Genomic DNA, 139,422 nt, shown 5'->3' on the forward strand with positions numbered 1-139,422 from the left:
ATGAGGCCAGGCAGGACAGGGGGGAGGGAGTCACCCGAAAGCAAAGTCCCTTTGGGGCCCTCCCCCTCCACCCACCTCTAGAGGCCACAGTTAAATGGCTGGAACCAGGTCCGGGTGACCACCGGTCCCTTCAGGCCCCCGGACACTGGGCAGGGGCGGAAGGGCGAGTTCTCAGCTCCCTGGGTCCTCAGACCACAGTCCACTTCCTGTGGACAAGCACCAGCCAGCGCTGGGACAATATGGGGAGGGGGCATCCAGACGGACACAAAGGGAAACAAAGTTAGGCCCGCCCCACCCGTCCCCCCTTCCCTCCCTACCCCGGGCTAAGGCATCTCACCCTGGTGCAGCCCTCCTCCCCCGGGAACCTAGGCGCTGCCCCTGGATCCTGCCAGGGCCGGTTCGGGTCCACACTAGTGCCATCCAAACGCCCCAGTCCCCTACTGGGAGACAGGAAGTTTCTGGAACAGGTTGGGAGGGTGCCACAGATCTGCACCCAAAGGCTATGGAATAGACCTTTTCACGGTAAGGGACAGGGAGCCTGGGTCCCTTCCCATTCCAAGGCCAGGGTCGTCAGTCTCCGTCCAAAATGAAATGCAACCTCAGCCACAGTGGGAGAACCCCAGGAGGGGATGTGGCATTTATCCCTCCCCTATCCTAAGTTCAGACCATGAAGATCCTCCCCCCACACCCACAACCCCTGAGGACAACAGACCACCCACAGGGGCCCAGATCAAGGAAAGGATTGGAGCCTGAAAAAATATTCTACCCGGTCCAAAAAAAATCGAGCTATACTTCCCGCCCCCGCGGGTGGAACCTCAACCTCGGGTCCAGGGGCCACCCTGCCACCACCACCAGGGGGGCAGGATGGAGCCAGGGCCCAGGGCCTCTTTGCCCCCATCCAGGTGCTGGGAAGGGGTCCATTTGGCCCAAAGGCTGTTCTGGTCCAAACAGGAGGGACTGATTGTCACATGATGCTGCTCAAGGCCAGTGTCGGGGACTCTTCCCCTTGCAGGAGGGAGGCCGGCAATGGCGCCAGCTTCTCCCAGTCTCTCACTCACACACTCGCACACCCACCCAGTGAGGGGCAGTGCAGCCCCCATTCCAGCAGACAGAGGACAATAAATAAGCCTGCATTTAACTCATATCCCGTGATATCCACCCCCCCAAGTGAGTCTAACTGCTCTTTGGAAGAACCCCCATTTTTCTTCCTCCCTACCCCAAGTCTCAGAAGCAAATCAGGACCCCTTGTAGAGACCCTACTACTTCCCCACCCCCACCCCGCCCGGGAGGCTAGGGAACTGAGGGGCCCCTCCCTCGGGCAGTGGGCCAGAGCCTGTGGACACCTGAGATTGAGTACCCGAATGGGGCGGCCAGGCCGCACCGTTTCCCTGAACGTCTCCAATGGCTTTCGATGGGGTGAAGGGCTCCCGGAGCGGGGTATGGGGGGACAAGAGGCAGCCCACGCGGTAACCCCTAGTTCACCTATGGCTCTGCACTTCATCCCAACCTTGAGAGAGGGGCCTGGGGGCCAGATCTGAACCCTGGTTAGGGGGTGCCTTTCCTGGGGCACCTCCCCCCAAGGCCCACATGCCACCCAAAGCAGGGAGGTGGCAAGGGAGAAGGGATGCCTTCTGGCCCCCCACCTAGGGTCCCTGTTCAACAGCTGGGAACAGAGTTAACATCATGGCTATATACAGACACGGGGCCATGCTCCTCCCGGAGAGCAACCTCCAAGGCCCAGATGACCCCGGTCCAGTCTCAGGCCCCCTCCTGGTTTTCTCGAGGGGGCAGGGGCAACTCGGGGGGGCCCTCAAGGGGACACTGAAAAGGGCCGGTCTGGCAGTCAATCCGAGCCCCACCAGGGCCCGGGACAGCAGGAGGGTTGCTGGTGCTCCATGCCCAGGCCCAGCGGGGGTGCACTCAGGGCGGCTGGAACAGGGCTCTACAGGCTGACTGGGGCCGGGCTGGGCACTGGGCTGGGCGCGGGGCTGCCCGCCAGGCTGCAGGGCAGCGAGTCGCTGGGCGAGGTGCTGCGGGTGCCCTGGCGCCGGAGAAGTTCCGGGCGGAAGCCGGGGTGACGGCGCGCGTGCTTGGTCAGGTGGTCGCTGCGGGTGAAGCGCTTGGAGCAGAGCGGGCAGGGGAAGCGCTTCTCGCCGGTGTGCGTCCGGTGGTGGCGGGCCAGCTCGTCAGAGCGTGCGAACTTCTTGTCGCATCCCGGCCAGTCGCAAGCGAAGGGGCGCTCACCTGTGTGGAGGACAGACAGTGGTCAGTGTTGGGGGCGGGGGGCTGGGGGGGAAGAGGGCCGTTCCATCAGATCTCAAAGGGTGCTGGTCATTTGTCTCACCTCCTCTCCCCCGCAAAACTCGTTCGAGAGGCTGAATTCTGGGTGTGAATTTAAAACGTGTAAATGTATAAAGAAAATGACCCCAACTCATTTCCCGAACACAGTGACTATCCCCTCGTCTATTTCCTACGACTAATGGTAATTACTAGCTTTCACAGGTGGCGCCAGTGAAAGAATCCGCCTGTCAATGCAGAAGACAGTTCGATCCCTGGGTCGGGAAGATCCCCCTGGAGGACATGGCAACCCACTCCAGTATTCCTCCTGAAGAATCCCATGGTCAGAGGAGCCTGGTGGGCTACAGTCCATGGGGTCGCAAAGAGTTGACACGACTGAAGCGACTGAACACAATGGTAATTAAAGACTGGGAGCAGCTGCCACGAGTTGAAAGGAAAACCTACAGAGACCCGCTTCTCCCAGGCCTGTCCGCCTACCCCTACCCCTAAGACGGCGTCACCTTGGTGACTTGTCTCCCAATGTACTTGCCACACACGTGCCCGCTCCGATCTTAAGGCAACAGTTCCTGCTGTCTCCGCCCCCGCAAAACTCCCTTCCACCTTTCCTGTGGGGCATTCCGAGGGCTCCCAGATGCTGGCGATCCCAGCTAAGCCCCTTCCTCTGGGAAATGACCACCAGGGGCGCAGGTGCTGGGCATCATCTGGGCGGTTTCCCATGCCTGACGCCACCACTGACCCTTGTGGCCCTCTACGAGCAGAGGAACATGTGAAGGGACACCCCCAACCCCGGGCCTCGCTAGCAGGTGGGAAGGGTCAGAAGGCGCGGCGGGGATTGCCCCTGGGTTCTGGCGCGGGAAGGGGCGGAGCCCGAGGCAGCCCAGGACTTGTCCCGCCCCCGCAGAGCAGTAGACTAGGGGAGGGGCGGGCCGCCACAGGCAACTTCCTCCGCAGACCCCTCCCACCGCCTGGCCGGCCTCGCCCATCCTGCCCCGGCGGCCGCCGCCATCCCCGCCCGCCGGTCCCCACCCGCCCATCCCATGGGGGTCTCCGCCCTACGACAGTGCCGCCCGATCCCCTCTCCTCAACCGTGTATCGTCAGCGTGTCCCCAGCCGACTCGGGGGGACCTCCGCCACGCCCGTCCTAGGGGCGGTGAGCTCCCCAGAGTTTGCACCCTCCGGGACCCAGGGCGGGGTACCTGGGATCCTGGAACCCCCGAGACGTTGGGTGCCCAATGCGCAGGGGTTTTGCGGGGTGTGTTGGAGAAAACAGATGCGGACATGTGGGCAGGGTCTCCCCTCGCGGCATAGAATGGAACCCAGAAGAGGAAGGGGGGACGCCAGCTGGGGGACAAGACAGGGGAAGCCACAGTGGGGTTAGAGTAGGAAGGCCCAACCGGGCCCTGGGGACTTGGTGACCCAGGCTGACCCTGCCTCAGAGAACACGCCCCCCGCTGGGAGGAGGTAGCGAGGGAGACAGACTTGAAGAGTGTCCTCTGCCAGGGGTCAGAGAAGCGCCCCGCTGGGGGAATACAGAGATGACCAGGAGCCAGCGGCAGGGGCCATGGGACAGAGCCGCAGCCATGGGGGAGTGGGGGAGGGCTGGAATCTCAGGGTGACCCAGTGACATCTCTGCCCTGGAAGCAAGGCCTGCCTAGGGAGAAAGGCTAGGAGGGAGGAACCGCAGAAGGGCACCAGTAGACTTCAGAGAGGCGCCTATCACCCGCCCTGGAGGCCCAGTAAATCCTCCCCTCCCCATCCTTCCTCCTGGCCAGACTCGGGACACCCCCAGCACGGCACGAAAGGGTTCCAGTAGAAACCCCTCCCCCAGAAGATTTCTTGGGGGATACCTGTCGGTTATGCTTGCAGCAGGGGGCGGGCAGGCCCCAGGAGGCTGCGAACCCAGAAGTGCTGGTGCCACCTCCCTGGGGGAAGGGAGTTACGGGCCACAACCGTGCTGGAGGGAGAGCAACTGTCCCCAAGACCACAGGTGGCCCCAAATCCCCGAGGCTGTCCCCCACCACCATTCGGCTCCCCTGGAACAATCCAGAAGGCAAAGTCTGCAGCAGCTGGGGGGAGGGTTCGGGGCGGGGACCTCTTCAACGGAATCATGGGGCTCAAAACAGCGCGGGAAAGGACCCCCCCACCCTACTTGGAACCCACAGGTCCCGAGGGCCGAAGTCTGGGGGAGGGGCAGTCTGGCGATGGGGGCGGGGCTGCTGGCTTCCAGGCAGACAGTGGCGGGAGGTGGGGAGGGACGCCCCTCCGTGGGGCATGCGGCCCTGTCGCCATCTTGCAAGGCGCAGGCGGGGAGGAGCGGAGGGATTGGGGGGGCAGGTGGTGCCGGTGGCGGGGGAGGGCCCTCCCGCCCCGGTTGGCTCACTTCCCCATTTAGGGCAACGGGTCTGGTCCGACCTCCCACCCTCCCCTCCCTCCCTCCCTCCGCCCCGCAGCTCTCCTTCACCACCACCCGCAGGTTGCAAGAGCGGTGCCGGGGCCCGTAGGGGCTGAACGCACGCAGCCGCCGGGAACACAGCTGCCGCACGTAGCTCGGCGGCGGCAAGGACAGCCGCAGGCCCAGCCGGCCCTGCTCACGTGGTCACACTCCCGCCGGGGCCTGCGGTCGCCCTGCCGGCTGGACTGCTGCCAGCCCCGCCGCACGCCGCGTTGCCCGGGAGTGCGGCGCACGTGCACACGTGGGTGGCCGTCCAGGAGCGCAGGCTTCCCGCCCCCACAACGTTAGGCGAATGCCTGCAGGATGCCATATCCTGCCACCCTCTCAGTCCACTGGCTGGGGAGGAAAGGGAGGTGGGGGGTGCGCGTGTTGTAATATTCGGAGGCTCAGAGTCTGGCTGCACCTGGCCTGACGCCTGTCTCCAGAGTCTACCTGGGCGCTGGAGAAGGATGCGGTGGGCGGGGCTGCGGTGGACTTGACCCTCTGACTTGGGCTGGGCTTTGGGGTGAACTCAGGACAGCCAGAAAATGAAGGCCAGGAGGTCCGGGCGACCGTGCGCCAGGCCTGGCTCAGCCTGCTCCGCCTTTGAAGAGGGCGTGGGGTGGGTCTGGGAAGCCAGTGCCCCACCTCTCCGGGGCTGTAGGCCAAGGGTCCGACAGCTAACCTTTTCCGTGACCTCCGGAGGTCATCTCTAATCTAAGAAGGGGAAGGTGCAGCCCATAGCCAACCCTTACACAAATGCCCACCTGCCAGGTGGACTGCACCGGGGGCGGGGCTCAGATAAGGCAACATCCCAGGACAGCTGGAGAAGGCTGGGGCTGCAGCAGGTGACAGGGTGGGGGGCCAGAAGCCAGGAAGCTTTCCAAAGGAGATGGGGCTGAACAGGCCACAAAGAACCCAAAGGGCAGCACAGAGATGCAGCCAAAATAATGGAAAATTGATGGTGAAGTCTGGAGAGCCCGGCCCAGGGCCCCTGTGTGCTGGCCATCCTGAAGGCTTTACAAGGACCAGCAGGCGTGAGGATCCACTCTGTGATCTTAAGTACCCCCCAGATGTTAGCCCCCTTCCTCCAAACCGAAGACTTCCCATCTCCCTCCTTCCCAGTCCCCACTCCTACAGGTTTTCCATTTCAATTGCTCTGCCTGTTGCACCAAAAGCTTATTAGGCAGAGATCTCCCAGGTTCTCACCTTCCCAGGTGGTACCTGGCAACAGATCCCATCAGAGCCCCCTTCAAAGAAAACCAAACCTCCTTGTCTCCAGGCCCTAGCTCTGGCTTGGACTGGTGCGGCCGTCGCTGGTTTCAGAGCCGCCAGCTCAGTGCTCTGCTCTTGGGCTCAGGGTCCAGGCTGAAGTCTTTACCGGAGCCTGGATGCTCCTTACACCCCTGATTCCTGCTGCCTGGAACCTCTGCCCCTTCCTCCGTCCCATGTCTGCTCTACCCTTCAGAGCACACTCTCCTGGCGTACCCCATCCACTGTCTCTGTTCTCAGCTTTCCTATGCTGGAACTCAGTCTTTGTTGGATGTGGTCTCTGCCCCCAGGCAACCCTAAAGCTGAGGGCGCAAGCCTGGCCCCCTGAGGGTGCGTGATACACATGTGCAGAGTCTACAGGGCCCGAGTAGACAGAACGATGCTGGAGTGGGTGGCTCCAGCGGCAGCTAACCAGCTGCCAAGCGTGCTGGAGCATCATCTGGTTTACCCCCCAACCCCCAGGTAGGAGCCACCCCACCCCCCCAAGCCCTGTTTAATTAAAAGGCGGACCCCTGCTGCCTCACACCCTGCCTCCCTCCCTGGGAACCCAGGCCTAGCCCTGGCTTTACCACATCCCCCACCCAGACTGGCATCTTCAGCTTGGGGGCTGGTGGCCCTCTCAGTGCCTAGGGCTGAGGGGTCACGGCCTCCTCAGGCCCCCAGAGCATGTGTGTTCCAGAGCCCTGCTGTTCTGGAAATAGGACTAGGCGAGGGTGGCTCCCTCCCTCTCCAGGAGGCTGGCTCCTCAGGCTGGTATCATGTGCCCACTCCCGGGCCATCTGGGCCACCTTTATCAGGGAGCCTGGGTGGGGGGTGGTTATCGCCCCCACAATGTTGGGGCACCCTCTCAACCCCCAAAAATGCTGGGGCATCCTTCCCCAGCCCCCAGCTGGGGGTACAGGCACTGCGGGGCCAGTCCCAGCTGCTCACTGCACTACTGCAACAGGAGGGGGCTAGATGGGGAGGCTGTCCTGGGCACTCGCACCCCCCCACACCACCTCAGCACTGCCACACTCTGGCCCCCCAGATAAGCCAGTAGTCTCCTGAGCCCCACCTGGCCCTAGAGGCACTCATAGCTCTGCAAGGGGTAGAGGTGGGATCTGCCTCCATACATAGCCCCCATGCCTGCTGCTGCCTCAGTTTCCCCATCTGCCTCCCCTCCTGGGGGCCTGTTCAGCAAAAACTACCCCCACCTGCACCACCCCCCTGGGTCAGCACACAGGGGTTCCCCTAGCCACCTCTTGTCCCCAGTGTCATGGGGCTTCTCTCTGCCTCCCACACCACAGCCCCCCTCCTCAACCCTTCTCCTGGACCCTAATCCCGTCCTCATAAACGGATTTTCCTCTGCAAAGCCGGCCTGCTTCCCCGCCCACCCCCACCCTGCCCTGGGGATTAACCAGACTGCTCACCTGCTTGGCCCCCTCCCCACCTTCCACCACAGCCTCTAGTCTCCCAGTCCATCCCCCAGGGCCCCTGCCCCCACCCCCTGCAGCCACGGTGCTACCCTACTCCTGAGACACGCCCTTCCAGGCTGCAGTCAACCCACAGCATCCTGCTTCCTCCAGGAAGGCTTCTCCTCCATCACCACTGCTGTCACCGCTCCCCCCCACCCCACAACGTTCCAGGGGTCCTGGAGGACAGGGATCGGGTCATCCCCACAGTGCCCCTCTCACACACAATCAAGGCTCAGCAACTGTTTCTCAGGCGTAACCAGACAGGGGTCTCAACAGGAGAGATCCCGCAAGCCCCAGGGGACACTGTGTGCTGTCTGAGGACATCTGTTATTGTCACAACTGAAGGTGCCCCAGGTGGGGGCCAGAGAGGCTGCTCAACACCCTACAGTGGCCAGGATGCCGAACAGAGAATGACCCGGTCTAGGAGTGAACAGTGCCAAAGACTAACAGGCTCCCCCACTCCAGATCTGAGCTCCTTGTGGGGAGGGGCCTGAGCCCCCCAGGAGGTGCTGGGCATTGGGGGCTCTGGGGCAGGAAAACTGGGAGATGAGGGAGGTGGGGAGAGCAAGGAGTAGACTGCCAGCTCGCCTCCGCCCCCGCCCCACCTCCCTCCCTCTCCATCTCGGTATCCACGGCAACCGTGTCAACATCTCCTGCAGCTTCCAAGTCTTTCCCTGCCCCACGCGGAAGCAGGGGAGCTCATTGTAGGCCAGGGACTGCAGGCCAGACCCAGGGGACTGGAGGCCAGCCATCCCTGCTCCCAGCTGCTCCCCTGCAGCTGTGTGGCTCCGAGGAAGACCCCATCACCCCTCCACATCTCCCCACCCCAACCCTCTGTGCCAAATGGAGCAGAGACGATGACAGCTCCTGCTGGGCCTGCTTGCTCATCTGTAAAATGGGGCCAGGCCAGGAAAGGAGTTCTCTCTACAGAGAGAAGAGCTGCTGTCAGGCAGTGATGGGTGGGACAGGACCCCCTCCCAAAGACCCTTGGGGCACACTGGCTCCTGCAGTAGACAGCCAGCATCTAATTAAGGCTGCTCATCAGATCTGTCCCCAGGCTTGCCCCTGGCAGTGGGCAACACCACTCTATTGTACAGACCTAAGACATGACTTCGCCACCCCTGAGGGCTGGAAAAGCCCAAAAGCCTTGATACAGAGGCTTTTGATAAGGTAGAGTCTGGTGGTCCTGAGTGCCAGAAAGATGCCGCATTAGCCATCATTAAGCACGAAGGTACCCCAAAGCATCCAAAACTGGAACCAAAGGAGCCTGGGTACAGGACTTTGATTCTCAGTACCCAGGTGCCCCCCAGTGCCCAGCATAGTTATCAAGGGAGCAAGGAATGGACAAATGGCTCCCTGCCCTCCCCCACCCATCAGTGGAACATCCAGAGTTGGTCTCCGTTTCTCTTTAAAGCCGGGAATGGCAACACGGACATACACACAGGCACTGGACAAGGAGTCCTTTCTCCTCCACGGGCGTAGGGGGCAGTCAACACTGCCTAGGGACTCACGGAGGTCCTTAAAACCCCAGCAAACCCTGGGGAAGTGTCCCTGGGGAGCTACAGTGGGAGGTGGCCTGCCCCCGCCCCCCTCCTTCACCAAGACCGAGAGAGCAGGACAGAGTGCGGGGGAAAAAAACCAAGGCACCATAGGGTCTGAGCCGCTTTCAGGGGTCACACCATCCGTGTCTGCCACAATTCCAGGGGCAGTCCCACCTCGGCCCTCCACGTGCCCCTACAACGGGAGCATGTCCACCGAGCCATGTTCATGTGCCCTGGCGTGACCCACGTAAGGACCCACAGGAGAAGGCGGTCAGAGGGCCCTTTATACAGACAAAAAACCCATCGAGAAGAGGAGGTCTTGTGCTAGAAAGCGGCAGAACCACCGAGTCCAAGCCCACGCCCACCCAGCTTCCCTGCCCTTCCCAACCGAAGGATCACCTCCAATGCTCAAACTCAGGCCGGTGACCACCATCCCCTGGCCCCCAGCCCAAGAAAAAATTCTCAGGGTTGAACATGAAACTTCATAGGGAGAACTGGGAGGAACCGCAAGAGGAAAAAGAGGGGGGTGCCAGAGTGAAAGGGTGGCCAGAGCCCCCTGCCGCCGGGCTGGGCTGTGAGACGTGACAGTATCGCCGAGCCCTCCCCCGCCACCAAGCCTTCTCGGCTCCCGGAGCAGGTGGGAGGGATCCAGTACGCTGGGAAACAGGGGGATAACGTGACGCCCTCAGGGATCCCCCTCCTCCCGAGGCTCAAGCCCTAACCCACACTCCCAGCCCCCCTTCCACCTTATTAAAACACAGCAAAGGACAGAGAAAACGTGCCGGGCATCCCCCAACCTCGCCGAGCACCAAGCGCTCGGCCGCTCTCCGGGGTGAATCCTCGCGGCCACCTCGGAGGCAGCGCCACGGTGCCTGCTGCCTTTCTACATTTAAGGAAACCAAGGCAGGGGAGGGGACGAGAACCTCGGAACTGAGCTCTTCGACCACGTTGCCCACCGCCCCGATCTGAAACCAACGGAAAACAAAAGAGAAACCAGGCCAAGGGCGAAGGGGACTACCCGGGAGCCCCGATCCCGCCCGCGGACCCCGCAGCAACCGGCACCCGGCAAGCTCCTGCGCCCGCCATCCGCTCGCCACCCGACCGCGTGGCCGCCACGCCCCCCGCGCGCGCCCCACCCACCGAGGCCCCGCCCTCCCGGCCGGCGCGGCGGCTGCCCGGGCGCGCCCCCCTCCCCGCCCCCGACGCGCCACGCAGTTTCGGGGTCCCGGCGGGGGAGGGGGCGCGGGATACCGCCCCCGCGCGGGTCCGGCTCGCGATCGGGCTCACCTGTGTGCGTCCGCAGGTGCGACTTGAGGTGGGAGGACTTGTAGTACGCCTTAGCGCAGCCCGGGAAGGGACAGCGGTGGCTCTTGGCGGCGGCGGGCGCGGCGCCGGGGGCGCGGCCAGAGGACGGGGACGAGGCGGCCGAAGAAGAGGAGGCGGGCGAGGCGCCCCCCGGAGCGACACTGGGCCCACCGCGCAGGTCGGCCAGGATGCTGGCGGCCAGCAGGTGGGGTGCGGCGGCGGCGGCGCCGGGGCCTGGGCCTAGGACAGGGGCCGGAGGCGGCGGCCCAGTGGGTCCGGGCGGGGCGGCCTCGCGGCGCGGCGCGCGCACATCCAGGCCGGTGGCTGGGCCCGCGCCCTCGGGGCCCGGCCGCCCGCGGTGCACCACGGCACCCGAGGAGATGGCCATGAGCACGTCGGCGGCGAAGTAATCCACGCACGCCACGGCTGCCGACATGCCAAGCAGGGGCGGGCGGCGCGGCCGAGCGGGCGGAGCGGAGGCGGCAGGAGCGGCGCCCGTCCGGCCGGTGGCGGCTGCTCGAGTGCGGGAGGAGGAGGAGGCCGGCGCGCGCCGCCGCCGCCGCCGCCCGCGCTCTGCCCGCCCCGCCCCGCCTGACGCGCCCTGACGCACCGGAGCCCGCGGGGGCGGCCGCGGCCCGCCCCGCCCGGAGGACGCCCCCTCGGGGCGCGCTGCCACGCCCCCCGCCCGGCGCGCCCTCTACCACCCTGCCCTCTGCGCGAGGCCTTAGGGGGCGGAGCCCGGGCCGAAGGAACCGCCCCCTGTCGCGCCCACTCTGGCCCCACAGTACGCTCTCCTCCCTCCCCGAGCGCGCCTTCTCCACGCCGGGCAGCAGGCTGAGGAGCCAGCCCCCTCTGGCGCGCTTTTCCCTCAGTAGCTCCCTGCGGTCCGCCCCCAGAGAACCCCCTCCTCACGCCAGGAAACTCCGCCCCGTCCCTGGTAGGGTCCCGCCTCCGGAGCGAGTCCCGCCCCATCCCGGCACGCCCCTCCTTCCTTGGGTGGGCCCGCCCCCTAGGGCGAGCCCTTCCTTGCTCGGCGCGCGCCCCGCCTCCTCGCGGGCTCGCCCACCGCGCGCTAAGGCGCGCGGCCGGCGGGGGCCCGCCCCTTCCCCGGACGCTTCCACCCGGTCCAGGGCGCGCCCCAGGTCGGGATGGGGGAGGGGTCCGCTCCCCACGTGGCCCGGTGGGGGTGCGGAAGCGGCCAGCCCCGCCCCCCGGCCACGTGCGCGGCCCTTCCCCCTCTCTTCTTCCCCAGCTTGTGGCCCTGCTGGACCGCGCGCCCTTGCGTTTCCTCGTTCTTTCTTATGGGGACCGCATCGCCTTTCTCGTAGACCCGCAGCTAGACAGGGGAGGGAGGAACTCCTCTCCTGGATGTGTCGAGCGAGCTTGCGCTCGTTTCTCTTTTTGAGCCCCATTTGGGAGTTAGGAGGACCGGGGTCACAAAGGGCGGGCAGGGTTCGGGGTGCTTTGGGGAGGAGTGGCCCAGCCTTGTCAGAATACGGGGGTCGGGAACTTCGCTCCCTGGCGCTGGCTTTGGGGCGCGAACAGGGAAAGTGGGATTCGCTCCCGAGGACGTCCAGGCCAAATTGTTTAACTTCGTCGGTAACTCGGGAAAGCAGACTCCCGGGGTCCGCCTAACCCGCAGGTCTGAAGCAGCGGGCGGCGGAAGTGGGGCGATGGGGGTGGTCCCCTCCATTGCAGCCACGCCCCCGCCCCTTCCTAGGCTGGCCAAGGGACGATGCAGTGGCCGAAGCGACCTCCAGGGGGCCTTCCGCCACGGGTTCCAGTCCTCTCAGTGACCCACCCAGGTCTGGGTTTGGACAGCAGCCGAGGACTCGGGCCCGACCCCCATCCCAGGGCAGTATTCTCACACCCTCTCCATCTGCAGTACCCCCTCTCCCTCGCACCGTGGCTTATATAGCCTGGCTCAGACCCTTGTCCCCGGGCCTGTCGCTGTCCCTTGGGTCCATCTGGTTTAAGCCTGACCATCCTTGATGGCGCCTCCCTCTCTGGGAGGGAAAGAGAGGCCTGCTGGAGCTTTGACTTCAGGCTGCAGAGACACTCAGCCCCTTCCTCTAGCAGAGAAGCCCACTCAGGACAACCACTGTCCAGGTGAGCACCTGCTGGGCACTGGCCGTCACCATTCCTGCTGGCCTGCGCCTCCCATGTCTTTGAAATTCAAACAGGGTGGACCACCTGGGTAGGCATTCACCCTCCCCCATCTCCACAGCCCTCCAGGGCCTCAGCACCCCAGCCCACAGGTGGTCCCCAGGCCCTGAGCCCAGCCTCTCCCAGGTCCAGGTAAGGCAGGAAGTGCTCTGCAGGCTGCCCCATGGGCCCTGGCTCACCCCAGCACAGGGGGAAGAAGCAGGACAAGAAGGAGGCAGGGACCCTTTGTCAGTTCCTTTCAGTGGTGTTTACTGGGCCCAGAGCAACATCACTCCCTATGGCCTTGCCCTCCAGAGGCCCAGAGTCTAGGGCAAGGCAACTGGGACATAAACCTGATGCGCGGAGGGGCTGGGGGAATATCCCAGAGCTGGCTCCACTGGGGCCTGCTGTTCAAGGGGGCACCCAGAGGAAGGTGGGGCAGTAACTGAGGGGGGCCTTCTCCCCATGGGCAAGGCAGGGGTGGACCATGTCAGAGCAGTGGTCAGCACTGCCATCCTGGCAGACCCGTGGCCCTGGACAAGTCTCAACTGTGCACCCACTCCCAGGGAGAATCAGGGTCTTGGAGCTGTGGTTTTCATCTACCAGCCACTCTGTGGGGAGGAGACCCCAGCGGGGCCCACTCTCAACTTGCAGTGTTTCTGTTCACAGCCTGGGCCCAGGGGAATGTGAGTGACCCGTGGAGCCTGATGCCCCTCCTGACCGTGTGCTCACTTCCACCTTAAGTTCTGTCACTCTGTCCTCACTACTACCCATCAAGAGTTGTCAGCCCCATTTCATAGATGATGAAGTGAAGGCTGGGAGAGGATCCAGAAGTGGCCTGGAGCGGCTGCCCGCGCACAGCTAAGAGGGAGCAGAGCGTCTGTCCTGTCTGGGCAGACACAGAGTGCTCATTCCCTCTTTCTCCAGACCTCAGTTTACTGATCTATAAATGGGGTCCATCTCCAGCCTTCCCTTCTGGGACCAAGGGGTTCACAGGGGTCTCTCACCAGACCAGGGGGCTCACAGAACCATGCTGACAGGTGGCAGACAGAGGAAGTTACAGAAGCAGAGGAGAAGGCAACATACAGGAGGTCCCTGACAGGTCTGGGTCAGAATCAAGGCTGTTGTACAGATGTGTATGTGTGTGTGTCTGCATGTATAGACATGCTGGAAGGGCCATAGTTTCTTTTTTTAAAACAGTGAGGTCTTTACTTTTTTTTTTTAATTAGGGTACAGTTGCTTTACAATGTTGTGTTACTTTCCGCTGTATAAGGAAGTGAATCAGCCATATGTATACACATATCCCCTCCCTCTTAGGTCTTCCTCCCACCCAAGCCTTTTTAATAGTACTTTCTCTAAAGTTCAACTTTTTTATAATCCATGTGTATCTATTACTTCCATTTTGTTTTTGTTTTGATTTTTGGCTGTACCCCACAGCATGTGGGATCTTAATTCATCAACCAGGGATCAAACCCATGCCTAACACTGGACCAGCAAGAGAGTCCCCCAAGAAATATTCTTAAGGAAACAAGTATGTCTGTGTATGGCTGCACTGTTGTAATGGGAGAAAAGGAGAATGGACAGATGAACTTTTGAGTGTTGGTCACTGCATCACGGAGCATGTGGCCATGGGGGCCCAGGACATGGACAGGGGGACAGGGTCAGCCATGAGCTCCAGCTCACTGGAAGTCACGTGCCCCCTCACGCTGTGAACTCTTGGTGTTTCCACCTGTCTCAGCAGCCTGTTGGTGCAGTGGCCTCTGCCAGCCTGTCCACAGTGGTCACCTCTGCAGGGGCCAGGAGACACAAGAAAAGCAAGGGGACATGGCAGGGAGTAGGGGTGGGGGGTCCATCTTCTCAGAGCGGCACGCTGGGCAGGCAGATGCACCCATTTCTGCCACCCGCCTGGCACCAGGTGTGTGTGGGTGTGAACTTCAGCCTCTCCGTGTGGGTTCTTCTTGTGGCTCTCAAAGGACCAAAGCCCCCATCCCTCCTGGAGATGAGGTTGCTGTACTTTGATGAGTGTTTTTAGGATTCATGCCCATTTTGCCTTGCCTGTAACCCATCCGTGTTTATTTCTAATGTGTCAGATTATTCACTGCAGTCCAGGGGGTCGTCACACAAAGGAGGAGGTGCAGTGGGCCCCTGGCCAGGCCTAGGCAGGCATTGGGCATGTGGCTGTCTTCCCCCATGGGAGGCTGCAAGGAGAGACCCAGGGCCCCCATATACCTTCTCTAGGAGGCGGGAGGGAATAGGATCTGGCCTGCAGGATCAGGGCTCCTTCTCATCCCCCACTCTTTGCTGGCCCAGGACCCTCCCTGAAAAGCATCCACTCCCAGAGTGACTTTCAGATGTGCAGTTGCAATGGGGGTCACCTGTGGGTCTGGCCTCCCCGTGACCTTCTGCTGGAGGTGACAAGCCCTCTTCTATAACGCGGCAGGTCGGGTGGCACTCTGCTAGGCTTTGGAGAACACCCAGCCCAGCTCCTCCCAGCTGTGACCATGACAGCAGCCAGGTCTGTCCACCTCGCCAGCAAGTGCTGTGGACACAGACGTAGCTCGAGACCGTCTGAGCAGCAGAGTCTAGGCCTGAGCCCTGGGGCTGCTTCTCTGGGCAGCTTGGCCTGAGCCATCTCCCCCAAGGTGGGGACAGCAGCCCAGTATTGTTGACATGAAGACCCCCTTGTCACACGGCAGGAGCTTCAAAACTTAAGGGGGACCCCAACGTTAGTCTGGCACCCCCACCTCACGGAATTCCACGGTTAACAGGCTGGCCCTGCACCCTGACCGTGAATCAAACAGACAAGTGCCTGCCTGGGGGAACACTCAGGCGTGAGATGGGGGTGCAGGGGGCCTTGAGAGGTGGCACCCTCCCCGAGGCCTCTGCTTATCAACCATAGCTACCAGGGGCCAAGGACACTTAACTCCCTCCAACTCTTCTGAAACTTCTGAGGCCCTCAGTTCACATGGAGAACCAGAAGGGTGGGTCCCACCAGCTCAGTCTGACTGACGGGTGGTCAGTGAAGCAGAGCCACCAGAGGAAGGGAGGGGAAGATGGATGGTTGGCCCTTGGGGGCTGGGACTCCAAGGCCCATTGGAAGTCCAGTAGGGGCTCCTCAGGGAGAGGGGCCTGTGCACAACCCAGATCCCACCCTCGAGAACCCCACAGCCCCCAGGCAGGCTGTATCCCCTGGGGTCTCTGGGTGTCAGGGCGTACCCAGGAGCTAACAGAGAGCCAGAAACCTGCTTCTGGGACTCAGAGGCCAGGTGTCAGGTGAGGTGTGGCAGGCCAGGTGTTGAGGGGAGGACCTGAGGTTCTGGGGAGCTGTGGCGCCTGCTAAGCAGGGGGAGAACGCTGCCACTTGTGAATACATGTGTCCTGGGAAATCCACAAAATGGAGAACTGAAAGTTGGCCCCTGTCCCAGGCGGCCTGGCCCATGGGCTGTACCAACTGAAAGGAAGAGGGGAGCATCCCGGAAAGTACCACTGGCATCCCTCCCATCGAAGCCCCTTTATCATTCCCCAGAGGCCACAAACTGAGCCCCTGAGAGGCACCCACTGCAGAAGGGCAGAGCCCAGAGGCCAGGCCAGCCTGAGGAGCCCTTGGCCTTAGCTTATCCCTTCTGTTCACTGGGCAGGCATGTAGGGGAGGGGGTGGTGGTAAAAGCAGGGGTGTGGGGCTCCTGACAAAAACTGCTGCCTCAAGCAAGGTCAGCACTGGGGTGCAGGGGAGTCCCTAAAGTCTTAAGTTTTCAGAACCCTTTCTAACAGAACTAGCATTACACAAAAGGCATGCAAGCCATCAACTACTTCTTAAGACAGTTTTCTCTTGACTTTCCTGAGGGGAGACAGGGCCTCTGGACACCCAGTAGAGAAGTCAGCAGGCTTCAGGCTAGCTGGGATGATAGGGTCTAGAAACAGACCCCCAGGCACGGAGAGTTTTCCTGTGGTCAAGGCTAAAAGGTGGGCTTTAGTCGGCAAAGAATGGCTTTTTGGGGAAATGGAATTGGGGACAAACGATTTGGGGAAAAGCAGTTTGGATTTCTATCTGCTTCCTAGAATTCGGTTGTAGAATTAGATAAAAAATTTAAACACATATTTAAAAAACAAATTATTTACAGAAGAAAACGTCAAAATGTTTTATAATCTTGGAGTAGGGACGATATCTCTGAGCATAATTTGAAATGCAGAAGCCATAATTGATAAATTAATGACTGATAATGATTTTAAATGCCTGGCAAAAATAAAATTAATAAACACAAAAAAATCTACATACAATCCAAGTCAAACCCAATAACAAGTTGGAAAAAATACTTTTTTTTTCTTCACGGTGGGATAATTTTCTTAAATTTGTTCCTAGAAAACAGTAACGCCAAGAACCCAATAGAAAAATGGACAAAGAATGTGGAATACAAATGGCTTTTAAATAGCTACTGTTTACAATAGTTTCCAGTTTCAAAATGACCATATTAGTGATAGGAATGATCAACATAAAAAATATAAGTCTGACAGAAGCACTGAGATGTTTGATTTATATTTCTAGGAAACACAAATGAAGCTACAATGAAATACTATTTTAAGAGATCATATGCCCATTTACAGATCTATGGAAAGCCCTTCTGCAGTAAGGAATTCAGTTTCCAGGAATACCTGTACTTAGGAAGAGAAGTGTATGAGGATACTGGACCTAGCAATGCCTGTTACAGACTTGGGGGAAAAAAAATTTCAACCAAAAAGTAACAGGAATAACAAATTACAGTGCTAATAAAATATAGTGCAGCCATTAGAAGGACTGAATCCAATCTGTGTAGGGGTAACTGAACATTCTCCAAGCCACGATGATAACAGGATTACACTACGGTATAAACTCTTTGGCTACACATGCACTTTCTCTGTTGACACCTAAGAAACTGCTTGTCTGTGCCGGCGTGGACGGCAACACTGGAAGCCAGGGGTGGGAAGAGCAGTGAGTTATCACCCAACACTCTCATACTCTGAAGTTTTTACTCTGTGCCTGAAAACATTTCTGTTCAATCCTAAGCCATCGCTTTGGACTTGCTGCACCGCGGAGCCCCAGCCCTCGGGGAACTTGCTTTCTGATGGGGTGAGAAGCAGGCAGACTGACAGGGGTAGCAGCGGCGGTCAGTGGCAGCACAAGGCAGGAGGATCAGGGAAGGGGCTTGCGGAAGGAATACTGCAGCTGACGGCCGAAGAATCGGACGTGCTGGGAGGGATTGGTAAAGACCGGGCTACTTCGGTCACCAGGACCAGCCAGTACAAAGGAGGCTCTCTGCTCCCGGGAGTACACAGCCACGCTCAGTTTTGCTCCCAGACATTCTGGATTATCAAACGGGAACCTAGATTCCCAGCAGGAGGGCTCGGGGAGTTGGGAGGGACAAGCCTGGGCACCGTCCTCGGTCGGGGACCGCAGGACCAGGGCTCCCGCCGGGCCGATCTCGCGTGCCCGGGGCCACTCTCGGCTCTCCCAGCACCCCAGGCCCGAAGCCCTGTTGAGACCCACAGAAAGCGCTGACACACACCGGCCGGCGTCGGCCAGCCCGCTGGGCGCATCCCCACGGCCGGGACGGCGGCAAGGGCAGGGCCGGCTGCCGGGCCGCCGCCACTTACCGGCCAGGCCGTGGCCTCCACGCCTGCCACCGCAGCCACGCGCGCGCCACCCCACTTCCGCTTCCGCTCGGCCGCCCCCTCCGGCGTCACCCACCCCCCCAGGCCGAGACACCGCCCCCTTCTTTAAAGGGGCCAAGGACCCCGAGGGGACGAGGCGGAAGCAGCGGTGGCTCCCGGCCTCGCCACTGCCTGGTGTCGGGCACAAGGAGCTGCGGCCCGACTTCGGCGTGGACAACAGGTCGCCCGTCTCTGAAGCCTTCCGAGTTCTAGAGCGCCGCCCTTAGAGGTCGCAGGGGGCACTCCGGGGGCCGGTGGTGAGCCGGGCGTTCTGCCAGGGTCCCGGAAGACCTAGGCCGTCCCTGTCTTTAAGGGCATCCCCCGCGGAGTATTGAGCTCAGACCAAGGTCCGGAGGTGTGCTGCAGGAGTGCTCCTCGTGAGCCCATTCCTGGGGAGGCCGCACGGAGCCTCGGACCTACCACTGCCCTCCACTGGACGCAAACATGCAAGACTCTTCTTGGTCCTCTGCGCAGGGGGAGCTAACCCTAACCCTGCGATGTCTACCACACGGGTACGGAAGGGTACCTGTCTCGCTGAGGGTCCAAAGCCGTCCGAGCCTAAACCCGCGGCGGCCACTTCCACCCCCAGGGTTGTCTTGCGGATAGGGAGCCAACCACCCTCCCCAGGCGTGCCCTCAGAGTACGCAGGGTCCTAGATTCGAATGCTGTCGCCCCTCCATCACCACCTAGGCAACCAACAGCCTCAAGGACCGGAACTCTGACCTGGCATCTGCAGTTGTGAACTCCCCTGGAGGGTTGGGGACAAAGCCTGGTCCCCCCGTCTTGGGCTCGCTGAGCCCCATGGAGAGCACGCACAAGCCAAGAAAGGAAAAGGAACCTTAAAATTTTAAATCTTTAATTTTTCACGTTTTTCCTTCGTTTTGCTTCCAAAAGGAAAGGTGCGCATAGCTCCGTCACCCGTACATTGTCCACGGCTCAGGGGCCGGGGCAGGTCCCGACCCCTGCCGGCCGGCTGCCTCTAGGGCGTGGGGCGCCCGGGGGTTCACATGCAGCCCCCGGGGCCGGGGCAGGGTCCGGGCGCCGCCTTATTGCTGAGGTCCCGGCGCGGCTCGGGCCGGCCACTAGGCTAGGCGCGCTGGCTGGGCAGCTCCTGGGAGATGAAGCGGCGCAGGCGCTCCAGATACTGGCTGTAGAGCTCGATGTCGTTGTGCCCGGCGCCCTCCACCCACAGAGGCTCCACGGCCTTGGGGCAGCGCTCGTAGAGGGCCAGCCCGTGAGAGAAGTCGATCACCTCGTCCTCCGTGCCGTGGATGATGAGCACCGGCGACGTGATCTTGGACACCTTCTCGATGCTGTGGGGCGGGGCATATTAGGCCTCCGCGCCCCGCCCCTCCAAGGTCCCGCCCCGCCCCCAGTCCCCGCCCCGCCCCGCCCCGCCCCGCGCTCACTTGGGGAACGCGTCAAAGCAGTAGGTCTTCTTGGTGTCGGGGAAGGCGACGCGCATGCCCGAGGTGAGCGGCGAGTGCAGCACCACAGCGGCGCACTCGTAGCGCGAGGCCAGGTCCACCGTGGGCACCGTGCCGATGCTCTGCCCGTACAGAACTATGCTGTCCGGGCTGATGCCGTACCTGGCAGCGGTAGGGGCAGGATCAGCAGCGAAGCAACTCACACACCCCTCCCACTGCCTGCCCTCCATTCTCTGCGCAGGCTCCAGGAAATATGATAGGGACCTGGGACCCTCCCCTATCTGCCAGCACCGAGGGGGTTGGCTCAGCAGGGGAGGCAGGATCCCCAGGTGTGAGGAGAACTGATTGCCCACAGCCCAGACCCTCAGTTTCGATAGTATCTACTTGGTCACACCTGGGCAGTACACCTGTGAAGGCCCTACCAGCGCTGTGGTTCCCGGAGGGAGGTCCCTGGCGCTTCTTCTGCTTCTCTGGTCACCCGACCTTCCCGACCCATACACACACTAGACCAGGGCCACATGCAGAACCTGCTTGGGGCCTTCCTGCTGATGCAGTTCGGAATTTGACAATCCTTCCTGGTCCTATTGCAAGGGGGTGTGTCTTCCAGTCACCGTCACCCACTCCCTTGGCCTTGGGGAATGAAGACAGTCCTGCCCAGTTAGCCAGTATGCAGCCCCTCAGGTGCTTAGTAAAATGTGGGTGAGCAGGACAGTGGCCCTGAGGGGAATGAGTGGTCACTACCTCCTTCCTTGGGCATCTTTCCTACACAGTGGTCAGGTCCTATGCCCCTTTCCCCCCTACTCCACACAGACCTCCCGGAGCACCACCACAGCGCAGTTCTTTCCTGACCACTCAAGGACCCACTCACCAACCCCCCAGTATAGGAGGTCTCCATGGCCTTCCCTCCACACATCCCCAGCTGTGATCTCAAAGGGGGTGCCCCTCTTCCAAGTGGCCAGGGCACTTGGGCCCCTGGGCAGCCAGAGGTCATCAGTACCTGTCCCTGCCCTCTGCCCCAACCCCAGGCCTTGGGGATGCCACCCAACCTTGTGCCAACCCCTCTTGGCCACTCCACCCCAGTCTGCTCCCTGGTTTGCCAGGAGCACCGCTGTGCTGAGCACCAGCCCGGTCCTATCACCCAGATCCGTGCAGGACTCCCAGCTGCACCTGGCTGTCTCTACCTAGACAAACGCAGCAGGTGCTGGATTCCATAGTTTTTCCAGCCCCCTTCCCCGCCCTGCACCACTGCTTGGGCCCATGCCTCCCGCCCTCCTAATGATTCTCAATTGTTGGGGCTGAGGGACAAGGTTGCTGGAGGTCAATGCTGGCAGCAGGACAGATGGATGGATGACAGAGCTCAGAACCCTCACCCTGCGGCAGGGCATGATTCTGCTAGCAACCCCCAGCCAGCAGGGACAGGCTGAGGCAGCTGTGTGTGGAACACTTGCACCAGGCCACCCAGCATGAGTCCCCAGTACCACAGAGGTGCCAGGGGACCCTGCTCCCAGGGCCTGCATCAAAGACTCCTGGTGCATCACTACAGCAACCAGGGCCCCACCTCCCCAGGGCAAGCTGGCTATGGGCCCTGCAGGAGCTGGTCGCACCAGTCGGCTAGGCAGGGCTGAGGTCAGGCTGCCCTGGGCAGGCAGAGGGCACCGCCTCTGGGAGGCTGGGGGTCAGGTGCTCCCTCCAGGGCAGCATGGGGCACCAGGCCACAGGTTGTGTGTGCTGGCTCTGAGACTGAGCCACCTGGCTTCAGTGAGCAACCATGGGGTGAAAGGAGGCTGCCAGGACCTAGATGACAAGGGCAGTGGGCTCCAGGGGCAGGGGCGTAGACAAGACCACAGAGACCCTGTCTGAGTCAAGCCAGCAACTGTGCTGGGTACTGTGCCTGGGGAGGCCCAGCCTCTGCTAGCTGACCTCCCACAGGGGCTGTTTTGGGAACTAAGCTGTCTGACAACACCTCCAGGCCCAGAGACCCTCCCCAGAATGAAGCCAAGCTTCACAACAAGAGGTCTGGCCCCTCCCCACCCTTCAAGTGCTCCCTTAGGCATGGGGATCTCCGAGTCCTTTCACACCACCCTCACACACAACGTACCAGGCCCAGGAGAGGCCTGAGTCCTCTGCCTGACTCCTCCCTCCAGGCAGAGCCTCAGTTCCCATGGAGAGAACCTCAGGCCCTGTCCCTGCCCCTCCCAGACTGTGGCTCCCAGGAGATCACTCCAAGGAGGGCGGAGGGGCCCCATCCAGCCTCCCTGCACACCAAGGAGACAGAACTTGGGTCAGGCTTCACCCTGCAGCCCCCCACCTGGGCTTCTTCCCACAGGGTCCAGTCACCTGGGAGGAGACGCGCACCCCTGCCCCCCCTTGCAGCCTGGGCTCACCTGGTGCGCAGGGCCTGCCAGGCAGCGTCAATGTCAGCGTACAGGTTCTTCTCGGAAGGTTTGCCGGAGCTCACGCCGTAACCAGAGTAGTCGTAGGAGAAGATGTTGCAGTTGATGCGTGTGCCTAAGCCGATGTAGAAGCTGCTCATCTGGCCCAGGTCCACTGCGTTGCCGTGTGAGAAGAGAACTGTGTACCTGGTGAGGCGAGGAAGCACAAGTTAGAAGGTGATGGAAGGAGGGGGCTGGCGCCCTTACAAAAGGAACAGAGGATTGGTTCTACTCACTGGGACTTAGGCCAGAATAGACAGTGAAGCCTCAGGCTCCCATCATCCAGGGGACCACCCAGTGTGAGCCCGAGAAGCCACAGTGACCTTCACATCGATGGCCCTGGGTGGCAGCTGCCTCCCCCTGGAATCATTCTTAATGGAGAGACTCTGAGAGCTTAAAGATGGTGGTTCATCTCCCCGATGCTCTGAACCTTCCTGGAGGATGAGACTGCGGGGCTCCAACCACAGGGAAGAGGGCCACATCCTGTTCACTGCGGGGCAGCTCTTCCCTCTCCACGGGAAAGGACCAGGGCCCTAATCTCTGCCCAGGGTCCCACGGGCCCTTCCAGGCAGTCTGACCAGTCTGGATCCTGGTTGACAGGCTCCTAGAATCTTCTTCCTCCAGCACCACTGGGCCCCAGCTCAGCCCAGCCAAGAGGTAAAAGCCTGCCCTTTGGACCTGGCCTCCTCTGCAGGCAGAAGCAGTTGGAAGGCCCCACCTCTGTGCCACCCTGGGGCTCAGGGAGTCAGACCTGGCCCCAGTTGCCAGCCTGGTCTCAGGGCGACCACCCGAAAGCGGGTGCTGAGGCCTCACTGGGCACTCAGGGCCCAGGAAGCTGACCCAGGGCATGTGAACACTGAGACCCAAAGGCAGGAGGCTCCCAGAGAGGGCCCCCAAAAGGCTGCACGTGGAAGGACCCCAAGCAGTTTCTCAGTGGCCGTGGGCAGATCTCATCTGCTGCTCCTTGGCAAGAAGAATCTCCGGGACACCTGCCCACCCAAATAGGCTTTCACTGGCTCTGGCCCTCTGGTGGTCTCCATGCGCCACAATGAGAGGCTGAGAACAGAGCATATCTGGGGACCCCATCCCAGCTGGCCCCTCCACCATAGGGGTCGTGTCTGCGCGGCTCACCTGGCACCAGGCACACAGCGCACGTACATGCAGGAGATGCGGTTGCCCCGGCTGCTCTTGGTCAAGAAGACCTCGATGGTGTCCAGCTCGCGCTGGCTGTACTGGAAGTCAGCGCGCTCCATCAGATGGAGTTTCCAGCGCCCAGGGGTGCCAGCCAAGGCCCGCAGGTTCCCTGAGGGGGCAGCCCCGGCCCCACCAGGCCCGGACTCAGGCTCAGGCACCAGCGAGTAGGTGGGCTCCGGAGGCAGGAAGGCGAGCTTAGCGGCAATGCGGCCGGGGCAGGGCGGGCAACAGAAGAGGCAGCAAAGCTCCGTCACTGACAGGCCGTTCATGGCGGGGGCCGGGTGCCAGGGCGGGCCTCACCCGGCAGGGGAGGGCTGGGGGTGCTCGGAGACACAGGCAGGGGACAGGGCGACCCCCGGCCACTGCCCCAGACGAAAGCCCCGTTAGGAGGCCGTGGCACAGCCCCATCGCGGTCCAAGCTGAGCCCTCAGGAGCCTCGCAGCCTCGCGTGTCCGTGTGGCACAGAGGGAAAGCCTGTAGGGGGACAGCATGATGTGGGGTTCTCCTGGGGCTCCCACGGGTCCCAAGCCCTGGGCTTTCCCCTCCGCCCAATCTCCACAGCTCCACCCACTGCCCCATGGCCTGGCCTGCCCTCCCTGGGGCACCAAGGCCTCCCAAGTGACCCTAGTGGGACGCAACCAGCCCCCTGCCTGCTACCACACTTCCTCAGCCTGCAGGTGACTCTTGCCATTTAACCCCATTCATCAGTCCAGTCTCCGCCTGCAGGCTGTGCTGGGTGATCAGCACCCTGGCTACCCAACTCTCCCCAATACTGCCCCTGCCCCAGGTCCAGGGAGACCAGTACCCCCAGACCTCTGTCCACATAGCTGGCCAAGACTCTCCACCCCCTCCCATCTGCCACCCCCAGGTGACACAGCTCAGCCGAGGAAGGACCGACTGCTGACCACAGGGACCCGCGGGCATGCTCCCAGGGCCTGCGATGTCCGGAGACAGGAGTCCAGGCAGAGGAAATACAACAAACAAAGGCTCTGGGAACAAAAGCAGGATACATCTCCAGGCTGGGAAGGCCCAAGGAGCCGAGACAATGGCTCTCTCCTGTGCTTGGGGCCAGGCCCCAGTGGGGGTTGGGGTCCACAGGAGCCTGGGGCACCTTCCCCTGCTCCGCCAACTTAGGGGTCTGTGGCCTCGGGGAAGTCACTTAGCCTCTCTGGGCCTCAGTTTACACTTCCATCAGTACAGACACCACACAGGTCACAAAGAGAGTAAATGAGATGAGGGGAGAGATGGGACAGGCAGGGCTCAGGACAGGCACAGAATGTCCTAAACGCGATCTCGAGCAGACTACAGCTGAGCTGCTAAAGCAGCTACACTCAATATGCACGGAGCTGCCAACAGAGAGGCTGGAAGAAAATACAGAGGTCTGAGAAAAACCTACTCACTTACTACGTTGTCCTTACAGCCTGGAACGAGGAAGGGACACATGTTCACAGCTCACTGTTGGCAGCAGAGCACCTGAGCCTATTCTGTTTCCCGGCCACAGCATTTGAAAATCACTGGGCCCGGGCCACAATGGATGCAGAGCAGGCTGGTGCAGTCCAAGGCCCAGAAACACACCTGCCCCCTGCAGACCTGTGATCTGAGACTAGGAGCCAAAGAAAGCTACATCTCACAGTCACTTGGATCAGGGGCACATGGAGGGGTGTGGGAGAGGGAGGCAGGGACACAGATGGCCTCCAGGAGCCCCCGAGACTCCCAGGTGGGATACTTGTGTTACGTGCAAGTATGTTCAGAAGGGAGAGTCTATCACATTGGTTCTCAGACAAAGGCAAATTTATCCTCTGGGGACATGGGCCAACCACTGGAGAGACATCTATGGTTGTCATGACTTGGGGGGGTTACTATTGGCACTGAGTGGGTGGAACCCAGGGATGCTGCTCAACACCCCACGGTGCCCAGGACACACCCCCCAGAGTGTCAGTCAAACTGAGGCTGCTCCAACATATTCTCAGAGATTCCAGGCCCCAACAGGTTGACACTCCATTGGTGCTTTGATGGCATGGCAGGTCTGGAGTTTGGGTAGCAAGGCGAGGCTGGTTTTGAGAGGGAGGCCTGGCTGAGAGCCAGTGTACAGGTAGGAGGCCCCTGGAGACCTGAGGATGAACAGGCACCCCAAGATGGACAAGGGCCCGCTGACCAAGCCAAAAACAAGGATGCCATCCTTGACACCTCCCTGCACCCTCAAGACCCGCCCATCACAGGGCTTGCTGACTGCCTCTCTCCCTCCCACCACCACCTGGGGCACACACAGTCTTCTTCTTCGCTGGTTCCCCGCTACCGTTGACCACCGCCACCCTGTTCCACGCCGTTCTGCCCTCTCCAGCCAAAAGATCTTTTCACAACACAAATCTACCAGCCACTGGGCTGTTCCAGGGGTCCCACTATTTTTATGATGGAGATCAAATCCCTCACCACTGTCTGCTGTGGCCGACCTCTCCAGCCTCCCTTGCTCATCACTAACCCACTTTCCCCAGATGAACCATACTGTCCTCTCCTGCCTCAGAGTTGCAGCCCCATCAGTTCCCCTAATCGCACAGCCTGGGCTCCTTGTCCCATCCACCCTTCACATCTCCCAGCGCCCTTCCAAACAGATTAGTCCCTTCCCCAGAGGCTCTAGGCTCCAGATCTGACTCCACAGCTTGTATGTATAAATTCAGCTTTCACCGACCACCCCCCACCTCCAACCAAAGAGAAACTCCATGAGGGCAGGACCACCACCAGTTCTCACTCAAACAACAATGGCTGAATGAACAGACAAAGGACCCGGGGGGAAAGGGGGTCTCTACAGTCTGCCATGCCTGACAGAGAGCGGGTACAGTCTCTTCTCACCCCTCCCAGACCTGGGACCTCCCACAGTCTTACACGGGTATCAATGAGGGTGCCAGATATCAATGAGAGTGCCGGCTCACAAACTGCAGAGCACACCTAGATGCCTCACTCACTGGGCAGGCACTCCCAGCACTCAGAGCCCAGTGATTCTGTCCACAAGCACATATCCGGCACCCCGCTGCCAGGCCCAGTGTGGGCTGCTGGTATCATGAGGATCAACAAGGAGCCAGGCAGTTACAATTCTCCAAGATGACCTAAATATGGACAACTGTGACCGCACCTCTCCCAGTCAGTCTGAAAGGCGCCTGCAAAGCGCCTGGTGACAGCGACCAGGACAGTGGGGAGAGGATAGTCAAACCCCAGAGGTGATAGAGGGTTCCAGGAAGTAGGGATCCTGGACTAGACAGACACTGGGAGCCACAGTGAGCAGAGGGGTCCTGGAGAGAGCTGGGTCAGGCCTCACCCATGAATCCTGCTGTAGAATTTGAGGGAAATTCATCCTGGGGGAAACGGGGAGCTTAAGGAGTGGGGGTCTGGGGTGGAGCCCATGGGTTAGGGCCTGTGGATGGTGCCCTGATAGCAGCCTGCAGATGGGACTGGAACAGAGGCTGGGAAGCCTGCCCAGGTGTCCAAGCCGGACGCAGGACGCCCGCGAAAGGGCAAAGGTGTCTTGGAAACGTTTAGGAAGTAAGGCTCGGCTCCGGCTGCTGTGGCGGGAGAGGGTGTCAGGCTGGGGCATCTGTTCGGGGCCGGGGGTCAGAGTCCGCTGCTCGGACAGCTCACTCCACGAAGGCGGGGCCGCGTCCCCGGGAGGGTGAGCGCATATCCCACGTCGGAGGACTGAATGGACTGCGGACGGAGCTCTGCCAGAGTCGGAGACGCTGTTCCGCGGTCCCGGGCCCTGATCAGTGGTCCTCCACCCGGGACGCGGCCGCCCCGGGAGTGCGGGGTCTCAGGGACGTCCGGCCGGATTGCCCCAGCCTCGCGGCCCGGCCCGGCTCTCCAAACGGCCGCGGGAGGCAGAGACAGCGGGAGGCACTCAGAGCCGCCACGCCAGCCCCTGCTTCACACTCACCGCCGCGGCCTGCGCCCCCCGGCCCCGGGGCCGCGCTCCATGGCTCCCGGCCGCCCGCCCGTCAATCCCTCTGCGCCCCGGACCGGTCTCCTGCGCCGCCACCGCCGCCGCTCCCCCGCGGGCGGAAGTGAGCCTCACTCCCGCGGCCGCCCCGGAAGTGACGTGCAGGTGTGCGTGGGGAGCCGGAGGGGCCGGGGGCAAGGACCGGGAGCGGGCGCGGCTAGCGTCCGGGAGCGGGGTTAACTTTCGTGGTGGGCGGGGAATTTGTGGTGGGCGGGGCGATTGGGTGGGCAGGGGCCGAGCTTCAGGTTCCCATCAAGGTTTCTGGGAGTGGAGACTCATAACCGTTCGCTTAATCTTTCTCTCATTCCAGGGCTAGGACTCTAGTGAGGAACTCTTCTGGCATCAAAATTTACAGGGTGCCAAAAAACTCAGTAGGGCTTCCCAGGTGGAGCTGGTGGTGAAGAACCTGCCTGCCAATGCAGGAGATGTAAGAGACTAGAGTTCGATCCCTGGGGTCTGAAAGATCCCCTGGAGGAAGGCATGGCAACCCACTCCAGTATTCTTACCCGGAGGACCCATGGACGGAGGAGTCTGGCTTGCTGCAGTCCATAGGGTCGCACAGAGTCGGACACGACTGAAGCGATTTAGCACAGAACAAAAACCTCGGTGGTCAACATAAGAACTATTTTAATGCACCACTAAAAAAACAAAGTTTTGGGACCAAGTGAGTTCACTTTCACTTTTCACCTTCATGCATTGGAGAAAGCAATGGCACCCCACTCCAGTACTCTTGCCTGGAGAATCCCAGGAACGGGGAAGCCTGGTGGGCTGCTGTCTATGGGATCGCACAGAGTCGGACACGACTGAAGTGACTTAGCAGCAGCAGCAGCAGCAGCAGCAGCAGGCCCCTGGCTGGGATGATTCAGCCTTTATTTCAAATCTTTGTGTGTTGTTCATCATGGGTCCTTTTGCATCACTTTAGGCTCCCCTCCCCACCCCCCCCCAACCCCCAACCAACCACCCCCACCCCCACCACCGGTTCCCTGGTGGCTCAGTGGTAAAGAATCCGCCTGCAATGTAGGTTTGATCCCTGAGTCGGGAAGATTCCCTTAGAGGAGGAAATAGCAACCCGCTGCAGTATTCTGGCCTAGAGAATCCCATGGACGGAAGAGCCTGGCGCTACAGTCCATGCGGTAGCAGAGTCCTACGCGACTGAGCACACAAGCACGTTAGGCGTTTTCATTGAGTATTAAAATATTAGGGTTTCCAATTCTCTCCCACTCAGCTCACCCTGCGGGCTGGGAGGCGGCGGCTGGTGACACAGCTGAAGGCAAAGCAGATGGACAAGAATGAGGCTTGGAAACAAAGTGGCAGTGTGGCTAAAGGTGACCCGGGCGGTCAGGGCAGGCCTTTCTGAGGAGTGATTGGGAGGAAGACAGAAAAACTGCAGAGGCTGACAGTGCCTAGCCAAAGTGGGACAGTGAGTTAGTGAGACAGCCTCGGCCTTGGGCAGGCCAGCCTATCGCAGCTCAACATCCGTCCCACCCGCTGCAGGCAGCCCCAGCTCCCTCTCCTCCCCCAGAGAATCTAACTTTCAGCTTCATATGCAGAGATAAGCCTCCCTGGCCAGTCCTTCCCCAAGGCCCCATTCCCTGGGGTCAGCTGCCGGGAGAGGACTCAGGCTCAGGATTGGACACTCTCCAGAGGTGGTTTCCAGCTGGTTCCCTCTGACCCCCTGCCCAGGCCCTAGCTGACTCTCCCTCAGTTGTTTGCTCCAGGGGGCTGTCCCTGGGTGCCTGGAGACGCCCCTGCCTCAGCTGTCCCCTCAAGGCTCCCGGCATCAGCTGTCCTCCTGAGCTCCAAATGTCACACCTAAGCCAGGCTCCTTCCATTTCCTTGTGCCAGAACAGGAAGAGGCCTGTCCACAGCCTTCCTCCACACTCCCCCACCCTCTGGCCCCATCTTCCCCTCCTCCCCTGGGCTAGAAAGGGCCAGAGCTGCTGCAACACCTGAAAGCCCAGCTTCTCCAGGACTGAAACGCCCCAAAGGGAACATCTGTGTGTGTGAGGGGGTGGCCAGGAGGAGGGGATAGGCTTAGTCCCCACCCAAATGGGGCCTGCCCCACCCCTGCGGAGTTCCCCCACCCACCAGAAGGCACCCAGAAAAGATGAAGGCACTGCTGTGAATTCCCCAAGGTCTTTGAGGTAGGGACAAATTTGGAAGGTCAGTCCCAATACCTTCCCTTCCCAAAGCACCTGCTTGGTGTTGCCCAGCACCTACTGGCCCATTTTCCCCACCTCTTTGCCCTTGCTCTCTCTGCCCCAGCCAAGCTACCCTTGAGAAGTTTGTCCCTGGTTGTTCAGTCACTCCACTGTGTCCAACTTTTTGCGACCCCATGGACTGCAGCACTCCAGTCTTCCCTGTCCTTCACCATCTCCCGGAACTTGCTCAAACTCATGTCCATCGAGTCAGTGATGCCATACAACCATCCCGTCCTCTGTCATCCCCTTCTCCTCCTGCCTTCAATCTTTCCCAGCATCAGGGTCTTTTCCAATAAGTCACTTCTTTGCATCAGGTGACCAAAGTATTGGAGCTTCAGCTTCAGCATCAGTCCTTCCAGTGAATATCTAGGATTGATTTCCTTTAGGATTGACTGGTTTGATCTTCTTTCAGTCCAAGGGACACTGAAGAGTCTTCTCCAACACCGCAGTTTGAAAGCGTCAGTTCTTCGGTGCTCAGCCTTCTTTATGGCCAGCTCTCACATCCATACACAACTACTGGAAAAACCATAGCTTTCACTACACAGACCTTTTTTGGCAAAATAATGTCTCTGCTTTTTAATATGCTCTCTAGGTTTGTCATAGCTTTTCTTCCAAGAAACAAGCGTCTTTTAATTTCATGGCTGCAGTCACTGTCCACAGTGATTTTGGAGCCCAAGAAAATAAAATCTGTCACTGTTGCCATGATTTCCCCCATCTATTTGCCATGAAATGATGGGACCGGATGCCATGATCTCAGTTTTCTGAAAGTTGGTTTTAAGTCAGTCTTTTCTTAAAACTGGATGAAGCACAAGCTGGAATCAAGATTGCCAGGAGAAATATCGATAACCTCAGATATGCAGATAATACCACCCTTATGGCAGAAAGTGAAGAGGAACTAAAGAGCCTCTTAATGAAGGTAAAAGAGGAGAGTCCTCCCCCAAGGCCCCATTCCCCGGGGTCAGCTACTGGGAGAACTCAGGATCAGGACTGGACACTGTCCAAAGGTGGGTTCCAGCTGGTTCTCTCTGATCCCCTGCCTGGGACCTAGCTGCCCCCTCCCTCAGCTGTGTGCTCTAGGGTGCTGTCCCTTGATTCCAGCTGTGCTTCATCCAGCCCAGCATCTTGAATGATGTACTCTGCATATAAGTTAAATAAGCAGGATGACAATATACAGCCTTGATGTAGTCCTTTCCTAATTTGGAACAAGTCCATTGTTCCATGTCCAATTCTAACTGTTGCTTCGTGACTGGCATACAAGTTTCTCAGGAGGCAGGTAAGGTGATCTGCTAGTCCCATCTCTTTAAGAATTTTCCACAGTTTTTTTGATCCACACAGTCAAAAGCTATAGCGTAGTCAATGAAGCAGAAGTAGATTTTTTCTGGAATTATCTTGCTTTTTCTATGATCCCAATTTTCCCTACCTCAGGGCTTTTGGACAAGCAATGTCTCCTGCCTAGAATGCCTCCAGATAGACACACGACTGGCTCCTCCTCCTCCTCAGGCACCTGCACAAATATCACCTCCTTAGGAAGCCCTCGCTGACCTCCCTGGGCCAAAGTCCCTACCACACCCTATTTATTTTTCTAATATACAACTTGCCATCATTTTACTGAGTTGTTTGTTTGTTTGTCATCTATCCTCCCCATATTCCATGAGCTCCAAGCTCCCCCCAGGGCAGGGAGCCGGACTCTTGTCCACTATGTCCCCAGTTGTCCCCGTGCTTTCTGAGGAGTCAATAGATACATGGGAGGAGGATAACTCCCAGCCAAGAGGAAGGCTTTCAGGAGGATGGAGGGAGGCTCTGGAAACTTTTGGTTGCCACTGGCACAGACCTCAGCCTGTCGGGAAAATAATGTGACCACAGGAATTAATGATCTTGTCTTTTTTTTCCCAAAACTTTAAAATATTATTTTGTGTTGGAGTGTAGTCAGTTAACAATGTCATGTTAGTTTCAGGTGAACAGTGAAGAGACTCAGCCATACACAGTTATATATCCATTCTCCCCCAGGTGGTACCAGTGGTAAAGAACCCATCTGTCAATGCAGGAGACCTAAGAGATGTGGGTTCAATCCCTGGGTCAGGAAGATCCACTGGAGAAGGGCATGGCAAACCATTCCAGTATTCTTGCCTGGAGAATCCCAGGCAAGGAGCCTGGTAGGCTATAGTCCATAGTGTCGCAAAGAGCCAGACACAACTGAGCACGTATGCACCCCCCTCCACCAGGCAACCATAAGTGCCTTTCCTAAGTCTGGGAGTCTCTTTCTGTTTTGTGAGTTCGTTTGTACCATTGCTTTTGAGATCTTGCATATAAGGGATGTCATACAATGTTTCTCCTTCTGTCTTACTTCACTCATATGACACTCTCTAAGTCCATCTTTGTTGCTGCAAATGACATTATTTCATTCTTTTTAATGGTTGAGTAATATTCCATTGTATATATGTACCACATCTTTATCCATTCCTCTGTTGATGGACATTTAGGTTGCTCCTATGTCCTGGCTATTTTAAACAGTGTTGCAGTGAACATAGGGGTACATGTATCCTTTTAGATCATGTTTTTGTCCAGGTATAGGCCTAGGAATGGGATTTCAGGGTCATGTGATAGCTCTATTTTTAGCTTTTTAAGGAACATCCACACTGTTCTCCATAGTGGCTCTATCAGATTACATTCCCACCAACAGTGTAGGGGGGCTCCTTTCTCTCCACATCCTCTCCAGTATTTGTGTTTGCGTGTGTTTTTTTTTATGCTAGCCATTCTTTTTTTTGGGGGGGGGGCGGCGCTTATTTATGAACTCCCTACAGACTCTGCATGAATTTCCTAGTGATTCAGAACAAGAGGCTCCAAGGTTGTCCCTGAGATCCTGAAATGAAAACCGTGGGACTGGGAGGAAGGGAGGGGAGCCACACCCGCTATGCTAGCCATTCTAACCAGTGTAAAATGATATCCCATTGGAGTTTTGATTTGCTATCTCTAATAATTAGCAATGTTGAACATCTTTTCATGTGCCTGTTGGCCATCTGTATATTCTCTTTGGAGAAATGTGTATTCAGGTCCTCTGCCCATTTTTTGAGTGGGTTGTTTGTTTTGATGCTGTTAAGTGTCATAAGCTGTTTGTAAATTTTGGAGACTAATTCCTTATTGGTCACATCATTTGCAAATATTTTCTCCCAATCTGTGGGTTGCCTTTTCATTTTGTTTATTGTTTCCTTGGCTGTGCAAAAGCTTTTGAGTTTACGTAGGTCCCATTTGTTTATTTTTGGTTTTATTTCCATTGTTCTGAGAGACGGATCAAAAAAGATGTTGCTGTGGTTTATGTCAGAAAGTGTTCTGCCTGTTTTCCTCTAGTAGTTTTGAAATGTCTGGTCTCACATGTAGGTCGTCAATCTACTTTGAGCTTATTTTTGTGTATGGAATTAAAGAGTAACCTTATTTCATTATCTTAGATGTGTCTGTCCAGTGTTGTCTTTTTTTATCTCTTAAATATTCATTTATTTATTTGGTTACTCCAGGTCTTAGTTGCAGCATGTGGGATCTCTTAGTTGTGGCATGTTGGATCAAGTTCCTGGACCAGGGATTGAACCCAGGCCCCCTGCATTGGGAGTGTAGAATCTTAACCATTGGACCACCAGGGAAGTCTCAGGAATCAATGGTCTTAAAAGCAATCCTGTTTGAGTAAAAGATCAAGAGGTTACATGTTTTCCATCCTGGGGACAAAGGAGACACTGCACATGTACAGAAAAGCTCCTTGGGTGTCAAAGAGGAAGGGCTGCCACCCCATAATAGGGGATCTCAAGCCTTCCCGTAGGCCTCTAGGCTGGAATCCATCTTGGAAAAAAATTGTGCCATGTTGGGGAGGGTCCTAGGGTGGGTGAGGTGTGGAAAAATAAACCAGGTAATTGGTCAGAGGTAAACAAAGACCCTGAAGAACTACCGTATGTAAATGATTTAATCGTCTCTTCACTGCACTCTGCCTTACTAGGGAAGATGCTCGTACCCTTTTCCAGGTGTAGGGGGATCTCTACCTTGCTTCAGTCTTTTTTTTTTTTTTTTAATGTTTGGAAGCTCTTTAAAAATATTTATTCATTTATTTGGCTGTGACAGAATCTTAGTTGCAGCATGTGGGATCTAGTTCCCTAACCAGGGATTGCACCCAGGCCCCTTGCATTGGGAGCCCAGAGGCTTAGCCACTGAACTACAGGGAAGTCCTTCACCTAAACAAATTGTTTCTCTGTTTGCTCTCCAGCTTATTGTGTTGTGTATCTAATAATAAGCTTTGTAGTGTTTCTACAGATTTTGGCCTCCTTGAGAAATGCATTTTTCAATGGGATAAACAGCCAGGAGGATCTCTGCTTTAAGCCTGAGGCCCCTGGTGGAACTAGTAGTGGCCAGGATTTCTGATTTTCATCCAGGCTACCCAGATTCAGTTCCTGGGCAGGGAACTAAGACCATGCTTCAAGCCAGGGCTCACTGATGTCTGTCTCTGCGATCGATCCATGCTCCAGTCAGGTGCTATTCAATAGGAGCTTCCCAGGTGGCAATAGTGGTAAAGAATCCGCCTGCCAATGCAGGAGACATAAGAACCACAGGTTCAATCCCTGGGTTGGAAAGATCCACTGAAGAAGGAAATGGCAACCCACTCCAGTATTCTTGCCTGGAGAATCCCATGGACAGAAGAGCCTGGAGGTCTATAGTCTTTAGGGTCGCAAGGAGTCAGACATGACTGAAGCAACAGCACACACACTATCCAGTATGGAGGCCATCAGCTCTGAGCTGCTATTTAAACTTAAATAAATGGATGAAAAGTAAATACAATTTAAATTGGACTTCTTCAGTTGCAATGGGCTCCTTTCAAGTGCTCAAGAGCCATGTGGTGCTGGGGGCTCCCATTGTGGAAGGCACAGGTGGAGAACAAGTCTGTCACTTGGAAAGTTCTAGAAGTTTCAGTCTAGCCACTGAACTCCAAGACAAAAAGCATCTGCACTGGTGTCTTTTTGGTCTCTTGTGTATCTCTGGTGCCCAGTTTGGGGCTCAGCATTCAGTTGGTGCTCAGTAAATGCTTAGAGAGGGGAGGTGGGAGGGAGGAAAGGAGTTCTTTTAAGAAGCAAAGTTAATCATCCGATGAACACTGCAAGTTCTGTCCATAGATATTCATCCTTGCATTATTTACAATAGTGAAAACAGAAAAATATCCTCAAAGAGAAGAGAGGAAATTAAATAAAAAGATTATGTTTGGGGACTTCCCTAGTCATCCAGTGGTTAAGACTCTATGCTTCCAATGCAGGGGACTCAGGTTCAAATCCAGGTCTGGGAACTAAGATTCTACATGCTATGTGGTTCGGCCAAAAGATTTTCTTAAAAAAATGATTACGGTCGACGCTTGATGAAAAAAAGTTTTCTTGCGTAGAGAATCCCCATGGACCAAGGAGGCTGGAGGGCTACAGTCCATGAGGTGACAAAGAGTCAGACACGATGGAACAACTAAGCACACTGAGGTATGCCAACCATTGCAAAGTTGCTGGTCTTTTTTTTTTTTTTTAACAGCTTTACTTTGATTTATATTTTTATGGGAAATAATATTTATATGGTTCAAAATTCAAAGGGTCAATACGGTTGTGCAGAAAACATCTCTGCCCCCATCTCGTTCCCCAGGAAACATGACCCTATCTCTCAAGGCGGCCACTATTCTAAGCTGCAACTGATTCAGGGTTGGGAAACCCTGGCATCTGCGTCCACCTATGAGCAGGTGTAAAGAGACTGTCCTGTTTATTATTTTTTTATGTTTTGGCTGCTTCCCTCAGCATGCAGGATCTTAGTTCCTCAACCAGAAATCAAACCCACCTCTCCCCTGCAGTGCAAGCGTAGAGTCCTAACCACTGGACCCCCCCAAGGAAGTCCCTAATTTTTTAAAAGTCATTATTCCCTATTATTATTAGTGATACACACAGCAGCTTTTAGCAATACTGCCCAGATGGTCACTTCTTCCCCCTGGGCCCATCTTGCAATCCTATCATGCAACCCCAGGGCTGGCCCCCGTGCTGTGTATTCAGTCCCCTCCTGCTGGACAAGTAGGTTGTTTCCGATGTGTTGTTATTCAGTTGCTAAGTCATGTCCGAAACCCCATGGACTGCAGCATGCCAGTCTCCCCTGTCTTTCACTATCTCCCAGAGTTTGCTCAAACTCATGTCCATTGAGCCGATAATGCCATCCAACCATCTCATCCTCTGTCGCCCCCTTCTCCTCCTGCCTTCAATCTTTCTCAGAATCAGGGTCTTTTCCAACGAGTTGGCACCTCACATCAGGTGGCCAAAGTATTGGAGCTTCAGCTTCAGCATCAGTCCTTCCAATGAATTTTCAGAGTTGGAAGGATATCAACCCTTTAGGATTGTCCTCTATGGGCAGGACTAAAACAGTACCTGGGGCATTTTCCACTTGTAGGTGGGGATTGCAGGGAGGTTTCCTGGAAGCAGAGGATTCTAAGGAGAAGATTCACGCTGCTTCCTCCAAGAAACAACGCAACCCCAGGTGCCACTTGGAGAAAAACATGCCACCCTGGGAACGGGGAGGATGCTGGCAGAGGAGGTTACGGGAGATTTTTTTTGTTTCTCTTCCTCATGCTTTGATGTGTCTTCTGAGTTTGCATTGGTTTTGTTCAGTCAAGGGAGTGTTTCACTGTTAGGATTGGTGAGAAGCTAAAATAAAAACTATATGCCTAATGCAGTGAACACGGATTCAATCCCTGGTTGGGAAACTAAGATCCTACATGACATGCAGTGAGGCCAAAAAATAATTCATGCTTGTGTTTCTCAAGTTCAGACCTGAAAGAATTGAAAGCCAGGACTCAGATACCGTAGAAGAGTGTTCACAGCAGCATGATTTTTAACAGCCAAAGATAGGAGCTGCACGAGTGGCTTGATGGATGAAAAAATGTGGTCCATCCACACAGTGGAATGTGGTAGGAGACTCTGACATTTACACCTTGGCTGAAACTTGAGGACGTGATGCTCAGTGAACGAAGCCAGACACGGAAGGACACACACTGTCTGATTCCACTCACAGGAGGTCCCTAGAGGAGTCAGATCCACAGAGGCAGGAAGTGGATGGTGGGGCCAGAGGCTGGGGGAGGGGAGGGGGAGTCAGTGTTTCATGTGGGCAGAGCTTCAGTTTGGGAAGATAAGAAAGTTCTGGAGATGGTTGCAGGACAATATGAATGTACTTAGCGCCATTGAGCTATGCACTTAAAATATGGTTAAGATGGCAAATTTATGAATGTGTATTTTACCACAATTAAATATAACATGATGCAACCAAGAGGTAGGGAGAGGTCTGCAGGTGGTTAGGGCAGTGCCAGCATCCTGGCCTGAGACTCCTGCAGTCATCTGGTGTCCCCAGCTCAGGAGGGATTTGCTTGTGTCTTGAAATTCTTAGGATTTGACCAAGGGCATCTGCACTTACATTCTGTGCTGGGATCTCTATGTTGTGTGCCCCATCGTGGTTTGGGGAAGACCCACACATGGTCAGGGTCTAGGAGCTGGTGGAGAAACACCCTCATGGACACGTTTTTTGGTGCACCACCCCAAGTGGGAGAGAATGAGACCCAGTCAGGAAGTGGGCTTCTAAGAGTCAAGGAAGGAAGTGGGGGGGGGGGGGGGCATCTGAAAATAGCGCTGCTTACCCAGCTGATTGTGGTTGGGGAGCGGGGTGGGGAGCATGCATGGGACTTTTCTGAGGAAGACCCCTCCCAGGAACCCAGCCCCACTCTCTCCTTGGACACAGCCAGACCCAGCACCCACTGCTTGGCTATCCTGTCTCAATAGTTGGGTTTCAGAGCAAAACGGCGCAGGAGAACCAGCCTGGGAGCTGGGATGAGGGTTCTCCAGAGAAACAGAGCCAATAGGATAGATGAGGATATAAATGTAGATACACTGCTGCCCAGAAAGAGATGTATAATCAAGATGATGGATACTGAGAATTCCCTCCATCTGGACCTGCGAACTGGACACCCAGGGGAGCTGATGCTGTAAGACCAAGGACAGGAAGTGATGGGTGGTCCTGCCAGCCATCCGGCAGAGGGGACAGATTCCACTTTCCTTAGCTTTGCATTCAGGTCAACAACATGTGGGTTGATGCCCACTTAAGGCCATCTGCTTTAGGGAGCCCATCAATTCAAAGGACTGCCTCATCCGGGAACCCCTGCATGGACACACACAGAAATCATGTTTTTTTTAAAAAAAGATATACTGGGAATTCTCTGGAGGTCCAGTGGTTAGGACTCCAAGATTCCACTGCAGAGGACACAGGTTTGATCCCTGGTTGGGGAACTAACCAGCACGCTACATGGCCAAAAAAAAAAAAAAGGAAAGAAAGAAATAGTCCTTAAAAATAGCACACAAATATATACAAGCTCCCTGTGACCCACTGCCAGCCTCATCCTCGGCCCTCCTCTCCCCAGGAGCTCCCTCTTGCCCTGTCCCAGTTTCTCCCCTCCCAGAGGTCACCAGTGGTTGACTTTCATCACCACTGATTAGTTTGGTACAATTTTGTACTCTCCCTAAGTGAAGTCCTACAGTTTGTTCTCTCCCAGCCAGATTCATCCATTCCATGCTGTGTCCCTGGGATGCAGAACAGGTTGCATGCAGCAGGCAGATACCTTTTTCCTTGCTGCATAATATTCCATTGTGTAAACATATCACTGTTTGTTTTTTTTTAATATGTTAAAAACCATTCAGTTTTACTAATTTACGTGTATTAAGTTCACAAATTATCTAAAGAAGTCTTTCTCAATGCACTGTATGAGCCTAAGTCAAAATACAGGTTACAAGAATTCACATGCATTCTTGTTCTTCTGATACAATGACCTGAGAATTGTGATTGTTTGAAATATACTTGATTTGCAATGTTGTATTAATTACTGCTGTACAGCAAAGTGATTCAGTTATGCCTACATATACATTTTTCCCTTTTTCTTTTTTTGGTCACTGTGTGGCATGTGGAATCTTAGTTTTCCCAACAGGGATCAGACCTGTGCCCCCTGCAGTGGAAGCATACAGTCTTAACCACTGGACCTCCTTGAACGTCCCTACACTCTTTTAATATACATATATATATATATTCTTTTCATTGTAGTTTATCATAGGATATTGAATATAGTTCTCTGTGCTATACAGTAGGACCTTATTTATTACATTACCACGTTTTTTTTTTTGCTGACCAGGTCTTAATTGTGGCTCTCAGCGTCTTTGCTGTGGCATGCAGAATCTTTTTTAGTTGGAGCATCCAGGATCGTAGTTCCTTAACCAGGGATTGAACCTAGGTCCCTGAATTTCGTGTGAAGAGCCTTAAGCACTGGACCACCAGGGAAGTCCCACATACCACCATTTCTTGACCCAGCTCTCAAAAATGGACACTTGGGTTGTTTCCACTTTGGAGCTATTATGAGCACAGTTCCTATGAGTCTTTTCCTGTATATAAGCACTCGTATTCTTTAATTTAATTAAATTAATTAGTTAACTAATTTTTGGCTGTGCTGGGTCTTCGTTGCTCTGTTTGGGCTTTCTCTAGCTGCAGTGAGCGGGAGCTACTCTAGTTGCAGTGTGCGGGCGTCTCACTGTAGTGGCTTCTCTGGTTGTGGAGCCCAGGTTCCAGGGCAAGTGGGCTTCAGCAGTCATAGCATGTGGTCTCAGTAGTTGTGACGGATGGGCTTAGTTGCTCCACGGCACGTGGAATCTTCCCAGACCAGGGATTGCGGATTCTTTACCAACTGAGCCACTGAGGAAGGCCCATGAGTATAGATCTGATCCACACTGCCAAATGGTTGTCCAAAGTAGCTAAGCTGTCTGGCTCCCTGACTTATCTCCTCCCCCTGCCCCGACTTTCCCCAAACTCAAACCCCAGGGAATCTTCCAGGTTTCAATGTGCAGAGCTAAGGGCTCAGTCACTAAGTCATGTCTGACTCTTTGTGGCCCCATGGACTGTAGTCTGCCAGTCTCCTCTGTTCATGGGATTTCCCAAGCAAGGATACTAGAGTGGAATGCCATTTGTTTCCTTTTCCAGGGGATCTCCTGACTCAGGTGGAGCTACTGGTAAAGAACCTGCCTGCCGGTGGAGGAGCTGTGGATTCCATCTCTGTGTCGAGAAGATCCCTTGGAGGAGGGCATGGCAACCGCTGCCAGTATTCTGGCCTGGAGAATCCCATGGCTAGAGGAGCCTGGCGGGCTTCAGTCCGTGGCATTGCAGAGTCAGACACTGATGGAGCAGCTCTACTCCACCCAGGCTCTGTCTCCAGGGTTTGACTGGGCACCGGTGTACAGAGGCTGAGCCTTTGGTAAAAGCAGCACCTACCTTCTGTTTTCTGTAGAGCACTTCCTGTGAGTCTTGGAAATGACCGAACTTATTTATGTATTTAGCTGCCCTGAGTGTTCATTGTGGCACTTGGCCTCTCTGATGTGGCATGCCAGATACTGAGTTGCAGCACGTGGGATCTAGTTCTCTGACCAGGGATCAAATCCAGGTTCCCCTTAATGCTGGGCCAGCAGGTAAGTCCCAACCTCATCTTTATTTTATCTGACTTGGTTATTACTTGTCTCCTTCCACTGCTCATGAACACTCCTGGAGCAGGGACCTAGTCTGTGGTCCACTCCATGCTCTATGTCTAGGGTCCAGGAAAGAATGATGACTAATGAAGAGGGACGAGTTTCCTTTCTGGGAGATAAAAATCTCTGAAATAGATTGTGATGCCAGTTGCACAAGCTTGTGAAAACCACCGATCTGTACAATTTAAATGAATGAAGTATTGGCCCTGAGATTATATCTCAATACACACGTTACAAAACTTAATCATTGTACCTAAGTAATTTTTCAATTTTTTAACTGTAAGTCCAGAGGAGCCAGGGCCCTTCCCTGTCCGACCAGTCATGACCCCAGCAGGTGGAGGCCCAAGAACCACAGCACATCCCCTGGGCTCACTTGCCTGGATCCTTCTCTGCAGAGGTGGACTTGAGTCACATCACAAAAACTCCATTGTAGAGGTAAATACAATTTTATTTCAATATATTTAAAAATCAAAATAAGGGACTCCCATGGTGGTCCAGTGGTTAAGACTCTGAGCTTCCAATGCAAGGGCCAAGGGTTCAGTTTTTGGTTGGGGAACTAAGATCCTGCATGTCTTGTGGCATGGCCAAAAAAAAAAGTACCATGGTTAGCAATGTAGTCGAGCAACAAGAAACATTACAAAAGTCAAAATTAATGCAGAAAACAAACTTGTGGTTACCAAGTGGAAAACGGTGCGGGGAAGGATAAATTAGGGGTTTGGGATTAATAAATTGTTTTTGTTGTTGTTCAGTCACTCAGGTGCGTCCCACTCTCTGCAATTCCACGGACTGCAGCACACCAGGTTTCCCTCTCCTTCACTATCTCCCAGAGTTTGCTCAAATTTATTTCCACTGAGTCAGTGATGCCATCTAACCATCTCATCCTCTGTCACCCCCTTCTCCTCTTGCCCTCAATCTTTTCTAGCATCAGGGTCTTTTCCAATGAGTCACTTCTTTGCATAAGGTGGCCAAAGTATTGGAGCTTCAGTTTCAGCATCAGTCCGTCCAGTGAATAATCAGGGTTGATTTCCTTTAGGATTGACTGCTTTGATCTCCTTGCTGTCCAAAGGACTCTCAAGTGTCTTCTCCGGTACCACAGTTCCAAAGAATCAATTCTTTGGCACTCAGCCTTCTTTTTGGTCCAAGTCTCACATCCATCATGACTACTGGATAAGCCATGGCTTTGACTATACAGACCTTTGTCAGCAAAGTGATGTCTGCTTTTTAATACGCAGTCTAGGTTTGTCAATGATTTCCTTCCAAGGAGCAAGTGTCTTCTACTTTCATGGCTCCAGTCAGTGTCTGCAGTGATTTTGAGATGCTCCCTACATCTAAATACACATGAAACTGGGAGGAAGAGGAGGAGAAGCAGACACTGGGGGCCATCCTGATTAATGCTGTCTGACCATTTGGCATTTACCTTGGTGTGTAGTGTGAGCATGGGCTCAGTTGAATCAGATTCCATTTTTCCTCCCAAATAGTAGGGGCTTTTTAACCTGGGCACTGCTGCTACTGGGGCCAAACAGTCCTGAGCTGGGGCCCTCCTGGGCACTGCAGGGTAGTAAGCAGCATCCCTGGTCCCCAGCTGCACCGGGCCAGGTGCACTCTCCAATTGTGACAAATGCTGGGGAGCAAAGGCGGCTGAGGATTGCTGTTCAGGGCCTGGAGGGTTGCCCCCATGGGGGCTCACTGAAACACTGAAACACAGAAGGCCCGGCCTCGCCCCAAGTTTCTGATTCTGCAGGTCCGAGGATGACCCCAAGAATCTTTATTTCTTCCTTTTTTTTTTTTTTTTTTGGCTCAGAAACGGCAGGCCTTAGTTCCGATACCTGGGATTGTACTGGGGCCCCTTGAGTTGGAAGCTCGGAGTCTTAACCACTGGACAACCAGGGAAGCCCCAAGTGCCTGCATTTCTAAAGGACCTCCTGTAGTGGTGGTGATGGGGACCGCGCCCTGAGATCCAGATCTGCCATGCAGCCCCTGCCTTGGTGACAGCAACCTTGAGTCAGATGCTGCTGCTTTCTGGCTGGGAGGCACCAGGGGCGGTGGGCGTGGAGGGTTTTGGAGAAATGATCCAATAACTGCATTCCCAGACCCTGAAGATGAAGCCCAGGATTCGGGTCATGCTGCCTTTGGCCGGTAGGTGGCGAAAGTGCCCGCTTGATCCTGGCGGGTCGGAGTACAGGTGCAGGCTAGGGGCGGGGGGAGATGCGTGAGGGAAGGACTTGCTTACACAACAAGCAAAACGTCCCCTGTTCACATGCATGTGCTCTCTGGGCAATGGGGATACCGCAGTAGACAAAATTTCCAGCCATCTTGGAGCAGACATTCTGGGTAAACAAGATAATCACCAGCTAGGGACTTTCTTGATTGTCCAGTGGCTAAGACTCCATGCTTCCAGTGCAGGGGGTCTATGTTCCATCCCTGACTGGGAAACTAAGATCCCATATGTCGTAACTAAAGATGATGGGTGCTGCAACTAAGACTTGGTGCAGCCAAATAAATGAAAGAAAAAAAAAAGAGAAAGAAATGGCCAGCTAATATAAATGCTGGAAAGACAATAAAATAAAGAATGGGCCAGGAAAGAACAGGAAGACCTGGAGATGGGTTTCCTTTTTGACGCTCCACTCCCAGGTGGCCAGGGATTTGGGGAGGATCAGTTGGAATGTGTGCCTGGTGGGGTGCGTTCCCAGTCCCCCTGACAAAAGAAGAGGTCATTCTATGGCTGCAACTCAGGAACAAAGGTTTGTGGTCTTCCTAGCTGTGCCAGGGCCTGTTTTTGGCTAAGCTAGGCAGACCTCGGGATGTTAGTGGCGGGGAGTGGGGGAGGTGGGTCGGGCGTGCACACAGAAACCTAAGGATAAATATAAAATAATCAGGACACAGATGCAGTGAAAGACAGCTGAGTTGTTAGGAGACTGCATCAGCTTGCTCATCTTTAAAACAGCTAGCGGCACTGTCTTCCAGAGTTGTTGAAAAGACTAAATGAAATGATGTAAAGTGTTTAGAATGATGTCTTGTAACAAACAAGCACTTAGTAAATATTAATCACTGTTAATTATCATCATTAATTTCAGCATCTGAGACCTGGCAATTTAGAGAACAAGGTAGGTTATCATTGTGTGTAAACTACGGGTTAAAGGGCTGTGAGAAAAGAGGTTGCATTTCAGAATTTTGCAATACTTGAGTTTGCAAAGGAAACTGTTTTCCAGGCTTGGGAAATTGCCAGATGACAGATGGCTGGCATCAAAGCTATGGTTTTTCTGGTAGTCATGTACGGCTGTGAGAGTTGGACCATAAAGGAGACATGGTGAAGAACTGATGCTTTTGAGTTGTGGTGCCGGAGAAGCCTCTTGAAAGTCCCTTGGACCGCAAGGAGATCAAATCAATCAATCCTAAGGGAAATCAACCCTGAATATTCATTGGAAGGACTGTTGCTGAAGCTGAAGCTGCAATACTTTGGCCACCTGATGTGAAGAGCCAACTCATTGGAAAAGACCCTGATGCTGGGAAAGATTGAGGGCAGGAGGAGAAGGGGGCGACAGAGGATGACATGGTTGGAGGGCATCACTGATCCAATGGACATGAGTTTGAGCAAACTCTGGGAGATAGTGAAGGAGAGGGAAACCTGGTGTGCTGCAGTTCATGGGGGTCACAAAGAACTGGACATGACTTAGCTATTAAACAACAACAGATGGCTGGTGGCTGATCGTGTGTGTGTGTGATAGAGTAACGGAGCCCTCTTAAAACCTGGGTAATGAGGTAAGGATTCACTTGCTGAGTGTCCTGTAACCCCTGGGAAGCAGGGGGTGGCAACATTCCCTCCAGGCTCTCGCAACTTTAATCTGCCTTCCCTGGGGAGCTGAAGGCAGCCCCCTCAACCCATCTCCAGGAAGATCCCCACAGAGGCGGGAAGCACCTGGGTCCCATACGGATGCCCATAGCAACCTCAGAAAGTCAACAGGATGAAGAGCCAGATACACACAAGCCACACAACTTGGCAAAAGAAATGTTGACTTTGGCCCCAGCCCCACAGAGATACGGTGGCTTGGAGGGGAAGCCTCTCTTCCCCCAGGACACATTTGTCGACTGCCTGCCGTGCAGAGGAGAAAGGCTAATGACTGGCAGCTGACCCAGGCTTCTGACTAACTCCAGGGTGCAATCCGCTGCTGTAAAGCTTACAGTTTGGGAACCGATTCCATGGTTTTAACTACCTTTCAGTGCTGGACACTAATCTATTGTGTTTTGAGGGTCACATTACTTGTCGGATGTGCTGGATAAAGGACCATGTCAGAACCAAAGGAACACTAGGAGCTGAAACTCTTGATTTTCAAAAGCCTGAAACAAACTCAAAAACAAAAAGAGAAAGAAAGGAAATGTATGGATACCAAGGGGGAAGTGGGGAGTGGGATGAATTGGGAGGTTGAGCTTGACATATATACATAATTGATACTATGTATAAAATACATAACTAAGGAGAACCTGTTGTACAGCACAAGCAACTTGATGCTCTCAGTTCAGTTCAGTTCAGTTCAGTCGCTCAGTCGTGTCCGACTCTTTGCAACCCCACGAATCGCAGCACGCCAGGCCTCCCTGTCCATCACCAACTCCCAGAGTTCACTCAGACTCAAGTCCATCGAGTCAGTGATGCCATTCAGCCATCTCATCCTCTGTCGTCCCCTTCTCCTCCTGCCCCCAATCCCTCCCAGCATCAAAGTCTTTTCCAATGAGTCAACTCTCCGCATGAGGTGGCCAAAGTACTGGAGTTTCAGCTTTAGCATCATTCCTTCCAAAGAAATCCCAGGGCTGATCTCCTTCAGAATGGACTGGTTGGATCTCCCTGCAGTCCAAGGGACTCTCAAGAGTCTTCTCCAACACCACAGTTCAAAAGCATCAGTTGTTCGGCGCTCAGTCTTCTTCACAGTCCAACTCTCACATCCATACATGACCACTGGAAAAACCATAGCCTTGACTAGACAGATCTTTGTTGGCAAAGTAATGTCTCTGCTTTTGAATATGCTATCTAGGTTGATCATAACTTTTCTTCCAAGGAGTAAGCGTCTTTTAATTTCATGGCTGCAGTCACCATCTGCAGTGATTTTGGAGCCCCCAAAATTAAAGTCTGACACTGTTTCCACTGTTTCCCCGTCTATTTCCCATGAAATGATGGGGCCGGATGCCATGATCTTCGTTTTCTGAATGCTCTATGGTGACCTAAAAGGGAAGGAAATATAAAAAAGAGGGGGTATATGTGTACAGCTGATTCACTTTGCTGTACGGTAGAAATTAGCACAACATTGTAAAGCAACTATATTCCAATAAGAATTAATAAAAATAAATAAAAAAGTGCCTCGCACACAAACCCAAACCAAATCCACAGGAAAGACCAAGGGTGTCCTGATTAGGTATGGCTGGATCAAGGTGCTTAAACTATGTTGTTAAGGCATGGACTTCTCTTTCTAGGATCTGCCCTCCTCTGTTGTGGCTTCATCCTAGACAAGATCAACTGTGGGGTGGCAAAAGATAGCTCCTGGCAGCTCCAAGCTTTCACCCTAAGGAACCATGAGTGACTCTGCTTATATTAATACTTCTGACAGTCTCCAGGCTGACTCTCATTGGTCCAACTTGAGTCATAAGATCATTCCCCAAACCAATCACTGTGGACAGGGGGACCCTGCAGGCAAACAAGTAGGTGGGGGCCGACCAGCAGCTGTCAGGCTGTGGAGAGAGGACTGCAGAAATCTTGCCTGTCTTTGTCCTGCAAGGAAAAGAAGGCAGGAGGAGGTAGGAAGTCAAGGACTATTTCTTTTCCTCTCTTTTATGTTGTTCTTGTTTTTAGGAGAATTTCACACAATAAAAAATTCACCAATTTGGTACAGTTTGGTGGTAGAGAAGGTACACCCACAATGTGTATAACTGTCAACTCTATCCAATTGTGGAACATCTTTATTTTAAAAACTTTCTTGGTCATACCATCCAATTCCCCAACCAGGAATCAAACTGCTGGCCCAAGTGCAGCATCTTAACCACTGGACCACCAGGGAAGTCTCTAATTATGGAACATCTTTATCACCCCAAAAGGAAACCCCATACCCATTAGCAGGCACTTCTCATCCCCTCTCCCAGACCCTGGCCCCACCATCTACTTCCTGTCTCTGTGCATTTGACTCCTCCAGGGACTTCCCGTGAGTGGAATTAGACAGTGCGTGTCCTTCTGTGTCTGCTTCTCTCACTGAGCCTCATGTCCTCAAGGTTCAGTCATGTTGTAGCAGGTGTCAGAATCTCCATCCTTTTTGTGGCTGAATAATATTCCATTAGATGGACCACTTTGCGTTTCTCTATTCATCTGATGATGGACAATTGAGCTGTTTCCATCCTTGGTCTATTGTGGATAATGCTACTATGAACATGGCGGTGCAAGTACCCATTCAAGTCCCTGCTTTCCACTCTTTTCTGTCTATACTCAGACATGGAATTGCTGTATTTTGGGGTAAGTCCATGTTTAACTTTTTGAAGAGCTGTCACAATGTTTTGCATAGCAGCTGCACAATTTTACATCGCTATTTGTGTGTTTTTGCATTTTGAGAAATTTAAAACAAGCAGAAAAATAGGTTGAAGAGATCCACTTTTTAGATGCAAAAACTCTAGGCATTGCTTTTACCGAAATACTAATTAAAGAGCAATTTTTAAAAACCAGCAAGGAATTCCCTAGATTCACTGGTTAGGACTCCCACTTTTACTGCCAATGGTCCAGGTTCAATCCCTGGTTGGGGAACTAAGAGATCCCACAAGTTGCCTGTTGTGGCCAAAAAAAAAAAAGAAAGCTAGACAGGAACTTTTGGCTAGCTTGAGTGGGCCATCCAGGAATGGAATGACGTCTTTTTTTGTTTGTTTGTTTTTAAGTTAAAAGCACACATCAATCTAAGTTTTAATTGAGAAAAGAAAAAGAGACAGTGACTAGCTTCAAGTAGAATGGTTTCCCCCGATGCTGTTTCACGCAGGTATAGAGCGGGACACCAGGCGATGCTTTGCAAATTAAGAGGAGAAACACAGAGGATGGACTCTCAGGGCCCTGTAGGGTTTCGGAGCTGGGGTGCGGTGGAGACTCCAGGAGGAGGGTTCTCTCCTCCAGCCACCAGCTTCCAGACATTGGACGTATCTTGCCAGAGGATTCCTTGTTTGTCTTTTGATTCCTTGGATTTTGAAGGAGGGGAGCAGGGGAAAAAAATGGAAAGATTGAAAATTCCCCTTTTCAGGATCCTTTTTTTAAGACCCAAATCTTTCTCCTTGTTTAGCAGTGGGGCTAAACCAAGGTCTTCCAAAGCCTGCATTGTGGACAATTGGGGAAGCTGATTTGGGGGCATCCTGGAGAAGGAAATGGCAACCCACTCCAGTTTTCTTGCCTGGAGAATCCCAGGGATGGGGGAGCCTGGTGGGCTGCTGTCTATGGGGTCACAAAGAGTAGGACACGACTGAGCCACTTTCACTTGTTCAGCGACATCCTAGGTTTTGATGCGAGGAAGACCCCCACCCTCACCCCCGGCCTAGCCACCAGGTAACCACCCCTGGGAGTGGAGGGACAAACTGGCCCTGATTGAGACGCTCTCGTTTTAATCTCTAATTAGAATGAATAACTGGATTTGCTCATAAAATTAGCAAGTTTTGCCTGGGAGCGTCAACAGATCCTCTTCGTCTACCGCAGAGACGAGAAAATAAGGCCAGGGTCGGCTGGGACCTCAGACCAGAACTGGATGCCGACCTTAACCAGGTCTGTGGGGTCAGGATCTCTGGAGCCACGTGGCAGCAGCAAACTGCACTCTGGGAGTGACTGAAGCACGTGGCCTGAACCCCTCTGCCTGTTTCTTCATTCTCCTGATTTCCCAAAAGACTCCCAGGGTCCAGCTTTTTCTGCTGCCCTGCTGGGTCTCGAACCCTTACCTCAGAGCTCGCCTCACTCTCCTGCGGGTCACAGCAGCCGCCCTGAAGCAAGGAGCGGAATGAGTCGGTGGTGCGCGCGGCCTTGTGGGGATTGTAGTCCCGGCCTCGCCTCCGCCTCGCGCCGACTCCGCCCCTGGAACTACGCTCCCGTCGTGCCCCGAAGTTCCAGGCGGTGGCGGAGGCGGAGCAGGCGGGCTGGTTGCTAAGACTTGGTGAAGCGCAGCGCTTCCGCCCTTCTCCTCAGGTAAGCACACGGCCCCGGGGTCTCGGGCTTTTATGACCCAGGCTCTCGCGGAAGGCGAGGAGGGCGAGGGCAGGGGGCGCGCCTGCGGAGGGGCGCCGGCCGCGCAGGGACACCGGCCGCGCAGGGAGCGAGGGGGGCCAACTGGGCCGGGCTCGTGCGCGCGCATCGGGTGAACGGGGGGAGGGGCGCATGTGCGCGTGCGCGCGGGGCGGCCAGGTTTCGGGACCCCTCTTTCGGCGCCCGTCGTCCTTCTGCGCGTGCGCTCGCCCCTGCCGTCCGGTGTGGAGACCCCGTGCCCTAACTGCTTCCGCTGTGCTCAGGCCTCGGGTCGTCTTGGTCAGCCTTCAAGCTCCGTGCTGTCGGTTTACAAGCTTTCCGCCCGCTTTGGGCGAAAACGCCCAGTCTTTCTGTATGTCTTGTTTGTGCGCGCGCTCAGTGTCTCAGTTGTGTCCCACTCTTCGACCCCATGGGTTGTGGCCCTCAGGTTCCTCTCTCCATGGGATTTCCCAGGCTAGGATACTTGAATGGGTTGCCATTTCCTTCTCTAAGAGAGTTTCCCGACGCAGGGATCAAACCCGCATCTCCTGCGTTGATAGGCGGATTGTTTATCACTGAACCACTTGGGAAGCCCTAAAAATTGATATTCTTTGCTGATACTTCGGAGAAGGCAATGGCACCCCACTCCAGTACTCTTGTCTGGAAAATCCCATGGACGGAGGAGCCTGGTAGGCTGCAGTCCATGGGATCGCTACGAGTCGGACACGACTGAGCAACTTCACATTCACTTTTCACTTTCATGCGTTGGAGAAGGAAATGGCAACCCACTCCAGTCCCAGGGACGGGGGAGCCTGGTGGGCTGCCGTCTCTGGGGTCGCACAGAGTTGGACACGACTGAAGCGACTTAGCAGCAGCAGCAGCTGATACTTAAGGGAAGTGTGAGTTTTTAAGGCCTTTTAAAATTTTGGCCTTGGGTCTGCCACACCCCACATGCGCATGGTTCTCGATTTTTCATGCACAAAGGCCTGCTTGTAGGGTGGCTAGGTTTTGCAAATAATCAGGCAGGTTGCCCCATTAAATTAAAATTTTGTGTCAACAACAAATATATGCACATATATATGTATTAGTATAAGAGTATTGCAAAGGTTCCATTGGACACATTTATGTTAAATCATCTGCTCGTGTGGGTTCACACTTACCGGGGTGTGCTGCATGTTATCTAGGGACCCTGCTTTGTTGGGGAGCTTGTCGGATGTGGACATTGATGCACCTTCCCCCTTCCACGGGGCCAAATTCTGGATAACATATTTGGAGCCATCACCACCTTGACTGTTCAACAAGAGTCCAAGACTCCAACACTGGGTATTCCTTCTGCTCAGGGCTCCCCACCCTGCTTCACCTGCTTTCCAGGTCCAGCTGTGGGTCACGGCCTCAGAGGAGCCTTCCTGGAATCTGCCCTTCGCAAGGCACTGGCTCCTGAGAAGAGCTGTGCCCTGGGGCAGGCCCAGCCTCATGGATTTTCTCACTTTCTGTTCCAGCCAGCGTGGTGGTGGATCCCATTTTACCAAGGGGGAAGCTTGTCCTGGGCCTAAGGCCTGGTCTCTGCCAGGAGATCAGGGGCAGGGCCCGGACACACCCAGGGGTGAGATAAGGCCCCTACCTCTGGTTGCAGAGGCCGCCTCAGCTCACTGAATAAGCCCCATGTTTTTGATGCCTTCTGGGCTTCAGGCCCCGGCACCCAGTAAGGGGACTGGCTGTTGGGGGGATCCCAGCTCCCTGGTCTCCCGAACCCTCCTGGACCTTCCCCACACCATTGAGCCTTCCACGGCCCTGACAGTGGGTGCCAGCCACAGAGGCTCCAACCATAAATATAAACAATTGTGGAGGGGGTTGGCCTCCACCCCACTGGAGCACAGGAACCTTTAGGAGGTACCCTAGGTGTGGACAGTGGGAGGTAGACACAGCCAGGGAAGGGCCTGAGCTGGGTGGAGCAGCCAAGTGCACAGCAGGGAGGGTGTGGAGCAGTGTGTGTGTAGGGGTGCGCATGCAGGGCACTTGGCCAGGGTGGGGCAGTGGGGTGCCCAGAGCTGGGGTGGATGAGGGGGCGCCCACAGCTGGGGTGGACATGTGGTTTTGAGGAGGAAAAGAGGAACAGATCAGCCACCCAGCATGCTGAGGTCCCCGGGGTTCATTTAAGCAAATCTCTGGGCATGGGGGCCATTCTTAGGTGGGCTGCGGCTCCCAGTCTGGGTGTGTCACCCTGGAGGAACCTGTGACCCATCTGTAAAGCCCCTCCCCTACCACGGGGGTCAGAAGGCAAGAGTTGGGAGCTGTTGGCCACCCGGCCGCAGCTCTGCCCTCCCAGGCACATGTCCCTGGACAAGTCCCTTCACCTCTGGAAAGGGACCAGCCCCGCAGCCTCCGTCGCGGTCATGAGGGGAGTTGGGGAGCCGATTTGCAGGAGTGGAGACAGGCAGCAGTTTCAGCACTGGCAGCAGTTATGAGGTCCGGGCCTTGTTCGAGGTGTGCTGTCACCCTGGTGGCTCTGGTAAAGAATCCACCTGCCAATGCAGGAGATGCCCATTCGATCCCTGGGTTGGGAAGATCCCCTGGAGAAGGACATGGCAACCCACTCTAGTATTCTTGTCTGGGAAATCCCCTGGACAGAGGAGTCTGGTGGGCTACATTCCTTGGGGTCACAAAAAGTCCAACATGACTGATTAACTAAGCAAGCATGCATGCCCTGGTGACCGCCAGATTTCCCCACCGCCGCCACAAAGAGCAGCAGCTTTACTGAGATACGGTTCACGTAGTGTTGGGATCACCCACAAAAAGCATACTTTTTAGTGTGTTTTAGTGTATTTAGTTTATTATATGACCATTACCTTTGTCTAGTTCCAGAACATTCTGTCTTCCAATAGGAAGCCTGTCCCCAGGAGCAGACCCCCCATCTCCCCACCTCCCAGCCTCTGACAACCAGGAACCCACTCTCTGTGTCTGTGGGTCGGCCTATTCTGGACGTTTCCTACCAGTGGAATCACACCCTGTCTGTCCTGTGTCTTCTCTCACTGAGCATCGTGTTCTCGGGATCTGTTCATGTGGCAGTGAGTGTCAGGGCTGCTCTCCTCCATGGCTGAGGGACGCTCCCGTGTGCGGAGGAACCACCTGGTGTCTATGTGTTTATCTTTCAGTGAACACATGGGCTGGCAGCCACCTTTTGCTGTTGTGAGTGGTGCTGCTGTGAACACGTGTGTGTAGATGGCTGTGTGGACATGTGTTTCAGTTCTCTTGGGCCTGCACCTGGGAGTGGGGTCACTGGGCCAGATGGTAGCCTCCTGGTGGTTTTTATTTCCTCCCTGGAGGATGGCAGCCCCAGCAGCAGCAGTCCGAGGCCAGCCTCCTGTCTCTGTTACTTGTTTTGTTTCTGTCAGACAGAGGTTGCAGTCTTGGAGGGACAAACAGGACTGTGTCTGTCTTGCCCAGGACACAGTGGGGCCTTTTGTGGCCTGGAGCAGGCTGTGGGGGCCGTTTTGCATTGGGCATGGTGTGTGCTGGGAGCAGATTTACAGCCAGCACGCCCAAGACCCTCCTCAGGGCCTGACTGGCCCTGGCGTCCTGGGTACCCCAGGGGCCCCCAGCCACGCTGTGTGTTTGCTGGAGTGGTTGGTGAGGACCTCCCATGCCCGCTGCAGGGCCTGTGGGCTGAGGAGTGATGAGTAGGCTGCGTTGAAGCAGTAAGGGCCAGGCTGTGACACGGTCTCAGCACACCTCGTCCATGGGAAAGAGGTGGGAGGGGTTGGTCCAAACCCAGATACTGCCAGGGCACTGGGCTCTGCAGCCATGGCACAGAGCTCCCCTGGAGCCACGTGAAGGTCATCTGTGGCCCATTTCTGCTCTCATCTAGGGCAGCCCTGACCAGTAGGAATATAACGCGAGACGTGTACATGACATGAAATGTGTAGAAGCCACGTTTTGGGAAACTACAAAGAAACGATTGAACTTAACCTTAATCATACGTTTATTTAACCTGAGACACGCAGAGTATTCCCGCTTCAGCCATGTAGTCAACACAGCCATCCCTCGGCATCCATGGGGAACTGGGTCCAGGGCCACCAAGGATAAGACGATCCAAGGATCTCAAGGCCTTTGAATAAAGTGGTGTAGTGAGTCGGTCTTCTGTGTCCGTGGAATACAGAAAGAGACTTAATGAGACAGTTACGTTTTCTCTTTTGTATTAAGTCTCTGGGACCCAGTGTGCATTTTTGCTCATGGCACTTCTCAGTAAAAAAAGGGGGGAGAGAAAAGACACCCAGACAAGGGCGATTTAAACTCTGTGCAGACACGGCGTTAGTAAGATGTGAGTGAGAGCACGACTGCTGGTGCCTTTTGCTCGGTGGGACGAGCCTGCAGACTTGGCACGCTCCTGGGACGACCCCTCCAGCTCGCCAGGCCCCCCCACAGCCCAGGATGATGCCCTGCTCCGGTCTCTGTCTCCCACAGTCAGAGCCCCACTGAGGATGGACCCCGCCCCGAGCGTCATGGAGCTGCGCAGAGATGCAAAGGCCGGGAGTCCTGAGCAAGAACCGCCGTGGCAAGCCCTCCCGGTTCTGTCAGAGCAGCAGTCTGGGGCTGTGGAGCTGGTGCTGGCCTATGCTGCGCCCATCCTGGACAAGAGCCAGACCTCACGCCTCCTCAAGGAGGTGTCAGCAGTCCACCCGCTGCCTGCGCAGCCTCACCTCAAGAGGGTGCGGCCCAGCCCTGACCCCAGCCGCCCGCACTCGCTGGAAATACTGCTGTGCCTGGCGGGGCCGGCCCGGGACTCGCGATCGCTGGCCGAGCTCCTCCCGCGGCCAGATGTGGACACCCGTGGCTTGGGGCAGCCCTTCCTGGTGCCTGTGCCTGTGCGGCCGCCCCTGACCAGGAGCCAGTTCGAGGAGGCGCGCACTCACTGGCCCACGACTTTTCACGAGGACAGGCAGGTGACCCGAGCCCTGGCTGGATGCCTTTTCTCGGCACAGGAGCGGGCTGCAATGCAGGCCCACATGGAGCGGGCTGTGTGGGCTGCGCAGCAGGCAGCCTCGAGGGGCTTGAGGGCAGTGGGCGCGGTGGTGGTGGATCCGGCCTCAGGCCGCGTGCTGGCCACGGGCCACGACTGCAGCACTGCCGCCAGCCCCCTGCTGCACGCTGCCATGGTGTGCATTGACCTGGTGGCACGAGGCCAGGGCTGCGGTGCCTACAACCTGGCGCCCCACCGTGCCTGCTCCTTCGTGCCGGCTGTCCGCGCCGGCTCTGTGCGCAAGCTGGATGAGGACGAGGACGGGCTGCCCTATGTGTGCACCGGCTACGACCTGTACATCACCCGCGAGCCCTGCGCCATGTGCGCCATGGCCCTGGTCCACTCTCGAGTGCGGCGTGTCTTTTATGGGGTGCCCTCGTCTGACGGCGCGCTGGGCACCCGCTTCCGCCTGCATGCCCGGCCTGACCTCAATCACCGCTTCCAGGCCTTCCGCGGTGTCCTGGAGGCCCAGTGTCGCCGACTGGACCCCGACGGGCTAGACGCTGAGGCATAGGCGCTGGCCTAGACCCTCCTTGGCTTTCCTCACATCGCCAGGGGCTTTTGCCTTGTCTCAGCTCATGGACACTCATGCTGTTTCTGTTGGCACATGAGGGGCATCCCTTTCTGGAGAAGGTCTTCCTCAGAGTTGGGTGGAGTGGGGGTCCAGCTGGCCGAGTGGCTGGGCACCTTCAGACCCAGGTGGGCCCCTGGGGTCACCAGCGTTGTGTCCCCTTTTCTCAGGTGTCAGGGAACAGCTTTGACATGTGAAAATAAACAACTTAAACCAGGTTGGTGTCTGTTAACAACGGCGTGAGGCCCTGGTAGCCGAGAGTCCCTGGGTCAGGGTGGCCATTTTCTCTGACACCTGGATTTGCACCGGGAGGTGAGCTCCTGAGTGGAGTGTAGGCAGGGAGGGGCCTCAGAGTCTGGATGGGTATGGCTAGAACCGAAGGAGAGGGCCCACTAGCCTGGATGTTGCTGACTGCGTCAGTTTCCCATCCTTCCCAGGGGCCGGTGGGTGTCTGCCTGCCCTGGAGTGGTTAGCCCTGGAACCCATGTGTGCAGGACTCTGAGCAGCAAACGTATGTGCTGCAGGCCCCTGAGACGTGCCTTGAGCCCCCGTCCCAGGGCTACTCCTTGCCCATGGGGGCTGGGCAGGTGGAGGGTCTGCTGGAGCCAGAGCAGTGGATGGCCGGTGGGGCCTGTGACAGGAGGGCTGGGCTGGGCCAGGCTCCGGGTTCCAGGGGAGGCCCTCTCTGAGCTAGGGGCCGGGGGTGGACGCGGGGACTCTCGGTCATTGGATCCTTCCCTTGGACCCCCTCCATGTGGGGCTCTGCACCTGCTCCAGTGCCCAGCGCTGGGGGCCGTTCAGTCTCAGCTGTGCTGGTTGGGTACCAGGTGTGGCCATGTTGCCTGGCCCACTTCCTGGAGAAGGTAATGTCGGTCTCCTAGGTCCTTGTGCAGTTGGCGCCTCTGTGGTGCCTCCTCTGAGGGGCTGCTCCATGACAGGCTTCTGGGCTTCTCCTGGGCAGGGCCTCTGGGTGCCTGGCCTGTCCCCAGGCATTTCAGTTGGGTTGCAGTGGGATCCTTGGCCTAGCAAAGCTCATAGGGGCAAAAACCATGGACCAGAGAGGTTGTGTAACTTGCCTGAGGTCACACAGCAATGAGTGTGGACTCAGTTTTCAGTGACTCAGAGACTTTGTGGCCATAGGAAGTGTGCAGAGCCATCCATGGATAAAGGGAAAGTTTGGGGGCTGGGTGACTAACACTTTCACTTTTATGGGGGAGTTGGGGGAGGATGAGGCAGGAGGGCAGTAGTGGTGGGTCACTGGGACCCTCCTCCCAGATGCCTCCTGCACATCAGTAGCAAGCTGCCCGGGGTGGGAGTGGGGGGGCTCTGACATGAGGTGGTGACTGGGGTCACACATGTGGGGCTGGGTTGGCCTTGAGCCAAGAGCCCAGAGACCCCTGTGGATGCTCTGGTGGTTAGGGCAGTAACTGCAGTGGCCCCTGGATCCACAGGTGGTGTTGGGGTCGCCCTGCAGCCATAGGGACCCCCTGACTGTGCCTGTCTCCTCTCCAGGTGGCTGCAGCCTTCCACTCCCACCCTGTCTTCACAGTGGAAATGTCAGGTGAGTCCCACCCGCGCCCCGCAGTGGGGGGTCCTGGCTTCTCTGGCCGTCTAGAAAGTTCCCCGGGTGGCTGGGCACACTGTGACCCCAGGAGGGGCACAGCCTCGCTCTCCTCCCAGAATGGGAGTCGGGGTTGCTCTGGCCACTGGACTGGACAACAGGGTGACGAGTCTGCGCTGTGAGCATCTGGCCCAGCCAGCAGAGCCCAAGGGGCACCCATGGAGTTGCTTGGACGTGAAGCTGAAGTGGGCAGCTCCCGGCACTTTGTTACTGTGCTATGAGGTCTGTCCACCACCCACCAAGGTGGCACAGGTGCTAAAGAAGGACCATACAGAGACGAGCTCAGCCCCTGGGCCTTGGAGACATGTAAGACGAAAGTGTTCCATGTTGGAAAACAGGAAGTCCCAGGACTTCCCTGGTTGTCCAGTGGTTAAGACTCTGAGCTTTCACTTCTGGGGGCCTGGGTTCATCCCTGGTCAGGGAACTAAGATCTTACAAGCCTCACAGTGAGGCCAAGAAAACAAAAACAAAAACCCCATGGAGTCCAGACTCCAGGAAGAGGACCAAATGGCAGGTGTGGCTATGAGATGAAGTCATGTTGGAGCAGGGTGGGCCTGAGATAACAGTGGGACTGACATCCTAAGATGGAGGAGACATGGGCACAGACACAGGGAAGCAGGGAGGATGGGGCAGAGGCTGGAGGGACGGTTTCACAACCCTGGGGTGCCCAGAGCATCTGGGGGAAGCATGGCCCTGTGACACTGGATCTGATTGTCCAGCCTCTAGAATGGAGCCGGGACAGACGTCTGTCCAGTCAGGCCGCCCAGCCTGTGGTCCTTTGTAATGACAACCCCAGGGTACTCCCACGTCCCAAGTGCCACAACCTGTCCTGAAGTCAACAGTGTGGATATATGTGGACCCTGCCGTTGAATCTTCACGTATCCCTGTGACTGTCGTAAGAAATCACCACAGACTCAGATACTTGAATGAAATTGGTTCTGGGGCTTTCCTGGAGGTCCAGTGGTTAGGACTCCATGCTTTCAGTGCTGAGGGTGCGAGTTCAATCCCAGGTGGAGGAACTAAGATCCTGCATGCTGTGTGGCGTGGTCAGAAACTAAGTCCATAAATAAGTAGGTAAATAGAATTTGTTCTTTGACAGTCCTGAGGTCAGGAGTCCCACATGGGTACCACAGGGCTAAATCCAGGTGTGGGCAGGGCTGGTCCCTCTGGAGGCTCCCAGGGAGCACCGGCTCCCCCTTTTCCAGCTTCTAGAGGAGCCGCATCCCTGACTCGCGGCCCCTCCCTCCTCGCAGCCGACGGCTCAGCGTCTCCCATCTCTCTGCCTCTGACCCTCCCCCTTCCCTTTCATAAGGACCCTGTGATGGCACTGGGCTCCCTAGGGAATCTAGGATCATCCCGTCTCAGGGGCCTTAGCTTAATCCCTCTGGCAAAGTCCCCTCTGCCCCATGAGGTGATGTATCCGCAGGTCCCAGGAGCAGATGGACACAGCCCTAGGGCCACTACAAGCTGACTGCAATGTGAGTCTTTTTCTGCACCCCCGTGCCTGCAGGAAAGGAGAACAACTTCCCCCCGTTGCCCAAGTTCATCCCCCTGAAGCCTTGCTTCTACCAGAACTTCTCTGACGAAATCCCTATTGAGCACCAGGTCCTGGTGAAGAGGATCTACCGCCTGTGGCTGTGTGAGTCAGGGGGAGGGGTGCACCACCCAGGCCCGGCCCAGGACTTGTCTTGAGCTTGGTGGGTGGGAGCCTGAGGGTTTAGTAATATAATAAAGCTTTCCGACGAACTTCTCTCATGGCTCAGTGGTAGAGAATCCGCCTGCCAGTGCGGAAGCCACAGGAGACGTGGGTTCAGCCCTGGGCTGGGAAGAGCCCCTGGAGGAGGGCATGTCAACCCACTCCAGTGTCCTTACCTGGAGAATCCCATGGACAGAGGAGCCTGGTGGACTATAGTCCATAGAGTTGCAAAGAGTCAGACATAACTGAGTACACACACTGATGAGCTCCTGTCCGGAGTGGAAGGAGCAGGTGGGCAGCCGCACAGAGCAGGGCCCCCCAGGCCCTTCTCTTGCCCCAAGGTCCCTGTGCTCATGGGAGCCACACCCCAGCAGTAGGGGATGTCCCACTCAGCGCCCTCTTTCTTCTCCCCTCCCCTAGTTTACTGTGCCACCCTGGGCATCAACCTCATTGCCTGCCTGGCCTGGTGGATCGCGGGTGGCTCAGGCGCTAACTTTGGCCTGGCCCTGCTCTGGCTGCTCCTCTTCTCGCCCTGCAGCTACGTGTGCTGGTTCCGGCCCGCCTATAAGGCTTTCCGGTGAGTTGGGGTGGCCCCCACCCTCCAGGGCCCCTTGGGAAGTGTCGGGTTGACAGTCGGCTCAGAAACAAGAGCAGGTGCACGACCCCTTCCGGGCCAAGTCCTGAGAGGGGTGCACCCTGATCTGTAGCTGCCGCCTGGCCCAGGTGTGAGCCTGCCTCTCTCTCGTGTTTGGATGACACTGTGTACTGGGGTCCACAAGCCACATCCATCTCTCCCTGTTTTGTTAATGACTTTGCTGATATACTGTACATACCACTCAGCTCACCTGCTTAACAGCTCGGTGTTTCTAGTGTTTATACAAGGCTGGACAGCCAGCATGTCTAGTTCCAGAACAAACCAACAGGAAACCCCATCCCCATCAGCACCATCCTGCCCCCTCAGCCCCTGACAACCAGGAACCCACTCTCTGTGTCTGTGGATCTGCCTGTTCTGGACATTTCCCATCAGTGGGATCACACTCTACGTGTCCTTCTGTGTCTGCTTCTGTCACTGAGCATCATGTTCTCAGGGCCTACCCACGTGGTAGCGAGTGTCAGGGCTTCATCCCTTTGGGTGTCTGAGTGATGCTCCCATGTGTGCAGGAACCAAGTGGTATTTCTCCATCATCTGTGGATGGCGTTGGTGTTGCTGCCCCCTTGTGGCTACTGTGAATCTTGCTCTGTGGCTTTCACCCCAAACCTGCCCTGTGCACTCAGGCGGGTGCTATGTCTGCTCCATGTGGCCCCTAATCCCAGACCCTCAGTGGGAGTCAGGTGGGGCCCCTGGGGCCCTTTGGAGACAAGAACCAGAAACCTGTCCACTTGTGCTGAAGCAAAAGGGGCGCTGTGGCTTCAGGTCCCAAGCTGATTCCAGCAACCGTGTGCAAGAATGGGGACCCTCTCCCCTAAGAGCTTTGGGAGCAGCGCGGGAGCAGCCCTGTGCCGCGAGGTCCCTGCTCCTCCTCCATTCCAGGTCTCTCCTTGCTTGCCCTATGTGAGCCCCTTGCAGCCTCTTTTATCCAGGGCAGCAGGGCATCGCAAACCCACCAGGAACCTATCAAATTGACCTTAGGGTACCGGCAGGTCCTTGGGTGTAGTGGGGCCTCCTAAATCCCCTTCCAGTGAGGAGCATGTCAGGGTTGTCCTCCTCCTGGGGCGGGAACTGGAGGTGCGGTGGGTCAGGGCTATCCTGCCCAGTTGGCCCAGGCCCTTCCTCGGCCTTGCCTCTTCACTGCCTCCACCCCGCCCTCTCCTCCAGCATTGGTAACAAAGCTGTTGGCTTCCCTCCAGATCCGACAGCTCCTTCAACTTCATGGCGTTTTTCTTCATCTTCGGAGCCCAGTTCATTTTGACCGTCATCCAGGCCGTCGGGTTCTCGGGATGGGGTGCGTGGTAAGCTTGCGGGGTCAGCCATGGGGACATGTGTCACGTGCAAGACAGACATGAGCTCAGGCTGAACACTGGCCAGGACACCAAAATGCCAATGGCTGGACGAGAGCGAAGTCTGCTCCTCGCTCTTGTAAACCCCCTACCCTGGGAGGTGCCGGGTTGGCAGCCTGTGCACAGTGGTTCTCCTGCCAGTCACCTGGCCCCCCAGAGAACCTGGCAGGCATGTCCCGCTGTGTGTCCCCAGGGTCAGAGAGCAACTGGGAGGGCCATGCCCCACCATCTGGGAAAGGCATTTTCCATTGCTTCCCAGGTGGAGCTAGTGGTAAAGAACCTGTCTGCCCATGCAGGAGACATAAAAGAGGTGGATTTGAACCCCGGGTTGGGAAGATCCCCTGGAGGAAGACATGGAAACCCACTCCAGTATCCTTGCCTGGAGAATACCATGGACAGGGGAGCCTGGTGGCTGCAGTCCATAGGGTCACAAAGAGACACGACTGAAGTGACTTAGCACTCGTTAACACATGAGGTGTCTGCCGCTGCTATAGTGAATTATTAATGTTCAGTGATTTGAAACAAACTTTTCATTTTAAGTCCCGGGGGTCAGAATTCATGTAACCCACAGGTTGGCAGGGCTGGTCCTTCCAGAGAGCCACCTGCTCTAGTCTGGCTGGCCACAGTCCCGGAAGTCCCCTCCAGGGGGCAGTGGACAGCATGGGGGATCCACGGTTGCTGTGGAGCTACAGGGACACCTGGCCAGTCCTGGGCCCTGGGTATCCATCCCTCCCTGCTGGCCCCAGACTTTCACCATCCGCTGGATGCACGCTTCCCTGTCAGTCCATTCAGAAGGCCTTTTAAAACCTGTGAGACGTCTTATGTGTAAAAGACCACAGTGCTGCTTCACACGAGGAAGCAACAGTGACCACAGAGGCTCAGACCTGTCCGCCCTGCTGGCTTGTGACCTTTTCACATGGGTCTTCTTCGTGGTTTGCGGATCTGGGGTAGAGCTTCCACCCTGAGCTGCCTCCCCAACCGTCTGACGCCCTCACCTCCACCGGATGTGGTGGGCATAATGCCCTCACCCACAGCACTACCATGTCAGGCCTTCCCCTTGGGGTCCCTGCGGCTTGTTAACAGTTGGCCTTTGTGGTTGGTCCACATTGGACTCCAGGTGGGGTGGGGTGTGCACCCTCCGTGACTGTGGCCCCCACCGCCTGTCCTTTCCACAGTTGGGGCTTCCTTGAGGTGCCGTCCCAGCCCAGAAAGGCAGCCACTTAGGTGCACGACTCAGTGGTTCTGTGTGTATACAAGGGTGGAGGTTCATCACTCTCTCCAGCTTCAGAACATTCCACCACCCCAAAGTGAAGCCCCATCCCCGTGAGCAGTCCCTTGCTCATCCACTAACAACCAGGAACCCACTCTGTGTGTGTGTGGATCGGCCTGTTCTGGACGTTTGCCATCAGTGGAATCACACCCTGTGTGTCCTTCTGTGTCTGCTTCTCTCACTGAGCAAGTGGATTGTCAGGGTCTGTCCACATGGTAGTGAGTGTCAGGGCTTTGCCCCTTCTGGTGGCCGAGTTGGTGGGATGCAGTGTGTGTGTCATTTGTCGTGGGTGGACTCTTGGGCTCTCTGCTCTTCTGCTGTTGCTGGTAGTTCTTCTGTGCATTGTGTACACATGTCCAAACAGACAAGTGTTCTCAGTTCTCTCTGGTGGATGCCTGGCTGTGGAATTTCTGGGCCACATGGTAACTCTTGAACCTTCATCAGAGCTGCCAGACCCTCCCCTGGCCTTTGCAGGCTGCATCCCCATCTCCCTGGCTCTGGCCCCTTGAGCTCCTGGCTGAGTGGCCCTGGGGGAACACCTTATACCCGCATCCCATCCCCCTTATCTCCAGGTCTGTCATCTTCCCAGACCCCCATGTGGGCTTACACTCCTTCAAAGTGCAGAGCAGTGTGCATTTGTACGCGAGGATGTCCCTCCTGGCTTCACAGAGGGGCGAGGCCTGTCCATGTGTATGTGTGTGTGTGTGTCCAGCAGGTTGTATGCCTGTGCACATGTGTGCGTGCACACACACACACACACACACACTTTATCTTTTTTTTGCTGTGTGACTTGTGTGATCTTAGTTCCTCAACAGGGAATTGAACCTGGGTCCTGGTAGTGAGAGCACAGAGTCCTAACCCCTCGATCCCAGGGAATCCCCTGCACATGTTTCTGTAAACTCTCTCTGGAAGTGAGCTAGCAGATGAGGGATGCCAGTTCCCTCTGGGCTGGGGAGTGGCATTGACAGGAGAGAGGCGTCTATTATGTGTTTTTCTAAGCTTCCTGAACTGTGTGGTTTTGTTACTCACTAAGAAAAAACATTCTCAAAAGTACCCTATTTCCTGCCTCCCCCCCACCCCACCCCTGGTCTGCCTGGACACCAGATTCATGTTCTTCCACGTGCAGGCTCAGGATCTATCCCAGATCTTCAACTTTTTCTTGTTTTCACATCTCTTTAGTGTAACTGACGTTCATGCTTTGCCCAACCAATGGATGTTTAGATCATCCTCAGATTGTCCTCATTACAGACACTGGATGAGTGAAACAGTTGGGCGAGAAGGAAATGAATGTTTAAGCCTTGTTATGGGTCGGACCCCATTGTGCTCCAGAAAAGGCGCAGCCCAAACTGACCGAGTAGGGTTTGTTTCTCTGTCCTCTGCACAACATGTGTCAGAAAAGTGGTGTGAGAACGACAACTCTGACTTGCACATCTTCGTGGGTGGGGTTGAGCATCACTCCCTAAGTATACTGGCCCCGTGGTAGTCCTCATGGGAATCCCATGTCTCTGCTGGCGGGTTACCTTTTTCTTGTTGATTTGCTGGAGCTCTTTACATATGAGAGGTAGTGGGCCCGTCTGATGGTCCTGCTGGCTCCCACACATGTTCTCGCCTCTTGCAGTGGTTGGCTGGCAGCCATTGGCTTCTTCCAGACCAGCGTCGGGGCCGCTGTGGTCATGCTGCTCCCGGCCATCATGTTCTCCATGTCGGCTGCCATGATGGCCATCATGATCATGAAGGTGAGTCCTCCAGCTCCCAGGATGTTCCATTTCCTCCCTCATATCCTGTTCTCTGATCTCCCAGCCCTGGGACTCGTCCTGGCTCGTTTTAGGAGCAAGAGGCCAAGCGCTGGCAAGTGAAGTGAGTGCTGACAGCAGGGCAGACTCTCTGCGATCTGGGCCTTTGATTGCCTTCCTTCCTGCCCACGTAGCCTTCCAGGGAGGAGGGCAGACAGCGCCGTGTGGCCAAGGGTGACCACTTCCACACTGGGGCGGTTGGGTGTCTGCTGGAGTCCCCGGCATGTGTGTTCCGGAGGGTTGTTCACACTGCTGATTCAGCCACCACCGGCCATGTGCTGCTAGTTACAGTTAAACCCAAATTAAGTGAAATTACCTGAAACTGAAAATTCGCATCCATCGCACTGCCCTCATACTGAGCGCTCAGGCTTTGAAAGGCTGGCCCCGACTGTCTCCACCATCATGGCCACTCCCTGGCCCTGCTCCAGGTGCCTTGAGGCACCAGTGGGAACGTGTGCACGGTAGTCTGGGGGCATTGGCCACACGAGGGTTGTCCTGGGACCACATACAGACTGATGGCTGACAGTGCACCTGCCCGGCCTTCCTGGGGTGACCTTCTTGGCCATGTGCCCGGTAGCCTGCTTGAGGAGGCTGGACCTGCCCTGTGCTGCAGCCTGGCCAGCAACTCCTGAAGCCTGGGTTTCGGGTCCGTCCAGCCTCCTTGTTGCAGGGTCCCAGCTGTTTCTCAGGTTTCCAGGCCTGGGCTGTTCAGCTGGTCCTGGGACTGTCTGGGAGGACAGAGGGGTACTTGCTCCCCCTATGTTTGCCTCCAAAGCCCCCTGACTGTGTGGACGATGTGAAGGGGGTTGGGGGATAACCAGTGCAGAACAGACCCTGAAAGACTTGGCCAGAGGCCAGGATGAAGACCACACAGGGTGGCTGTGGTTCCGGCAGGGACGTGTCACGGCAGAAGGGAGGGGCTTCCGAGCCAAGCAAGCCCCCCAGAGTAGGGCCACCCCATTGGGATCCCCTGCACCACCCCAGGTTTGGGAGTTCACTGGGAAGAAAGAAAGACATTCTGGTGGGAAAGGACAGTACCGTCAGCTTTGCTGGTCAGGAGCCTCAAGTTAAATGAATTCAGTTATGGGATTTGCCAGACTTCCAGAAACAGCCCAGCCCCACATCTGAGGAGCCTGGCCTTCCTGGACGGTGCAGGGGCAGTGGCCTATCCACCTAGGCCTCTACTGAGGACATCATTGAAGAGAATGATGTCACCCCCTTGGTGACCTGGGGGTCCCGGGTCTGACGTGGCTGAGGGAGGAGTCACCAGGCGGTGGCCAGGCCTCAGACCTGCCCCAGAAGAGCCCCTCCCCTGGAAGCAGCACTTGTGCCGAGTTTTGGGCTTGGCTGGGACAGTGGAGACCCTTGGGGACAAGCCGGCAGCAGTCACAGTGTAGGCATGGCCCTCAGAGCCCCACCGCCTCAGCTTCTGCACGTTTTCTAAAGTTCTTGCAAGTGTTGTCATGTTAGTCACGATCGGTTAAGAAAAGCCCCTTCTTGCACGCAAGCTGAGTGTCCTCCCCACCGTCATCCTCACCCCTGCAGGTGCACAGCATCTACCGAGGGGCTGGTGGGAGCTTCCAGAAGGCGCAGACGGAGTGGAGCACGGGCACCTGGAGGAACCCACCGTCCAGGGAGGCCCAGTTCAACAACTTCTCAGGGAACAGCCTGCCCGAGTACCCTACCGTGCCCAGTTACCCGGCCAGTGGTGGCCAGTGGCCTTAGAGGGAGCCAGCAGCCCTGCTGCCAACCGGCTGCTGGCCCACCTGGCCCTCACCGTCCACTCCCACCACCTTGGGTTTGGTGAGGCCTCCCCGCAGCTGAGAGGGCAGCTCAGGGGCTCTTGGCGGCCCGAGCCCACATTCATCTCACTCTTGAGGCAGGGCTCCTCGGCAGCTCTGCCCGGAAGCTGTCTGGCCACTGCCATCCGGCAGGACGCCCCCCATAGTCTGGAGCGCCGTTTGTCATGGTGACGTCCACTGTGCTGCAGCCACACCCTCTCCCTCGGGGTTGTGGAGGGCTGACCGGGCTGCCCTTCTCAGAACTAATGACATGGAGAAGGGCCCAGCCCAGGTCCACCCCCACAGCCTCCTTCCAGGCAGTCGCTCCTGGCTCAGTGACTTGAAGAGGGAAGCTGTTCAGGCACCAGGGTTCTGTGTCTGGTGGGAGGCTGAGGGCCTGGGTGGTGGCTGTTCCTCTAGTGGGCAAGCCTACGGGGAGGCCCAGAGGCTGATTCACCTCCTCTGTCTCATGATAGGAACTACTGCTCCCCTTCTGTCTGTCTGTTGTCCATTGGCAGCTTGCCTCCAGCCTCCCTGTCTGGGGCCACGCTTGTCCCATGGAGGGGTCTCAGAACTGGGACCTTCAGGCAGAGCCTCATTAGAGCCTGTGGTGGAGGGGGAGGGAGCCGCCAGCCTGCCTCGCTGGAAACAGATGGCACACAGGTGCATCTTGAGAGTGGAGCCCTTCCCCTACTGCGGGGTAGGAGCTGGAGTCGCCAACCTGAAGGACAAGAACGAGGGAGACTCAAATAAGTCTGTGCCTTATTAGGAATCTGAATCCCTGCCCTCCTTCCCACATAAGCAGCCAGCACTTCTGTGAGGGGAAGGGGCAGAGACGCCTCCCAGTGTCCTCTCGGCCCTCGTGGGCTAGGCCTCGGGTGCCCTGACACTGCCCCTTGGCTCCCAGCCTCCCGGCCGCTCAGGACAAGCTGTACTTCTGTCCCACTGGCCACCGGGTCTCTCCCCGAGGCCGCCCCCATGCCTGCTTGCTTGGCTACTCCTGGTGAATGCCCTGTGGTGCCTGAAAGTGGCCACGGCTGCGAGAGCACCAGTGTCTGGGCCCCAGATGGGAAACCAGGTCCCCTCACGTCCCCAAGGCCACTTCCTGTGATGAGGCAAGCGTCGCGCTCCCGGTGGGGCCAAGCCTCCCGTGTCTGGGGCGCTGCTCTTGATGGGCGCTGAGCAGGTAGTAGGTTGCGCCCACATCACCCACCCCACCCCCGCTCCTCATGTGCATTGTGGTTTTTGTTACGTGAAAATATCCGGGAAATAAAGACATGCTTTGTGCATCAGGTGAGCCTCCAAGAGAGCTTTCTGAGGGCCTTCCTCCCATGGATCCTGGTGCCTGTGGCCTCGAGAGGGATAAACCAGGACCATGCTGTGCACCTGGGCTGAGTCCCATCCACGCTGCCAGCCACCCTGCCTGGGGACCCTGCCCTGACCCACCACAGAGGAGCCGGCGGCCATATCCTTGCACCTTGGGGTCATTCCCTTGTTTGCTTTCAGTCATGTTCTCTTCACGGTCAACAGCTTTCACTTGAAAAAGGAAATTTGCAGAAAATGAAATACCAGCACCACTTGCTGTGAAGAAGACACAAGGACAGAAGCGGCTGGAGTAGGAGCAGCTTGGTCTGCAGGGGCCCTCACCTGACTCTCTGGGGGCCCTGGTGGCAGAGTGGACACCCCATGTAGACGCGAGATGGAGGCAGTGCGTCTGTCACTCCACAAACACCGGGGGAGGGCAGTGGACACCCAGAGAGAGACAGGACCCAAAGTAAGTGATAGGGGCTTTTGCATCCTGAAACCCCTATTTCATGTGAGGTTCTGACCCTACATGTCAGAGCAGGACTTGCCTGGTTAGTTAAGGGAGCATCGTGCGGGAGCAGGTGATCCTGACGCAGCAGGACTGGGCGTCACAAGGGGGGATGTTTGGACACAGACATGTGGGAAGGGGCTGCATGAAAGTGGAGGAAGAGTTGGGGTGAGGCCTCTATAAGCCCAGGTTGGCTGCGATCTCCAAAAGCTGGGGGTCAGCAGGTGGTCCCTTGGCAAGAGCCAGCCTGGGACACAAGATCGCGGCCTCTGCCCTCCCAAACTGGAGGGGATACACGGGTGGGTGTAGTCTGCCATGCTCCGTCACAGCTGCCCTGAGTATCCACAAGTGAGACAAGGAGGCTGTGGGGGACACAGGTTGGTGGGCAGGAGCACCTGGAGGATGAACAGTGTCTGCTGGAGATAGGATGGGTGGCCCAGGTGGGCCTGGGGGAGGGGATCTGCAACCTGGACTCAGAGGTGATATAGGAGCCACAGGATGGCGTGGAGGTGAAGGGATGGAGGCCAGGTCGAGAATGTAGCTTGTCTGCTGGGGTGGGACTACTGACCTGGGGCCTAAATGAAGGATTGATCCCTCCTGGTTCTGGATCCAGGTGTGGCCAGACTGCATTTCGGGCCCCAGGGCAGCAGCCTTCCAGCCTTTCCCAGCCCCCAGTGGCTCCAGGCTTTGCCTGTCCTCACAAACTTCTGTCTCTTACAAGGACACTATCCCTGGGGACTTCCCTGGTGGTCCAGTGGTTTGACTTCACACGTCCATTGCAGGGGTACAGGGAACGCAGGTTTGATCTGTAGTTAGGGAAATAAGATTAGCATGGCCAAAAAAAATAAAAGTGGTTTTTATTTACCTTATAACCATCCTTGGATTTGGGGTGCACCCCACAGCAGCACGACCTCAGCTGCATCAGCTTTAATATGTCTGAAAAGACCCTGATTCCAGGGAAGGTCCCAGGTTTTAGGATGTGGGGCCACTGCTCAGCCTGTCCAGGAAAACCCCGACTTTCAGAGCAGGAAGAGCTGAGGCTGCAGTGAGGGGTCTGGCCATGGGGGACAGGGCCCTGGGTGGATGAGAGCCATGTTCATGATGGTGGTGGACACCATTGGGGAGGAAGGGCTTCCCACAGGGGAGGCTGTGCTAAGAGCATCGTCAGCAGGACCCCTGAAGGGAGGGGCTGCCCTTGACCAGGATGTGGACAGGTCACCTTGAGTGCACATGGGGTTAGTTCAGATGGGACTGGGGTGGGATGGCCCCAACACAGGATGGATGGCTGGTGTTCTTATCCAAGGGGAAATGTGAACCCAGACACCGAGGCTGGGAGAACAGCGCTGGAGAGGGGGTGATGCAGCCAGGGTCAGAGAACTACCAGATGCTCAAAGGGCCGGCATTCCCACCTTCAGAGGGAACACCACTGAGACGCCTCAACCTTGAACTGGCTTCCAGAAAAAGGGGAGAGTAAATCTCTGTTGTTGAAGCCATCCATTCCGGGTGCTTTGTTTTGGCCACCCCAAGACACGCCTGCTCGCCTGGTCAGTCTTCATCTCTGTTCCTATGACCTAAGCTATCGCCAACCAGACCCAAAATGTCTTCCCCACTGCCTCATGGCTTCTGCTCACCCAATGGGTCAGCTGGGCGCCTCTCTTGAGGCAGCCAGGAGGTCACTGGAGTTGATTCTTCAGAGTAAATTCATTTACGGAAACTTGGCTGATGCCCGTGGCATTGGTGGGTGACTGGGGACCATGAGTCAGACCCTGTTCAGGTGTGAGTGAAGGCTGCTGTAAGGACCAAGAGATGCTAACAGGACACCATCTTCTGAAGCATCCTGCGTGGTGAGAGGGCAGGACCACAGCCTGGCCCCTGGAGTGAGCTGGCCTCAGGTATCTTTGTGACCCCATGGACTGCAGCATGCCAGGCTTCTCTGTCCTTCACGATCTCTGAGTTTGCTCAAACTCCTGTCCATTGAGTTAATGCTGCTATCCTCTGCCGCCCCCTTCTCCTGCCCTCAATCTTTCCCAACATCAGTCTTTTCCAGTGAGTCAGTTCTTCACATCAGGTGGCCAAAGTATTGAAGCTTCAGCATGAGTTCTTCCAATGAATATTCAGGGTTGATTTCCTTTAGGACTGACTATTTCATCTTGCTGTCCAAGGGACTCTCCACAGCCTTCTCCAGCACCACAATTTGAAAGCATCAGTTCTTTGGGGCTCAGCCTTCTTTATGGTTCAACTCTTATAACAGGACTACTGGAAAAACCGTAGTTTTTATTAGACCGACCTTTGTTAGCAAAGTAACGTCTCTGCTTTTTAATATGCTATCTAGGTTTGTCATAGCTTTTCTTCCAGGGAGCAAGCATCTTTTAATTTCATGGCTGCAGTCACCATCTGCAGTGATTTTGGAGCCCAAGAAAATAAAATCTGTGACTGTTTCCACCTTTTCTTCATCTATTTGCCATTAAGTGATGGGATTGGATGCCATGATCTTAGTTTTTTGAATGAGTTTTAAGTCAGCTTTTTCACTTTTCTCTTTGACCCTCATCAAGAGGCATGATCCAACATGACCTCATCTTAATTGATGACATCAGCAAACACTATTTCCAAGCAAAGTCACCTTCTGAGGTTTCAGGTGGAATATGAATTTTGGGGGTGCTAAAATGGGTCGGGCATGACTTAGCGACTAAACAATAAATCCAAGCCTTTATCTGCCCAGACCTCAGCTCCTAAGAGTGAGGCAAAGGAGTTCCTCATGGGGACCCCTTGGGGACAAGTAGGACACTGTATATCCTGTGCTCAGGGGACTAAACAGTTCTAGTTTGGTGGGATTTCAGGTCTTAGCAATGAGAAGTCAGGGTCCCAGGAGACCCAGGGAAGTTGAGATGCTTGGTCAAAAATGGCGACCCTGCAGTGGCAAAAGGCCATTGTCTGGGACATATTTCACGCAAATCAGATCCGTTGGCCTCCATTTCCTGACCAGTTCCTAGAGGGGACGCTGATTGGCTCATGAGCCAATCAGATATGGTGGGGCAGTCACATGGTACAGACCTGATTGCTTGGGGCTGTTCTCAGAGGATGATGGGTAGACCCCTGGAGTGAAGTGCCCGAGGAGCTTCTGTATCCTTGAGGCCTTGGTTTTTCTTTTTTTTTTTTTGGCTGCACCATGCAGCATTCCCTGACCAGGGGCAGAACAGTGCCCCCTGCAGTGGAAGCACAGAGTTTTCATGGCTGCTCTACACAGCCTCTTGTCTTCTGACCTTGCTTTATGCTACGTAGCTCATAATACCAATCACTGGTTAGCTTATGTTGCCAGACCGAGCCTGCAGCCACTGGGATTGGGGTGGGGGTGCTGGGCCCACCCTCTACCCTCTGCTGGAGGGCAGCTGAATTGGAGGTCAGTTCTGGGAGACACTGGGCACTTTACCTGGGCTCCGTAAGCCTCACTTTGCACATTTCAACAATGAGAATATCTGTGTCCAAGTCCCTGCCCCATTGGGGGAAAAACCTGGCCATAGGGAGAGGTATTTCCATTCAGTTCAACAAAAGCACATGGCCCCCCAACTTGTGTTTGTGTGCTGAAGCTGGACAACCAGGATGCAGCCCTGAACCTGTCCTAGGATGTTTCCATGGACCTGCCTCTTTCATGGGTAAAAGGAACAGAAGAGAGCACTTCCTGTTTGTTTCTTGCTGAAATCAGCAGCTGTTCGGGATTTATTAGAAAGCTGGGATGTTGTTTGACTTACCCTTGAGGGATGGGGGCAATGGGGAGACAAGCTCATCCTCTTTACAATGTTATTATTTTGTCAGAGCCCCTAAGGGTATTTTTTTTTTCCCTATCCCAACTTTCCCAAATGGTGTCCATGATCAAAGCTGAAACGAAGCAGGAACATGTGGGCTGCATTTGAAGCAGGTTAAAAAAAGAGGAAGCTTTGAAACCTGTTTGCTTTTTCACAGATCCTAGGTGATTAGAAATATGTCCATGTGAGGCAGAAGGTCCTATGCTGGGAATTCTTTATTCACTAACCCATGGATTCCCATGATGTACCGGCATGGGGTATCATTAGTTACAATTTACAAAGGAAGATGCAGAGGACCAGAAGGGGTCAGTTACCTACCCATAGTCAGATAGCCTCTGGCTGGCCCAACCCCAGTCGTGGCTTTTTCTGCAGTCTTTCATCTGCACCAGCCACCCTGTATTTTACAGAGTCAAGGATGGCGCTCAAGTTTAAGGCTCAAACACCTCTGGAGGAGAGGCTACCATGCCCCCTACTCTTCTGGGAGTTGAGCACTGGAGAGCAGATTTTTTTTTTTTTTTTTTTTTTGAACGTCAAGTGTGAAGAGGACAGATGGGGCCAGGAAGTCTGAGGAAATACAATTCCCAGCTCTCCAGAATCTGGAAGGACCTTAGAGTCGTCAGTTGTTTCGTTCATAACAAATGAACCACACATGGTGACCACACAGACTGAGTTTATACTGTGTGTGGGCACAGCAGTGAGCAAGAAATCTGGTCCCTGGGTCTGGCATGGCTGGTAGAGGAGGTGGATTTGAAACGAAGGTAAGGGTCAGATTGGAGAGGGTGAGAAGCAATTGAGAAAGGACAACACGGGCACGTGCCTTGGGCTTCCTGGAGGTGTCGACATTACAAGGGGGCTGAAGAGGAGAAGTGCGGCAGAACCAGCTCTAAAGCTCTGCCATTCCGCCTTTCCCCTCAGGTTTACTTCTTCCCCGTTTTTGGCTGCTGGACAGCAGGACGATAATCAGAGACCACGGAAATCTTCCTTCCATGTGCCACATCTCGCTTTTGGCTTTAGGGTCTGCCCTTCGGTCATTCTGCTCCAAGCCACCTTATAACACCACCTGAAACTGTCCTGTCTATTTAGTCTCTGTCCTGTCTATCCCCCGGGCTCAGGACTGAGTTCTCGCTGGGAAGCCAAGGCAACAGTCTAGTTCACCATTCTATTCTGAGAGCCGCTAGCAGGCACTTAATAAAGACAAGAGTGGATGAGTCTCCCTCCACCGTAAAAATTCCCCGCAGGAAAAGGCTCCAGGTGGAGCAGGGTCTCACTGTGGGCCCCTTGCCAGTCACCCCCGACTGACATGGTGCATGAGCCAGCACTCTGCAGACCACACTTGTTGAGTGCCAGCTTGCGTGCCAGGGCCCTAGCTCGGCCGGAAGGCCCAGCTGGACCAGTACCTTGGGTGACCCCCTCCTTGGCTCCTCATTGACGTCACCGCTTCTTACGACGCAGAGAAGCGCCGCCCCGCCGCCCGCCCATCACCTACAGCCCTCGCCGCTCCCAGCCCCACCCAACCCGACTCCAGCCGCCCGCCCCGGAAGTCGGCGGGTCCACGCGCTGACCACGCCCCGCGGAGCCGCCCGGCCGTGACGTCAAGTGGCGAGACCTTGACGTCACAGAAGCGCGGTGGGGCGGTGTCGGGGCGACCGGCCACGCGTCGCCATGGCAACGGCGGGGTGGGCCAGGGTCGGCGGCGGGAGCCCCGCCCCCCGGGAGCGTGGACTCGGTTCGGGTCTTTCTCGGGCCCGGTTCATTCCCAGCCCCTGGGTGTCCTCACGGCCGCGGGCCTCGGGTAGTCCCGCGGGCTGCGGCACGACACCCTGGAGCGGCCGCAAAGCGCGGCGGTTGTCGCGCGGCGTCACCCGCTGCCGCAAAGCGGCGGGCGCTCCGCCCCGGCCCCGCCCTCGGTGACGTCTCGTGCGCGCCCCAAGGCCGCCCGCGGCTGCGCAGTGGGCGCCGGGCCCTCCCCCGCGACGCTGGCGGCGTAAGCGCGGGCCGCGGGCGACGCTGCGAGACCGGGGCGAGCCGGGCGCCCGCGCGGCGGGGACGGCCCGCGCCCAACATGCGGAGGCCGGCGGCGGCGCGGGAGCGGGAGCGGGGACCCAAGCGGGCGCCGGAGCCAGAGCCGGAGCGCGAACAGGGTCCGGAGCGGGGGTCCGCGCAGCGCTGCTGAGGGAGCCCGAGCCGCCCAGTCCGGCCGCGGGGCCACGGCCGCGGCGGAGGCTGTCAGGTAACGACGCGCGCGCCCTCGCTCGCGGCGGCGGACACGCGTCCTGGCCCTGCTGCCCCACCCCCACGAACCCCCAGACCCTCTACTCATATGTCTCGAAGACTCCTCAGACCCCGCACCTCCTACACCCCGCAGTTCGGATCCTTGGACCTCGCAGACGCCCACAATGTGGACCTGCTCCTGTGAAGCCCTGCACTCCCGACTGCACCCCCCACGGCGACCCCAACTGCCCCTACAACCCAGTGACCCCCACACTGTCAACCCAACTCCTCATTCCCACCCCCTTGCACTCCAGACCTTGTCGTTGCCAGTGACTCCCAAACTCAGGTCCTGCCAGTTCTCACTCCCTACAGATCCTCACACTACTGATCTCACTATTCCCCTCCTCCTCCATTTCACTCCAGACCCTACTGTTCCCTCACTCCAGACCTCAGTGTTCTCCACGGATTCGTCACTCCTGACTGCTGGCCTGTCAGTCCCTCAACCCCACCCCACCTCCCTCCTTCACTGCCCCCCCCCCGCCCCCAGTGCTCAAGCCCACTGCCCACTCCCCCTGGCCTCCCACCCCTCCAGCCCTCTCCGCTAGGCCCGTCGCTCCTCCCCACGCTGGCGCGCACACTCGCCCCTTTGTAGCCCTGCAGATTTGTCGGGGGAGCTGGGGTCAGGAAAGGGGAACAGCAGGAGGGGTCTGGGCTGGGGGACCTGTTGTGGGGCGCTCAGGAACTCCCGGCGCTCCCCGGGCTGCGCCTCCCCCTTCCGCCCTCGCCACCGGCTTTGTTTTCCGGAAACACTTCAGATGAAGGAGGGGGGCCGACGTCTGCGTGCCCGGCAGCCACACCACCCCCTCCCTGTCCTGCGCTTCCCCTGCTCCCTCTGCCCCAGTTTTCTCAGGGGAGGCGTTCAGGACCGGGTTGGGGGCCTGAGAGAAAGCCCTGCCCTGACGTCCGGGGCGTCGTCCTGGGCCGGCTTTGGGCAGCTGGGTTATTCCCTTGGCCTCCGGATGGCATTGTTTGCAGGAAACGGCCTGGAGGGTTCCGTGCACGTAGGTGGAGTCCAGCATTCTCTCCCCAGCCCCCTCCATAGGGAGCCCCAGGCTGGGCCAGTGTCTGGAGTTCCCGGGGTGTCCACACGTCCATCCTGAGGGGTTTCTGGGCACCTTTGTCTCTGCCCTGAGGGACATAGGCGTTTCCTGACCCCCCAGGGGCTCCTTTGGCTCAGAGTGTGAGGGATGAGTGGGGAAACACGAATCTGAAGGGGAGGATGGCTCTGATAGGGATGGGGATAGCCGCTGGGGGGCTGGATGTGGCCCCCGAAGGGAACAGACTGAGCTGCTGGGGGAAGTTTGTGGTTGTTACCAGGAGTTTGTTTTTGTTTGCTGTGTTTCTACCGAATTGTGGCCTGCTCTGGGCTCTGCAGGCAGAGGTTGGGGTGGGGGTGCGAGGGCAGGCTGACTGTAGCACCCTCAGCAGCACACACAGGGCTGGACAAGACTTTACTGGCCCATCTTATTGTCTCTGGAGCCCCAGATGTTTAGTTCAACCCCTGCGGTGGTATCTGGGGCCCAGCCTGTGATGAATGGAATGGGGGTGGTGAGTGTGGGCCGGGAATCTAGCTGGTGGGGGCAGCTCCCAGATTTGGGGGCCAGTTGTGTCTGCTGCATCTGGCAGTGGAGAGAGGAAAGGAGATCTGGAAGGAGCTGGCTGGACCTCCACCCCAGCTATAGGCAAGACCCCAAGGTCTGCAGCGGGTGTTGTAAGCCTCTGGTTTTTTACCCCACTGCTGTCAGGCCTTCTCATCTGATTCTGGGTCCCTCTCATTTTTCTGAGGCGGGTTGGGGACAGACATCTAATCACCTGGCTCTGAACTGTGACAGCAGGTCCTGTGAGCACAGACTCCTCTGAACTGTGGCTTCTGATTCCATCTGAACCTCCTCCTTCTTCTGACTACCTAGTAATTACCTCTGGGTTGCAAGAGGAAGTAGGTGAGGTGTGTTTTTTTTTTTTAATAAACTGAAAGCGTCCTATCTGCTCATCCCAGCTCCAGGGAAGCCAGCCAGCTGAGAGGTGTTCCGGACAGCCGCGGGGCCACCTGAGCCTTGGGGATTTACTGGTGGGTAGCGCTCAGGGAGGGCCTAGCCCCCACAAGGCAGTGCCTGGGGACAGGGCATGTCCCCTGGACAGCCTGGGACACCAGGAAAGCCTCGTTGGATAGACTTGGCATGGCTGCCTCAGAGGTGCAGTGTTTCTCTTCAGGGCTGTTGTGGGGCTTGGTCTCTGTCTTGAAAATTTTCTAAACCTCCCCCCTTCACCCCCCAGGACCACAGAGGCCTTACAGGGAGGCTTTACAAGGCTTTAGTCTGGGGAGGGAGCTGGCAGCAGGGCTGGGGGGCGTTGGGCAGGTCAGTGTGGTGGGGGGCACTTTTGGTTTCCCTGGAAAGGGCTTTTGTAAAGGAGATGCGTATGTGGGTTGGGTCGTGGTCATCGTCAGTGTCTGGTGTTTTCTGGGGTTGTCATACCTGAATGGGGCCCTTGCTGTTGTGATCTAGGCAGCACGTGCGCTCTAGCCACGAGTCAGGATTCTTTCTGTTGCCTGGTCAGGGAACGAGGCCTGGTGGTGCAGAAAGTCCAACCTTGAGCAGTTCTGCACCTGCGCCACCCTATTTGGGCACTTCGGGGGCTTGTTGTGCAAGTCCCCAAGCTCCCTTTCTACATATGAGTAAGCGAGGCCCAAGTGACCTCCAGGAGGAGGACCTTCACTCTGCTAAGGTGCTCCTCAGGACCATCTCTGCCCACTGGATGTAGCCTGAGCAGGAGGCCGGGGGTGGGAAGACCGGCTTCTCTGGCCTCGGCCCCTCAGTCCTGTCCATTTTCCGCCAAGGTCCTGGCAGAACCTACATCCCCTTGTGATATGGGGGTCCATACAGATGGCCGGTGGGACTCTCAGGCAGGGGGTAATGGCGGTGTTTCCTTCTCAGAACCCTACGTGTCCCCTCAGCACCCAGGATGGTCCACTGCTCTGGCTTGCCTAGCTGTCTGGAGCTTTCCTGTAAGTCCCTTTCAGTGAGTGGCAGAAGCCAGGTAGTTTAAGGAGGGCGAGCCCTTCCCCTCGCTGCACAGATCCAGCCTGCAGAACACATGCGCACGTGTGTGCGTGAGTGCATGTGTCGGGGCGCCAGCCAGGTGTCCCTGCGCCTGAGCCACAGGCAGGGCTGCTCTCGCCAGCGCCCCCGCCTGCAGTGCCTCTGCAGGAGCGGAAAGGCAACAGAAGTCTCTCCTGCAGGTGGCGGCCAGGGGCACCCGGGTGCAGACCGTGTCCTGTGTCATCCTGGGTCACGGCATCACTGTTCAAAGGACAGATACACCTCATGCGTCACGACTTCATGTTGGTTCATGACACACCTCAGAGTATTAAAAAGTTGTGCTTAAACATCACCCCCGGCGTGCTCCAGCATGATCCCCATTTTGGAGGTCCGGCTGTCCCCACCCCAGGTTGCAGGGCAGCGTCGCTCACTGTGGGACCTGCAGCTTCCATGGGACCTTGATGAGTGTTTGCAGTAACCCTCGTGCTCACTGCAGTCCCAGGGCCCAGCTGATGGGCACGTGGCAGGGCTCTCTGGGAGCCTGGTGGATGACCCAGCGGGGCTGCGTGCAGGGCAGCTGGATGGGGAGTAGGCTGAGATGAAGAATCCAAGGGAGATAATGCTGGGAAGACCAAGGGCTTTGAGAGAGAAGAAGGGTGCAACAGAGGGATGGGGTTGGTGCCTAGAGTGCAGAGCCCTGAGGGCTCCCTTCCTTGTGGGTTCTAGAATTGGCTTGGGGGTTATTCAAGGGCCCACACTGGGAGCCTGGCATCTTATAGGAACCAGATCACACCGTGTACTAGGCCGCACCTTCCCAGGAGTCGCCCACAGAGACCCACTGGCCTGGCAGCCCTCTGCTTGTTTGGCTTCACCTGCGGCACTGGCAGATTCCAGGACCCCTTGTGCCCTCCATCAGTGCGCTGCCTCGGTCTCTGCTCTCACACCAGCAGGGAGCTGTTGTGGGGCTCTTTGCCCAGGCCTAGTCCTCCCTCCACCTGCCGGCCCCGGGACATGGGCTTGTTTCCTCTGAAGCTATAGGCAGGGACATGCTCTCTAGGCCGGGTCTGTCCCCTCCGCCCTGTGGGCGCTGGAGCGGGTCATTCTTTAGGGCCGCCACATCGGGACAATGTCCAGGCATTGCCCAGTGTCAAGGCAGTCGGGTCCAGTGAGTGCCCACCTCGGGGTTTCCCACCAGCCTGCTGTGCACAGTGAGCTGCAGCTGAGGGGCTTGCAGGTACCCATTTCAGGGCCTCCCTGAGCCTGTCTCTGGGCTTCCACAAGCCCCCTGCCTTTGCTCTCGGGAGCAGGAAGTCTGTGGAAGCAGGTCAGAAGGGATACTGCTCCTGTGGACCGGATGTGGTGGCTGGCTGAGGTCCCCCCACAGGGCAGTGTCCCCCGCTCTTGCCTCAGGCCGCTCTCCGGCTGGTCCAAGGGTGACCCGCAGGATCCCTCCTGGTTTATTTCTGGTCTCCAGGCTGTGGCTGGGCTTTTGGGGCTTCCTGTGTGGCCAGCCCAGGGAGAGTCTATGATGAGACCCTTGGCCCAAAAGCTCCAGCCTGGCTAGTCCCCACATGCCCCTGGCTTGTGCTCCCGACTTGTGCCCCCAACCCAGGCAGGCTGTAGGGCATGCCTGGCGCCTCACGCCCTGGCCTCGACTTCCCAGTCAGAAATGGTCATGCTGGTGCCCTGGGGGCAGGTGTTCCCGAGTCTTTTGGAGGCACACATATCTGTCAAGACCCACAGCCCCTGCCCCCGATACGGACAGGATGTCCATGGATGGTGGACAGTGTACTGGTTAGAGAGCAGAAAGAAACAGGTTTATCTCCTTTAGTTTGGGGTATCTGAGATACGGCCAAACACATAGTTGGTGTGAGAGGTTACTGTTGAGATAGTTTACATCCTTCACATTTGGGGGTGTGTGGCTTATCACCATTTGGAAGCTTAAGTTTTCATTGGAAACACTCTATTTTAACAAATACAGAGCTTGAGTAGAAAAACATCAGGGCCCTGGGGACTGAGTCCTGCCTGGAGGTCGGTGCTGCTGTCAGGCGTAGCCAGATATTGCTGATAAAGCGTGGGGCGCCAGGCGCAATTGTAGTTCCTACAAACGGTCGAAAGTTGCCTGGCATAAACGTACCTCGGGTGGTGTCTGGGACACACTTGCAGTGAAGGTTAACTCGTTGCTTATCTGACCTTCTGTTGTCTGCTGGGCGTCTGGTGTTTAATCTGCGTCTGGCCACCCCAGGCTGGCGTCCTCTTCCCGTCCGTCTGGGGCTCAGGGCCGCACTGGCGCTGGCGGGTTGGAGTGGAACCTCTGCGATCAAGTGGTGGTCCTTCCAGCCAGCATCTGGGGGCAGGTGGGGCACCTGGTGATTGTGATGCAGCCTCTCGACCAGGGGTTTTTCCCCAGCTCATGGCCAATCTGGGGGACCAAGGTTGGAGTGCTGCCAGCTCATGGATAGAGACAGGCCAGAGGCCAGTGGGGTGGCTCGGGTGGGGAGGGCAGCCCAGGGTGGTGCGGATAAGCATGAGCCGGGCGGCCGCCCTGGCTGGTTTCAAGAGCGCGGGGCGAGCAGTGGGTGAGTTCTGTGTCCCCTCAGCTTGGGCCAGTGCTGCTGGGGAAGACCAAGCTCTCTTTCCTCCCCTCCCCGCCTTCTCCCTGGCTTCTCTTCCTGTGGGTGCACACCTCTTGATTCCTGTCTGAAATGGTTACCGCATCTGTCACAGGAGTGGGAGGTGTGGCTCTGGCCTGGGGGTCGGACTTTGACCCACACTGGACAGAGGAGCCCTCCTTTGGGCCGCCCGCCCAGCCCCACGCCCTTCCTGACAGCTTTATTGTGATGCCACACACTACACTGGCTTTAATTAAGATACACTTCACCGACCATAAAGTTCACTGGAGAGGAGACTTCGGTGGTTTTAGTATATTCACAAATTGTGCAACTATCACCAAAATCAATTCAAGAACCGCAGCCCCTCGGCCTGTTCTGGACGTTTCCCGTCAGCAGAATCACACCCTGTGGGTCCTTCTGTGTCTGCTGCTCTCACTGAGCATCGTGTTCTCAGGGTCCCTCCACGTAATGAGTGTCAGGGCTTCACCCCTTTTCTTGGTTGAAGGGCACTCCCGTGTGGAGGGACACATGTGTTCCCTGGGTTGTGTGGGCCTTGTAGCCATCATGAGTCTAGCAGCTGTGGATGCCTGTGTGCTGGGCACACAGGTCTGTGTGGATGTGTTCTCGGTTCTCCCGGGTGTATACTGAGTAGATCGAGTGGTGACTCTTGTGAGGAATTGCCGTTTTCCATGGTGGTTGCTTCATCTTCTGTGCCCTGTGGAGGAGGGTCCTGTTGATCTCTGTCCTCGCAGGCTCCCTCTCCAGGTTCTGTGTCCTGTCATGGGTTAGGGTCTGACCCTGGGTCGTGGTGTCTCTGCCTCCTCCGAGCCTGGGAACCCTGGCCGTTTTCTGGAAGACCGTCTTCCCGCTGCCCTGCACTTTCTGGAGCGCCAGCCCTTCAGAGGACATGGGCCAGGGTGGCCCTGCCCCTTGATGTCTCGGACCCTCAGCCCGGCCTGTGGTCTTCCATCCTGGTGCCTCTCTGAGCAGGTGTGTTGGGTGCCGGGAGGGACTGCAGCCCCACAGGCCAGGTGCCTTGGCCGCATGTTGCCGTAGATCCCATCCTGTCGTCAGTGTTTTTCAGGGGCAAAAGACATGCATACGTTGAGGAAAATGGGTGTTTTGGCCAAGCGTGGGAAAGTTTTGAGAACTCACTCAGAATCTAGGCGGTGGGCACTGTTCACGCGTCAGTGACGTACTTCCAAACCCCCACACACCATGGGTGTGTGACACGCAGGTCTGGCTGCTCGCTGTGCTCCGCTCCACTCCCCCTTGGGAATGGCCGTGGGTCTCCTCTTTCTTGGGGAGAGAGCATTCCAGCTGCGCCCACAGGAGTGAAGCCATCCTCCCGGGGGCATGTGCTCCTGTGCCTTGGCCTGGCCCTCCCGCTGCTGCACCAGGTCTGGGGAGGCTCCAGTTGGGACACGGGATCCCACGTGGTGGGCAGGTGCTAGTCCTCCCCCCACTGCCAGTCCCGAACAGAGGGCTGGGTCCTTGTCTAGGATGTGCCAATCTCTGAGGACCCGTCCAGACTAAAGCAGCCATCTCCCCCAGCAGGGGAGTTGGTGGGTGAGTGATGCTCGGCCAGCTCCAGTAAGACAGGGAGGCAGGGCATGTGGTTTTCTGGTGGGTCCGCAGGTGCTCTGCCCCATTAATGTCTTTCACGTGTCTGCCCGCACAGCCCCTTGCCCTGGGCTGAGGCCACACACCCTGGAGGGTGGTGCGGTCCAGCTCTCCCATCCCCCTCCGCACTGTTCTGAGCTCAGGAGAGTTTGCACCTGCTAGCAGAGGCCAGCCAGGATTCCAGTGGGCATGGGGCAGGCACAGGGCACCGTGGAGGCTGCCCTGCAGGTCATCAGGCTTCTCCCCCTCATCTGGCCCCAGAGCCCATGTTTCCATCATTTTCAGGGCTCGTGCCCCTGCCCCGTGCTCAGCTGGGGCTCCATCTTTCTCTCTGACTGGCCAGGGCCTCGCCTGGCCTCCCTGCTCTGCTCTGGGGATTGTGGACCCCAAGGAGCAGCCGTGCTTCTGCCTGGCGCCCACTGTGTCCCTGGGACGGGTGCTTGCTGGACTGGCGGCATGGCGAGTGCTATGGTGGAGGCCAAGGGGCTGGGCAGGTGCTGGGCTGCAGGTGCAAAGGTCCTGGGCAGGAGTGTGCCTACCTGGCACCATGTAGAGGGAGAGGGGGTCTGAGGGGGTGCTGCCAGAGGTGGTGGGGGTTGTTTTTTTAAATAGACTCTTGTTTCAGAGCAGTGTTAGGTTTATAGTGAGTCTGTGGATCAGTTTGGGGTCCCTGTGGGTCACACCTCAGTTGAGTGTCGCTCGTGTCTCAGCTGATGGGCTGGGGCTGGTGCTGGTGCATCGTCCTCAGCCAGGGCCGGTGCTTCCCCCATCCTCTCTGCCCCAGGCCCCCGGGCTCTGCCAGTCCCGGCTCTCCTGTGGGGGTACAGCCATTTCTGTATGTGTACCTGTCTTCTCACCTGTGGCCAGTGTGGCCGCCTAGCCCTGGCTCCGTGCCTTCAGTTGTCCCTTCTCACCAGGTGTTATGTGGGGTTTGAGCACCTTTTGTGTCCCTCCCCGATCCCTCTTCTCTGCATCTCTCTCTTAGCTCTCAGTCGTGGGGGTTTTCAAGTGTGCCCAGGGAGTGAGCTGGTGGTCACTCCAGCAAGCCCATGGCCTGGCCCCACCCATTCCTGATATCCAGCAAACCCCCCCACCCCATGGAAGCACCTGCTGCATGCTAGGCTGGGGCCGAGGGGTTTGTCATGCATGTGTTTAAGTCCGTGGAAAGCTGCAGGGAAAGTGCTGAGTCCCACATCCTTCTGGGCTCATCTGTAACTTGGCTGAACCTGCGCATCTGCCCACACCTGCTCTTCATGACCCCGAGTGTGAGCTCTGACCGTCTTCCTTGCCTTTCTCAATGAACCCTGCATGTCCTCGAACAGGGCCTTTCCCTCAGGGTTGCTGCAGCCCCTGCCCAGCGATGCCCCCTCCTTTCCCATTCATCCAGGATTGTGTTCCGCTGTCTGTAAATCCCTGTATCGTGAGCTGTTTCTGCTTGATATCGTTTGGACGCTGGCCTCGTCCTGGGGTCTGGTCCCCGTTCTCGGCCCACTCCCTTTCTCTCTGCTGTAACACTACCTGTCGGTGACCTCAGGCTTCCAGGCTGCGGCCCCTGGGCTGGCGCATCTCCAGAGCCTGGGTCCCTTTCAGGGAGTGGTGCGTAGATGCCACGACCTGGCACGTGGGGTGCCCGTGGCTGCTGGGGCCCAGGACCTGGGTGACTCCTGGAGGGAGGCCCTGCCTACACAAGTCAGTAGGCTCAGCCTGAAGAGGGGGACGTGTGTGTCTGGAGGTGCCTGAGGGGGGCTGTGGCCAGAATCGCCCTGGAGCCCTGCGCTTCCCAGGTGGCTTCCCCGGCAGAGCCTGCAGTGTGTGGTGGGGCCACCCCCAGGAGGGAAGCTGCTGCCACCCCTCCAGATGCATCCTGACTCTGGCCCAGGGCTGTGCCCATGATGTCAGCGGGGACTGTGACATCACTGGGTGGAGACGGTCAGAGAAGGGGGTTCCTGGGGCCCCTGGCAGGGGGCCTGGCCCTGGCCCTGACAAGATGGAGGATCCCCAGGAGAACGCAGCAGGTAAGCCCCCTGAGCTGGAAGGCAGGCCAGGGGTCACTGGGGGGGTTTTGGGGTGGGCTGGGAGCCCTGCCTGCCTGGGGCTTAAGTTGACCATGAGGGCCTGAGCAGAGTCAGGTGTCCCTGGGGGGCCTTCCCTGAGTGAGGAGTGAGTCCGGGTGCCCTTGGGAGGAACTGGGGGCCATGCTGGTGGGGTGAGACTGGCTTGCTTTCGGGTCGGGTGTAGGGCTGGGTCCCTCCATCCCCCATGAGTTTTAGCACCTGTGCTGACATCACACATACCCGCTCCCTGGTTCACCAGGTGGGCCGGGGCACCTGCCAGCTTCCAGCTCCTGGCAGCATTTGCTCTGCTTTTAGTCCTGTGTCCACTGTCTCGTTCCTGCGCCCCACAGGCCAGTGGGTGACTTGCTCTGGCCGCCCCCCTCTGAGGTCCCAAGAGAGGACCCAGGAAGACCCCTGTGGCATGGCGGGTGGTAGCTGCTGTTCGTGGGGTGAGTGGGCACTGGCGTCCTATCGCTGGAGGGTCAGGGTCTGGACTCCTCACCCATCTCCTGGTGTCCACTGTCCCCTGCAGGCGGTGACCTCATGGTGGCCACACGCTTGCCTTGTTGTCCAGGGGCTGACGGATGAGGCGGGCCTCTGGTGTCTCGTCAGGGCCACGTGGGCTGGGGGGCTGGGCAGGGGCAGCACACCCGCCACAGCTTCTAGTTTCAGGCCTGGCTGCTGTCCCTGTGCTGCACACCAGGACCCCAGGGACACAGCATGGGGGCCAGCACGGCGCTCCTGGCGCAAAGGCTCACTTAGAGTAGGCACTGGGCATTACCCAGAGGCAGCGCTGGAGGAGGGGCTGCGGGGGCAGAGTTCCCACCCTGGGCCTCACGTCCTGCACCTGGTGACCTCCCAGCCAGCCGGAGGGTGCAAGTCTCCTGGCTTTGCGGCTTTCAGAAGGCAGCTCTGCGGGCTCAGAAAGGTTTGCAGCTGGAGGCCAGACAGAGGTGACGAGGCTGCTGTGGATCTCGGGATGGGGCTGAGAGCAGGGGTCATGGCTCAGAATGGAGTCAGGGCAGGACCCCGGGGGTGGGCGCCCTGTGCTGCTGACTGGGGAGGGCCTCTGGGAGAGTTGGGGGTTGGAGTACAGGGAAGTGAGGTCTCCTGGAGGGTTCCTTGTGTGTGTTGTTGGGGCAGAGTGATTTTTGGTGATGCTGCCCCATAAAAGCTGTTTGCACAAAGTGGGACCCAGACCTCAGTCCCTGCCTGTGTGGGATGAGTAGGTCATAGCAGCGGCATGGGGAACTGCAAGGCCCCTGCCCACCATTCCTCCATCGACGTGGACACACCCACGTCTTGTTGGCCAGGAAGTCGAGCCCAATCTCCAGCCGTCCCTTCCCCTACTTTGTTCCCATGTTTGGTCTTCCTGGTTGGGCCGCTGTCCCTCCAGGCCTCCACGCATGGCTCCTCCGTCCCCTGGGTGAGGGCCCTGCAGTGTCCTGCCCCGGCCGTACACTCCCCTCTGCCGCTTGTGGGCAGGGGCACCTGATGGCAGTGTCCACAGTGCCCTCGGGCAAGGAGACAGGAGAATGCCGGCGTCTCCTTGCTGTCTCTGAGCTTCCCGTGGGCTCTACGGCCCCCTCTGGTACACCTTTGTGGGTGGGGTTGTATGCACGGACCTGTGTTTTAGTTAATTTCTGACAGGAAAGAAAATCTGGCAGGAAACCATGAGTGTCCATCCGGGGGTAAGGGGTTTTTGGTATCCACTTGTTGTGGAATCTGGCAGGATTTCAGAGAAAGGAGGGTCAGGGTCACCTGTGCAGGTGTGTTGTCTGGGAGCAGGAGGTACCCAGGTGTTTGCAGGGCATGGGCTCGCTCTGCAGGAATCCCACACTGGCGTGTTACTGAGTCATGGGCACAAACTCCCATGAAGTCAGGTGTCCAGCTGCTCTGAGCCAGGCTGCACTCTGGCTCCGGGCTCACCTCCTCCCAAGGTGGGAAGGCCCTTGTCCTGCCTCCCTGTGAAGACCCTCAGCCCTTCAACGCATTCCCCTGTGGGTGCTGTTCCCACAGGCAGTGAGTGTTTCACAGGAGTGTGTCTGGTGCTGGGTGCAGGGAGGGAGTGCTAGGGAAGGCGTGTGTCTGGAGCTGGAGTGAGACCATTGGGGAAATGCAGATCAGAACCACCCCGAGGCAGCGGAGGGCTCCAGGAGCGGGCCAGTTGACAGGAGGCAGCCTCCAGTTCCTCCAGCAGTTAAGCTAGAGCCTCCCTCAGCCCTGCCATTCTAGCCGTGGGTAGTGCCCGGGAGGGGGACAGTGCAGAAGCACTATAGCCACTTTGTTCACCGGGGCCCAAGAGTGGACACAGCTGGGTGTCCTTCCGTGGGTGAGTGTGTCCCTCCACACCCAGGAGCATCCCTCAGCCATGGAAAGAAGAGAAGCCCTGACACTCGCTACCATGGGGCCAGACCCTGAGAACACGATGCTCAGGAGAGAAGCAGACACAGGACACGCGGGGTGTGAATCCACTGGTGGCAAACGTCCAGAACAGGCTGATCCACGGACACAGAGAGTGGGTTCCTGGTTGTCAGGGGCTGAGGCAGGTGACTGCTGATGGGAACAGGCTTCGCTTTTGGGGGATGGAACATTCTGGAACCAGAGGTGATTGTAGCACAACTTTGCAAGCATAAACCAAGGTCTAGTAGGAGCCTTTGATCTTCCTCTCTGGAAGGGGTTGTAAGCCCTGTGGTCATCTCTCCAGATGTGAATAAAGATGTCCCAGGGGCTCAGAACCAAGCATGCAGTTTCCACCCCAGTAGGCTTGCTGGCTGTTTTGTCTGCTTTTAAATTTTATTGGAGTAGAGTTGATCGACAGTGTTGTGTTAGTTTTAGGTATATAGTAAAGTGAGCTGCTCATAGGTTTACACATATCCACTCTTGCTTAGATTCTTTTCCCATATAGGTCACTGAAGAGTATTGAGTAGAGTTCTCTGTGCTCTACTGTAGGTCCCTATTAGTCATTTGCTCTCCACTACATATTAATGTTTTTAATATAGCTATTTCCTTGTAAATTTGTAGCAGCTGTTCACAGTTAACTCCCAAATCCTTGAGGTTGAACAGCCTCCCCCACAGAGAACTGTGGGCAGATGGGGCTCAGCGTGGCCCCTGGAGGTGGAGGCCAGCCCATGGAGCAGGGGGGTGGGCAGCCTGCTCTGTCCTGAGCCCCCAACTCCTCGGTCAGGCTCCTCCCTCCCTCCGGTCACTCCTGCTGGGCTGTCTGGTGCCCCCTTGGCTTCGCAGTGGTTCCGGCCAGTCTCCCACAAGGGCAACCAATGGAGATGGGAGGTCAAGGTGGAGCAGCAGCTGTTTGGCCAGGCCAGCACCCCTGAGCCCAGTGATGGGTGTGTTGTCCACAGGTGCCAGGGCGCTGGTCTCAGGCGGGGGCACTTGCTGCTGCTGGTAAGAGCCGCATTCACACGGCCCCAGGCTGGGCCCTAGCACGGGGGTGGATGTGGCCGCCAGGAACCCCAGCAGCGGTGGAGCTGGGTGCGCGTGTCTTGGCTGGGGTCGGATTGTCTGTACACGCTGTTCACGTGTTTGGGAAGCGTGGGCGCTGCCGTCTGTAAGCAGTGAGGTTTGGCCTGAAGCCCGGGCTCCTGCCTGTCTGGGACTCTCCTGGGCTGTGTCCGAGTGGGGACTGGCGTGTACACGTGTGTGTGAGCACCCCAGCTTCAGTCCTACCAGCTTGTGGTCCTGCCTTTGGGCACGTGGCCAGGGGTTCCCCTCTTTGGGGCCTGTTCTTGGCACCTGTGCCATCAGTGACACAGTGGGGCTGCCTGGCCCTTCCGTCCATCAGTGCTGGAGGCTGTGTGAACACCCATTTAGGGGCTGGGGCACCAGGCTCTACAGAGCTGATCCTGCTGAAGTCTTAGGGCCCTGGTGTTGGTATGCTCTGGCCTCGCCTCCCCTCCCCTTGGCTGTTAAGCGGGCGTGGCCTTCACCAGGTGCCAGCCCTTGAGTGCCTGGTAGGGAGGGGCACAGGTGTGAGCCTCACAGTGGCCAGTCTGGGCCGAGGCTGGCTAGGGAGGTGTTAGAAGAGGATGCTAGTGTTTTCTTTCTGGAGAGATTCTTGTGACTTTGGTGTGAGAGAACAGGACGCGGTGAGGGCCTATTGGAGGGTGCAGTTACTGTGGCTGAGAAAAGAGGATGGCTGGCAGGGGAGACCCTCCTCTTGAGACACAGGGTGACTGGTCTGCACAGGGTCTAGGGAGGGGTGGGGGAGGGAGGAGCCCACACCACAGACACAGCCTGGGTTGCTTCAGGGCACCTGCCCTGTGTGTCCGTACCCCCTGGCTTGGGCTGCTTCTCCTGCAACCTGGGGGACTTTGGGGGTGCCTGCCATCCCACCCACAACCCCAGCTTTGTACTGGCGAGGCCAGGCCTGACTCACCCCAGCTACAACTGCCCAGCCAGCCCTGTCAAGGTAGGGGGCTGCTGGGCCAAATGAAGCCAGGCTGGTGTTGGCTTCTGTAGCCCCTCCTTGCCTGCTTTCTGTCCCGCAGCAGTGGGTCACCCACCTAACCACAGGGTCACGAGCTCCTGGAACGAGACCCAGGGACCTCGATGTCCCCTGGACATTGGGTGGGGAAGGGAGGGGCGTCTCTGGAGACCCCATGTCAGTGGTGAGGCCTGTCTCCGAGGTCTCTGCATGTACTGCTCTGCGTCTGTCCTCTTCTTAGGGCTCAGTGCCGCAGGCGGGGGCGGGGGGGTGCGGCGCCTTGGTCACTCGATTGGGCATCTCCCCTGCCGGTACAGCCATCCTGCAGCCCTTGGCGGGGCGGGGGTAGGCAGTAGGCAACACGGGGGATTCTCAAGAGGCCTGAACCTCCCACCCCTCAGCCCCCAGAAGGCTCCAGGTTGCACCAGTGCATCAGAGATCTTTCCAGAAGGAGGTTCCACCAGCAGTGAACGCCCAGTCCCAGGTCCGGCCAGGCTGTGCTCTGGACCTCGGGATGCGTGGCGGGGAGGCGCGTGTCCTCCTAACCCGGGCCTCTGTTTCTCCTCCAGCTGAGAGCCACGAGATTTGAGCCCCCGGGACCCGTCAGCAGCATGAGTCCTCCCCCCGTGTGCGACCCGGAGGCCACCGAGATGAGCGCTGCGGCCGGGCCCTCGCGCGCGCCCGTGTCCCACTAGCCGGAGCGCGCCGGGCGCCATGGGGTGTTAGCCCCGAAGAGCCGCCGCGACCGCAGGTCTCCGTGGAGCCGGATTTGCACGGCAGCTGAGTCACCGTGGAGAGGCCAGGGTACCACAAACTTATGGATTTTGACAAGAAAGGAGGGAAAGGGGAGTCGGAGGAGGGCCGGAGAATGTCCAAGGCCGCCGGTCGGGCCAGCCACAGCGTCCGCAGCTCGGGGACCAGCTCGGGGGTCCTGATGGTGGGCCCCAACTTCCGGGTCGGGAAGAAGATAGGCTGTGGCAACTTCGGGGAGCTCCGGCTAGGTGAGCCCCACGCGATCACGTCTGGGGCCCCGGGGGCGGTGGGAGTCGTGGGGACGGGACACAGGTAAGTGCGTGGGGCTTCTGCCCCCCGACCCTGGGAAGGAGCAGTTGTGCTGGGGGCTCCTGGCCCATGGTACCCGACGGGGCAGAGCGGAGGACAAGGGGCATGTCCTACACAGCCCTTGGTGGTTGAGCTCTGGGCGATCCCGAGTCCCTGTCTGGTGGTCATTGCCCAGCTCGTGGCTGCTGATCCCAGTGTCAAATGTGTCCGGCGGCCCATGGGACTGGGTGGAGAGGCCCGGCCAGAGTCTGCACCTTGGCAGATTGCGAGGGCGCTGGAGTGGGGCCGGCACCTCGCTGCCAGGCTCTAGGGCTCCAGATTCAAGGGCGGGGCCAGGCTGCTGATGGCAGGGGTGTGGGCGGGAGACACAGACCCTCCCTTCCTTTGGGTTCCCTCCAGCCTGGCCTGCACTGCCCACTGCCCGTCAGAGGCTGAAACCCAGCCCTGCTGCCCAGTTAAGCGTCTGCTCCTGCTCTCACGGACACGCGCACGCACTCACACCCCCAGCTCCTGCCCTTGGCATTTGGGGCGGCAGCCTGAATCTCACAGGTCTGGGTTATTTCAGCAGAAAATGCCTTTTAAGAATCCAGGTTCGGTTGTTGCTCCGAAACCCAGATACAGAACACCGCTGTGTTGGCTGCTGCGCCATTCGTGTGTAAAGCTTTGTCGGGACTGGAGCACCAGCCCTGTCGACGCTGCTCCCGGGCCCACCCCCGCCCGCCCCTGCTGCTCAGTCACGTTGTTGCCTGCGCCTGCCTAATTGACTCTGGGTTCCTCTCTTCTTTCGTCCTATTGTGAATAAAACCGCCCCGGGGCGCTCTTCTAGAGTGTAAGTGCTTATGAGGGACCACCAGACTGGTTTCCGGAGCGGGGGAACCTGTTTTAAACCCTGCAGGCTGCGCGGGGAGGGCGCTGGCTGTCCTGCAGCCGCCTCTGCACTTCGGGTTGCCTAGCGTGTCGGTGGGTGTGAAATGGTGCCTGATGTGGAATTCATTTGCTTTTCCGCAATGACTAATGTCGAGCCTTGTTCTGTGTATCGTTTGTCTTGTTTTCTGGTTGTTTTCAAAGATTTCTTTTCTTTTTTGGGGGGTGCTGCGCTGGGTCTTCAGAAGGCTGGGCACAGGCCCCTCTCTTCCTGCACCAGGGGCTACTCTAGTTGCAGTGCATGGGCATCTCATTGCAGTGACTTCTTGTTGCAGAGCACAAGCTTTAGGGTGTGCAGGGTTCAGAATTTGCAACTCTCAGGCTTGAGATCGTGGGTTCAGTGGTTGTGGCACATAGGTTTAGTCGCCCCATGGCATGTGGGATCTTCCCTGACCAGGGATCAACTGGCATCCCCGGCATTGCAGAGTGGAGTCCCCAGGGACCACCAGGGAAGCCCCCAGAGATTTCTTTTCATCTTTGGCTTCCGGTTTTGATTCTGCCTTGTTTGGGTATGGTTTTCTGTTTATCCTGCTTGGGGTTCATTGAGTTTGTAGGCTCTGCACACTTCATTAAATTTGAGAAAGGATCGCCATTATTTTTTCGACCTTTGTTTAGGCTCTTCTCGTTCTCATACTCCAGTCACACATGGTCAGGAGGGTGGTGGTGGTGGTGGTGGTGTTTAATTGTTTCTTTTTGGTTGTGTTGGGTCTTCTTGCGGTGTGGGCTTTTCTGTATCTGTCATGAGTTGGGACTACACTCTGGTTGCGGTGTGTGAGCTTCTCTTTGAGCGGCTTCTGCTATTGCAGAGCACGGGCTCCAGGGTGCGCACTTTTCAGCAGTTGGGGCCCATGCGCTCAGTTGCTCTGTGGCATGTGGGACCCTCCTGGACCAGGGGTCTGCATTGGCAGGCAGATTCTTTACCACTGAGCCACCTGAGAAGCCTGTCAGGAGTGTTTGATGCTAGCCCACAGGTCCCTCAAGTTCGAGTTTTTTCCCAGCCTGTTTTCTTTCTTCAATCTGGAGAGCTTGCATTTCTTTATTGTATGGTCACCCTTTTTTTTTCTCTTCTGCAGCATCTATAATAGGCACATCCACTGAAATTTTCATTTCATACAATGGTATTTTTCACTTCCATTTGATTCCTCTTATTTTTTCTGTTGAGATTTTTCCATCTGTTTGTTAATTTTGCCCATCTTTTCCTTTAATTCTTGAATATACTTAAAGTAGCCATTTTTTAATTGGCGTATAGTTGATTTATAATGTTGTGTTAATTTCTACCATACAGCAGAGTGATTTAGTTACACATATATAGACATTTTTTTTTCATCTTTTTAAAAAATTTATTTTTGGCTCTGTGGGGTCTTCTTGCTGTGCTCAGGCTTTCTCTGGTTGAGGCTAACAGGGGCTCTTCTTTGCGGTGCACTGGCTTCTCATTGTGGTGGCGTCTCGTTGCGGATGGTTTCAGTAGCTGTGGCTCAGGGATGGAACTTGTGTTCCCTGCATTGGCAGGTGGATTTTTATTGACTGTACCGCCAGGAAATGGCATTATTCCATTCTTTTCTGTGGCTGAATAGTATTCCACTATATCCATGTGCCACACCTGTATCCACTCATCTGTCTGGACATTTAGGTTGCTTCCATGTCCTGTCACGGCTACTGTGAACAGTGCCACTGTGAACATTGGGGTGCATGTGTCTTTTTGAATTTAGAGTTTTCACCAGACATATGCCCAATTGGAGGATCACGTGGCAGCTCTGTTTTTAGATTTCTGAAGAACCTGCATACTGCTCTCCACAGTAGCCGCTCGACCTTCCATTTCCACCAGCAGTGTAGGAGGTTCCCGTCTGCAGTGTCTATTTTAAACGCCAGGGTCTATGGTCCCTTTGATTCTGTTTTTCCTTCTTACGGTTCTGTTCCGTTTTTCACATGTGTACTGATGTTTGATCATGTGTTGGACAATGTGGGTAGCACCCGTGAGGTCTGGATTATGCTTCATCCTGGGGACTCATCTTGAACCCGTGAGGGGCTGCCTTGCAACTTTGATAGGCTGGCCCAAGAGCAGACATTATTTAGGGGCTGGAGTCACCCCCTCCCAATATATGGGTGCTCTGGGTTTCCCGCCGAATGCAGGGGAGCTCTGGGAGTCTCCATGCCCTGGATGCAGTGCCTGCACCGTTCCTGCCCTGGGCAGCCCCTGGCATCTCCCTTCTGCTCACAGTGTCCCCCCTGAGTTGTTCTTCACCATGCCTCGCAGACTGTTGCTCTTCACACCCTCTGCCGAGCCCAGAACACCTGAGGTCCACGAGGAGACTCTAACCACGGACTTTAGATGCCCGCATGCACGTGTGCGTGTGCACAGACCACACATTCACCTTCAACTCAGCTGAACCCCAGAGCTCGCAAATGGCAAAACATGAGGTTTCTACCACAAAACATAGAGTAAGATCACCATTTACTGGAAGGGACCAGTTAGACATCATCGAAGTTTAAACATCCAGAAGTGTTATTAAGAGCAGGAGCAGGTGAGCTGCATATTGGGAGGTATTGTTTGCAGAGCACCCCTGGACAAGATGCCAGTGTCCGCAGCACAGGAAAAGGGTATAGCTCAGTCAGAAGACAGGCGGTACGATTAAAACCGGGCGAGAGATCCAAACAGACACCTCGCAGGAGCCAGCGGCCAGGCGACTGGGGGTGTGGAGGGCAGGGCAAGCCAGCAGACCTGGCCAGGAAGTGATGCGCTGCTGAAGGAAGGCCTCTTCTGGGAGGTGAGTGGGATGCGCTCTGTCCTGACGGGGTGGGGTGGCACAGAGCTCATCAGATGCAGGGCTCTTCAATGATAAATTGCTTCCCAAGGGAAAGACAGGGACTAAGTACAGACTAAAGGTGGTCTGCAGGCTGGAGTACTTAGGGAACAGGGGACTGAGGTCTACAACTTTGAGACGAATCTGAGAGAACAGGTGACAACCGTGCATCTGGGCGGCAGAGCGGAGCAGACCGCGAGCTGTCGTGCCTGGCGTCGAGGGCGCAGGGTTTGTGCACCCAGCTCTCCCATTTGCTGTATCTGAAGCTTTCATAATAAAAAGTTGGGAGACATGAGGCATGCCTGTTTTTTACTCAAAACCTAACAACCAGGACTAGATGGAGGCTTTCTCTCCTTGCCCACGGGTGTCTTTTACTTATCAGAATGGAAGAATAGAGGCTCCAGGAGGGGTCCCAGAGGGTACCCTTTCCTGACAGCGGCAGTGAACAGACCAAATGTGGAAAGATGGGACAGGAAGAAACACGCCGTGACCCGTCCAGACAGCCTGACTGTCCATGTGCGGAGGCCAGAGTAGCTGCTCAGTAAACAGGAGGGAGTGAGTTTAGTAAGGCTGCTGGGTGTACCAGCATGAATCAGCTGTATTTCTCCGTTGGAGCAACAGTTGGAAAAGAAACATTTAAAAATCTACCCTCCAGGTGCCTCCAGGATAAACCTAAGGAAGGTGGTATGTGCACTACGCTGAGCACTAAACGCAGAACAGAGTCCTGCGTTTGTGAAGTTAATTGTGAAGTTAATTCCCAAGACGCGATTCCTCTGCAGAACTGGGGGCCATGTTGTCAGGTCTCTGGGGAAATTGACCAGCTGACTGTGCACCACAGTGGAAACCGAGGCCCTGGAGGAGCAGGGGCTGAGCTGAAGACCCCAGGCGGGGGCCACAGTGATGAGAGACCCAGGATTGGGGGAGGAGGGAGCTGACTGACAGGCATGTGGGCCCTGGCCTCCGCCTGTGTGGTTCTACACACTGGTGTCTCAGCCACCCCATGGGTGGGGCAGGTGGGCCCAGCACCTTGGGCATTCATACTGTCCCACTGCAGGGGGATGGAGGGTTAGCTGAGGCCTCTTCCCATGCTGGACCCTCTCAGAAGCAAGATGGAGCAGCGGGGTGATTCAGCATGAGGTCTCCTGGGAGCACAGCACACCGTGGGGCCTGCTGGCACTCAGGCCCCAGAGGGTGGCCAGCTGGTGCTGGGAGGGGCGAGAGGGTGCAGCAGCTTGCTGGATATGCACACAGGCCACCACCCCTGGGTGCTCTCCGGGGTTCAGCCAAGGGTGGGAACTAGCAGGTGAAAAGCTGGCCTGGGCAGGGGTTCTGGAGCTTTTGTGTTTGCAGTTTTATGAGGTTGAGCGCTATAGCTGATTCTCAATGTACACCTGGAGGTCCAGGTGGCTAGTCAAGGGCTAGGGGAGACCTCTTGCCCCAGGCATGTCAGTTTCTAAGCCTAGGATGCAGGTTTACTTTCCTCCCGATGGGCTTTGTGCAGGAAGCCTCAGGCTGGGGAAGGGGCTCTTGGCCTGGGGCCCTTGCTCCACGGCAGGGGATGGGGGGGTTGGGGTTGGGGTGGGGCATGGGCCTTGTCCAGCAGATGTTCACAACTTAACTGGACTTACAGGCAGGGCGGGTTGGGGGACTCCCTCGAGGGTCCCTAGAACTGAGAGGGGAGAGTGCTGGTCAAATGGCTTAATGGATGGGGGCTCAGAGAGCATCTGGGGACAGAGACGGGTTGTAGGGTGGTGTGGATGTCTCCTCCAGGTCTCCGGAGCTGAAGAAGGGCCTTGGGGTCACCAGGACTCTGTTCTGTGTTCACTCTTCTAGGTGGGAGAAATTGGGAGTGCATGGGCGTGCTGGCGGGAAGGATCCCGCTGAGGACAGGGGAGCAGCCCCCAGTGGGCGGAGGCAGGGTTGGCCTTGGGGATGGGGATGGGTGAGGGTGCTCACAGCCGGGGGGAGCCCCTTGCGGGCATCCTTTTCCCTCCCAGACTGGGAAGGAGGGGACCAGCGCAAGGGGGGCTGTGAGGGGAACAGGAGATGCGCGGTCTCATGGGCTGGAAGTCCCGCGGGCCTGATGTGCTGCTTCTCCCACAGGAAAGAATCTCTATACAAATGAATACGTAGCTATCAAATTGGTGAGTCCAAAACCTGCCCCTAGCCCCAAGCGGCAGCTGTCCCGATGGGCTTGGCCAGGGTCGGGGCGGGAGGAGGGCAGGACTGCACCCTGCGTGCCGCCCACGCGTCCTCTCGTCCCTCCCAGGAGCCCATCAAGTCCCGGGCGCCGCAGCTGCACCTGGAGTACCGCTTCTACAAGCAGCTCAGCGCCGCAGGTACCCCAGGGCCGGGCGTGGGGGAGTTGGGGGAGCCCGTCTGGGCGCCGCGCTAGTCTGTGTCCTCCATCCGCAGAGGGAGTCCCTCAGGTCTACTACTTCGGCCCGTGTGGGAAGTACAACGCCATGGTGCTGGAGCTGCTCGGGCCTAGCCTAGAGGACCTGTTCGACTTGTGCGACCGCACGTTCACGCTCAAGACGGTGCTCATGATAGCCATCCAGCTGGTGCGGGCCGGGCTGGGGCGGAAGGGGCGGGGTGGGGCGGAAGTGGGAGGCGCAGAGAGCTGGCTGAGGCCTACCTACCGCCCGCGCACCGGCAGATCACGCGCATGGAGTATGTGCACACCAAGAGCCTCATCTATCGCGATGTGAAGCCGGAGAACTTCCTAGTGGGGCGGCCGGGCACGAAGCGGCAGCACGCCATCCACATCATCGACTTCGGCTTGGCCAAGGAGTACATCGACCCCGAGACCAAGAAGCACATCCCGTACCGCGAGCACAAGAGCCTGACAGGCACGGCACGCTACATGAGCATCAACACGCACCTGGGCAAGGGTGAGTGAGTGGTGTGTGGGCAGGGCAGGGGATGGTGGTTGGGGGGCTGCGCTGACCTGCTGTCCCCCGCAGAGCAGAGTCGCCGTGATGACCTGGAGGCGCTGGGCCACATGTTCATGTACTTTCTGCGCGGCAGCCTGCCCTGGCAGGGGCTCAAGGTGGGTGGGGCAGGCCGAGTGGGCAGGCCGGAGGTCTCCCGCGGGTGGGCAGGCCGGCCAAAGTGCTGACTGCACTCCCCTGCAGGCCGACACGCTCAAGGAACGCTACCAGAAGATCGGGGACACCAAGCGGGCCACGCCCATCGAGGTGCTTTGTGAGAGCTTCCCAGGTGAGAGTCATCTCCCCATGTACCCCCGCCCCCTTGCTCTGCATACCCCTGCCCAGTGCCCCCGCCCCAGGCCTCCACTAGCCCTGTTGGTGTCTGCAGAGGAGATGGCCACCTATTTGCGCTACGTGCGGCGCCTAGACTTCTTCGAGAAGCCGGACTACGACTACCTGCGCAAGCTCTTCACCGATCTCTTTGACCGCAGCGGCTTCGTGTTTGACTACGAGTACGACTGGGCCGGGAAGCCCCTGGTACGTGGAGGGAGGGGGCTGGCACGGGAGGGGCCCCTGGCAGGTGAGGGTGGCTGGCAGGGGCCCCCAGCTGAGCCTCAGCTGCCTCTCGCTCCCTTGCAGCCCACGCCCATCGGCACGGCTCACTCTGACCTGCCCGCGCAGCCTCAGGTTCGAGAGAAAGCCTTGCTCTACAGCAAAAACCAGGTGAGTGCCAGGCCAAGGACCGCACCAAAGTGTGTGTGTTGGGGGGGGGGTGTCAGGCGGGGCCCACCTGACTCCCGGCCCCCGCCCCCCGCAGGCACTTAACTCCACCAACGGGGAGCTGAATGCCGACGACCCCACCGCCGGGCACTCCAACGCCCCCATCACAGCCCCTGCAGAGGTGGAGGTGGCTGACGACACAAAGTAAGGCCAGCAGCTGGGTCGGGAAGCAGGGATGTCCTGGGTCTGCCCCCTCACACCCTTGCTCCTCCTCCTCCACCCTCACCCCTTCCGTAGCTTGTGCCCCCTTTCAGCCTGCGTCCCCCTTTCAGGTGCTGCTGTTTCTTCAAAAGGAGAAAGAGAAAATCGCTACAGCGACACAAGTGACCCCAGGGCAGTGACCCCTGAATCCTCCCGCTGCAGCCCCCCGGGGCCAGCTTGTCCACGGCCTCGTTGGCCACAGCCGGACGCAGACTGCAGGCCGGCAGCGCTGCCGCTCCCCCCGCGCGGGGTCACGACCCTCACATAAGACTTGGGCCGAGATTTCTACACCTGTGTCTAGTCCTCCCCTCCGAGAGCATTAACTATTTAAAACAAGGAAAAGAGAAACCACAGCGGCTGCCCTGCCCTGCGCCCCCGCCCGCGTCTGCTGAGTGAGTAGAGCGGCCGCCGGCACCACCGCCCGCCCGTTAGTGTCATAAAGTCCAGCTTGTCTCCCTCGATCCAAAGGCCGTTTTCTCGAGGGGGCGCTGCGGGGCGTTGCTGCCGGGGGTGAGCCCACCCTGGGCCTCCCCAGACTGGAGGGGAAGGCGGGGTGGGGGCGGCCCCCAACCAAAATGCTGCACCAAAGCCTGGGCCGGCAGGCGCGGCCCTCAGGGGTCCTGGCACCTGTCGGTGGAGCCGCCGGCCTCAACTTGGGCTGGGGGCAGCCACCTCGAGGCCCGTGGGCGGCGCGTGTGTGGGCTTTCTGTGTCGCTCCGCGCTGCCGGCCGAGCCTGGAGACAAGCGCCTTAAAGCCCGTCCGAGCCCCGCAGGTGTGTGTGGAGCGGGCAGCCCTGTCAGTGTGGTCCCAGTGGTCCCCTGGGGCTGCGAGCTGCAGGCAGAGCAGCTGGGGCGTCTTCGCGGTGCGTGCGTCTAGGTCTGGCTTTACAAAGTGTACAGAAATGGCACTTCCGTTTCTCTGATGCTTCCTGGAAGCCATAGAACTTAGGGGCTTTTTTAAAAAAAATAAAAGAAAATGAAACCAATTCCCAGCGTGGTGTCCAGTCTGTCAAAGGGGTGTGTCTGGGAAGGGACACGCACGACTGGGTGTCTGGAAGGGAGGCACATGCCGTGGGGAGGGAGCCAGGGAGTAGCAACCCCCTGCTCAGGAGAAATGGAGGTGGGAAAGAAAGTAAGAGAACTGCAGTGAGATAACCGGGTTGGTTTATTGGGGGCAAGTGGAAAATCAGTTAACTACATCACAGTGAGAACAGAGGAGCCGCAAATACAAACGTAAAGGATGGGAACTTTGCCCCAGTTTACGGAAGTCCACTTGAAACCCCCACTCAGACGGATTCCCTTCCAGGAGCTGAAGGGCCTCAGCTGTGTCTGGATGGCTGGGTCTCGAGTGAACCCCGCAGCAAAGCAAGGAGCCCTGGAATGGCTGAGGAAATGCCTTCTTGGGGGCCTAGAGTTGGCGCCAAACCCTCAGTTGGGTCGGTCTTAGGAGATTGGGCCCCCAGGATGGGGCCAGGGTCCCTATACAGAGAGGAAGAGTGACCACTGCTCTGGAGAACGCAACAGGAAGGCGGCCGTCTGCAGGCCAGGAGGTGGGCCCTCACTAGGATCCAGCCATGCTGCCCTCTGACTCTGGCCTGACCAAGATCGTAGTGGCTCCTGGAGCAGCTTCACAGGGACCCCAAGTCACTGACAGCAAGAGGAAGGCCTGCGACATGCAGTGTCCTGCCCATGAAATAACGTGCGCAGCTCCTCCAGGAGCCTGGCCTCCCGCCCACCCCTGCTGGGCCTTGGGGGCAGCCAGCCAAGGTGGGTAGAGGTCCCCCACCCCCACAGCCAGGAGGCCTAGGCTCCCCAGAATGTAACATGGGCCCTGAGATGGACGAGACTCTCCCAGCAGTGGAAGGTGTGAAACCACCTAGGATCAGAAATTCAAACATGAAGGACAGACTCAAAAACCGGACCCAGAGCCAGCCAATCAGATTTGGGAAGCAAAGGTAAAAATAAGTGAAATTTTTATTTAGAAACGAAGAGTAAACTGTTAAGGTGCGTGAGGCTCCAAGGAAGATCAGAGAAAAGGCTTGGGGAGGAGAACAAGGGCGTGAAGAGGCAATGCTGGCGGTGAGCAGCCAGAGACGGACACAGGAGATGGCAGTGGGGGCAGTGTTGGACCAGAGTCAGCGAAAAATGTCAGAGCAGGGACTTAAAGCTGCTGCTGGCACTTCCCTGGCTGTCCAGTGGTTAGAAAACTGCCTGCCAATGCAGGGGACTCAGGTTCCATACCTGCTCGAGGAGGATCCCACATGCCCTGGAGCAACTAAGCCTGTGTGCTGCAAACTAAGCACGCTTACTAAGCCTGCTCTCTAGAGCCCAGGAGCCGGGACTGCTGAAGCCTATGCGCCCTGGAGCTCACGCTCCGCAACAAAAGAGAAGGCACTGCGGTGCAAAGCACCCACGCACCGCAGCTATAGAAAGCCCTCGCAAGGCAGTGAAGATCCAGGACCGCCGAAAATAAAAATGAATTAAAAAAACTGCTGCTGAAGGAAACTTCCAGGTAGAGCCTAGAGTCTCCACCGTGAGTTAGAGGACACTCACCCACAAGACATGTCCTCGCAAGACAGCTGGGTTTTAAAGGTGACGACTAGTCATGCCTGAGGGCAAAGTGGTAGCATCGTCCAGGCTGGAAGATCTGGCATTGCAGCCTTTTTGGAAGCTGGTGAAACAACCCTGAGCCGAGGCTTCCACATGTGTCCTAGGCGTCTCTTCAGCCCTGAGGCCTGAGAAGGTCAGCTCTGCCCAACCGGGCATGGGGGAGGGGGGTGATGGAGGCCATCTGTGTCACGGGGAAGTGGAAATGGTGCTGTCGGGAGGGCAGGCAGAGGAGGCCAGCCCAGCCCTGTGGTGGTGGAGCCCTAGAGGCGTTGGTTCACAGGGCAGTTTTTGTTATAAACAGGGAACAAGTGCAGAACAGAGGACCACCTGTATGCTGCTGGCCCATTCCCACTTACACCCACTTTGTGCTGTTTGCCATTTATTGTACTTCTGACATATAAGCCCATGATTCCCCTGTTGTCATACTTGCTTTATATGGTCAAGTCTTTCAGTCACATTTTTTAAAGAGTTTTGTGTGTTTACCCACATGGTCAGTCTTCCTGCAGATCTATCAGAGGTTCTCTCTGAGATCCCGAAGAGCTTCCTATAAAACGCCCATGGTGTGAGTTCACTGGCAGCAAATTCTCCCACCTTTTGGTGGCCTGATAATACCTTTATTTCACCTGCATCAGCAGAAGGTATTTTTGGTGGGAATGGAACTTTGGGTCGGCAGGTGGCTTGGGTGTGACTTTGTTGCCTCAGCGTTTTGAAGGTACTGCTCCATCGTTCCCAATGAGAGTTGAGTGGGCACTGTCTCCTTCAAAGGAATGTGTCCTTTCTTGTCCTTTGTGCGTTTTATCTTAGTTTTAAATTTATTTGATTCAAATGTGAGGTTTGTTGTTTTATTTTTTATTAAAGAATAGTTGATTTAGTGTTAGTTTCAGATGTACAGCAAAGTGATTCAGTTATATGTATGTGTGTGTGTATATATATATATAAACATAAGTATTCTTTTTCAGATTCTTTTCCATTATAGTTTACTACAAGATACTGAATATAGTTGCCTGTGTTATACTGTAGGTCCTTGTTATCTGTTTCATATATACCACTGTGTATCTGTTAATCCTAAATTCCTAATTTATTTCTCCATCAGTCTCCATCCCCTTTGATGACCATAGTTTGTTTTCTGAGTCTATTTCTGTTTTATAAATAAGTTCATCAGTGTCATATTTTAGATTCCACGTATATGTAATATCTTACGGTATTTGTCTTTCTCTGACTTATTTCAATTATTATGATAATCTCTAGGTCTACCCATATTGCTGCAAATGGCATTATTTCATTCCTTTTTATGGCTGAGTAGTATTCCACTATATGTATGTACCACATCTTTATTTATTTATTTTTTTCCCGTTTTCACCAGTAACTTTTTTTTTTGTTTTTGTTTTTCCTTTATTTTAATTTACAATACTGTAATGGTTTTGCCATACATTGACATGAATCCACCACAGGTGTACATGCGTTCCCAAACATGAACCCCCCACCCACCTCCCTCCACACATCTTTATTTTTATAGCATCTTTATTCTTTATTTTTTTTAACACCAAAAACTTTTTTGTATTCAGGTACAGCCAGTTGTACCACATCTTATTTATCCATTGCTCTCTCAGTGGATGTTTAGGTTGCTTCCATGGCTTGGCTATTATATAGTGCTGCTATGATCACTGGGGTACCTGTACCGTTTCAAATTGGAGTTTTGTCTGGATGTATGCCCAGCAGTGGACTTGCTGGATCTAATGGCAGCTCTTGCTTTAGTTTTTTTAATTGGTCGTGTGTGGGGCTGCACATGTGTCTCTAGCCGTGGGAGTGGGAGCTGCTCTCTGGTGGTGGTGCAGTGGATTCTCTGGTTGTAGAGCGTGGGCTCTCAAGCTTGAACTCGGTACTTGTGGTGCTTGGGCTTAGCTGCCCCTTAGCATGTTCGATCCTCCCAGGGATCGAACCAGTGTCCCCTGCACTGGTGTGTAGATTCCCAACCACTAGACAGCCAGGGAAGTTCTCTTTTTAAGAAACTTCCTTACTGCTCTCCGCAGTGGCTGCACCAATGTGCATTCCCAGAAACAGTGTAGGAGGGTTCCCACACCCTTTTCATCATTTGTTATTTGTAGACATTTCCATGACAGTTATTCTGACTAGTATGAGATGGTACCTCATTGTAGTTTTGATTTGGGTTTCTCTAGAGATCAAATTGCCAACATCTGCTAGATCATCGAAAAAGCAAGAGAGTTCCAGAAAAACATCTATTTCTGCTTTATTGACTATGCCAAAGCCTTTGACTGTGTGGATCATAATAAACTGTGGAAAATTCTGAAAGAGATGGGAATACCGGACCACCTGACCTGCCTCTTGAGAATCCTGTATGCAGGTCAGGAAGCAACAGTTAGAACTGGACATGGAACCAACAGACTGGTTCAAATAGGAAAAGGAGTACGTCAAGGCTGTATATTGTCACCCTGTTTATTAACGCTGGGCTGGAGGAAGCACAAGCTGGAATCAAGATTGTCGGGAGAAATATCAATCACCTCAGATATGCAGATGACACCACCTTTAAGGCAGAAAGTGAAGAGGAACTAAAAAGCCTCTTGATGAAAGTGAAGGAGTGAAAAAGGTGGCTTAAAGCTCAACATTCAGAAAACTAAGATCATGGCATCCAGTCCCATCACTTCATGGGAAATAGATGGGGAAACAGTGGCTTTTATTTTTCTGGGCTCCAAAATCACTACAGATGGTGAGTGCAGCCATGAAATTAAAAGACGCTTACTCCTTGGAAGAAAAGTTATGACCAACCTAGATAGCATATTCAAAAGCAGAGACATTACTTTGCCAACAAAGGTGCATCTAGTTAAGGCTATGGTTTTTCCTGTGGTCATGTATGGATGTGAGAGTTGGACTGTGAAGAAAGCTGAGAGCCAAAGAATCCATGCTTTTGAACTGTGGTGCTGGAGAAGACTCTTGAGAGTCCCTTGGACTGCAAGGAGATCAGTCCTGGGTGTTCAATGGAAGGTCTGATGCTGAAGCTGAAACTCCAGTACTTTCGCCACCTCATGCGAAGAGCTGACTCATTAGAAAAGACTCTGATGCTGGGAGGGATTGGGGGCAGGAGGAGAAGGGGACGACAGAGGATGAGATGGCTAGATGGCATCACCAACTCGATGGACGTGAGTCTGAGTGAACTCTGGGAGTTGGTGATGGACAGGGAGGCCTGGTATGCTGCAATTCATGGGGTCGCATAGTTGGATATAACTGAGTGACTGAGCTGAACTGAATACTTAGGAATGTTGAGCATCTTTTCATGTGCTTGTTGACCATCTGCATGTTGTCTTTGGAGAAATGTCATAGGTCTTTTTTTCCTGCCCATTTTTTTATTGGGTTGTGTGCTTTTTATTGATCTGTATAACAAGTTTTGTATTTATCCTTCTGACCATTTGGTGAGCTTCTTATATCTGCAGGTTGATATTTTTCATCAGTTTGGGGAAATTTCCTGTGATTATTTCGCCAGATACTTGTTTTGCTCATGTTCTCTATTCCCCCCCCCCCCCCCCCCCCAGTAATCCAGTTGCCTGTATGTAGGACTTTCATGTGATCCCACAGATCTCTTGCATTCTGCCTGTTTCCCCTGATTTTTCCCTCTGGGCTTCCATTTGGGTAATTTCGACCTGTCTTCAGAGACATCCATCCCCTTTCTGTTGTGCCTGCCTGTATGCTGCCCACATCCTCTAAATCTTGTTTAAGTATTTTCTAGTCCCAGAACTTCCTTTCGTTTCTTTCTTTGTTAAGTTTCCATTTCTCTGTTGAAATCCTCCATCTTTTCAACCTCCTGCTGTTTTCCTCTGTATTCTTTAACAGATTCATTACAGTAATTTTTAAAATCCCTGACAACTGACTTCAACATCTGGGTCCCCTGTAGGTCTGTTCCTACCAGCTGTTGTTCCTTCTTCATTTCAGATAACAGTTTCCTTCTTCATGTGTATCTAAATTTTTATCACATCCCACGCACTGTGAGAGAATGATCTGCCAGATAGATCTGCACCAGAGAGCAGCAGAGGGGGCAGGTCCCTTACAGAAGTCGAGCTGGCTGGCTGGCTGCATTTCCCCACGTTAGCCTCCGTTTCTAGTCCAGGCGTCCTGACGTCAGTTCACTGTCTTGACCTGCGACGCCTGCATTATAGCAGGAAAAGAACATTTTTTTCACTCTGCCTCTTCACCCCCACGCACTCCCCACCCAGCGCAAGGCAAGGTCCCGTAGGAGACAACCTGGGTGGTGCTTCTAGCCCTTCTGGGGTCCGGGCTGTTCTGCCAGCCCACGCGGCCCCAGCAGTGCCCAGTCCCTCCGAGGCTGCTGGGGGCTACTCACCTGGAAAAGGCTCTTTCCTCACTGGAATCTAGTCCCTCTTGATTTCTTAGCATCCATGTTTCATCAATATATTTTAAATTATATGTAATTATTATAGGGTAGACAATGCGATGATCTAATATACAGATGCATACAGTCAAGGTAATTACCACATCCATTAATTCACATGGTTACTTTTGTGTGTGTGTGATGAGAGATCTACTTTCTGGGCCAATTTCAAGTGTAAAATACAGTATCATCAACAGCAGTTGTCATGCTGTAGTTTAGATCCCTGGAACTTACTCATTTTATGACTGAAAGTTTGCGTCATTTGACCAGCATCTCCCTTTCCCATAGCCCAGCCCTTGGCAATCACTGTTTTACAATCTGCCTCTGTGAAAGTGAAAGAGGAATGAAGAAGTTGGCTTAAAGCTCAACATTCAGAAAACTAAGATCATGGCATCCAGTCCCATCACTTCATGGGAAATAGATGGGGAAACAGTGGAAACAGTGGCTGTTTCTCTGGGCTCCAAAATCACTGCAGATGGTGACTGCAGCCATGAAATTAAAAGATGCTTACTACTTTGAAGGAAAGTTATGACCAAGCTAGATAGCATATTCAAAAGCAGAGCCATTACTTTGCCAACAAAGGTCTGTCTAGTCAAGGCTATGGTTTTTCCTGTGGTCATGTATGGATGTGAGAGTTGGACTGTGAAGAAAGCTGAGCGCCAAAGAATTGATGCTTTTGAACTGTGGTGCTGGAGAAGACTCTTGAGAGTCCCTTGGACTGCAAGGAGATCTAACCAGTCCATTCTAAAGGAGATCAGGACTGGGTGTTCATTGGAAGGACTGATGTTGAAGCTGAAACTCCAGTACTTTGGCCACCTCATGCAAAGAGCTGACTCATTTGAAAAGACCCTGAAAGACTGAGAGCAGGAGAAGGGGCTGACAGAGGATGAGATGGCTGGATGGCATCACTGACTCAATGGACATGGGTTTGGGTGAACTCCGGGAGTTGGTGATGGACAGGGAGGCCTGGCATGCTGCAGTTCATGGGGTCACAGAGTGGGACACGACTGAGCAACTGAACTGAACTCTGTGATCTCACCTTTAATATTATGTCCCACACATAAGCGAGATCAGATGGTAGTTAATCTTTCTGTGTTTTCACTCAATGTCATCCAAGTTCATCCAAGTTGCAAATTGCAAGACTTCCTTCTTTTTAAGGCTGAAAAATGTGTATGTGTGTATTTCTACTGTATGCAAATTAAGAATGATTTCTAACTAACTAATGTTGTGATTATAATGTATTCACAACATACATATCATATTTTCTTTGTTTCTGAGGTTGTTTCCATGTCTCGGCTGTTATAAATAGTGCTGCAGTGAACATGGGGTGCGAGTGTCTCTTTAATGCAACTGATTTTATTTCCTTTGGATAAATACCCAGAATTGGGATTGCTGGTTGGTATTTAGTCACTTTAGTCGTGTCCAGCTCTTTGCAACCCCATGGACTGCAGCACACCAGGCTCCCGTATCCTTCACTATCTCCCAGAGTTCAAATTCATGTCCATTGAGTCAGTTATGCCACCCAACCATCTCATCCTCTGTCACCTCCTTCTCCTCTTGCCTTCAGTCTTCCCCAGCATCAGGGTCTTTTCCAATGAATCAGCTCTTCGCATCAGGTGGCCAAAGTACGTAATTCTGTTTCAAATTTTTTGAGGAACCTCTATGCTTTTTTCCACCGTGGCTGTATGTATATATGATTCCTGTAGTGAATCTGTTCTTTTTCTACTTTCCTTATAACCAGCTAAAGCTGTGGTCTGCCACATCAGTCTATATCCTGTCCAGAAATTGAACCCCTTCTACTATCTACTGAATGTCTGTAGGATCTGTCATGGTGGCCCTTTCTCACTTGATATTAGTCATGTGTTGTCTCTCTGTTTTTTTTATTTTTTATTTTTTATTTATTTTTTGTTGTCTCTCTTTAAACAAATGAACAAACACAAACATTTTGTTGTGTTTTTGTCAAAGAACCAACTGATGGTTTGTATTTCATTCATTTTCTGCTTCATTTTCGGTCTCATTATTTTGTTATTTCTCCTGTTTTGAATTGAACTTGCTATTAACTCTCTAGTGTCTTAAAATGAAAGCTTAGACTGTGAATTTTAAACTTTTATTCTTGGGAGTTCCCAGTTGGTTCAGTGGTCAGGACTCAGCCCTCTCACTACCAGGGCCTGGTTTCAGTCCCTGGTCAGGGAACCGAGACGTTACAGGTAACACAGTGCAACCAAACAATAGTAACAATAAGCCTTCTTTTCCAGTCTGTGCATAAAGTACAAGTGTCCCTCTCAATTCTGCTTTAGTGGGGTCATCAAATTGTGGTATGTTATAATCAGAGTATCATTCAGTTCAAAATAGCTCCTTATTTCCATATAGTTTCTGTTTCAGCCTACGTTTATGTCAAGGAGTTGGTTAACAAACATCTGGGGATTTCTTGTTTCTATCCTGTGATTGATTCCAGTGTGATTCCACTTTAGCCAGAGACCATGCTTTGCAGGAGATAAATTATTCTTGAAGTACAGTTGACTTTACAGTGTTGTAATTGTTTCAGATGTACAGGAAAGTGATTCAGTTACATTTATGTTCTTTTTCAGATTATTCTCTTATTACAGATTACAGATAGTTTCCTGTGTTTTAAGTAGGTAATCCCATACTCCCAATTTATCCCTACCCCTCATCCTTACCCTTGGTAACTATAAGTTTGTTCTCTACATCTGTGAGTCTGTTTCTGTTTTGTAAATATGTTCATTTGTCTTATTTTTTAGATTTCACATATAAGTGAAATGATATTTGACTTTCTTCACTTCGTATGATAATCTCTAGGTCCATCCTTGTTGCTGCAAGTGACATTATTTCATTCTTATGGCTGAGTGATGTTCCACTGTATACATGTACCACGTTTTCTTTAACCACTCACTTGTTGATGGACATCTGGCTATTGTGAATAGTGCTGCTATGAACAGAGGGGTGCATGGTGTTATCTGGATAGATGACCAGGAGTGGGATTGTCTGTTTTTAGTTTTCTGAAGACTCTCCATATTGTTCTCCATAGTGGCTGCAACAGTTTACATTCCCACCAACAGTGTAGGAGGGTTCCCTTCTCTCCACACCCTCCAGCATTTATTGTTTGTAGACTTTTTGATGATGGCCATTCTGATCAGAGATGTGATACCTCATAGTTTTGATCTTCATTTCCCTAGTATTAATAACTAGTGATGTTGAGCATCTTTTCATGTGCCCCTTGCCATATGTATGTCTTCTTTGGAGAAATGTCTATTTAAATCTGCCCATTTTTTGATTGGGCCTTTTTTTCTTTTATACTGAGTTGTATGAGCTGTTTGCATATTTTTGAAATTAATCCCTATATGTCACTTGTTTGCAAATGTTTTCTCTCAATCCATAGGCTGGACAGCCTATTCATTTTGTTCAAGGTTTCTTCTGCTATACTAAAGCTTTTAACCTGGAGAATGAAATGGCAACCCACTCCAGCATTCTTGCCTGGAGAATTCCATGGATAGAAGATCCTGGTGGGCTACAGACTTCAGTTCAGTTGCTCAGTCGTGTCTCTTTATGACTCAATGGATTGCAGCATGCCAGGCCTCCCTGTCCATCACCAACTCCTGGAGTTTACTCAAACTCATGTCCATTGAGCTGGTGATGCCATCCAACCATCTCATTCTCTGTCAGCCCCTTCTCCTCCTGCCCTCAGTCTTTCCCACCATCAGGGTCTTTTCAAATGAGTCAGTTCTTTGCATCAGGTGGCCAAAGTATTGGAGTTTCAGCTTCAGCATCAGTCCTTCCAATGAACATTCAGGACTGATTTCCTTTAGGATGGACTGGTTGGATCTCCTTGCAGTCCAAGGGACTCTCAAGAGTCGTCTCCAACACCACAGTTCCAAAGCATCAATTCTTCAGCGCTCAGCTTTCTTTATAGTCCAACTCTCACATCCATACGTGGCTACTGGCAAAATCACAGCCTTGACTAGACGGACAGACCATGGGGTCACAAAGAGGCAGACATGACAGAGTGACTAACTTTCTTTCTAAACCTTTAAGTTTAGTTTCCATCTGTTTATTTTTACTTTTGTTTCCATTACTCTAAGAGGGGGAGCCAAAAGAGCTATTGCTGCAATTTATATCAGTGTTATTCCTATGTTTTCCTCTAGGGCTTTTATAGTATCCAGTCTTACATTTAGGTCTTTAATCCATTTTGAGTTTATTTTGTATATGATGTTAGAGAAAGCTCTAATTTCACTCTTTTAAATTTAGCTGTCAGGTCTTTGCATCACTACTTAGTGAAGAGACTGTCTTTTCTCCACTGTATATCCTTGCCTTACATACATATATATACATATATATATATGCATCCATGCTAAGTAGCTTCAGTCACATCTGATTCTTTGCAACTCTATGGACTGTATCCCACCAGGCTCCTCTGTCCATGGGATTCTCCAGGCAAGAATAGTAGAGTGAGTTGCCATGCCTTCCTCCAGTGGATCTTCCTGACCTGGGGACTGAACCCATGTCTCTTTAAGTCTCTTGCATTGGCATGCAGGTTCTTTACCACTAGAGCCACCTGGGAAGCATATTTTATTTTTTAGTCTCACTGCATGGCATCCAGGATCTTAGTTCCCCAACCAGGGACTGAATCCATACCCTCTGCAGTGGAATTGTAGTCTTAACCACTGGACTGCTAAGGAAGTCCATTTGCCTCATAGATTCATTGACAGTGCATGGGTTTCTCTCTGGTCTTTCTAGCTTGTTCTATTGCTCCATGTCTTTTTGTGTTAGTACTACGCTGTTTTGATGACTGTATTCTGTAGTAGGATGTGAAGTTATGAGTGTGTTCGGACTTCTACTGTTCTTTTTTGTCAAGATTGTTTTGGCTATTCAGGATTGTGTTTCCATATGAATTTAAACATTTTTTGTTCTGGTTCTATGAAAAATGCAATTGGTTATTTGATAAGAGATTGCACTGAACTTGTAGGTTGCCTTGGGTGGTATGGACATTTTAACTATTGATTATTCCAGTCCAAGAACATGCTATATTTTTGCATGTTTCTGTGTTCATTTTCTTTCATCAGGATCTCATTATTTTTGGCCTACAGGTCTTTGCTTCCTTAGGTAGGTTTATTCCTAGGTATTTTGTCTTTGGTGCAGTGGTAAATGGGATTGTTTCCTTAATTTATGCTATTTCATTATTAGAGAAATGCAACAGCTTTCATAATTTTGTATCCTGCAACTTTACCAAATTCATTGATGAGCTTTAGTAGTTTTCTGGTAATGTATGCATACTGTCATGTTATCTGTAAATAGTGACAGTTTTACTTCACTTTTCCAATATGAATCCCTCTCATTTCTTCTTCTCTGATTGCTGTGGCTAGGACTTCCAAAACCTTCTTGAATAAGGGAATCCTTGTCTTGTTCCTGATCTTAGAGGAAATGGACTTGTCATATATGGCCTTTATTATGTCAAGGAACGTTGATAACTCCAGCTTCTGAAGTAAATGTAGATCTGTCTGTTTCGTTTTCTCTCTTGCTTCATAATCTGTGGACTGCTGTAGGACACTGTAATGATGCTGGTGGAAGCTCGCACTGCTGTCCTCCTCCAGAGGGCAGGTCACATGTTCCATTGGCAGGAGACAGTCATAGCAGCTCACTGGGACCCTGAATAGCTGCAGGCCCTTGGGAGTGGGGTACAGCCGTCTCGGGAGCTCTTCTAATGAGCCCACCGGCTTGTTGCCTGGCCTTTACTCCTGGCATGCCCACACCATGTGGGTGCCCCAGGCTGACACCATCTGTCCTTCTGTCCTGAACTGTAGTGACCCCAGGACAGGCTGCTCTGGGGGCTACAGTGGGAGGCCTGGTCCCCCGCCCCATGGACCCCTCACTTGGGGTCTGCCTACAGTGTGGCAGGTCTCAGGAAGTGACGAGGAGCCCAAGGGCTGGAGCTCAGGGGCTCGGAGTCTCTGCAGCCAGCCCGGTCCTGGGTCCGGGTCATCCCTAAGAGTCCTCACTGGACAGGAGGGGCCAGGATGGGTTGTGGAAGCAGGAGGACATCCCCCTGGGCAGAGCCAGCAGGGCCACTCTGGGTTGCATCCCTGCCAACAAGATTCTTGGTGCGGGGCGGGGCTCCTGACACTCTTGGCTGCTCCAGGAGGAGCCCAGGGCAAGCCCCCATGTGATCTGGATGTGCTGAAGGTGAGAAGTCTCTGGCTCCACTGCCAGGACCCCATTACACTGGAAGCAACACATGTCTCAGGGCTTATACGTTTCTTTCCTTTATTTAAAAAAAAAAAAAACAAAAACATTTGGGGTGTGGTGTGCAGACACACCTTCCATGGCTTCGGGGAGGACACAGGCTCCAGACGGAAGCATGGGGTGGGGTGGGGCTGCACCCTCCAGCACCTTGGGCAGAGTACTTGCTGGGGGCTGGGAGTGGGGCTACAGGGTGGGCAGGTGGGCCAGCGGGGATGTGGCCACCATGGCTGGCCCACAACATCGCCCCTCCCAGGCAGACCCAGTCTGCCACCTGCGTCCACAGCTGCAGGGGCGGGGAGGGGCATCCAGGGAGGCTGGACACAGACGGTCCTTTACTGGGCCCAGGGGCAGGGCCTGGGCCTGGCAGGAAGCCGGCCTGCAGGACCTTGGGAGGTCTTGAGCCCTCATCCTCAGGCAGGCTGGGGGGCCTGAGCCTCCCCAGTGAACAGAGCAGAGGCACACAAGCCCCGCCTCCCAGCTAGGGCCCCGCCAGTGCTCTCCTACCAGAGAAACCGGGAATTCAGGATGCACTGCCATGTGCAGCTGGAACAAAAAGGAGCCAACACCCTGCACCAACCCTGAGTGGGGCTGCAGGGGTAGTGGGCGGGCGGACCCTCTGCTCAGGGCAGGGTTAGGCTGACCCTGCCCCCCAAGTCCTGAGGGGGACTGTCTCTGCCGCCCCGCCCACCCCTCCATCACCTTGGAATAGGCAGCCAGCTCACCGCACACAGAGAGGAGCCCTCCTGGCCCTGTAGGGGGCAGCGGCGTGGGCGGCAGGCACAGCAGTGGGGCCAGGTGGCCTGCCTGGGCTGGGGGGCGCCAGGCCAGTGGCCTAGGTGTAAAAGATGACTTCTGGAATCTGGCCGTCCTCCACCGACGTGCCATTGTTGTTCCCGGCCGCATAGCAGAAGGTGAAGCAGGTCTTGGCCCCTGTTGTGGGCGACTCATGGGTCACCTTGCGCAGGCCCTTGGTGCCATAGTGGGAGTCCGGGCCCTGCAGGGAGGACCCAGCAGGTCAGCAAGGATGTGCCGCACGAGAACAAAGCTCAGGGCCCGCCCAGTGTGCGTAACAGGCCTCCAAAGGAGGACACGAGGTTGTGCCCTCCCAGCCTTACATCCTTAGAGGTGAGCAGTAAACTGGGAGGCGAGGTCCTGGGTGGGGCTCAAAGACCCTGAGTCTGGGCTGGGGGTCAGGTTCAGGGTTGGAGTCCTGGGTAGGTTTCTGGGGTCAGGGGCCTGGGTGGGGTGGGGTCAGGCACACCTTGAGTGTGGCGCAGGCCGTGTAGTTGACGTTGGGCAGCACCTCCACCGGCTCCTTGAACATGACTCTGAAGGTGCTGGCAGAGCCATCACAGCTGAAGCCCGTGTCGTTCTGGCCCAGGACTGTGTTACTGTCCGTGTGGATGATCTAAGGGCCAGAGCCGGGCACAGCTCACCCCGGTGCCCACAACCTGGTGCCCACCCACAGGACCCCACAGAGCCTAGATCCAAGGACTGAGCTAACCTGAAAGGAGGAGGCCAATGGTGGGGGTAGAGAGGCATGGTCCTGGGTCCCCCTTGGCTAGGGGAGAGGGGTGGGATGTGAAGAAGGGGAGAGGAGAGGAAGGGGTGATCTGGAGGGACAGGGCCCGGAGGTAGGGGCAGGACCTGGATGTTCACTTGGTAATCTGTGGGCCCGTGGATAGAGCCGTAGAGCCCGAAGCCGACCACGAAGATGCGTTTGTTGACCGAGAACCTAAGGGCATCGGAGGAAGGAGATGCAGAGTGACCTCGATCAACCAGGCCCCGCCCCTCCCAATGGGGAGGCCCCAATCAGGCCCCGCCCCTGCGACTTGCCCCGCCCACCTGATGCGGTCGCTCGTGCCGCTGTAGCCCCAGCGGCTCTCCACCTGCTGGAAGCGGTTGATGCTGCATTCCTTCCCGCGGAGGCAGCAGCGCGGCCGATCAATGAAGTCCACACGCGGCTTGGGGTTGACGGTGAAGTGCAGGAAGAGGCTGACCACCTCACGGTCCACCAGGATCCCCGACTGCGCGGGCCCTGTGGGCACAGGAGCGAGTTGGGAAGGATGCGGCAAACCGTGAGCGCACAAAGACACCGGAAGACAAGACATAAGACCCAGCCTCTCTTCTCTGCAAACTGTCATGGGTCCAAGCAGCCCCCGGGCGGGGGGGGTGGGGGGTGGGTGTTAGTGAGGGGGAAATGGCCCTTCCAAGAGCGTTTGGGGAGCGGTCCCAGGTTGACATGGGGCCAATGCTCCAATTTGCTGGCTAACGGGGCAAAATCCCTTTCAGCTACTCGGGTCTCCTGACTTCCTCAGGGACCACCTAGGGGAACACCATGGGTCCACAGAGCTCATGGCCCCTGCCTGTCCACCCCAGGCACCTACAGATGCGGGGGTGCTGGCCCCAAGACAGGCCTGGAGCTGGGGAAGACTCTGGAGGTGGGAGCCTAGATGCAGCAACCCAAGAGCTCAGAGGAGCTTCTGGTGGGGAAGATCACCCTGCTGGGGTCTCCTGGGCCCCAGGGCAGGAGGATTACACCCGCCCCTGCCCACCACCTGTGGCAGGACAAGGTGCCTGCGACAGGCCTAGAAGGCACTGCCCTCCTTTACAGGAATTGCTCATTCACCAGCTTTGGGCTCGTTTCTGGGGCAGGTCAGCCATGGCCTGGCTCACAGACCCGGTAGCCCCATGTGCGCAGATTGCAGCAACAGGGGAGAGATGTCCGTGTATGATAAGATGTCTTGTATCAATGTATGTAAGATGTCTTGTATCAATAAGATACAAGACTGAACACAGACAGGAATCACTCTTTAAATCTCTGCACAGAAAACAGAACGAAAACCACCTCTGACCTCAGTCCTGACACACACAGCCAAGGTAGTCTTTGGGCGACTTTTTCCCAACCTTCTCTCTACTTTCATTTTCAAGGGGAATAGAAGGGGCAGGAAAATTCTCCAAAACACAGTTGAGTGACAAACAGCCAAAGCCCCAGAGGTCCCACCCATAGCAGAAGGACAAGGCCCAGGTCTGGCACATACCCTCAAGAGCTTGCATGTGGGGGGAGAGTGCTCCAGCCCGGAGACCCTCATGGGAGGAGGGGCAAGGGGGCCAGGGAAGGCTGGAGGGTGGTACTCCCAGGAGACCTGAGACCCTGGGGGGCTCTGGCAACCAGGTGGGCTGAGGGACCAGGAGGAGAGCTATTTCAGGGTGACAAGCGGGGTTGGAGAAAGAGGGAAACTGCAAGGCTCACATAGCCATCTTGGGTTGGGACAGCTCAACACTACAGCTGAGGGCTCTCACCTGGAGGTCCCGGCTCCCCAGGGAACACTGGGCAATGTTTGTGAAATACGTGATCATCAAGATAAGGGTGGGACTTCCCTAGCAGCCCAGTGGTTAAGAACCCGCTGTGCAATGCAGGGGACTCTGGTTCAATCCCTGGTCGGGGAACTAACTTCCCACATGCCACAGGGCAACCAAGCCTATGCACCACAACCAGAGTCCATGCTCCAAAATGCAAGATCCTACGTCCCACAACTAAGACACAACGCAGCCAAATAATTAAAATTTTAAAAAAAGACAAGCGGGGCTCTTGGGATCGAGGGAGTGGGGCTAGGGAGGCTGCTCCACACCCCACAGTGCCCAGGACGGCCCCATCACTGTGGTGCTGCCAGGGTCTGGTATGAGGAAGTGCTAAATATTTGATGAATAAGTGAGCCCCACAGTACCGGAGATGGCCTCTGAGGCTGTACCCAAGTTCTGCCGTGCCACCAGGGACTGCCAGATAAAACACGGGTCAAGTCAAATTCTGATCATAGAGAGCTGACCCATAAAAGAAGTGTCTCCTCGCCACTGCATGGCAGACACACTGAAAAACGATCTGTTTGCTGTCGCTGTTCGATCTGGCAACCCTGAACCAGAGCAGGAACAGGAGCAGCATGGACCTGGGAAAGACCGGACGTGGTGCACCTGCTGTCGGCTAGAGCCCCATCCAGAACCTCCCAGGCCAGTGTGGCTCCAGGACCAAGGTTGGCATCAGCCACGAAAATGACCCAAAGGGGAGGCCCAGCCTCCTGGGGGAGGGTGCCAAGTTGGCAGCTACTGCCACATGATCCAAAGGATTGGAGGGTCCCCACGGGGTCAGAGGCAGGGCCAGGGCCAACCCCGCCTGGTCCTGAGTGCCAACCCGAGCCCTGCAGCACGGCTCCGGACACCTCTCAGCCCTTCACAGCTCATGGAAGACCTGGACACCACAGCCCATTCCCCAGACGTGAGCCTCCGTTGGGGATCTGCAACACTCAAAACACACGCGTGTGGACACCTGAGATGTGGGGACTCAGGATGGTTGGCCTCTGGGGGTCATTCCAACAACAGGGTCTCGAGCCCAGTCCTGTTCTCACACGGACACGGCTGGCGCCTGACCCACTGTGGCCAGGCTGAGGGTCATGTGACTCACACTCAGGGTCACACTCCTTCTCGGTGTCCCTGTTACCTGCAGCAAACTCCTCAATGGTCATCAGTGGGAAGCGGATGAGGGCCAGCGCCTTGCCCAAAACCTTCCGTTTGTTCTCGGGCGTCACCTGCAGCTGCTGCCGCTGACATTCAGCCTCGGACCAACGGACGACGGCTGTGAACAGGCGCACCTCTCGGATGCCCAGCGTGTCCCGCTCCAGCACTGCCACCAGTGTGTCTGCAGGGAGGGGCTGTCAGCGGGTGCGGCCCCACCTCGGGGATGAGGTCTAATGGCCCCTGGGCGGCGACCAGTGTGCCTCACCTAGGTCGATGTCCGTGAAGCCCTCAGCTGTGATGGCGTCAGCCGTGTTCTTGTCAATGTTCTCCAGACATAGGCTGGCAAGCTGTGGTTCATCAAAAAGTCTTGCCTGGAGAGTGGGAGGGCAGTAAAAGAAGAGCATGTCAACACCCAGCTGCATGAACCCTGGCTCCACACTGGGCATGGATTTCAAGTCCTGGGAGCCAAGCAGCAGCCCAGAGATGATCATTCTCCAGGGTCCCAGACTCACAGTAACCACTGTCTGGGGGTGGGGGCGGGGGGAGGGCAGGCTTGCACCTCAAAAGTCAGGACACTAACAGGTTCAGGCTGGAGGTGGGCCCAGTCCTCCCCAGGTCAGGCAGGAGCCTTGGGGAAAGGGCCGAGAAGGACCCATAGGACACTGCAGAGATGTGCCCCTAATACGAGAACTCATGCACAGGGTGGGGCCCAGGGACAGAGGAGATTCTGGTTCCTTTCTGCCCGGGAAGCTGTGGGGCAGCCCGAACCCACACCCCTATGCATTATGCTCTGCCTAGGGCTGGGCTAGGAGGCCAGGACGCCCCACGTGGTTGCAGCTCTCAGGAAATGGTTGGGAACAGTCCTTACATGACAGCCTAGGCTCTAGCACTCGAGAGCAACTCAGCAGATGCGCTGGGGCCCAGATACCACAGCAGCGAGGGGTCGCAGAGCCACAACTACACTTGGGTGCTGCCCTATCCCAGCCGGCTTCTCAGTGGTCCAGCCCTGCCACAGTCAATGGGACCAGACAGCCTCAAACGTGTCCCTCTAAAAAACTTAGTAACGGAATACCTTTCTCCCCACACGTGAGCACTGCACAAGGGCACCAAAACGTCCAAAGGGGCACAAGAGTAACCAGGGAAACTCACCCGCAGGGTGCAGGGTACAGTGAGGGAGGAATGTATCCTTCCACAAGATTTAGCAGACACCTAAAACTCAGAAATGCACCAACCCGACCTCTCCAGCCCCGGCGGCAGTGTCCTCACCCACCTATATCGCTGCCCAGACTCCGCACCTGTGCCCCAGTGGGTCCCATGCCTTCCCCTCTCCCACATCCTCGCCCTGCCCCACAGCCCCGCCCCCTGCATCCCAGCCCTGCACCTGCGTCAGCAGCATGAATGCATTGTCAGCCCGCAGGTTCTTTTTCAGGAACTCTACACAGTGGGCCTCAAGAGCAGGCACCGCGTACTTCTTGGCAGTATACAGCGTGGTCATGACCGTCTCGGGCCCGATCTGAACTTCATCTGAGTAAAGAAACCTAGGGGCGGAGGGGGGTGGTGAGGACAGCCTCCCTGCCCTCACCCTCCAGACTGGCCCAAGGAACCATCGAAACCAGCACCAGTTGCCCTCTGACCTGTGGACTTGACTCCTGAAAGGCAGTTACCAGGAAAAAGGAGCAGAGCTAAACTACCCACACGTTACCCACGGAATGTGTCTACACAGCAGGCAGCCTCTGTCCAACTCCTCTGTGGGCAGCAAGGGACTTGCCCTGGGGCCAAAACCCTCTGAACAACCCTCTGGCCCAGCCACAGCCAGCTCAAGCTCAACCACTGATGGGACCAGAAGTGCCAGCTGGAATTGCAGATATGGTGGCCATGGTGACCACCTGTCCTCAGGCCAACTCTTTGTGTGGGTCAGAAGTGGGGTCGATTACAAAACCACGGGGAGAGAGTGAGAAAGCAGCCCTTGGCCCATCTGGTGGAAGCACCTCAGGGTGGCCCTGGGTGTGCAGGAGAAATGACGTGTGTTCACAGCAGGACAATGCACAGGAAACCACCTGAGTGTCATCCACAGGCACAGAGTGGGAGTACAAGAGGGCAAGGGTGGAAGCCCAACCCAACCGGGAACAGCCCAAAGAGCAAGTTCCTGGAAGGTGCCTCCTCTCCTGGCAGTCAGCACCCCCAGAACGCACTGGAAGCCTGCACAGCAGCAGCGGGGATCTGGCGGGGTCAGGGCCAGAATGACCATCAGTGTCAGCAGTGCTGAGCGGGACCTTGTAAGGGAACAGACCGGGACATGTGGGAGAAGATGGGAGAGCCCCTCACATACCAATGGCGGTAGTGTCCACCCTCTCAGGGGAACAGCCACGGTCGTCAAAACCCAGAGACAGAAAGAGAAACAGCAAAAATATACAGAGAGAGACAGACACAGAGGTGGAGACGAGACAGAACAGCCTTTCACCCCATGTCTCGCCAGGCTTACACTAAAGGGAGGGTTTGGCTAACTGCAATCTGTCACTTTTTTTGTCTTTTTAAAAAATAGACATTATTTTAATTTTTAAAAATTATGGTAATATGTACATAAAATTTACCATTTTGACCATCAGTAGCATTAGGTACATTTGTATCATTGTGCATTCATCCCCACTATCCATCTCCAGAACTTTCTCAACTTCCCAAACTGAAATTCTGTCCCCATGAAACACTGACTCCCCGTCCCCTCCGCCAGCCCCTGGCCCCACCATCCACTTTCTGTCTCTGGATCTGACTCCTCTAGTTCCTCCTGTTAGTGGAATCAGACGGTACCTGTCCTTCTGCATCTGGCTTATTTCACTGAGCATCATGTCCTCAAGGTCCATCTATGTTGGAGCAAGTGTCAGAATCCTTTTGAAGGCCGAGTAATACTCCAGCATGTGGATGGGTCACACCTTATCCATCCCTCATCTGTTCACGACAGCTGGGGTGTTTCCGCCTTCTGGCTGTTGCGAATCCGCTGCTGTGAACGTGGGTGTGCAAATCTCTCTTCAGGTCCCTGCATCCCCTGCTTTTGGATCTGTGCCCAGAGTAGGACTGCCTGAGCACGTGGTGACTCTATGTTTAGACTCTGAGGATCCTCCAGACTGTTCCCACAGTGGCTGCCCCACTACACATTCCCCCAGAAGTGCATCAGGGCCCCCATTTCTCCATGTCCTCGAGACAACCTGTTTGTTTAATATTGATAATAGCCATCCTGGTGGGTGTGAAGTGACAGCTCACTGTGATTTTACCACCTGGTTTGTAAATAAGTTTTTCTTGGCACTCAGCCCTGCCTACAGTTTACAGATTCTTCCAGGCCGCTTCTGCAGGATCAGCAGGCAGCATTGGAAGCGGCACCTTCTGCCCTTTCTCGCAGGCAGCCTGTTGACCGTGGTCTGAAAAGCTGCCTAAAGACAGGGAAGTAAGATTACTCCACCAAGTGTTTGTGGTCAGCCCGCAGAATTCAGCGTGGTTAGATGGAGCTAACAGGAACTGATTTACATCCGAGGGTAACTGTGGATACCAGAGGGGAGAAGATGACACAGCTGGGGCAGGGGGCTGGGAGCACACAACACAGATGGGACTGGATATGAATGGGACCAGCCAGTCAAGGCCTTGTCCGTGGTGCTCAGAGCAGGGACAGGTTCACTCCATTTTCTTCCACTTTTTCGTTTCTCTTTCTCTCCCTCCCTCTCTCTTTCTGTGAATCAATGCCATTTTTATAATCAGAAGGGAAAAGAACTTCCCTGGCCATCCAGAGGTTAGGATTCTGCATTTCCACTGCTGAGGGCCCAGGTTTGATCCCTGGTCAGGAAACTACTAAGGTCCCCCATGTCCTGAGGCCAACAACAAAAAAGGCAAAAAACAAAACTCCACGTTTGAAAAGCTGTTTGACCGTGTAGGATAACCTCCAAGCTACACATATGTCCACAGAGCTTGCCGGCCTCCCTGGTGCTGCCCCCACGGCTTCCTGCAGTCTGTGGGTAGCACCCCTACCCCAAATCACTAGATTTGTTTCAAAGTCCTTGAGGAAAAAAAGCTGAAACTCAGAAAGAAAAAATAGAGGTTGAATTAAAAATTCTTACATTAGGTTATTTCTTTAAAAATTCTGAGTACAAGGAATGAAAACTGGGAGATTCACCAACACGCGGGTGAACCTGAAACTATGATGCTCAGTGAGAGAAGCAGAGACGCAGGGTGTGATCCCATGGACGGGAAACGTCCAGAACAGGCTGATCCACAGACACAGAGAGTGGGCTCTTGGTTGTCAGGGGCTGGGGAGGGTGTGGTTCTGGGGATGGACTGTTCTGGAATTAAGAGGTGGCAGCTGGGTGCTCTGTGGAAAAACTAAATGCCACTAATAGTACACTGTACACTTTCAAGGGTGAGTTGAACAGTATGTGAAATATATTTTGACACAAAAAATGCAAAATATGAAGATGGGGGGATGTCCAGAGACCACCCCTCATTGAGGAGTGGAGTTCTAGAAATCTCGAGGGAGTCGCTTCTGGGACTCTGGAGGCAATATCCCCAGGGTTCTATTTATTAACCATCAGGTATGTCTGTCCCACCCCTTGGTGGGAAGGACTTGGAAGGTCTTACTTGAGTAGCGCCAGGAAGGCAGCCGGCTCCACGTCGGGCAGCTCGATCTCGGTGGACGTAGTGGCCATTCCCCCGTTGAACATGGCGTCAAAGACAGCGCTGCCCACAGCCAGCACGAACCTAGGGAGTCAGAGAAGGCCTGGTTACCCTCTGCAAGGCCCACCAGTCCCCAGCTGCCCAAGCCTGGGGTCTCTTGGGGCCCTGGGATGTGGATGGTGAGCATCCCCGGAATAGTAACACCCTGCCCAGAGCATCCTGCCCTAGATGCTTCCGGAAGGAAGGCCCTGAGGACTGAGAAGTTAGCTCCTGTGGATCAACAGTGAGAGGGCACAGATGCAAAATCATCTCCCCGGGGCTGCACGGACGACAGCTTTCTGCCAGTTCCACAGGCCACAGGCAGCTCAGGCACCCTCCAACTCGTTCACTCCCATCGTTCATTCACTCACTGATTCATTCAACCACTTGCTCCCTCATTCGCTCGCTCATTCATTTATTCACTTGTTTAACCATCGCTCAACCACTCATTCACTCCCTCACTCCACTGCTCTACACACATCTCCCAGGGTCAGGCTGCCAGGGAAGGCCTGGAGGGAACGTTAGAACCGTGCTGAGTCTGTGGGGAAGGGTGTCGAGGCCAAGGGGGAGTTAGGATGTGAGTGGCCTTGGGGGCCTCAGGGTTCCACCAGTTAGTTGTGTACTCATGGTCCCCAGGCCTGCCCCATGACAGCCTTCCCAAAGAGACCAGCCCCGTGCAAAGCCCTCTTCTCTGGATTGCAAGCCACCATGCCTGCATCACACCTGCTCCCTGGGTCCTACCGTGACCCATGCAGGGCTCTGAGCACCCACACTCATGCAAAATCTCTGAATTCAGCAGTGACAGCCCACTCCCCGGCTTCTCTCTGCCCAGTGACCCTCCCCACAACTCCCAGCAGACCCCACCCAGGCATCCCTCACTCCCTGAAAGAAGAAGCCCGTCCACCCCTGCTCCTACCCACTCCTCCATCGTGGATGTGTGCTCCCAGCTCTGCCAGGCCCTGGTCGGGCCCCTAGTCCTGCACAGGGCTTAACAGCACCCCAAAGGCCAGGCCAGAAATGGAGGCCAGGTGAGAAGCCGAATGTAGTGGATGAAAGGAGTGTCCCCAAAGTCACATCCCCCTGTAACGTCAGGATGGGACCTCATCTGGAAACAGGGTCTTTGCAGATGTCACTTGCTAAGCCCAGGCTACCCTCATCCAGGCTGGGCCCTGACGCAATGGCTTATGATAAGACACCAAGGAGAGGCCGCACGGTGAGGGAGGCAGAGACTGAGATGAAGCATCCATAAGCACAGGCTGCCTGGGGCCCCAGAAGCTGGCGGAGCCTCTGGAGGGAGCACAGCCTTGGATACCCCATAGTAGACTTCTGGGTTCCAAGAGAGGATGACTGATGCGGCTTGCTCCACCATCTGCCCACCCCAGGATGCCCATGCCCTGTTCAGCTGCCAGCCCTGTTGTGTCCTCAGAGCCCCACTCATTCGCCGCAACATCTGTGTCTCCAGCCCCACACACAATCCATATTTGCCATGCCTTCCTGCTCCTCCTTTCTCCTAGATACAACAGAGCATCTTGATCTCCTATAGGGAAAACCTTCCCTGACGATTCATTGGGAAGACATAAGGGGCAGACCAACCGGGCCTGGTGTGTCTGTGCAGGGCCCAGGATGGTGGGCTATACATGTCCTCAGTGTTCCCAGTGGACAAGGTGACAAACTTCAGGCCTGGAAGAGCAACTGGGTCTAGGGGAGTCTGATCATCTCCACCTGCAGCCCTGCCCACCAGGCCCCTCACTGGCCTCCTGCCAGGAGTCTCCTATCCCCACTTCTCCGTCCACCCTCAGAACCATGATGATGAATATGGCAAATCAAAACCACCATGAGGGGACTTCCCTGGCAGGCCAGTGGCTAAGGATCCACCCACCAATGCAGGGGACGCAGGTGTGATTCATCCCACATGGAACAGCTCTATACAGTCAGCAAAAACAAGGCCAGGAGCTGACTGTGGCTCAGATCCTGAACTCCTTACTGGAAAATTCAGACTTAAAGTGAAGAAAGTAGGGAAAACCATAGACCATTCAGGTATAACCTAAATCAAATCCCTTATGATTATACAGTGGAAGTGACAAATAGATTCAAGGGATTAGATCTGACAGAGTGTCTAAAGAACTATGGATGGAGGTTCATGACATTGTACAGGAGGGTGGTGATCAAAACCATCCGCAAGAAGAAGAAATGCAAAAAGGCAAAACGGTTACCTGAGGAGGCCTTACAAATAGCTGAGAAAAGAAGAGAAATGAAAGACAAAGGAGAAAAGAAAAGATATATCCATCCGAATGCAGAGTTCCAAAGAATAGCAAGGAGATAAGAAACCCTTCCTCAGTGATCAATGCAAAGAAATAGAGGAAAACATCAGATTGGGAAAGGCCAGAGATCTCCTCAAGAAAATTAGAGATACCAAGGGAATGATGCTTTTGAACTGTGGTGTTGGAGAGGACTCTTGAGAGTCCCTTGGACTGCAAGGAGATCCAACCAGTCCATTCTGAAGGAGATCAGCCCTGGGTGTTCTTTGGAAGGGATGATGCTAAAGCTGAAACTCTAGTACTTTGGCCACCTCATGCGAAGAGTTGACTCACTGGAAAAGACTTTGATGCTGGGAGGGATTGGGGGCAGGAGAAGAAGGGGACGACCAAGGATGAGATGGCTGGATGGCATCACTGACTCAACGAACGTGAGTCTGAGTAAACTCCGGGAGTTGGTGATGGACAGGGAGGCCTGGCGTGCTGCGATTCATGGGGTCGCAAAGAGTCAGACACGACTGAGTGACTGAACTGAACTCAAGGGAACACTTCATGCAAAGACGGGCACAAAAATGGACAGAAACAGTATGGACCTAACAGAAGCAGAAGATATTAAGAAGAGGTGGCAAGAATACACAGAAGAACTATACAAGAAAGATCTTAATGATCCAGAAAACCATGATGGAGTGATCACTCACCTAGAGCCAGACATCCTGGAGTGTGAAGTCAAGTGGGCCTTAGGAAGCATCACTATGAACAAAGCTAGTGGAGGTGATGGAATTCCACCTGAGCTACTTCAAATCCTAAATGATGCTGTGAAAGTGCTGCACTCAATGGGCGAGCAACTTTGGAAACCTCAGCAGTGGCCACAGGACTGTAAAATGTGTTTTCATTCCAATCCCAAAGAAAGGCAATGCCAAAGAATGTTTACCACACAACTGCACTCATCTCACACGCTAGCAAAGTAATGCTCAAATTCTCCAAGCGAGGCTTCAACACTATGTGAGCCAAGAACTTCCAGATGTTGAAGCTGGATTTAGAAAAGGCAGAGGAACCAGGGCTCAAATTGCCAACATCCTTTGGATCACAGAAAAAGCAAGAGAATTACAGAAAAACATCTGCTTCATTGACTATACTAAAGCCTTTGACTGTGTGAATCACAACAAACTGGAAAATTCTTAAAGAGATGGGAATAGCAGACCACCATACCTGCCTCCTGAGAAATCTGTATGCAGGCCAAGAAGCAACACTTCAAACCGGACATGGAACAACAGACTGGTTCCAAATTGAAAGGAGTATCTCAAGGTTGTATATTGTCACCTTGCTTATTTAACTTATACACAGAGTACATCATGTGAAATGCCAGGCTAGATGAAGCACATGCTGGAATCAAGGTTGCCAGAAGAAACAGCAATAACCTTGGATATGCAGATTACACCACCCTTATGGCAGAAAGTGAAGAGAAACTAAAAAGAGCCTCTTGATAAAGGTGAAAGAACACAGTGAAAAAGCTGGCTTTAAAACTCAACAGTCAAAAAACAAAGATCATGGCATCTAGTCCCATCACTTTATGGCAAATAGATGGGGAAACAATAGAAAGAGTGACATGTTTTATTTTGGGGGGGCTCCACAATCACTGCAGATGACGGTGACTGCAGCCATGAAAATTAAAAGATGCTTGCTCCCTGGAAGAAAACCTGTGACAAACCTAGATAGGATATTGAAAAGCAGAGACATTAGTTTGCCGACAAAGGTCCATCTAGTCAAAACTATGGTTTTTTTCCGGCAGTCATGTGTGGATGTGAGAGTTCCACCATTAAGAAAGTTTAGTGCTTAAGAATTGATGCTTCTGAACTGTGGTAGTAGAGAAGACTCTTGAGAGTCCCTTGGACAACAAGGTGATCAAACCAGTCAATTCTAAAGGAAATCAGTTTGAATATTCATTGGAAGGACTGATGCTGAAGCTGAAGCTCCAATACTTTGGCCACCTGATGCAAAGAAAGGACTCATCTGAAAAGATCCTGATGCTGGGAAAGGTTGAAGGCAGGAGAAGGGGACAACAAAGGATGAGATGGTTGGATGGCATCAGTGACTCGATAGACATGAATTTGAGCAAGCTCCGGGAGTTGGTGATGGACAGGGAAGCCTGGTGTGTACAGTTCATGGGGTGGCAAAGAGTCGGACCCGACTGAGCAACTGAACTGAACTGACATGCCCCAGGGCAACTAAGCCCCTGCGCCACAACTAGTGAGCCCATGCACCATAATGAGAATTCCATGTGACACAAGCAAAGATTCCACATGAGGCAATGAAGATGCTGAGTGTTGCAACTAAGATATGATGCAGCCAAATAAATTAAAAAAAAAAAAAAAAAAAAACCACCACGAGCCACTCCAGTATCCTTGCCTGGAAAATTCCATGGACAGAGGAGCCTGGTGCATTACAGTCCAGAGTCACAAAGAGTCGGACACAACTGAGCATGCATTCACTTACAGTGATACGAGTCAAAAGCCTCTGCAAGATAAAAATTAATGAGAAAGTATGATGGAAATGCAGTATCAAAGCAAAAGCATCAGTTAAAAAAAAAACCCACCATGAGACATGACCTTATCCCTTGGACCACCAGCTAGAATAAAAAACCTAGACAATGACGAGAGCTGCTGAGGATGTGGAGAAATCAGAGTCCTCAAGCAGGATGACAGGGGCGGGGGTCATGAGGTGTGTAGCTGTGGTGGATAGGGCAGTGGGTTACCAGGGGGCGAAACATGAAGTTCCCGTCGACCCGGCAGTGCCACTCCCAGGTTATGTGCCTGAGAGAAGTGAACACACACGTCCGCACAAAACCTGTGCAAGAGTATTCAGCGTGTCATGATCCACAGACTCCTGAAGATGCAAGCGACCCAACGTCCATCAACAGATGACAGACGAGCAACGAGCACATCGTCCATACAAAGTGGTCCGTCCACACAGGGGTGTTAGTTACCTTAAGAAGGAGATTTGGACTCATGTTACAACACGAATACACGTTGAGAACATGATGCTCAGTGAGAGAAGCCAGACACAGAATAACACAGAGTTTGGTTCAACTCACAGGTCCCTAAAGGAGTCAGATCCACAGAGACAGGGAGAAGATGGTGGGGCCAGGGGCTGGGGAAGGGGATGGGGAGTCAGTGTTCCATGGGGACAGAGTTTTGGTGGGGATGGTTGCAAACAACATGGATATGCTTAGTGCCACCAAGCTGTATACTTAAAAATGGTTAAAAGGGCGAATTTTATGGTATGTGTATTTTACAACTTAAAAATTAAAAAGAAAGAATGACATAGTACCCTGAAGGGACAGGGAAGAAAGACCAGCTAAGCAGCTTTGGGAAACAGGTTAAAGGCCAAAAGAACTGCATATAAATACTGTGCTTCATGCAGAAAAAGCATTTTTCACAGGAGAGGGAAAGCAGCTCTGAAGCTACACATATGGTGCCACTAAGCAGACATGTGCAGAATGAGAGCCAGGTTCTCAGAACTGGAGAAGAGAGTTACAGGTGAGGGGAAGGGAGGCTGGGACGAACTCTCCAAGGCTGAGCCAGAGCCAGAGGGACTCAAGTTGATCTCGTGGCTTTTAGGTGGGTGAATGGATGGATGGAGACAGAGACACAGAAATAGAGGTTGTGTGTGTGTTGGTATATTTCCTCGCTCTATCTGCTAAGAAGGTCTCTAAACAACAATACCCCAGCAGCAGTGAGCACACCTAGCACCTGTATCTTGGTTTCTAAATACCATTTTCCACTAAAAGGAGAAATGGTTGATTCCTGGGCTGAGGGAGGAGAAGGATGAGATGAACTTGGGGTATCCTGTGGGGCCAAAAAGTAAAGTCATTCTCCCAACATGACAGGTCAATGTTAAAAGGAATTGACCCAACTGTAAGGACTTCCAAAGGCCAAATCTGGGACAGTAATGCTCATACCAGGCAATGACCCACAGGATAAACAACTGTGAGTCCATGATGAAATAAATATATAACGGAGGAGGTGTGTGAGCAACAGGGAAGGGACAGCTTTTCCTTTCAGAATCCCAGTTAACAAATGGAGAAGGAGTTATGGAAATAGGAAATCACCATATGGCAGATGCCAGAGTAAACAACTCTTTCCAGCTAGAACCACCATCCACAGATACTCCAACAGCGGGCAAAGGAGGAGGGGAAAGGGGATGTCTACACAGAGCACCCCTCAGGAGGGAAGGGTGATGACGAGCGGACGGCAGGGACTCCCCAGTGGAGAAACCTGCCCTGTGGCCAAGGCTCACCGGACAGATGGACAGCACAGGCTCCGAAGTTTTACATTAAACACACGAAGGGGGTGAGAGGAGAAAGATGAGGAAAGATACACCCTGCAGACAGAAAGCACCAGTGAGCTGGAGTTGTTGCCCTGATACCAGACAAGACAGATGTGAAGACAGGGAATGTTACTGGAAAGTGGACGTTTCCTACGAACAGAGGGTCAGTACACAGGAATGGGTAACAGCGCAAACAAACACACAGCTGAGTCCCAAACCACACAGAGAAACCAAGCATAAGGAGGCGGAAGAGACAATCCAACAGTTTCCACTGGAGGTTTCAACACCTCACTCTTCACAACTGACCAACAGCCAGACTGAACAACGCCACCAACATACCTTTACGGAACCGTCAGCCCAGGGGCTTCCCCAGTGGTTCGGGGTTAAGAATCCACCTTCCAGTGTAGGGGACTCAGCTTGGATCCCTGGTCAGGGAACTAGGATCCCACGGGCCATGGGGAAACTGAGCCCCCATGTTACAACTGCAGAGCTTGCACGCCACAACTAGAGGTCCCGCATGCTGCAAACAAGACCTGCCACAGCCAAATAAATAAAGATTCCTTAAACTCCCCAAAGAGAACCCTCAGCCCGGTGATGGCAGAATGCACACTCCAGGAATATTCTCCAGGACAGACCAGGTACAAGGTGAAACAAATATACTTACAGGCACTAAAAGAAGTCAAAGCTTATTCTCCAAACAGAGGAATTAAATTATACACCAATAACAGAAAGATCTCTGAGAAATTCCCAAATATCTGGAAATGAAACAACACTTCTAAGTAACCCATGGGTCAGGGAAGGAACACAAGGGGAATTAGAAAAGATCTTGACTGGGTCAAAAATGCACAGGGCACATCAGAGTGTAAGGAATGCAGCTGAAACACTGCTTGGGGTAAACATTATGTATCCATTAAATAAAGATCTAAAATCAGCAACCTAAGCTTCTGGGAATTAACTGGCGATCCAGTGGTTAGGACTTGGCACTTGCACTGCCGGGGTCCAGGTTCTATCCCTGGTCAGGGAATGACGATCTCACAAGACATGCACAGAGTGACCAAAAATTAATAAAAAATAAAATCAGCAAAGTAATCTTCCATCTCAGGAATCTAGAAAAGAAAGAGCAAATCAAGCCCAAAGAACAAAGAAGATAGTAAAAGTGGGAGCAGGAATTAATGAAACTGGGAATCGGAAAATAGAGATAAATCAATGAAACCAAAAGGTCACTCTTTGAGGGGAAAAATCTCTGCTAGAACTTTAGCTAGACTGATCAAGAAATAAGACACAAGTTACCAAAATCAGAAATGAAAACGGAATATCACTACGACCGATGGTAAAAGATTTTTGAAACAACTTTATGTCAACAAACAAAGACAACTTAGAGGAAATGGATGACTTCCTGTAAAGACAAACTGCCAACACTCACTGAAGACAGAGAAATCTAAACAAACAAATAACAAGTGAACTAGTCACTAAAAATCTCCTGGGACTTCCTTGATAGTACAGCGGGTAAGAATCTGCCTGTCAGTGCAGGGGACACGGGTTCAATCTCTGATCTAGAAAGATCCCACATGCCGTGGGGCAACGAAAGACCACACACTGCAACTCCTGAGCCCACGTGCCTGGAGCCTGTGCTCTGCAATGAGAAGCTACGTAATGAGAAGCCCACACACTGCAATCAAGAACGGCCCCTGCTCACCACAACTAGAGAAAGCCCTTGTGCAGCAACGAAGACCCAGCACAATTAAAAAACAATATCTCCCTACAGGGAAGTCCCTGGTGGTCCAGTGGTTAAGACTCTGAGCTTCCACTGTAGGGGGCACAGGTTCGATCCCTGGCTAGGGAACTAAGATCCCATAAGCCCCACTGTGCAGCAAAAGAAAAAAAAAGAAAAAAATCTCCCCACAAGGAAAAGCCCATTCCCAGAAGAAATTAACACCAACCCTCTGCATATTCTTCTAGAAAGCAGAGGAGGAGGGAACATTTCCCAATTCACCTGTGAGGCCAAAGACATTACTGAGTCCTCGGGCATCATGGGGGGTGGGGAATGGGGAAGCCACTTTGGAAACCAGTTTGGCGGTTTCTTAAGATGTCACATGTAAGTGTTACCTTGTGGTTCCAACATTTGACCCTCAAGGTATTTACACAAAAGGAACAGTACTTCCATACGCAGATTTCTGCACAAATGTTGAATGTTCATGGCAGTATTATTCCTTATAATAAAAAGCTAGAAATAACCTGTTTAACCTGTATGCCCATATAACCCATATGACTGGTGAATGGACAAAGTGTGGTCCATCCATGCAATGGGATTCAGCAGTAAGATGAATTACTTTGGCAATAAAAAGAAATGAGCTGTCGATTCAAGGATGTGGATGGATCTCACAAATAAGACACTGAATGAAAGAAGCCAGATCAAAACCTACACATTCTGTCATTCTAATTATATGAGATTTCTACAAATGGCAAAACTAGAGCCTGTGCTCCACAACAAGAGAAGCCACTGCAATGAGAAGCCCGCACACTGCAACTAGAGTGCGGACCCCGCTCGATGCAACTAGAGGAAAGCCCACGCAGCAACGCAGACCCAGGGCAGCCGAAAATAAATAGATTTGAAAAAAAGAGAAAGACTCAGTTTGGGAATTCCCTGGCAGTCCAGTGGTTAGGATTCTATGCTTTCACTGCTGAGGTCGAAGGTTCAATCACTGGTCAGGGAACTAAGATGCTTTGAGCCATGTGGTGTAGCTGAGAAAACAAGATTTGGTTCTTCAGTTGTGAGGGCCACATTTCAAGTGCTCAGTAGCCATGTGTGACTAGAGGCTAAGACTGGAGAGGACAGATCTAGAACGTTCCTACTGTCACAGAAAAGTCTACTGGACAGCACTGGACCATGGAATCAGTGGAACAGCTATTAACACCAAAAAGGATTCAGAAAGAAATCATTCCAGTGGATAAAAGTAAATGTGCAAGGCCCCACAGCTTCGCAGCAAGAACCAGCTAAGAAATATTTAATGGAGAAACTATTTGCAACAGAAAAAACAAAAACTAAAAAAAACAAAAAACCCAACACCTAGCAATAAATGTGCATGAGCTACATGCTGCTAAGTCGCTTCAGTCGTGTCCGACTCTGTGCGACCCCAGAGACGGCAGCCCACCAGGCTCCCCTGTCCCTGGGATTCTCCAGGCAAGAACACTGGAGTGGGTTGCCATTTCCTTCTCCAATGCATGAAAGTGAATAGTGAAAGTGAAGTCGCTCAGTCGTGTGCGACTCTTAGCGACCCCATGGACTGCAGCCTACCAGGCTCCTCCATCCATGGGATTTTCCAGGCAAGAGTACTGGAGTGGGGTGCCATAGCTCTTGCACACAAGAGCTATGCAAAGAAACTATAAAACTGCGAGTTCCCTGGTGGTCCAGTAGTTAGGACTCCATACGCTCACTGTCGAGGGGGCCTGGGTTCAATCCCCAGAGAGGAAACGAAATCCCCAAATCCGGCAGCGTGGCCAAAAAAAAACAAAACAAAACATAAAACTACAAAACTTCCCTACGGAAACACAGAAGCACCGTGCATAAATGGAGACAACATGTGCCCATACTTTGTATACTAAACTGTCAGCTCTCCCAACCTGGTATCTTTGCCAAGACAAACCCCTCCAGTTATTTCTTTAGCATTTGACAAACTGATTCTAAAGATTATAGGGAACCACTGACCCAGGGACTGGTCAAATACAGCCCTTGGGCCCAATTCAGCCCACCAGTTGTTTTTGTAAATAAAGTTTTATTGGCACATAGCCATGCACATTCATTTCTGTCTTGTTGTGTTCACACTGCTACAGCAGAATTAAGCAGTTGGGACACAGACCATGTGGCCTACTGACTACTTATTTTCTGGCTCTTTACAAAAATTTGCTGGTACTGTCCTGGAAGGTAAATTCCATGGGGAAAGAGATGTCTTTTATTAGCACCATTTCAGAGACTGTTGGATTGAGCAAGGGATGGACAGGAGGAAGGAATGGACAGATGGGTAACTGATCCTGAAACAGCTAAATGTGTGAGACGAGCTGAAAAAGCCTTCACAAAAAGTCTTGAACAAAACTGGGAAGAACAGCCACAGCAGTTGTCAAAATCCACCATAAAGCCACAGTCACCAAAAAACATGCTATTTAGCTAAGCACACACAGAGATTGCTGTACTTTGGGGACATCTCTGTGTTGCTAAGTCTCCAGTGATATGTGAATAAAGGTATTTTAGATATTAACGTGGGGCCATCAAACTGTACAGTGCTACCCTGAAGATGCTCAGCACTTCCTCAGAGGGAGCCCTGTGAGTATGGACACTGGACTGATGCATTTCCTGAGCACCCAGTGTGCCAGGCATTTTCCTGGGCTTGGCAGGAGAGAGAGCAGCAAGACGTTGCTCACAGCAAGCCAAGGACAGCCATCACAGAGGAAGTTAGAAGGAAAAAGAGCTATGAAAAAGCAGTACAGTGGAGAGGGGATGGGGGTGGGAGGCAGACTCTCAACGAGGCCTGAGCTTGCCCTGACCAGAGCCGGCCCCTCTGCCGTTATGTATGCCAGGCCCTCCTGCGCCCCATGCACCAGGTCGCCCTTCACCCAGAGTCCACGCCATTCTGCACCCCAGCCCCAGATCACCACAAGCCTGGATCCTGGGAAATGGTGGCTGCAGACCCAACAGCCTTTCTGGAAGTTGGCACGAGCCCTGCCCTCAGTCTGCTTTGTAAAGTAAGCTCAGGTCCAGTTCAGCAGTCACCAGCTCTGCACTAATGCCCTTCCCGCCCCAGGCCCTGTTTCTGAATCCCACGTGGCGTTTACTTGTGTCCTCGGGCTCCTCCCAGGACCGTCCAGGGGACCCGCTGGTGTCTTGGCCCTGAGGCATGCCCCACTGGGTTTATCTGGTTATTTTCTCCAGGTGGACTGGTTTCCTGGGACTCCTCTAACAAATTACCGCAAACTGGGTGACTTGAGAGAATCTCACGTTCTGGAGGCTGCAGGTCCAAGATCAGGGACATGCTCCCTGCAAGGCTCTGCTCTTCTCAGCTTCTGGGGGCCCCAGGCAGACTGTGGCTTGTGGCCACATCCCTCCAGTCTCTGCCCGGTCCCTCTTCTCCATGTCTCTCACATGTCAAGTGACACTTGTTGGATTTAGTGCCGTTCAGATTATCCAGGATGATCTCTTCTTGAAACTCTTAATCACATCTGCAAAGACCCTTTTCCCAAGAAGGTCCCATTCATGGGTTCTGGGCATTGGGACTTGGACACAACCTGGCGGCCACCATCAACCCATGACACTGGGACTCAGGGCTGGGGGTGGAGCACACCAGGGGGAGGAGTCTTTCCTGCTGGGGGTGCTGACACCCCCAGGACCATCAACTTAGCCACTTGGTTAAGGGGCATCTGCCGGGTTTCCCCAAGGTGGGGTTCCAATCTGCTCCTTATAAGCCACTCCCTTAATGCAGCCCATCCAGGAGGGAGGCGGGGGTGAGGTCCAGCCTGGAGCTGGCCGCATGCTGTGAGGAATTCTCCCCACTCCTGTCTGCTCCAGCAGCAACTCTCCAGAATGTTTCCTGGAGCACCGGGTTACATCCCCACCAGCCTGTGGGGCCAGCCTGTGGAGGATGAGCCCAGGCACTGTGATTAGGACCTGGTTAGTCCCAGGGTTGGTTGGTCACAGGGTCCACCCTCCCAGTGGCTCCAGGAAGGAAGTGTCTAATGGTCGGTCCCAGGTCATAGAGGTGGAGGGAAACTGAGGCTCAGGAGAGCCCAGGGTCACTCACGCACCTGATCGCAGCAGGTAACATTTCACAATGCAAATGAAATAACAACCCAAAGGCTGAAAAGAAAAGGAACTACAACCTTCCATCAAAAGGCTCCACACAGCAGGAATATCAAACAAGAAAGGCATGATGGAGGCTGGGGCTCCTGGGTCACAAGGCAACCAGCCCCCTACAGGGAATTCGCAGGGGAGGGGAGAGGGTTAGGGCAGAGACAAGCCCCAGGAGGTCCTGGGGACGCCCTCACAGGCCTGGAACCCTCCTCGGACAGGAATCTAGTCCCAGTTACACATAAATAACCAAGAAAGGGCCAGAGAGAAGAATCTCGAAGACACAGGCCAAGTAAAAGCCACACGCCAGCATGGTGAAGACAACCCTCACAGCGGGTTGGGGACTCTCCAGGCAGAGTTGCAAGAACCCCCCTCCCCCTCCCCCAACAGAACCCTCCCAGCATCCCCCAGCAAGCAGTTGGCAGGGTGGTCTCTGATACCAGCCCCGCCCCACCCAGGAGTCTGGAGGCTGCACCCCTGAGACTGGCAGAGATGTGGGCCTGCACCAAGGAAAACCCCATTCAAGAGAAGACCTGGGATGTATGGTGTCAGGGTCTGGGGTTCACGAGGTGCGAGTTGAGCGGGGCTCTGGGGGGTCCCAGCCCCAGGAGGGGACACTCGGGGGAGGAGGTCACTGGGGCCCAGTGGAGGAGGCGGAAGGAGATGGGGTCTCTGCAGGTCCTCCGGCTGTCCAGGCTGGGGTCTGCAAGGCCTGGAAAGCCTGGCAGGGGTTGAAGGGTCACAGAGACGCAGCGAGTGAAAGAGGTCAGCGGACCTGGGAGATTTCGGGCATGAGCGCAGGGTCAGGGATCATAGAGCCAGGAGACTCCAATGAGGGTAGAGGGGCAGGGGTCGCAGGAGCGGACCATGGCTGGTATCTGGAAATCCCGGCTGGACGGAGGCCTGGCAGGGTCACAGGGCCTTAAGGGTGCTGGGACCCGGGGGCGGTGGGGGAGGGCAGGTCCCCAGGACAGCAGGGGTTCCAGGAATGGCTGGTGCTGGGTCCCCGGGGCTGGCTGTTTTCCTGAGGGGAGGCAGGGAGCGGGATCCCAGGAATGACTGAATCCTGGGGAGGGGGCTGGGGGGAGGGGTCCGGTCCCGGGGATGACCGGGTCCCGGGAAGCGGCAGCGTCTTGGGGGATGACGGAGTCCCGGGGGGCGGGCCTCGGTGCTAACCCGGTCCCAGGTCGGGCGGCGGTCCCGGACGGCGGCCCACCTGTGCGCCGGGATGCGCTGCGCGCCGAGCCCCTTGCCCACCAGGAAGTGCACGTCGCAGAGCACCTCGTTGTTGAAGAGGAAGGCGAAGCGCTCCTTCACCGTGGGCTTGGTGGCCTGCCAGTTGTAGACGGGCTCGCGGAGCAGCGCGGCCGCCCCCGGCTCCTCGGCCGCCCGCTCCCCGCCCGCCGCGGCCTGCGCGCCCGGCCCCGACACCGACACCGGCGGGGGCGGCCCGGGGACAGCGGGGGCCGGGGCGGCGGCGGCGGCCGCCGCGTTGCCGGGGGCCGGGGCGGCGTTGGCGCTGGGCCCGGGGCCGCCCCCCGCGCCCGGGCCGACCCCCGGCGGGCACGACGCGCGCCCGCCGCTCCCACCCGCCGCCATCTTGTCGGTGCGGCGCCCGGCGGGGCGGGGCGGGCGGGGGAGGGGCGGGAGGAGAGGGGAGGAGCGAGGAGACGGGGGACGGAGAGGAGAGGAGGGGAGCGGGAGGGGAGAGGAGGGGAGCGGGAGGGGAGAGGAGGGGAGCGGGAGGGGAGAGGAGGGGAGCGGGAGGGGAGAGGAGGGGAGCGGGAGGGGAGAGGAGGGGAGCGGGAGGGGAGAGGGAGGGGCGGGGGCAAGCAGAGGCCGATGGAGACCGTACCTCAGACCCCGGGCCTAGACCCCGGAGCCCCGACCTCAGACATGGGACCCCTCACGTGCTAGATCTCGTACTTCAGACCTGGGACCCCGACCCCGGATTCTAAATCCTGTACCTCAGACCCACAACCCCGGGTTCTAGATCTGTTACCTCAGATCCCCAACCCTGGGTTCTAAATCCTGCACCTCAGACCCCTAACTCCGGGTTCTAGATCTGTTAGACACTGGACCTCCAGATTCCAGGTCCTTAACCTCAGATCCCGGACCCCGGATTCTAGATCCTCTACCTCAGAGCCCAGATCCTGGACCTCAGAACCCGGGTACTAAACCCAGACCCCTTTCTTCAGACTCTATGTCCCAGATCCAGAAATTGTGAGCCCAGACCTCAAACCTCAAAACCCTGACCTCAGATTTGGAATCACCAGCCTAGATCCTAGATCCTCAACCGCAGGGGCTGCAGGCCTCAGACCTCAGTCCCCATAATCCCACTCCTACATCCTGGGCCTCAGAACCCACGCTCTGGATCCCAACTCCAGACCTCAGATTCCAGACCCGGGACGCCAGAACTAAGACCCCAGCTCCATTCCCTAAACCCCAGATCCCAATCTCTGACCCATGACCCCCAAACACAAATGCAGACCCAACTCCAGAGTCCAAACCCCATAGCTGGGACCCTGGACCTTAGCCCCAACTGCAGGTGGTCAGCTGAGGGGACCCCACAGTGGGGGGAGCGCTGAATGCAGGGGAGGGCTGTGCATCCCAGAATCAACAGAGATACAGGTCCCTCCTCTGAGCCAGGTGTCAGTTGCCCGGTGTCCACAGAGCTGCAACCCACAAACAGCTAACTGCACCCACAATGTCAGAGTGCCCTAATGCCTTGAAGAAGAAGCACAGGCAGCTAGGAGACCATAAAACAGGGTCTCTTGAGCAACCTGGGGGTCACAACCTGGAGATGCAGCCTGAGGAATGTAACAGAAGGTATGACTTCAGGGGTGCAGGGGCAGCCTGGAGGCCTTCCTAAAGGAAGGGAGGCTGACCAGTGACTCAGGAGTCAGGAAGATGAACAGGGAGTGGGGGGTGGGTACCCTGTTTAATATCCCAGAAGGCAGGGGCTGAGTAGAGAGGGAGACATAAGGGTGTTTTCGCCAGACCCTACCTGAACACAGGACTTCAGTAACACCTGTGACAATTTAGCATCTAAAAAGTGACTGGGAGACCCCCGGGGGTCTAGAGCCTGGTCTCCCCCATGGAGAAGGGACTTCTGCCTGTGGGTCATGGCCCTTGGACACCCAGGAAAGCCATAGGCAAGAAATTCCGCCTCAGCATCCAATCTCTGCCAGAATCTCAGCCAGTTCTTACCTCCAAAGTAGACTTTGAACCCTGGGTCTCCACAGGGGCCAGCTTCATGAGCAGCCCCTGCACTTGCTGTCACCATCTTGAAATTCATAATAATTTTTTAACAAGGGGCCCCAAGTTTGCACTGTAGTCCAGTCCCTCCTCCTCCAAGGTGGCCTGAAACTGCCCAGCCCCCTCCAAGACAACCCTTACCCTCAGCCCCAACCACCTAACCTTCCTTACTCTTTTTAGAATATAGACTCCTCCCAACTTAAGCCAGGTGTCTGGTAGGCAACGATTAAAGCCCGCCATATCTTTCCCACAATTGAAAGTCAGTCCCCCTTACCTGAGGACAACCTCTACCCTTAGGGGCTGAGGACCCAGCACTACAGATTTTACCAGTGGCTTTTCAGAGGATGTACCATCCTCTGCTCTTTGGGGTGAGAAATTTCCTGAAGGTCAAGCAAACAATGTTATAACCATAGACAAAGGCATCTTGAACCTGTAGATAAAATTTTTGCAAAGATTTATTTTTTTATTCTAAACATAATATATAAATAAATAAAGGAGAGAACTTGGAAATGCCAGAAAATTTCAAGAAAAGAACGTGTGCTTCATCCATTATATTAAATCCCAAAGTAACCAATATTAATACTGTATCTACTATCTGTTCTAGTGTTTGTTTTTTACAAAGAGTAGAATCTTTTTATGAGCTTCCCAGGTGGCTCAGTGGTAAGGAATCCAGCTACTAATGCAGGAGACCCAGAAGACGTGGGTTTGATTCCTGGTTCAACAAGATCCCCAGGAGTAGGAAATGGTAACCAACTCCAGTATTCTTGCCTGGAAAATTCCATGGATAGAGGAGGCTGGTGGGCTATAGTCCATGCAGTCACACATAACTGAGAGTTAGACATAACTGAGCGACTGAGCATGCTCATAGAGAAAATCTTTAGATACAGCTGGATCATGAATATAGATCATATGGTACAGGGATGTCAGCCTTTTTATGTAGGGATGCTAAAAATGGTTCATCAGAATAAAATCAGGCTGTGACTACTGAACTAGCAGCTTCATAAAGAACAAAAATCCTAATAAAATAAATATCTCTTTTTTTCAAAAAGAACAAAAATCTTGATTCTTGTCTTTGAGGATAATTATGAATTCATGGCATTCAGATTTGAGTAGTTAAATTGGTCATTAACTCATCAGTATTGATGAGAGATACCAGTAAGTGGGCTCCTGTGTGCCTTCAGCACCCCAGAACTTGGAGAAGCACCCCTTCTTTCTGGCAATGAGATAGCCCAGGCCCACAATGTACCTGCCCTGCCCTGAAACATAAAACCAGCTAGTCTCCAAAGAGCCCTTATTCCTCAGGGTGGGGAAAAGTCTGAAGGCTGCATTTGGATATTAAGCTGTTGTTATTTAATTGCTCAGTCATGTCCGACTCTTCTGCGATCCCATGGACTGTAGCCCACCAGCCTCCTCTGTCCATGGAATTCTCCAGGCAAGAATACTGGAGTGGGTTACCATGCCCTCCTCCAGGGGATTTTCCTAACCCAGGGATCCAACCTGGGTTAGTTGGCAGTCAGTTTCTTTACCACTGAGCCAATATTGAGACTCTTCCCTATTTGCACGTAAATCTGTGGTGGAAAACATTAAAGGCTACTTTAGTTGTCAGGTGGAAATAATAAATTTCAAAGATTGGGAGTTTGTGTCGTTATTTCTAAATTAGTTCTAACACAACTGCATAATGGCTGTCCTCAGCAACTTCAGCCTCCCTGCCGACCAGAACCTGCTCATCACCCATGGTTGTAAATAAAGCTTTATTGGTACACAGCTACACACACTCATTTACAGGGTGCATATGGCTGCTATCCAGCTTCCAGGGCAGATTTGAGTAGTTGCTACAGTGATGTTATGCTCAGCAAAGACAAAAAATATTTATTCTCTGGCCCTTTACAGAAAATATTTGCAGAATCCTGCTTTGTAAATGCCCTACCTAAAGTATAATTTTACTCTTATCATTTGATGAACCGTAAGTCTCTGAAGATCCTATTATAATTTATGTAATTTCTGCCTTGTTTTATCTGTCAACATAAACTATAAATCCAGGGAATGAAAGTAAGATCAAGAGTTTATAAAATAACTGCTAATTGTAAATTAAGACCCAAGATCACAGAAGCTATCTGCATGAGTGGGAGTGACTCGCGCACTGATTGGTTCAGGGACCAGGCACATACATGACCAGTTCTGGCCAAGGAGAAGAGGGGAAAAGTCTGCTGGGTGAGCCTGGAGACTGTCCTAGCTTGCGGCTATTTGTTCTGTAAACTAATAAATGTGTTTGTGGAATTAAGCAAGCAGAGTCATCTTCTCTATTACCCATGGCTATAGGTGGGTAACTGGTGCAATTGGCCCTGGTGGCCACCTGTTAGTAATGAGGGACATGGATGTGACTTTGTTCTTCCACCTATTTTAATAATCTCTGACACGCTGTGATTTTTCATGGTCATCCTATAATTCAGGGGACTGGTTCAAGGACCCTTGCACACACTGAAATCCGAGTATGCTCAAGTCCCTTATATAAAATGGCATAGTATTACAAGTTGTAGTATGGCCTATAACTTATACACAAATGATACATATTTTATTTCTAGATTAGTTATAACACCTGATACAATATTTTGTTTTGCTTCTTGGCTGCCCAGAGGCTTAAGGCATCCCAGTTCCCCAACCAGGGACTGAACCAGGGCCATGGCAAGCATGTTCCGGATCTCTTTTACAGATGTGTGCATCTGTCAAAACTCAGCAAACATATGGTATTCCCTGGTGGTCCAGAGGCTAAGACCCTGTGCTCCCAGCACAGGGCACCAGGGTCTGATCCTTGGCCATGGAACTAGATCCTGCATACCACAGTGAGAAGACTGAAGAGCCCTAGTGTTGCAACTAAGACCTGGTGCAGCTAAATAAATAAATATTCTGAAAGAGAGAGAAAGAAACCAGACAGAAAATTCACAATAAAAAGGTTTTCACAAATGATGCTTCAAAAGATATCACTATGTTCGATCATAACAAATTTTGGTATAAAGCCATAGTCACATTTTATTTTACATTTTTTAGAATAGTAGTTTACCTACCGGTAGGGTTTTTATTAAAGGAAATGTAGAGAATTCAGAAAACTTTAGCCATTCCAACATGGATGTGAAAACACAAGTATTTGTAGGAAGTGAAATAGGTGATGCTTGTCCCCAAGGTTGCATCTAGTAACAAATACCCTGTTGCTAAAAGGATGACTCAAAACCTAAAATCCTTAGACATTTCTTTTAGCAACACATAAGAAAATATTCTGAAATGTGAGAAACAAGTATCAGTTTTAATATATCTTATTCATTTTATTTTAAGCTGAAATCCTTTTATAAAAGCCTCTAGATGTGACCAGGTGGAGCCAGTGGTAAGAGACGGGCCTGCCAATGCAGGAGACATAAGAGACGTGGGTTCAATCCCTGGGTCAGGAAGATTCCCTGGAGGAGGAAATGGCAACACACTTCAGTATTCTTGCTTGGAGAATCCCATGGACAGAGGAGCCTGGTGGGCTACAGTCCATGGGGTCGCAAAGAGTTGGACATGACTGAGTGACTAACATTTTCATGCAGCCTGCGGCATCTTAGTTCCCCAAATGGAACCCATACTCCCTGCAGTGGAGGCATAAGCCTTAACCTCTGGACCACCAGATAAGTCCCAGTGATGCTATTTCAAATCACCATTTTTAGGACCCATAGGTGGTCAAGGTGGTTAAATTAGTTTTGAGAAATAAAGTACAAGATCTTTAGTTTTTAAACATCTCACCCTTCCATGTCTGCCAGGGAAGAGACCAATACATCTATCCATAAAGGTGTTAATGTTTCAATTAAAACAAAAAGTTTTAAATTTCACTGAACACAAACTTTCTTACCTTACACTGTACATCTGTAAAGTCACAGCTCTTTAGCCAGACCCTGAAGACACCTCATGTATGACCAACTCAATGAAGTTTCAGAAAAGGTGTGATTTCTAGAGTGCTAGAAATCAGGAAAACAGTTGTCTGGGGAGTGGAGGGAACTATTTAGGATGCTGGAATGTTCTAGGTCTTTTTAAAATACACGTATTTATTTATTTGGTTGTGCCAGGTCTTAGTTGCGGCACGCAGGATCTTCCATCTTTGTTGCAACGCATGAACTCTTATTTGCAGCATGTGGGTTCTAGCTCCCTGACCAGGGATTGAACCCAGATCTCTTGTGTTGGGAGTGTGGAGTCTTAGTCCTTGGAACACCAGCGAAGTCCCTGAAATAGTCCAGGTCCTGATGGGGTGTAGGTGACATGGGTTCTCACATTTGCCTAAACTTCTCAAATCATACTTACGATCTGTGCAGGTAACTGTAAGTAAACTATACCTTGGTTAAGCTCCCTGCGCCCCAAGTTCCCAGGCTGAAATATGGAAAAATTCATATTTCAGGCCAGAAACTCTGCGGGCTGAAAGGTGGAAAAAGTCCGTTTGACATTATACTATTCCTGAAAATTATACTCCTTTCATGAGAATTTATTTACATATTCTCATCTAAAGTAAGGTTGTCAGAAATACAGAGAAAACTGCCATAGGAAATCACATTTAATTTCCATCTCAAATAAGACACAAATGGACTTATCTATGAAACAGAAAGAGGCTCACAAATCCAGAAACTAACGGATACCTGTGGGGATTTGGTTGTGGGTGTTGCCAGATTGAAGAAGAAATTAAGAAATAAAAATCACTATGTCTACTGTAAGAAAAATAATAGGACATATTATGCAGCACAGAGAAATAGAGCCATGATTTTGAAATATCTTTAAATGGTATATATTCCATGAGCTCAGCTGGTAAAGAATCCACCGACAATGCGGGAGACCTGGGTTCAATCCCTGGGTTGGGAAGATCCCCTGGAGAAGGGAAAGGCTACTCACTCCAATATTCTGGCCTGGAGAATTCCATGGACTGTATAGTCCATGGGGTCACAAAGAGTCGGACATGACTGAGCAACTGTCACTTCACTTCATTCCATGTGAATACTGAATCACTCTGTTGTATCCCAAAGCAAATAGAGTAATGTGAATCAACTGTACCTCAACTGAAAAAGAAAGAGTGGATAGATGGCTACAAACACAAGAAAAAATAATTAAGAATGAAGGTTAGCAAAACAAAAATGGGAAAAGTTGAGGACCAGAAACTCCCATCAAGAAATTAATTTGGATGAGATTACTAAAAATCTCCATTGGTTCATCCACTAGAAAGAACAATATGGAGGATCTTTAGAAAATGAAACATGGAGATGCCTGAGGAAACAGCAATCACGTGCCTGGGCATACAGTCAGGGAAAAGAAACATTTTAGAAGACAAGGTTACCCATGCCATCCCTGCCGGACCGATTTCCAAAGGAAAGACACTGCTGCAGCCTAAGTGTACAAGGACACAGAAATGAATAAAGAAAATGGGTTCTATATATACAATGGTATATGAATCAACCATAAGGAAGAATGAAACAACCCCACGTTCAGGCATAGGCAAGAAGGTAGAGATGATCATAGCAAGTGAAGTAAGAGAGACAGGGAGCGACAGATAGAGTATGATGTCACTTCTAGGTGGAATCTAAAAATGGATACATAGGAGCTTTTTGAGTCAAGATAAAAAGTTCAAAGAATTAGAAAAAACTCATCTCGCTTACTGTTAGCAGAGAAGAAGGGTGTTGGGCACATAGAAATAAGCTACTTGGCTAATATGTGGACATTACTTTTAGAAAATAAGCCACAAGGACCTACTGGGTAACACTAGGAATGATACTCCACTTTTGGTCATAATCTGTACAGGAACAGTCCCTGAAATATAGCATATACACATCAATGTGTGAGTAAATCAAGTGACTATGAATTAAAAAAAAAATACCACCCACCCACTGCCTTGTAATTCACCTATATACGCAGGTTCAAATAACTGGATAAACACAATAAATATAGAAACATATGCTGACTCTATTTCCCTCATCCCATGGTCACATTGGCTGGTATCACATCTCTAGAGACCGGGCAGGCTTGGATCCCAAAGCTGGATTTTTTTTGGGCTCAGGGTCCTGGGAGGATGTGGCAGGCAATGTGACCCCACGACGTTCCTGGAGTGCCTCTTGCCCTCAGCAGGAGCCCTCAATCTCTAGGTACAGGCGAAGTAAATTAAGAGATTTGAATTAACATAGACACTCATATATGTATCCAGTAGATGATCAAAAACAACCTACTGAATAGCAGGTGGAAGTTTATTGAACACGCTGTAATCACCTAGTTGGGAACAAGAACTTGAAAGAGAATAGATAAACGCTCATCCATGAATTTATCAAGTTCCTGTACACCTGAAACACACATAAAATCAGAAATCACTTCTATTCCAACATAAAACCACACAGAAATGACAGGGGTGTGGGAAATGCATGGGGCTGAGTAATGCTGCTGACTTGTGGCCATTTTCTGTAACAACAGCTTGAAAAGCTGTGCTGATGGGCATTGAGTATTCTCAGGGTCAAAGGGTAAGGCAAAAACAGCTGATCTCAACTATAGGCCAAGGGTGATCATCACAAAAGAATTTAAAACAGGGCCGAGTTACGGGAAGCTACATCTAGAGGTAACATGAACTCACCCTTGAAAAGAAATCACATGAAAAGAGGTCAATTTTACTAAATGAGAAATACAAATCGAAACCACAGGAAGGAATCCCCTCACAGGACTCAGATTGGCCATAGTCAGAAACTTGACAAACACTAACTGATGGAGAAGGCGTGGAGAAAAGGGAATATTCCTCCCCTGATGCTGGCAATATGTGTTGATAAGAGACACTATGAAGGATTGTGCGAGGCTTATTAAAAGAAAGAAAAAAAGAATGCGGTTAGAACACTCTCTAACCTCATACACGAAATGAACTCCAAATCATAAATATCTAAAGGTCAGGAGGGATTCTATGAAAGTCTTAAGGAAAACATAGGCAGGACACATCAGGATATAAACTATCTTTTTTGGGTTCGGATG

At 54.5% G+C, this 139,422-nt stretch overlaps 6 protein-coding genes across 6 annotated transcripts; 3 read left to right on the forward strand and 3 right to left on the reverse strand.

Annotated features, from left to right (window-relative positions):
* Nucleotides 1-329: 329 nt before the first annotated feature.
* Nucleotides 330-10,737, reverse strand: KLF16 (KLF transcription factor 16). The gene is made up of 2 exons (XM_052643616.1): nucleotides 10,284-10,737; nucleotides 330-2,244 (listed from the first exon to the last, which is right to left on the reverse strand). Exons 1-2 carry the CDS (start codon nucleotides 10,735-10,737, stop codon nucleotides 1,943-1,945), a joined length of 756 nt encoding a protein of 251 aa, XP_052499576.1. The 3' UTR covers nucleotides 330-1,942.
* An 8,239-nt stretch (nucleotides 10,738-18,976) lies between these two features.
* ABHD17A (abhydrolase domain containing 17A, depalmitoylase) lies at nucleotides 18,977-27,223 on the reverse strand. The gene is made up of 5 exons (XM_052642983.1): nucleotides 27,107-27,223; nucleotides 23,122-23,658; nucleotides 21,943-22,137; nucleotides 19,541-19,720; nucleotides 18,977-19,444 (listed from the first exon to the last, which is right to left on the reverse strand). Exons 2-5 carry the CDS (start codon nucleotides 23,451-23,453, stop codon nucleotides 19,219-19,221), a joined length of 933 nt encoding a protein of 310 aa, XP_052498943.1. The 5' UTR covers nucleotides 23,454-23,658; nucleotides 27,107-27,223; the 3' UTR covers nucleotides 18,977-19,218.
* Nucleotides 27,224-48,021: 20,798 nt separating this feature from the next.
* SCAMP4 (secretory carrier membrane protein 4) lies at nucleotides 48,022-65,213 on the forward strand. Its single transcript, XM_052643082.1, has 7 exons — nucleotides 48,022-48,138; nucleotides 55,275-55,323; nucleotides 56,894-57,022; nucleotides 57,500-57,656; nucleotides 58,928-59,029; nucleotides 61,966-62,083; nucleotides 63,686-65,213. Exons 2-7 carry the CDS (start codon nucleotides 55,317-55,319, stop codon nucleotides 63,863-63,865), a joined length of 693 nt encoding a protein of 230 aa, XP_052499042.1. The 5' UTR covers nucleotides 48,022-48,138; nucleotides 55,275-55,316; the 3' UTR covers nucleotides 63,866-65,213.
* ADAT3 (adenosine deaminase tRNA specific 3) lies at nucleotides 52,506-53,717 on the forward strand. The gene has a single exon (XM_052643083.1). It carries the CDS (start codon nucleotides 52,653-52,655, stop codon nucleotides 53,703-53,705), a length of 1,053 nt encoding a protein of 350 aa, XP_052499043.1. The 5' UTR covers nucleotides 52,506-52,652; the 3' UTR covers nucleotides 53,706-53,717.
* Nucleotides 65,214-71,620: 6,407 nt separating the features above from the next.
* Nucleotides 71,621-95,230, forward strand: CSNK1G2 (casein kinase 1 gamma 2). The gene is made up of 12 exons (XM_052644322.1): nucleotides 71,621-71,764; nucleotides 86,146-86,577; nucleotides 92,467-92,507; nucleotides 92,633-92,702; nucleotides 92,779-92,927; nucleotides 93,023-93,257; nucleotides 93,330-93,415; nucleotides 93,501-93,585; nucleotides 93,685-93,833; nucleotides 93,936-94,019; nucleotides 94,114-94,220; nucleotides 94,349-95,230. Exons 2-12 carry the CDS (start codon nucleotides 86,394-86,396, stop codon nucleotides 94,401-94,403), a joined length of 1,245 nt encoding a protein of 414 aa, XP_052500282.1. The 5' UTR covers nucleotides 71,621-71,764; nucleotides 86,146-86,393; the 3' UTR covers nucleotides 94,404-95,230.
* A 12,315-nt stretch (nucleotides 95,231-107,545) lies between these two features.
* Nucleotides 107,546-130,767, reverse strand: BTBD2 (BTB domain containing 2). Its single transcript, XM_052642975.1, has 9 exons — nucleotides 130,376-130,767; nucleotides 116,668-116,787; nucleotides 113,432-113,588; nucleotides 112,316-112,421; nucleotides 112,034-112,231; nucleotides 109,387-109,579; nucleotides 109,189-109,276; nucleotides 108,803-108,949; nucleotides 107,546-108,535 (listed from the first exon to the last, which is right to left on the reverse strand). Exons 1-9 carry the CDS (start codon nucleotides 130,756-130,758, stop codon nucleotides 108,374-108,376), a joined length of 1,554 nt encoding a protein of 517 aa, XP_052498935.1. The 5' UTR covers nucleotides 130,759-130,767; the 3' UTR covers nucleotides 107,546-108,373.
* Between the last annotated feature and the right edge of the window lie 8,655 nt (nucleotides 130,768-139,422).

Source organism: Budorcas taxicolor, chromosome 7 (assembly GCF_023091745.1).
Source record: "Budorcas taxicolor isolate Tak-1 chromosome 7, Takin1.1, whole genome shotgun sequence".
NCBI classification, from domain to species: domain Eukaryota; kingdom Metazoa; phylum Chordata; class Mammalia; order Artiodactyla; family Bovidae; genus Budorcas; species Budorcas taxicolor.

Coding starts and splice junctions, on each gene's coding strand:
- BTBD2 (XM_052642975.1), bottom strand. CDS start 130,758: ATGGCGGCGGGTGGGAGCGGCGGGCGCGCGTCGTGCCCGCCGGGGGTC. Junction 113,589..116,667: donor GCCTTCCTGGCGCTACTCAA/GTAAGACCTTCC, acceptor CTCCGCCCCTAG/GTTTCTTTACTCAGATGAAG. Junction 108,536..108,802: donor CGGCCTGCGCCACACTCAAG/GTGTGCCTGACC, acceptor TCCTCCCTGCAG/GGCCCGGACTCCCACTATGG.
- CSNK1G2 (XM_052644322.1), top strand. CDS start 86,394: ATGGATTTTGACAAGAAAGGAGGGAAAGGGGAGTCGGAGGAGGGCCGG. Junction 93,416..93,500: donor TGCCCTGGCAGGGGCTCAAG/GTGGGTGGGGCA, acceptor ACTCCCCTGCAG/GCCGACACGCTCAAGGAACG. Junction 94,221..94,348: donor GAGGTGGCTGACGACACAAA/GTAAGGCCAGCA, acceptor TCCCCCTTTCAG/GTGCTGCTGTTTCTTCAAAA.
- SCAMP4 (XM_052643082.1), top strand. Junction 57,023..57,499: donor GATCTACCGCCTGTGGCTGT/GTGAGTCAGGGG, acceptor CCCCTCCCCTAG/TTTACTGTGCCACCCTGGGC. Junction 59,030..61,965: donor TTCTCGGGATGGGGTGCGTG/GTAAGCTTGCGG, acceptor CGCCTCTTGCAG/TGGTTGGCTGGCAGCCATTG.
- ABHD17A (XM_052642983.1), bottom strand. CDS start 23,453: ATGAACGGCCTGTCAGTGACGGAGCTTTGCTGCCTCTTCTGTTGCCCG. Junction 22,138..23,121: donor CGCTGTGTGCCTGGTGCCAG/GTGAGCCGCGCA, acceptor TCGCCTCACCAG/GTACACAGTTCTCTTCTCAC. Junction 19,721..21,942: donor TGGCAGGCCCTGCGCACCAG/GTGAGCCCAGGC, acceptor TACCGCTGCCAG/GTACGGCATCAGCCCGGACA.
- ADAT3 (XM_052643083.1), top strand. CDS start 52,653: ATGGACCCCGCCCCGAGCGTCATGGAGCTGCGCAGAGATGCAAAGGCC.
- KLF16 (XM_052643616.1), bottom strand. CDS start 10,737: ATGTCGGCAGCCGTGGCGTGCGTGGATTACTTCGCCGCCGACGTGCTC. Junction 2,245..10,283: donor GCACCTGCGGACGCACACAG/GTGAGCCCGATC, acceptor TCCTCCACACAG/GTGAGCGCCCCTTCGCTTGC.